This window comes from Schistocerca cancellata, chromosome 11 (assembly GCF_023864275.1).
Source record: "Schistocerca cancellata isolate TAMUIC-IGC-003103 chromosome 11, iqSchCanc2.1, whole genome shotgun sequence".
NCBI lineage: Eukaryota > Metazoa > Arthropoda > Insecta > Orthoptera > Acrididae > Schistocerca > Schistocerca cancellata.
In genome coordinates this window covers 80,766,874-80,911,052 of record NC_064636.1, presented here as the reverse complement: position 1 = coordinate 80,911,052, position 144,179 = coordinate 80,766,874, and the positions used below count along the sequence as shown (strand labels likewise).

General features: G+C 43.0%; 1 protein-coding gene across 2 annotated transcripts; it reads left to right on the top strand.

Moving 5' to 3' along the window:
- The first annotated feature begins 75,916 nt into the window (after positions 1-75,916).
- LOC126108658 (zinc finger protein 391-like) lies at positions 75,917-132,489 on the top strand. Of its 2 annotated transcripts, XM_049913969.1 has the most exons (7): positions 75,917-76,492; positions 77,682-77,839; positions 99,432-99,512; positions 107,119-107,193; positions 107,275-107,349; positions 116,880-116,917; positions 130,740-132,489. In XM_049913969.1, the coding sequence occupies exons 2-7, from the start codon at positions 77,828-77,830 to the stop codon at positions 131,983-131,985; spliced, it is 1,527 nt and encodes a 508-aa protein (XP_049769926.1). In that variant the 5' UTR covers positions 75,917-76,492; positions 77,682-77,827; the 3' UTR covers positions 131,986-132,489. The 2 variants fall into 2 exon arrangements, with proteins under 2 accessions (XP_049769926.1, XP_049769925.1); XM_049913968.1 differs by lacking the exon at positions 77,682-77,839 and having other exon boundaries at positions 130,740-132,488.
- Positions 132,490-144,179: the final 11,690 nt, after the last annotated feature.

Sequence of the window (144,179 nt, the reverse complement as noted above, 5' to 3'; positions counted from 1 at the left end):
AGGAAGAGGGTGAGGTTCCGGGCTTCGAGGAGAGAGGGATCAGGATGGGAGAGGAGGTAGCGGTAGGAGAAGGGGGTAGAGGAGGAGGATGAGGGGGCAGGGACGGGCGGGGAGACATCCATGGCATCATGTGTGGGAGAAGGGGGATGAGGCGGAGCCTTTTTGGGAGCAGACGAGGCAGGGATGCCACTGGGGCGCTTGACGGCAGTGGAGGAGGTTTGGGGGATGGGAACAACTGGAATGTGGCGGGGAGGGGCAGGTCCCGGGGCCGGAGTCGGCGCCGGAGATGGTGACGGTGACGGTGAAGGCGAAGGCGACGGTGACGACGGCGGTGGCGGTGGCGGCGGTGATGGCGAAGGCGACGGGGAGAGCTGGGAATGGACAGTGGCCCGACGGGCCACCACCCGAGCCGGAGCTGCAGTGACAGGCTGGGGGAGTGGGGGAGAGGATCAGATCAAGAGGAAGAAGCTGGAGAGGGGGCGACAAAGAGTGAGGGCGAAGGGAGAGTGAGAAGAGGAGGGATGAAAGGAGGGGGGTGGGACTGAGCACACCATGTGATAGTGGTGGAGGCGGCGGAAGGGGAAGTATAAACTATGGCGGTGGTGGTAGCGGTGGCAGTGGTGGTGGGGGCGGACATGACGGTAGGGAGAAACAATAATGAACAGAACGAATAGGAAAGGACAGAAACTGGGGACAGACAAAGACGAAGACGGATGAAGACGAAGACGGATGAAGACGAAGACGGCCGTAGACCAGGGTCAGGACGGCGGCGACCAGGCGGCAACGGCGGCGGGCACCGGCTGGCGGCGGCGGCGGCGGCGAACAGACGGACGGCCACCAGCTGGCGGCGGCGACGAACAGACGGACAGCAGGTGGCGGCGGCGACGGCGGCGAACAGGCAGACGGACGGACGGACAGCGAGCAGGCAGGCGGACAGACGGACGGACGGCCGAACAGCTACAGCAGGAAGCGACGGGCAGGCAGACAGATAGACAGACAGACAGACAGACGGACACAACCGTCGAAGATGGAGATTACAACTTGAGAGTAGCCCAGGCGTTGCAACCTGACGTCGTCGACTGAGGGGATCCAACCCTCTGATGATCTTCTGGCTTTAAATATCACGGCATTAGAATTCGAATGGAGGACTTTTACCTACGAGAATAAAAAGAGGACTTTTAACTAGATAATTGAACTAAACATTACTTAGACATTTATTTAGGCGGCGAACACTGATAGACACTTTTCATTCATAATAGCCAGTGGTTTATGGAACTTCAGTGATAGGTTCGAAGCATATAATTTAAATTCTCCCAACACCTGGGATAGTTTTCTTCTCAAGGCTCAGTTAGGAAGTGATTGATATTGTGCAATAAAAACCCTCTCGTGCCAAGTCGTGCATTTGTGATTTAAAATTCTATCAAATTATTGACTTGAAACTCCCGAGTAATAATTACGCGCAGCCATAATATTTGACTGTAGCGTTCGGCGCTTGTGTAGAATCTTTGACTCAAATATCAAGCCCACTGTTACGATTCCTTAGATACTTGAAATTACGACCAGCAGGTGGGGAATTTGTTGTGGATGTGACTTTATTGGTTTTATCATTAAGTCGATATTACAAGACGATCCCTCGCGAACGGTACTGGTCTATCGCGACAGCCATCTAGCGGTAGAACGGGTGAAACTACGAAAATTAGCAGACACTTTATATGCACGCAGGAATAGAGAGCAGTTCTAAACTGCCGTCAATCCGCGCATGCGCAGTAGGCAGCGATAATTCGCGTATGCGTAGAAGGGTGTACCACGGTGCTTTCTGCTTATTGTTTGGTTATTGTTAGGCGTCTAGTGGCTAATTTCAGACGTTCGTGTTGGGGATTTTTCGCGTTGGGGATGATCTGCATTTTTTCAGTAAACAGGTTTCACAAATGCAGAAAAGAAACTTTTTTTTGCAGTAGACTCTTATACAGTAGCTGTTTGTGAAAGGATTTTTGCTATTGATAGCTTCGTATTCTAGAAATGAAATGGAGTAGTGAGGAATTAAGCGTCTGAAGTCAGGCATACAGCGAGGAAAGGTGTATGTATGACCCACTGTATGATAATAAGGTAGTTGGAAATTGTTTCTTTCTGAGGAATATCCATACAACGTTATACGGTGATTTTCGATTTGTATCGTAATGTCTTAGTTTACGAAAGTTCAGGTTTGATTTAACTGCACCTCTTGCTTGATTTCAACATGCCAGAAAAGAGAAACTGGCAGTGAAAGGGAGAAAGTCCTTGCAGTTTGCCCCAATGCGACAGACTAGGACTGCAAAATTCTGAGTATAGTCCAAACTTGGAAAAATAACACAAGGTCACCTAAGTATTGGTCATTTAATGTGTTGCAAATTGCAGTGCATACATCCACAACAACTTTTGAAATGGTGGGATGTGCTATTCTGTGGCTAAAAGCGAGACTTTTAAAAGATTCCCCTTTCGCCAGGAAACGTAATGTTACAACCAGCCAGCAACATAACAGGGCGTTCACAGGTATTTTATTAGTGATCTAGGCTGGTATGACCACAAAACATAACCATATAATTCTTATTCTCTAGAAGGTGAGATACCCTCCGTCATGACTGTGTCACACTTTGTTTCCATCTTCTATCATAGACAGTAGCTTCTCGAAACAGGCCATGTCCATCCTAACGAAGTTCCGAAATTCTTGCGGATCTTCGGGCCTCAGTTCTTTCATTAACAGCGAATATATTTCCCTGTCATCCACCCTTCTTGTCAGTCAGGGTCGAACCCAACAGTGTTTGACTTTTCGTTTACGTCGCCAATCTGCCCTAATCCGAAGATTTACTGTCACTGCCAGGGCAATAGCTCCAAAAACAAGTGGATCCTCCATGTGCAATATGCTGTATAAACATAAATTTCGATATACATATACCTGTATAATCAAGTGTCGTGATATAAAACCGTTGCGTCTGTAATTCAGAACAGTACTAACCTACATTAGAGAAAAACTATTACTTAACACATAATGGTAGAAAACCATTTTTTTATAAATAGGAACCTGGAGTTCACAAATAATTTGAACGTATGACGCCTCAGTATATCATACAGTCGCCCTTGAGTTGCGCGCGGTAGAACGAACGACTTTACAAGACATCAGGACATAAGACATCTATTTTCTTTTCGCGCGTACAGTCTGCTGCTGCGCATGCGCGCTAGGTATATCGCGCGTGGATGGTGTAATAGGTCGGAAGTGAACCAGTCTGTAGTTACATGTATGCACGTTAGGGGCGTTGGTGCATAGCTGTACATTGTGTAATACAGGATTAATCCACCCGCATTACCACCAAGGTGCTATTACACACTGTGGTAATTTCAGGACAGGGGGTCGGTAAGATGACGTCTTGAATTCGATCCACCAGGTCTGCAGCAGCACCTAGCGACATCTCCATTTGCGATGCTATAATGGCCTTCACCTGTGCCGGCAGACGCTTGCTCCACTACGTACATAGCAATGTATCAGGCACATTGCGCTCGTCAACCTTGTTTCTTAAATGACAGAGGTTCAAATGTTCAAATGTGTGTGAAATCTTGTGGGACTTAACTGCTAACGTCATCAGTCCCTAAGCTTGCACACCACTTAACCTAAATTATCCTAAGGACAAACACACACACCCATGCCCGAGGGAGGACTCGAATCTCCACTCGGACCAGCCGCACAGTCCGTCACTGCAGTGCCTTATACCGCATGGCTAATCCAAAAGACAGAGGTGCCACGATGGTTTTCAGTAATCGACATTCTCTTGTGTGAGAACCAGTCGTACTCGTTCTTCCTGTGAAGCGGACACCCCTCGAATTAATTCAGTCTTTATTTCGCGCATGCTTCCGTATTTGGAGGTGAAGTTATAATATCTTGAACCTCAGCTGCGTAGCGGTGGTACAGCTGATTGACCACTAGTGTGAAGTGAGTGGGAGTCGGCGGTCACTCCGGAAACTCGCTTCCACCTGTGCAAACCGTAATGCTGGGTTGTGGGTCCAAAACAGTGGTACCTGCACGGCCAGCTTGATATGGTTTGCGGATCCGTTGCCACACCAATTTCCGATTCTTGAAGTCACTGCTAGTCATTTGCACTGCTGATTTGTTCCCCCCCCCCCCCCCCCTAGCTACAATCACGTCGGAGTCACCACTGTCGCAAGCTGGGTGTGTTGTACTTGCGATCTTGTTATCGTGCTATTGTTTGCAGCGAAAATAATTTTTTTTCTTTTCTTTTTTTAAAACCTGTGGAACAGGTAGGCTGGCAGCAGCACAATACACCGCTCTTCAGCCGAAGATAGTACAATGATATAAACAGAGAAGATACATCACTTGGAAAACCGGCGGGAAAAAACAGTAAGTACATGACCATAAAAAACAGGAAGCCGTTCACACTCGAAGACAATCCACACTACAAACTGTTGACACGAAGCACAAACACTGAAGATGACGATGGCACTGGTGAGCGATGGAGTGCGACGGTGAACACTGAACACTAAACATGATGGCACACAGATACACACGAGACACTGATGGTGATGATCTCCAGCGCGCGAAAGTCCACGTAGCGTGTGCGACTCCGGGGACCTGCTAAAGGAGGAACAAGGGTGAGGTGGGGGAGAGGGGAGAACAAGGATGCCAATGGCTGAGGAGATGGGGGCAGGAGGAGAGGGACAGGGGAGGGCAAGCCCGGGGGAGGAGTGGGGAGAAATGGAGGAGGGAGCGAAGAGGGAGAGAAGGGAGGGAGAGTGCCCAGAGCAGCAAACACAGGAGGAGGGTGGGAGGATCAAAGTTGGTAGGAGGGGTAGATGGAGGGGAGGAGGACATCATCAGGGAGAGGGAGCTGGCGGAAGCCACCTTGGGAGAGGGTAAGGAGGGTGGAGAGATGGAGACCGGGTGGGACGTGGGAATACAGGCGCGGCAGCGGGCGGGGGTGGGAGAGGATGGGGGAGACTAGCGGGAGAGGAGGATTGAGTTTGTGTGAGGTGTACAGGATCCGTATCCTTTCAAGGAAGGGGAGGAGGTGGGGGAAGGGGATGAGATCGTACAGGTTCCGCGTGAGGGAGTGGAGATGGATGCGATAGGCGAGGCAGAGAGCATGGCGTTCAAGGATTTGGTGAGATTTATAAAAGGTAGGGGGGGGCGGAGATCCAAGCCGGATGGGCGTAACAAAGGATAGGGCGGATGAGGGATTTATAGGCGTGGAGCATGGTGGAGGGGTCCAGACCCCACGTACGGCCGGAGAGGAGCTTGAGGAGACTGAGTCGGGAGCGTGCCTTGGCTTGGATTGTCCGGAGGTGGGGAGTCCAGGAGAGGCAACGGTCAAGGTGACGCCAAGGTACTTAAGGGTGGGAGTGAAGGCGATAGTACGGCCATAGATGGTGAGATAGAAATCAAGGAGACGGAAGGAAGGGGTGGTTTTGCCTACAATGATCGCCTGGGTTTTGGAGGGATTGACCTAGAGCAACCACTGGTTGCACCAAGCGGTGAACCGGTCAAGATGGGATTGGAGAAGGTGTTGGGAGCGCTGCAGGGTGGGGGCAAGGGCAAGGAAGGCGGTGTCATCGGCAAACTGGAGAAGGTGGACGGGGGGTGACGGCGGCTGAATGTCCGCCGTGTACAGAAGGTAAAGAAGGGGGGAGAGGATGGAGCCTTGGGGCACACCGGCAGAAGGGAAAAAGGTGTAGGGATCTGTGTTATGGATGGTGACATAGGAAGGACGGTGGGAGAGAAAGGAGCTGATCAGATGGACTTAGTTAATGGGAAGGGCGAAGGTTTGGAGCTCGAAGAGGAGACCGGAATGCAATACGCGGTCATAAGCATATTCGAGGTCCAGGGAGAGGAAGATTGTGGAGCGATGGGAATTAAGCTGGTCAGAAAGGAGATGAGTGAGGTGAAGGAGAAGATCGTCGGAAGAGAAGGATGGCCGAAAGCCACACTGGGTAACGGGAAGGAGGCGGTGCTGGCGGAGATGCTGGTGGACGCAACGGGTGAGGATAGATTCCAGGACCTTGCTGAAGACCGAGGTCAGGCTGATGGGACGGTAGGAGGAGACGGCGGACGGCGGTTTGCCAGGTTTAAGGAACATCAGGATACAGGAGGTTTTCCACAGGTCGGGGTAGTAACCGGTGGACAGGACTACATTGTAGACCCTGGCCAGGGTGGTGAGGAAAGAGACATGAGCTTCACGAAGGTGACGGTAGGTGCACAATCGTGACCAGGAGCGGTGTTGCGTTTTGTGCGGAGTGTAGCAATGAGATTCTGTGTAGCGTTAGGGGCATTGAGTTCCGTGTGTGCAATGTTGTCCAAGTACTGGAGACCAATAGCGAGGGGAGGGACAGAGGTGTCAGTTTGATCGCGGATATCCGGGAAGAGGGAGTAATCAAACTGGGGATCATCGGGGATGGAAAATACATCGGAGAGGTAGGAGGCAAAGTGATTGGCCTTACTAAGGGAAGGGGTGATCATCATGGAGAAGAGGATAGTAGGGGGAGGGTTTAGTTCCGGTAAGGCGACAGAAGGGTGACCAGAACTTGGACGACTTGATAGGTAGGGTAGCATTTAAACGGGTGCATGTCTGTCGCCAGTCCCGGCGTTTCTTAGCCACGAGCAAATTACGAATGTGTCGCTGGAGTTGCCGGTGGCGTCGTAGTGTGTCCGGGTCATGCGTGCGGAGGAAGGCACAGTAGAGACGGCGGGATTCACGGAGGAGGAGGACGGCCTGTGGGGGTAAGGTAGGGTGGTGGGGGTGGTTGGCGACAATAGGGACATGGCCTCCATGGCCTCAGACAAGGTCTGCTGGAGAAAGGAGGCAGCACGGGTGACATCGCCGGGGTGGTGGTAGGTGAAAGGGTGGCTATCGACCTGGGTGGAGAGGGTATCCCAGTAGGCATTCCAGGTGGGGTGGGAATAGTCATGGACGCATAGGGGGATGTTCATTACGAGGGTTGGGGCGGGGCGACGACCGTCTGAAATGGTGAGGAGGACAGGGAGATGGTCGCTACCAATAGGCTCCAGGACATGTGGCCAAGGAGGTTGGGGGAGGAGAGGATAACATCGGGAGTGGAGTTGGATTCGGGACGGGTGTGCTGGGGGATGGGGATGAGGTCGCCTTGAAGGGAGGAGAGGAACCGATGCCACAGCCATAACTGGGCAGTGGAACGACTATGGATGTTGAGGTCGGTGGTCATCATGTAGGCGGAGAAGGTATAGTCGATGTGGGAGAGGAAGTCGAAGGGAAGAGGGGCGTTGGGGCGGACATAGATGGTGGCGCAGGTAACGGTATGGCTAGGGAAGAAGAGACTAAGGATCAGGTGTTCGGTGGGGTCGGGAAGGAGAGGTTGGAGCCGAACGGGGATCTGGCGGTGGTGACCAATGGCAACTCTGCCACGCGCAACTGGGAGGGGATTGTCAGAGCAGTGGAGGAGATAGGGCGAAGTGTTGACGGTGTGGTGGGGTTGGAGGAAGGTTTCATTGAGGAGGAAGGCATCCACGTGGTGGGTGGCAAGGGTGTGCAGGAAGAGGTTCTTGATGGTGGGAAGGAAGCAGATATTGTTGAAAAGGATACGTTGCTGTCGCGCCATGACAGGGATTTAGACGAGGGTGTCAAGACGAGAGAAGGTGAAATGGGCCTGGTTATTGGAGTAGGTGGCGTACATTTTGAGTTGGAAAATGGAACGGGCGGCGAGGGATATCTGTAGGAGGGTGTGTGGGCGCTGAAAGGGATGAACGTTCTGAAGGACGATGGTGAGGAACCTGATGATGTCCAGGAGGGGTGGATGCGTCCAGAGGATGGACAGGGACGTTGAGTTCAGGAGTGGTCAGAGGGGGTCTGGCTTTACACTTTTGGGAGTAGGTAGGATGGGGGAGATTGCAGGTATTGCAGGATGGAGGGGATTGAAGGTTAGGGCACTGCCGGAGGAAGTGGGCTTGCCTACAATGCGGGCAGGTGGGGGCCTCGCGGCACGCGGACCGCCCGCACCTCCAGTGTGGGATGCGCCTCGAGCTCCGCCAACACCTCCTCCTCCGTGATCGACGGACTGAGCCGAGTGATCACGGCAGTGAGGGTCGGCGGGCGATGTGGGGGTTGGGGTTGGCGGGTAGGAGATGGAGAAGGAGCAGGGGTGAGGGAGGCGTTGGGGCCAAAACGGGTGATGGGGAGGTGGGAGAGGATGTCAGTATGGAGGGTTAGGCTGGGGGAGGAGATGAGAGCAGAATCCTGTCTGGGAGTGAGGAGCGAGATGGGGGCACCATGGAAGTGTTGGCGGCGGAGGAGGGAGAGATTCTGGGCCTTGAGAAGGGAAGGATCGGCATGGGAGTGGTGCCAGAGATGGTGACGGTGAAGGCGATGGCAACGGCGGCGGTGGCGGCGGTGATGGCGAATGCGATGGGGAGAGTTGGGCATGGACAGTGGCCCGACGGGCCACCACCCTAGCTGGAGCTGTAGTGACAGGCTGGGGGAGTGGGGGGAAAGGATCAGAGGGAGAGGAGCGGGAGGAAGAAGCTGGAGAGGGGGTGACAAAGAGCGAGGGCGAAGGGAGAGTAAGAAGAGGCGGGATGGAAAGAGGGGGGTGTGACTAGGCACACCATGTTATGGTGGTGGTGGTGGCGGAGGGGGAAGTATAAACTATGGCTGTGGTGGTAGTGGTGGTGGGGGCGGACATGGCGACAGGGAACAAAAACGCACAGAACGAAAAAGAAAGGACAAGAAGTGGGGACAGACGAAGACGGATGAAGACGAAGACTGAGGAAGACGAAGACGGACGAAGACCAGAGTCCCACGCTGCTGGCGCTGGCGCTGACTCGACGACGGCTGGCAGGAATGCTGCTACTGCTGCTGCTGCCGTGGACGGGGCCGGGGCCGTTGCTATTGCTGCTGCTGCTCGGCTGGAGCGCTGGCTGGCTGACTGGCACCTGAAACCTAGCACTTTGATTATTGTTGGAATGGCACAATCGAAGGGCGGTATCCTTTCGGAGTACCGCCGGAGATGCCAGCGAAAATAAGATACGTGCGACATATAATTCTGTCGAACACTTTATTTGGACAAGAAGTTATTTTAGCTCTCATAACAGAAGGAAAAACATTACAAAACATTTCCAGTGCCATGAATATTACCAGTTTTTTGGTAACTAAATGAGGAAACAGTAACAGTCACTCAAAAACTAAAAAAGTCAAAGCAAATTGTTATGTTCATGGAGCGCACACTGCAGCAAGGAGAAAGCGTCTCACAGCACTCCTGGTGGTCAGTGCGTGAACCCTGTTGACATGCGCCAGCCGATCAGCTGATTAACTGACATCTGTTATGGCTGAAGCCCGACAACGGTACAAGGCAATAATGACACTATAGGACGACACGTCGCGCTACATATGGATGGGGGGGGGGGGAGGGGAACGGGAGGTGGGGTCAAGGTGGCCACTCAGAGACAAATTCAATTTTGATCAAACCATGTTTATTAAGAGAAGCTTACAACTTACCCATTTTGAATCTACATATCATAAAGTATCACAGCAAATATTTTTAAGTGGAAAAGAAAATAATGTATTGGAACTACATCAATTTTCTGGATGCTTACATAGTGACATTTTCCAGACGTAAGCAGGTACTGTGTCCTGTGCCATCACAACAGAAACCCATGTTTGTTGCTCTGATTTCTGGGCACTACTTCCAGTCACACCGTAGTATCTGAAAGAATATCAAATGGCTACATCAGACCATCTTCAATCGGGCTTTAGTATTACACCAAATAGAGGCTGTACTTCAAGTCTGGGAACACTTTCAATTATTTATTCCACAAGAAGCAAACATTGTACATATATCTTACACATGTCATTTTGAAGAGAAAGCCTATTTTTTTTAATGTATACCGCCACAGCGTAGTTTGGTAATTTGCCGATAGTCAGCGCAAGTCGCAAACATGGACAGTTCCGGTGTGGAGCGAGCTTTCTGTGTGTTGTTCGGCAAAAACAAGTGTTCTACATCTGTTTAACGGATGTTTAGGACCAAGTACAGTAAGAAGCCACCAACAAGGAAGGCCATTTGCCACTGGCACAACAAATTTTAATTTCTTGTAGAACCTTAACATACATAGGATAAGCTGACATATCCATTCCATTAAATAAAAGAGAAATCGATAAATAAAAGGCATCTACCACTATTGGCAAATGTAAATATAAGTTATGTACATGTAAAAACACTACGTATCCCTCCCATGTCAATATACAGTGTGGGGGCAATTGTGTAGGTAGATGGTGAAAGACCCCTGAGTATGGTAAATTTAAAATTTATTAAAAACTGAAACAGCGATAACAACATAATCAAAGACCAACTATAAGCTTCGGCAAAGATATTAGTTACGAATGCAAAATAAAGTGTAGACAAAAGACCATAAAACATCATTCACTTTTTTGTACATGATTTTGTTTCACTCTCTCGTATGTATAAGTTTTGTTAAGACGTACTGCTCCGAGTATGATGGGCTATGAGTGTTTTGTATCATATGTGTTTCTGAATAAGAGAAGACTTAGTAACAGTATTAAGTAATTTTATTAAAGTGAAACAGAACCAAATTAAGAAGAGTACCTTCATATTTTATATCATCTTGAGAGGCACTTGTGTTCCCTGGAGTCGGCTGCCTGCATCTACAATTGAAGTGGAGGAAAAGAAGACAACGGTCATATTTTGTAAAATTAACAGAAGGAGAAGCTTTCAAAAGACGACAAGTATAATTAAAATATATACAGTGATGGACACAGAAAAGGAAACGACGCAAGGTAAAGTAAGTGAACAATAGCACAATTTCGTACATGCACAATTATCAATCAATTCCTTTAATTTTTTCTTTTAATTATATATTTTCAATTACAATATAGCTTCTTTGTCAAATCTGTGACTAAGTAAGAGCGAATTTGACAGACAATTTCCTCTTTTACACTAGATCTCACTTCGTCTGTGGGGGCACATGAAAGACAGGGTGTATGTACCGCCTATACCACGTGATGTAGCAGAGCTCTGGGAGGGAATACAGGAAGCGACTGTCACAGCCGACGATGCCATGCTGGGATGCGTATAGCAAGAATTCGATTACCGTATTGACGTCTGCCGGATCACTCATGGTTCGCATATCGAATGTTTGTAAGAAAAACTTCCAGAGTTTCTTTTCAAAAAGCAATATCTATGACATCTATACAATGTTTAGTGCTTGTGCAATAAATAATTGAAAGTGTTCCTGGACTTTATGTACACCCTGTGTAACAGAACAGAGACAGTTTTAATAATGTAAATAAATTTATTCAAAATTGCCACAGAGCCATAGAATGGCGGAAGATATATTTGCATATGCTACCAGCATTGTGTGAAATAGAAGAGAATGCTTAGGTAATGTATAGAATGCCTGATGGTAAGCTATGAAATTTAACTTTTTTTGTGAAAAAGTTACATACTTTTCCTAGGCAACCTATACAATTCCCATGCATTATACCGAATGACCAATAGCATTTATGTAACTATTAAAAGGGCACAAGAAGAGAAGCCATTATTTATCAATGCATATTTTATTTTTTTAATTTTTTATATTTATTTTCATTTTCCATAGATCCTTGATGCAAGTGTATCGCTAGGATGTAGAATGTGTCAGATTATTACAGTAATAAGCGTTTCTAAATGATCATCAGGCTTACAAACTAAATCATATATAAATAGATACATGAGGTTCAAGTGTTTAAACTACAACACAGTTTATAGTAGTAATAATGATTACACAAACAAACTATAAGTCTTACATTCTAATATATATAAAAAGCATTTTGTCACCAACTGATTTGCTGTTGCTACATAGTCAGTTCTTATAGGAATGCTAAAGATTAATCATATTGTACTAATTGTTACACACTGTCAAAAAATTCCTGTAAAGAAGAAAGAACTATTCAAAAGTAAAGTTTCATCTTTTTTTAAATTTAGTCATATCCCCAATGAATGAAATGGAAATTCATTGTATACTTTTATGCTTGAATAATGTACTCCTTTCTGTACCATGCTGAGATTTTTTATATTTTTGTGAAGATCAAGTTTACTTCTTGTATCTTGATCATGATATTCAATGTTTGTTTTGTAAATTGTATGACTATTGTTCACAAAGCACATTAGTGAAAAATGTACTAAGATGGCATGGTGAGGATCTCAAGCTCTTTGAAAGTTTCTGCAAGAGCATCTGGAATGCACTCTATCCACCATTCTGATGAGTCTTCTCTGTGCAATAAAGACTTTGTTTGCTCGTGGCTGGTAACCCCAAAATATGATGCCATAAGTTACAAAAGAATGGGCATATCCTAGGTATGCAGCTTTAACCACTTCCAGGTCACAAAAAGATGCAACTGAGAGAATGGCAAATGCTACTGAATTCAGTAGGTCTTTGATGTGAACTGACGAGTTTAGACTGTTGTTTATGTGTAATCCCAGGAATCTGAAAGACTCAACTTTCAATATTTCTTTGTCACCACATTTTATTTCAATATTTTCGGGTTTTTTATTTGCTGTTTGAAACTGAGTGAACATGTTAATACTGAGTGACAGACCATTTGAAGTGAACCAATCTAGAGCTTCTTTGAATACAGTGATCATGGTGTTCTCTAGAATACAATTGGGTGTTTTGTCAATCGCAAAGGTTGTGTCATCAGCAAACAGGGTGAAGTGTGCTTTTTGTGTCACACAGATGGCAGATTATTGGTAAAGATAAGGAAAAGTAAAAGACCAAGCACTAAGCCCTGTGGCACTCCAAACTTTACTGTGCTCCATTCAGAGCCGGAAGGTGCCAATGCAGAACTGTCCAGTACTACCTTCTGCATTTTGTCGTCTAGATATGACTTGAGCCACATCCAGACTTTACAATTTCATCCGTTGTGTTCAGCCTTTGTAAGTAGAATTTTGTGATCTACACAATCAAATGCTTTACACAGGTCATAGAAAATCCCAACAGGTGGCATTTTATTGTTTATCTATTCAAGGAGTTGGTTGACAAATGAGAAAATGGGGTGTTCAGTTGAAGTACCCTTTTGGAATCCAAATTGATTTTTGTTAAGGATTTTATTTTTATTGAGATGATCCATTGTTCTCTTGAACATTAGTAGTTGGCAACATCAGCTTTATCGCCTTTTTTGAATAGTGGTTTCACAATTGCATATTTGAGTCCATTAAGGACAGTACCTTGATTTATGGACTCATTAAATATGTGACAGAGAATTTCAAGAATAAATTTGCAGTTGTACTTCAGTCCTTTGATAGATGCATTATCCACATGAATGAAATTTTTATTTTTCATTTTTCTTAATCTCTTCAGTTGTAATATAGGATACATGCATCTGACTAATTTTGTTTGTGGTGTTTTTGTAGAAGATTCATGGTTTCAACTCTAGAACCTTTACAACCAATTTGATCTGCCACCGTCAAAAAATGGTTGTTGAAGATATTGGCAACTGTAGCACCTTCATCTACCATTCTGTCTGTATCTTCTGTAATTTTTCCTGACTCCCTTTTGACCATCTTCCAAATAGTTTTCATTTTATTATTTGAATTGTTAGTTTCAGAGTTAATAAAATGCTCTTGGATTTTTAATGGTGCTCTTTAGGATGCTAGAGTCTAATTTGTAGTGCTCCCTATCCTGAGATTTGTTATAATTTCTGAGTGAGATATAAAACACTCCCTTTCCTCTACGGGGTGTTTCGATCTCTTAGTTAGCCATTGCCTGCTGTAATTACTCAGATTGGTGTTTTTTTAAATTCTATTGGGAAATACGTCTTCAAAAATGATAATGTATTCACTAAGTTTATGTTATATTTTTCATTCACATCTTTAGCCTGTCATACTGTATCCCATTCTAATTGGTGCAAACGTCTGCTGTAGGTTTCCAGTTTCTGACTATTGATTAGTCTAAAAACTCTAATGGTAAAACTACTATTGTTAGCTGGGGTTACATCATGCATTTTCAACAACTACCCATCATGGTCAGACTGTGAAATAATCTGGATAAAGCTGTCAATCAGACAAGGATTGATGATTGTTTTAAGCTGTTTTTATAGACCACCATCATCCGCAACAAATGTCACAGAACATTTCAGGGAAAGCCTTGATTACATAGGAAATAAATATCCAAATTATCCATTAGTTATAGGTGGAGACTTTAATCTGGCATCCATCGACTGGCAAAACTACACGTTTATCACAGGGGGCAGAAGCAAAGACTCGTGTGAAGTTATTCTAGGAGCGCTCTCAACATAGAACCTTGAGCAATTGGTTGGAAAACCAACTCGAGATGGGAACATATTAGATATTTTGGCGACAAACAGACCTGATATTTTTGAGGAAGTTAATCTAGAAGAAGGTATTAGCGACCATGTCGTTGTGGCTTCTATGTCAGTGCAAAAAAAAAAAAAAAAAAAAAAAAAAAAAGACTGAAGCGGATGGTTTTCTTGTTTGAGACAGCAAATAAAAGTGTCATTAACGAATATCTTCATAGTCAACTTCAAGCGTTCACTGTGGGACACAAAGATATTAAGCATCTTGGGTCGGAATTTAAAGCTATTGTCCACCATGTGCTAGAGAAGTATGTGGCTAGCAAAAATATAGGGGAGGGAAAGGATCCACCTTGGTATAACAAACATATTAGGAAGTTGCTGAGAAAGCAGAGAAGTTTACACAGTCGTTTTAAGCGTAGACACTGCCCCGATGACAAACAGAAATTATGCGAAATGAAAGCAGTTGTGAAAAGGTCCATAAGAGATTCTTTTAACGAATTTGAAATCGATATTTTAACTGCAAATTCTAAAAATAACCCCAAATAATTTTGGTCGTTCGTAAAATCTATGTACGCTACAAATTATTCAATACCTTCTCTTGCTGACAGTATGGGTAATGTAACTGATGATGACAAACAGAATGCCGAAAATTTTAAACCTAGCTTTCAAAACCTCGTTTACAGTAGAGGACTGCAGCACCATTCCCCCTTTCAATTATCGAACAAACACAAGGATCGCTGACATAGTGTTTAGAGTATCTGGGACTGTAGAAAAGTTAAGATTCTTAGATGCCAGGAAGGCACCTGGCCCAGACGGTATCCCTGTAAGATTATATGTTGACTATGCTACAATTATAGCACCGTTCTTATCCATCATCTATCAGAGATCATTGGAACAGTGGATAGTTCCACAGGACTGGAAGAAGGCCCAGGTCATAGCAATCTATAAAAAGGGTAGAAAATCGGATGCACATAATTACCATCCAATTTCACTGACATCGATTTGTTGTAGAATCATGTAACATATTTTGTGTTCAGACATAATGACCTTTATAGACTCTGAGAATCACTTCCGCAGAAACCAGCACGGTTTTAGGAAAAAGCAGTCATGCGATGCACAGCTGGCCCTGTTTGTGCATGATATACAACAGGCTCTAGATACCGACTCCCAGATTGATGCCATATTTCTCGACTTTCGAAAGGCGTTCGACTCAGTTCCGCACTGTCGCTTGCTCCAAAAAGTGTGCGCTTACAGCCTATACGATGACATATGCTGTTGAATAGATAGTTTTCTAACAGCAGTATGTCGTCCTGGATGGAGTGACTTCAACAGGAACAAGCGTAAATTCAGGTGTGCCCCAGGGCAGTGTGATAGGTCCGCTGCTTTTTACGATTTACATAAACGATCTGGTTGATGGTATTGACAGTGGCATTAGGCTGTTTGCCGATGATACTGTAATCAACAGGAAAGTACTATCACACGAAAGTTGTGAACAAATCAATGAGGATTTGCAGAAAATAAATGTGTGGTGTAATGACTGGCGGTTACCTCTCAATATTAGTAAGTGTAACCTACTGTGTATAACAAGGCGAAAATCCCCATTAACGTAAGAGTAATAAATAAATTCCCAGCCTTTGGAACCGGTAACATCTGTCAAGTATCTGGGTGTGACTATTCGAAATGATCTTAAAAGGAATATTCAGATTACAAAAGTAATGGGCAAGGCGAACTCTAGATTGCGGTTTATTGGTAGAATTCTGAAGCTATACCGTCCTTCAACAAAGTAAATAGCTTAAAATACGTTAGTTCGGCCAGTCTTTGAGTATCGTTCGCTTGTATGAGACTCTCACCAGGTGGGTCTGATTCTAGAGATTGAGAAGGTCCAAAGAAGAGCAGCAAGATTCGTGACTGATACATGTAGCCATTGCGAAAGGCTTAAAATCTCATAGAAAGTTTGAAATGGAACACACTTGCAGATAGACGGCGCGATAAGTGGAAGGGGTTGCTCATTAATTTCCGAAATCCGGTCTCCGCCGAGGATGTAGAGCATATATTATTACCACCACCTTTCAAATCGCGCAATGATCACCATTCAAAGATAAGGGAAATTAGAGCTCGTTCTGAGGCTTTCAGACAGTCGCTTTTCTCTCGTGCGATGCACAAGTGGAACAGACGGGGAAGTATGACTTTGGAGTGAATTTTGCCCACTGCCACACACCGTTTGGTGGGTATCGGAGTATATATATAGATGTAGAAAGGCCATTTAAGACTTGTGTTATGAATACGTTATCAATTCTGTTATTGTCTACAAAAATTTTGCCAATCAGACTTGTTCAGTTCTTAGTCACCCTTGGGGGAAAGCCAACAACTATCCTCAGATTAAAAGATCTCATTACATTCTCGAAATCTGTTCTATCATTATTACAGGTAAGGAAATTTACATTAAAATTTACCAAGCATGATTATTTCTTTGTTTTTTGAGAACGGGCGGGCTAAAAGTGATTCTATTTGCTCGAGCTATATACTAAGCTTTCCCGAGGGTGCTTTTGAAACAGTAATCACATATATTGACTTAATACTCTATTAAGTGGAGTTCAATGCAACGAGTCTCTAAATGTTGATCAACACAATAACTTTTTACATCTACAGACTTGTGCAGTACATTAATACTCCATCTTTATCCATTGTATTTCTAGTATGATAAGCTGCTAGGTCGCACTTATATAGTTGCACCACTTCAGCGCTTTCCACCAAATGATGTTCAGTAAAACGTAATATATGGACATCGTTTATTGCATCAGTGTCATTAAAGCAAACAGACAACTGGTCCAATCATTATATTCTGATGATAAATATAAAGTTTGTCATTCTCTAAATTCTTTCTTCTGATGTCACCATTTTGTTGTAAGTTGAAATTAGAGACTATTGGCTGTGTACTTGCAGATTTTTGACTTAAGTCAGTAAAATTTGTTAATTCGTGGTAAGATCTTATGGTACCAAAATGCTTAGGTCATCGCTGCCTAAGCTTACATACTACATAATCAAACATAAACTAACTTACGCTACGGACAACACACACCAATGCCCAAGGGAGGACTCGAACCTCCAACGGGGGGAGCCGTGTGGACTGTGACAAGACGCCCTAGACCATGCAGCTACCCCATCTCTCACTTAAGTTACTCCTGGGACTTATGCTGGGTACACAAAATCCTGTAGAGTTATGTGTTTCCTGGTTCTTGTGCTTCTTCTGCGTGCCTCTTTTACTGCTGATAGTGGCGGAGACATATCAGCTGGAGAAAGGTCTTGCACTGCTGTAGATTGTGGAGGGACTAAGACTGATAAAGCGTTTTGAGCCATTGATGGAAGGTCAACAGTAGATGACATTCCTACCAGGGCCACAGCAGTTGCAGGTTTGATGGCCGCATTTTGAGATTCCATTGCAGCTGCACGTGACGTTTGTAGTAGTGTTCCTGCTGTTTGCACGGGTATGTTTACATCTTCAATATTTGTCACTGCTGGTGGGGGAATTGGGATACTGTTTATTTTACTTGCCGACACAACAGTTTTCATTATTTCAACAAACATGACATCTTTATCCCTTCTATTTCAGTGCACAACATGTTTTGCAAAGCTCTGTCTCACAGAGCCGTCAACTGGTATGAAAGTTGCATTGGAAGGTGATTTACAAATTTTTCTGTTTTCTATTTGTGTTCATGATTTCAGTATTAACGCACGATTTTTCCATTAAATCATGCCTCCATAGAATAGCAACAACAAAGAAAGTAATTTTTTGGATTATTTCGAAGTTTGTCTTCCAAAACCTTCATTGCCCACCTACTCTCATTGCAGTAGATGTCGTTTGTGGCTCCTATCACAATACATTTTCACTCAGAATGTAAGGAGCGTCCACAGTTATTTAGAATTTCAGATAAAGGCTCTCTTGATTTGCAAGTCTTTGGTGAGCATTATGAAAAATTGCGGCGATTTTTTTACCATGGCTATCTGCATGAACATGTGTACGTTGGTATTTTCCTACGGTACACGGATATATGCACGATTTACGTGATGTACGGTTTTGTTAACAGTGTCTTTCACAATCATGTCATTATTACATGAAATGGATGGTATGCACAGCTTCTCACTGCCACTGTTTTTCCTAATGCTAAACTTATTCGACGTTTCGCCTTTCTGTCAACACGGTTGTTTTGAATGTTCACTTCCAGTTACCGGTATTAGTTCAGTTGCTTCACTCACAGGAAGAACTTGAAATTTGTTTTAAGCACCCGTTGTTCTGTGTTTTCACTTTCTGACGATTGTTTTGGTGCTCAAACTTTTGTTTTTACGTGGCACTTTAATCCACTCTTTTGAATTTTTAAGCGGAAGGGAAGTAGATCTTTGTTTTCCTAATGGCTGACTCAATCCTTTTTCGAAGTTCAAAGATATCACTGGTCAGTGCACTAATGGTTAACAGGTCTAGAAATACGCTCATATATCTTCCCGATTTCAGTCCTACAATTTGCACACACACTACTTTTGCCATCATTATTTACGTTTTTCGCAGGAACACTATTCATTTGCTCACACAATGGCAACATATTGACCATTGAAATTGAAAGAACAAAACTACAAAACAAAGCACATGATATTCTTACCGGAAAACAATGATAGCAGAATTGAGATTGAAGTACTTGTTACAGTAAGTACTTACTCTTCTTCTTCACAAAAAATACACTTTACATTTTGACAATTTGATCTTGTTCATACCTTTCAAGACCTAAAGAAGAATGTAAACAGAATATTGTTACTGGTAAAACACAAAGAAATGCAGACATGACCAACTTGTTGCAGCAGGGAAGGCTAGAGTGAATTGCACTTAATTTTCTTTTCCACAGAAAGGTACCTCATATTTTGGTATTTCGTGCTGCACGAATTCTTGGCCACTGATATGGAAGTCACTTCCGATGTGCCCCAGGGAAGTGTGTCCCTTGCTGTTCGTGTTATATATTAATGACCTTGCAGACAATATTAATAGTAACCACAGGTTTTTCACAGGTGATGCAATTATCTGTATCATATTTTCTGAAAAAAGCTGTACAAATATTCAAACAGATCTTCATAAGATTTCCATGTGCTGCAAAGATTGGCAGCTTGCTTTCAACGAACTTCATAAAACGATAAATAAATAAATAAATAATAACATACTACCTACAACATCAGCGAGTCCCAGTTGGAATCTGTAAACTCGTACAAATACCTGGGTATAACACTTGGTAGGAATATGATATGGCATGATCACATAGGCACATTCAGAGGTAAGGTAGGTGTCCGACTTCTGGTTCACTGGTAGAGTATAAGATGGATATTGCTTAGAGATCATTTTCACGGCTTGTTTTAGAATATTGTCCAAGTGCGTGGGACCAGTAACAAATATGACTAACAGGGTATATTGACCATAACTAGAGAAGATAAGCACGAATGGTAGAAAGTTTGTGTGACCTGTGGGAGAGTGTCACAGAGATGCTGATGAAACAAAGCTGCCAGACACCTGAAGACAGATGCAAACTATCCTGAGAAACTGCACTAACGAAGTTCCAATAGTCAGCTTTAAATGATGAATCTTGGAGTCTTCTACAACCCCCTATATACACTATGTGATCAAATATATCCGGACACCTGGCTGAAATGACTTACAATTTCGTGGAGCCCTACATCGGTAATGCTGAAATTCAATATAGTATTGGTCCACCCTTAGTCCTGATGACAGCTTCCACTCTCGTAGGCATAGGTTCAGTCAGCTGCTGAAAGTTTTCTTGGGGAATGGCGGGCCATTCTTCACGGAGTGCTGCACTGAGAAGAAGTTTCTCTGTCGGTCGGTGAGGGCTGGCACAAGGTCGGGGTTCCAAAACATCACAATTCAGGTCAGGACTCTGTGTAGGCCAATCCATTTTAGGGATGTTATTGTCACGTAACCACTCTGCCACAGGCCGTACATTATGAACAGGTGCTCGACCTTGATGAAAGATGTAATCGCCATCCCCGAATTGCTTTTCAACAGTGGGTAGAAAGACGGTGCTTAAAATATCAGTGTAGTCCTGTGCTGTGATAGTGCCATGCAAAACAACTAGGGGTTTAAGTCCCCTCCATGAAAAACACGACCACTCCATTACACCAACACCCTCAAAATGTACTGTTGGTACTGTAAATGCTGGCAGATAATGTTTACCAGGCATTCACCATACCCACACCCTGCCATCGTATCGCCACATTGTGTACCGTTTTTCCACTGTTCAGTCATCCATTGTTTACGCTCCTTACATCAAGCGAGGCGTCGTTTTGCATTTACCAGCGTGATGTTTGGCTTATGAGCAGCCGCTCGACCATGAAATATAAGTTTCTCACCTCCTGCCTAACTATGATACTACTTGCAGTTGATCCTGATGCAGTCTGGAATTCCTGTGTGGTGGTCTGGATAGATGTCTGCCTATTACCCATTACAACCCTCGTCAACTTTTGGTGGTCTCTGTCAGTCAACAGACGAGGTCAGGCTGTATGCTTTTGAACTGTATGTGTCCCTTCACATATCCACTTCACTATCACATCGGAAACAGTGGACCTAGGGACGTTTAGGAGTGTGGAAATCTCGCATACAGACCTGTGACATAAGTGACACCCAATCATCTGACCAAGTTTGAAGTCCATGGGGTCTGCGGAGCGTCCCATTCTGCTCCCTCACGATATCTAATGACTACTGAGGTCACTGATATGGAGTACCTGGCAGTAGGTGGCAGCACAATTCACCTAATATGAAAAACGTAAGTTTTTGGGTGTATCCGGATAATTTTGACCACATATTGTATCACTCCCGAAGGGGTCGTGAGGACAGGATTAAATTTATTACAGTACACATGGAGGCATTCAAACATTCTTTCTTCCTGCTTTCCAAGCGTAAATGGAACGAGAAAAAACCCTAATAACGTATACAGTATTACATATCAGTAGTGTCTGCCATGCATTTCATAGTGGTTTGCAGAGTAAAGATATATGAAATCCGTCAAAAACGTCGGTAAGCTTTAGGAATAACCTGTCCAAAATTTAAGCATCTGCTGTAGCATGAAGTTCTATGGCCACACGCCAGTGTTGTGGAAGAGCACGCATTCCCTGCTGATAAAAGCTCTTGTCTTTGTTTCCAGCGCAAAGTGGTGCACCCAGCTTTCATCCCCCATAACGATCCATGACAGAAAGGCCTTTTCGTCGGTCTCAAAACGCTCCAACAGTTCAGATGAAATGGCCTTTCTTTGAATCGTGTAGTCTGCTGCGAGCATTCGTGGAACCCATCACGACCACCTCTTTGAATATAGAAGAGTCTCAATCATTGCAGACACACTTCCAATGCTCACCGACACCTGTAGAGACAATTGTGGAGTTGTGATGCGCCGGTCGGCACGAATAATGGCCTCCGCACGATTCGCATGTCAGGAGCAGTCGTTGTGACAAGATGTCTCGAACGTGGCTGATCATGGAGCTCTGTTTCTGGGTTTCTTGAGGGTGTAACTTCCTTTCCTTATCGCCCAACTCTACTGCTATCAACTGCAGCACCGCCATACACTGCACACAAATGTCACCATAGTTTCCTTTTCTGCACACAAGAATTCAATAACAGCACTTGCTTGTAACGTGGGTTGTATGTAGACGCCATTTTGACGCTGTACTACGGTTCTGCCGTCTGCCAAACCGGTTCGAATCTTCACCGGCTCACAGAACAAACATAAAATGTGAAGCACCAACAAGGACGTTTGTCTATGTATATTAATAGCATTTAAAAAATATATATATAGTGCATAGTTTATTGAACGACCCTCGTAGAAGCTATACGAAGGTAATCAACACTTCAAGTATATCGAATAATGAAATATTTTCGTAATGAAAAAATCATAAAGTTGTATAGAATATCTGTGTTACCTCGTATACTCGTACATTGTTTTGTAAAGCAAGCGATTGCAAGACATGAAAAAAGTGTGTTGCATGTAAAAGGTGTTTCTCTTATCAAATATAACACATAAAGATCTCTAAACACAAGGAATAATTTCTGTCCAAACTAATTCTCTTGCAACGGACGTTACCGAAAAAATCAAGATCCAGAAAATTGGATCACGGTTATGATAATATATTTACAACCAGAAGATATTTCTGAATTTAATCTAATCACGTCTGGTAGCATCCTACACCACTGTGAGAAGCTGAACTGTACTTGAGGTAACGTTTATGGATGTTACCACAGGTTCTTTTTCTGCGCACTAGAATTCAATAACAGTACACTACTTTTAACGTGAGTTGCTTGTAAACACCAGACAGATCATAAATTCGTTATATATACAGTTAAAAGTTTGCAAAATGGTAACGTGTTTGTCCCTATAAATTCGTGCATGTTCTGCTGCGAACAATTGCAATAGGTACTGGGAAGCGTAGCACTGTAACAGACATAAGCCTTGAATGCTCCAAGCTATGATGTTTTGATACTTAGCTATAGAAGAGATAAGCATCCCAATATTGAGCTGCAGGTTTTTCATCACATTTCTTACTGCTCCAAACTGACACTTTTGAGCTACGAGATTTTGCCACTTTACGATGAACACCCACACTAATATTTTTTCTTTCTTGTGATTTCATTCCTCTACCCCATATGGATGGAGGAGGGCTGGCAGTGGCACAGTTCCCCACTCTTCAGCCTAGTGACATAACAGCTAATAAAAGGAGAAAATTATACGTATAAAGGCGATACAAAGGGGGACATAACAACAGAGTAAAGGGAGATAATGGAGGTAAAAGAGAGGGGCTGTAGGAAGATGAAAGCCACTCAGGAGAAGGTAGGGGGATAGGGAGCCCTGAGGAGGAGGCCGGAGGAATGTGGGGTTGAGTTGGTAGGAAGGGTAGACATCAGAGTGAAGCTCATCAACTGGGAGGGGTAGGTGCTGGAAGTTACCTTGGGAAAGGAGATGGAGGGTGAGGAGATGGAGAGAGGGTGGGGCACAATGGTAAATGCAGGGCAATTCGCAGGGGGTGGAGAGGAAGGGGGACACCAGGGGGTGGGGGGATAAAATTGCCAGACAATATACAGTCTGTAGATGTGTTTGAGGAAAAGGAGAAGTCGAGGTAGGGGATGAGGCTGTAGAGGATGCACGTGGGGGCTGGAAGATGGATACGAGAGGCAGAGTGCATGGCGTTTTAGGATATGGAGGGCGTTATGGAACCCGGGAGAGGCGGATATCCAAGCAATGCTGGCATAACAAGGGATGAGGTGGATCAAGAATTTGTAGGTGTGAAGGATGGTGGAAGGAGCCTGTCCCCCTGTCCAGCCTGACAGGAGTTTTAGGAGGCGGAGTCTGTTAAGGGCTATTTGTTGCACTTTAAAGAGATGGGGAGTCCAGGTGAGGTGGCGGTTTAGTGAGAGGCAAAGGTATTTCAGGGTAGGAGCGAGGTGAATAGGATGGCCATAAATTGTTAGATAGAAATAATGCAGACGGAAGGGGCAGGTGGTGCTGCCTATGATGATGGTTTGGTCTTGGAGGAGTTGATACGGAGGAACCACTGGTTGCTCCAAGTTGTGATTTGGTCAAGGTGGGTTTGGAGGGTATCTTGGGACCATTGAAGGGTAGGACAAAGGGCTAGGAATGCGGTGTCATCAGCAAATTGGAGGAGATGAACAGGCGGGAGAGATTTGGTCACATCAGCAGTGTACAGGAGACAGAGGAGAGGGAAAGGATGGAGCCTTGGGGCACGCCGGTGGAGGGATAGAAGGTACGGGAGTTGGAAATGTGGATAGTGACATAGGAAGGACGATGGGAGAGGAAGGAAGCAACGAGATGGACGAAATTGATAGTGAGAGCATAGATCTGGAGTTTGAAAAGCAGCAAGGAATGACAGACATGGTTGTAGGCATTCTGGAGTTCAAGGGAAACAAAGATAGCGGAGCAACAGGAGTTAAGTGGGAGGGAAAGAAGATTGGTAAGGTTAAGGAGATGGTCGTAGGCTGAGAAGGAAGCCCAGAAGCTACACTGAGTAAGGGGAGACAAGTAATTTTTTTTTTTTCTGTATTGAAATTTCGTTCTTCATATGAGGTGGGCCGGCAGCAGCCTGTTTGGTCAATAGGTACAACAGAGAGACATAGAAGACAAATAACATAAAAATCATGGTAATACATGATGATGAACATAACAAGATAGATTAGAAGCCGTTCAACGGTAGGCACTGTGTACACAAGGGAGGTCAACAGTAGAACAGACGAAGACATGTAGTTGGGGACACGAACGTAGTAGGACACTGATGAAAATTCTGTATCACAAAATTAAGAACACTGACTCATGGGAACACTGGTAACGATCATTGGCGAAGCACTCACTAACACAGTGATGAAGGGGGGGCTGCTTTGGGTGGTTGGGAAAGGCAGGAGGGCGGCAAGGAGGGGGGGAAGAGTCAGTGGGAGAAAGAAGGGAGAGGGGGAGGGGAGAGGGGATAGGTTAGAAGCCAGGGAAGGGGAGGTGAAGTGGGAGAGGTGGGAGAGAGGAGGGGGAGAAAGGAAGGTGAGGAGAGAGAGAGGGAGCCCTGGGGGAAAGGGGCGAATGTGAGGGGAAAGTCAGATCTGGTAGGAGGGGTAGATGGAGGGAACAAGGGCATCATCAGGGAGGGGGAGTTGGCAGAAGCCATCTCGGGCAAGGGTATGGAGACTGTGAGATGGAGAGCAGGCGGGTTCAAGAATACAGGTGCAGCGACAAGCTGGGATGGGGAGGATGGTATTAAGTCAGAGTGTGGCCACCGACCTGGGTATCTAGGGTTTCCCTGCAGGCATTCGAGTCAGCATGGGAGTACTTATGTATGAACTTGGAGGGAGGGTCGTTACGGGGGGGGGGGAGAGGGGGCAGGCATGGGTTCTGTCCGTCTGTCACACTAAGGGGGACTGGGAGATGGTCGCTACCAATGGGGTCTAGGATGTCTACCGTACGGCGTCCAGGGAGATTAGGGAAGGCCACAAAAACATCAGGGTGGTATTGGAGGAGGAGGTGTGGTCAATGTGGGAAAGGAAGTCAAATGGGTTGGGGGCAGTGGCACAGACATAGATGGTGGCACAGGTTATGGTAAGGCTGGGGAAAAAGAGGCTAAGGATAAGGGCTTCAGTGGGGTCAGGAAGGAGGGACTGGGGCCGAATAGGTAGCTGGTGAAGGTGGCTGATGTCAACTCCGTCACAGGTTATCAGTTGGCGTTTATCGAGTTGGTGGAGGAGGTAAGGCGATGTGCTGATGATACGTGCGGGCTGGAGAAAGGTTTCATTGAGGAGGAAGGCATCCACACAGTGAGTTGTAAAGGTGTGCTCGAGGAGATGCTTGTTGGTAGGTAGGGAATGGATGTTGTTGAACAAGATATGGTGCTGATGCACCATGGTGGGGTTTAAACGAGGGTGTCGAGACAGGAGAAGGAGAATAGATTAGGTTATGGGAGTAGGTGGCAAAGGTGTTGAGGTGACAGATGGAATGGGCAGATAGGGAGATCTCTTGGAGAGTTTGGGTATGTTGGAAGGGGTGGATATTTTGAAGGATGATGATGCCCTCTGATGATGCCCTCGGCTGTGGGGAGGGGGCGAAGGGTATTAACAGGAGGGATGGAATCATCAATGGGGCGGACAGGGACAGCGAGTTCGGGAGATGTGTGGTGGTCGGGACATACAGTTTTGAGAGTAGGTGGAGTGGGGAGGGGGGGGGGATTCGAGAGTAGGACATTGCTGAAGGAAATGCATCTGTTTGCAGTGAGGGCAGATGGGGGCCTCGTGACACTCAGACGTACAATGCACATTGTACTGCAGGCACCTCTGGCAACAAATAGACTGGGGAGGGGAACGGGAAGGGTCAACTTTGTAGCGGCGGTTAAATAAGAGGGCTCCCTCTTTGAGGTGAAGGTCAATGAAGGTGTTGGACTCAGAGAATACCTGCATGAGGAAGATAGTGTCGGTGGAGTTTTGGATGCGGCAGGCTGCGCATATGTCAAGGTAGGGATGGGCATTAAGCTCTGCCAACACCTCCTCCTCCATGACCACCGAGCTAAGCCAAGTGATAACAGCGGTGAGAGTTAGCAGGCAGTGTGGGGGTTGGGGGTGTCGGGAGGATGAGGAGGACAGAGCAGGGGCGAGGGAGGTGTTGGGGCCAAAGTGGATGCGAGGGAGTTTGGCCAGGATATCAATATGGAGGGTGGGGCTGGGAGAGGAGATAAGGACAGAGTCCCTATGAGGGTTTAGGAGGGATATAGGGGCTCCAGGGTGGTGCTTCTGGAGAAGCATGGTTAGGTTACGGGCTGCCAGGAGGGACAGGTCAGGATTGGAGAGGACATATCGGTAGGTAGAGGTAGGGGAGGATGGTGAGGGGAGGGTAGGGGTTGAGGTGGCAGGAGGAATGACATCAATGGCGTCAGGGAGGGAGGAGGTAGAGGCTGGGATTTTTTACGATTGGAGGAGGGGGAATAGCACTGGGGCACTGGACCGCAACGGAAGGGTGAGACGAGGTTTGGGGGACGGGAGTGATTGGGAGATGGAGGGATGATACAGGTCCTGGTGGTGGTGCCATGGTGGCGTGGGCCATGGCCTTTCGGGCGACCACAGTTGCAGGAGCCGTAGGAGCTGATGTAGTGCTGAGGGAGGCGGGGAGTGGAGGGAAGGGATCAAGTGTGGGTGAGGGGGTTTTCTCAGTTTGAGCAGGAGATGGGATGAGGAAGGGCATAGGGGTCATAAGGGTGAGACGTGGGGGGATGTATTGGGGAGGGGGCAACTGCGTGCATCAAATAACGGTGGTGGTGGCGGCAGATGAGCAGGTATACACTTTACAGTGGTGGTTGTGGTGGTGGTGTGGGTGGTCATGTTAAAGAGGAAGGAGGACAACACTGGAGAAACCGAATATGCACAAAAATGGATGACGACAAACTGCACATGACGAACAAGAAGACGCTATTGCTGGCAGGGGCCTGAGCCCTGCTTCACTGCTGCTGATGTGAGGACCCAGCTCAGCCCTGCCCAGTGGCAGCAGCCACATCCGCAGCGGCTTCGGCAACAGATGTGGTGGCGGCAGTGGCATCAGCAGTCCAGCCCAGCCAAACTCATCACAGCCTGGCCCAGCCAAGACCAGCAGCAGTAGCAGAAGCAGTCCACCACCACCTCCAGCAGCGGATCTCCCACCTGCGGCTGCCCATCCATTCCCTACATGCCAACTATCATCTCCTCATGCACACCCTTACAACTTGCTGTGTGGATGCCTTCCTTCTCAATGAAATCTTTCTCCATCCCGCAAGTATCATCAGCACATCGCCCTACCTCTTCCACCAAGCCGATAATCCCCAACTGATAGCGCAAGTCAGAGTTAACATCGGCCACCTTCACCAGCTCCCTGTTTGGTTCCAACCCCTCCTTCCTGACCCAACTGTACACCACATCTTCAGCCTTTTTTCCCCAGCCTTACCATAACCTGCACCACCATCTATGTCTGTTCCATTGCCCCCATCCCATTTGACTTCCTTTTCCACCCTCTGACTTTCCACCATTCCGATGACATCACCCATGCCACCTCCTTTCTCCAGCAGACCCTGTCTGAGTCCGCACCGCTCCACCCTACCCCCACAGGCCGTCCTTCTCCTTCAGGAATCCCGACAACTCTACCATTCCTTTCTCTGCACACAAGACCGGGACACACTCCAACACCACCGACAACTCCAACGACCATCCGAAATTTGCGCGCAGCCAGAAAACGCCGGGACTGGCGCCACACCTGCACCTGCCTAAATGCTACCCTACCTATAAACACATCCAAGTACTGGTCAGCCTTCCATCGCCTTACTGGCTCTAAACCCTTCCCACAGTATTCCCCCCTCCATGATGGCCAACCTTTTCCCAACAACCTTAGTAAAGCCAATCATTTCACTTCCTACCTGTCTGATGTCCTTACTATCTCTGACAATCCCCTGTTTCATTACTCTGTCTTCCCAGATATCCATGATCGTACCGACACCTCTGCTCCCCCGCTTCCTCCTAGCTTCCAGTACTTGGACCATGTTCCACCCACAACTCTCTACACTCCCATCACCACCCAAGACATCAGCACCTCCACATGCACCACATCCTCCCCCATACCCAATGTGGCTTCCGACCCCGCTTGCTCCTAGCTTCCAGTACTTGGACCATGTCCCACCCACAACTCTCAACACTCCCATCGCCACCCAAGACATCATCGCCACACTTTGCACTAAATACAACACCGCTTCCGGTCACGACCATGTCACCTACTATCATCTCTGTGAGGCTCCCATATCCTACCACACCGTCCTGGCTGCACTCTATAATGTGATCCTAGAGACCGGCTGCTACCCTGAGCGGTGAAAAACCTCCTGGATCCTGATATTCCCCAAGCCCGCCAAACTGCCCTCTGACGTCCTCTTAAAATCCCAGCAGCCACATCTTGGTCTTCAGCAAGATCTTGGAGTCCATGCTGGCCCAACGACTACATCAGCACCTCCACCTGCACCGCATCCTCCCCCGTACCCAGTGTGGCTTCCGACCCTGCATTCTCTGCTGACAGCCTCCTCCTCCATCTCACCCATCTCCTATCCAGCCAAACTAAATTCTCAGTCATCTTCGTATCCACCGACCTCAAACGTGCATATGACTGTGCCTGGCATTCTGGTCTCCTCTTGAAGCTCCAAACCTTCTCCATTCCCATCAATTACATCCGTCTGATCGTCTCCTTCCTCTCCCATCGTCCTCCCTATGTTACCATCCACAATACTGACTCCTATACACTCTACCCCTCCACCGGGGTGCCCCAGGGCTCCATCCTCTCCTCTCTTCTCTTTTTCCTCTATACAGCAGACGTATCATCCCAACTCCCCCATCAACCTCCTCCAATTTGCCGATTACACCACCTTTCTTGCCCTCGTCCCAACCGTACAATGCTCCCACTGCCTTCTTCAGTCCCACCTTGAACTGTTCACCACTTGGTGCAACCAGTGGCTGCTCAAGATCAATCCTTCCAAAACGTTCCTAGACCTAAATCTCCAGACAGTCCAAGCCTATGCAGGCAAACATGGGGTTTGGGCCCCTCAGCTATCCTCCACACTTATAAATCCCTCATCCACCCCATCCTATGCTATGTCCATCCCGCCTGGATTTCGTTCCCTCCCACCTACTATAAGTCCATCCAAATCCTGGAACGCCATGCACTCTGCCTCGCCTATCGCATCCGCCTCCCATCGCCCACGTGGATCCTTTACGAGTCTCTCTTCCCGCACCTTCTCCTGTAACTCGAACGGATATGAATCCTTTACACTTCCCACAAGCTCGATCCTCCACACCTGCATGTCTCTCCCATCCTCACCCATCTCAGCCCATTGCCGCACCTGTATTCTTGCATCCTGCCTGCTCTCCAGCTTCACACTCTCCATACCCTTGCCCAAGGTGGCTCCCGCCAACTCCCTCTCCCTGATGATGTCCTTGTTCCCTCCATCTACCCCTCCTACTAGATCTGACTTTCTCTCCCATTCGCCCCTTTCCCCCAGGACTCTCTCTCTCTCACCTCACCTTCCTTTCTCCCCCCTCCTCTCCCCTGCACCTCCCACTTCACCCCCCTCCCCTGACTTCCAAACCCTCCCCTCTCCCCTCCCCTAATCCCTTCTTTCTCCCACTGATGCCTTCCCCCCTCCTTGCCGCCCTCCTGCCTTTCCCCATCACCCAAAGGCAGCCCCCCCTTCATCACTGTGTTAGAGAGTGCTTAGCCAATGATCGTTACCAGTGTTCCCATGCGTCAGTGTTCTTCATTTTGTGATACAGAATTTTCATCGGTGTCCTACTACATTCGTGTCCCCAACTGGATGTCTTCGTCTGTTCTACTGTTGACCTCCCTTGTATACACAATGCCTACCGTTGAACGGCTTCTAATCTATCTTGTTATGTTCATCATCATGTATTACCATGATTTTTATGTTATTTGTCTTCTATGTCTCTCTGTTGTACCTATTGACCAAACAGCAGTATATGTAGGCCGCTGCCGGCCCACCTCATATGAGGAATGAAATTTCAATACAGAAAAAAAAAATTACTTGTCTCCCCTTACTCATTGTAGCTTCTGGGCTTCCTTCTCAGCCTACGACCAGCTCCTTAACCTTACCAATCTTCTTTCCCTCCCACTTAACTCCTGTTGCTCCGCTATCTTTGTTTCCCTTGAACTCCAGAATGCCTACAACCATGTCTGTCATTCCTTGCTGCTTTTCAAACTCCAGATCTATGCTCTCACTATCAATTTCGTCCATCTCGTTGCTTCCTTCCTCTCCCATCGTCCTTCCTATGTCACTATCCACATTTCCAACTCCCGTACCTTCTATCCCTCCATCGGCGTGCCCCAAGGCTCCATCCTTTCCCTCTCCTCTGTCTCCTGTACACTGCCGATGTGCCCAAATCTCTCCCGCCTGTTCATCTCCTCCAATTTGCTGATGACACCACATTCCTAGCCCTTTGTCCTACCCTTCAATGGTCCCAAGATACCCTCCAAACCCACCCTGACCAATTCACAACTTGGAGCAACCAGTGTTTCCTTCATATCAAATCCTCCAAGACCAAATGATCATCACAGGCAGCACCACCTGCCCCTTCCATCTGCATTATTTCTATCTAACAATTTATGACCATCCTATTCACCTCACTCCTACCCTGAAATAACTTTTCCTCTCACTAAACTACCACCTCACATGGACTCCCCATCTCTTTACAGTCCAACACAAAGCTCACAACAGACTCTACCTCCTGAAACTCCTGTCTGGCCAGACATGGGGACTGCATCCTTTCACCATCCTTCGCACCTACAAATTCTTGATCCACCTCATCCTCTGTTATGCCAGCATTGCTTGGATTTCCACCCCTCCCAGATTCTATAACGCTCTCCATATCCTAGAACGCCTTGCACTCCACCTCTCCTTCTGTTTTCTGCTTCCAACCCCCTTGCACCATCCTACACGACCTTATCCCCATGCCCCACTTTCTCCTTTTCTGAGAACATATCCGCACCCTGTATATTGTCCATCGACTCTATCCCCCCACTCCCTGGTGTCCCCCTTCCTCTCTACCCCCAGCCCATTGCCCTGCCTTTACCGTTGTGTCCCGCCCTCTCTCCATGTCCACACCCTCTACCGCTTTTCCCAAGGTAACTTCCAGCACCTACCTCTCCCAGATGATGAGCTGTGCCCTGATGTCTACCCTTCCTACCAACTCTAACCCAACATTCCTCCTGTTTACTCCACAGGGCTCCCTCTCCTCCTCCTACCTTCTCCAGAGTGGCTTTCCCCCTCCTACAGTCCCTCCCTCACCTGTGCTCGCCATCAGTGTCTCTGCACTCCCTCATGTCTTGTCTTCCCTCTTCATCTCCCTCCCCACCTGTCTCCTGCCTCTTGGTCCACCTCTGACCCATCTATTCTTTTCATCCTGCCTCGTCCCCCACTGCACCTTGCTCCCCTTTAGTGTTTTAATACTGTGACCAACTTTTAACCTGTGCATGTGAAATCAGTGGCTTTTTGTGCTCTACAAATCACCAACTAGGTTTTTAAACTTTATGTTGAATTTTTTAATTGTCCATCCATGAACGTCTCTTTGTTAGTGTATATTTTACCTCCATTGTCCCCCTTACTCTGTTTTTATGTCGCACATTTTGTCACCTTTGTAGTCTGATTTTCTCCTATTATTAGCTGTCATGTCACTCAGCTGAAGAGTGCAAATTTTTTTAATAAGCTATTAATATACATAGACAAACGTCCTTGTTGGTGCTTCAAATTTTATGTTTGTTCTGTGAGCTGGTGAAGATTCGAACCGGTTTGGCACATGGCAGAACCGTAGTACAGCGTCAAAATGGCGTCTACATACAACCCACGTTACAAGCAAGTGCTGTTATTGAATTCTTGTGTGCAGAAAAGGAAACTATGGTGACATTTGTGTGCAGTGTATGGCGGTGCTGCAGTTGATAGCAGTAGAGTTGGGCGATAAGGAAAGGAAGTTACAGCCTCAAGAAATGCAGAAACAGAGCTCCATGATCAGCCACGTTCGAGACATCTTGTCGCAAACGACTGCTCCTGACATGCGAATCGTGCGGACGCCATTATTCGTGCCGACCGGCGCATCACAACTCCACAATTGTCTCTACAGGTGTCGGTGAGCATTGGAAGTGTGTCTGCAATGATCGAGACTCTTGTATATTCAAAGAGGTGGTCGTGATGGGTTCCACGAATGCTCGCAGCAGACTACAAGATTCAAAGAAAGGCCATTTCATCTGAACTGTTGGAGCGTTTTGAGACCGACGAAAAGGCCTTTTTGTCATGGATCGTTATGGGGAATGAAAGCTGGGTGCACCTCTTTGCGCTGGAAACAAAGACAAGAGCTTTTACCAGCAGGCAATGCGTGCTCTTCCACAACATTGGCGTATGGCCATAGAACTTGATGGACACTACATAGAGAAACAGGACGTGGACAAGACATGTTGATGTATATTGTCATCAAATTCTGACTCTTTACCATAATTTCGTACTGAAAAAAAGTGGAGCATTACTTATTGAGCTACCCTCGTACAATGGTACAGCTTACCAATGTTTTTGACGGATTTCATATATCTGTACTCTGCAAACCACTATGAAATGCATGGAAGACACTACCAGTATGTACCACTATTTAAGTTATTAGGGTTTTATATCGTTCCATTCACGCATGGAAAGCAGGAAGAAGGAATGTTTCAATGCCTCCACGTGTATTGTAATTAATTTAATCCTATCCTCACGACCCCTTCGGGAAAGAAACACTATTTGGGGATCTCTATGCGGTATCCTTATTGTACTGATTGCATTTCCATAATACTCTACCAATGAACCAGAAGTCGGACACCTACCTTATCTCTGAATGTGCCTATGTGATCATGCCATTTTATATTCCTACCAAGTGTTATACACAGGTATTTGTACGAGTTTACAGATACCATCTGTGATTCACTGATGTTGTAGTCATAGGATATTGTGTTATTATTTATTTATTTATTTTTCGTTTTGTGAAGTTAGTTGAAAGCAAGCTGCTAATCTTTGCAGCACATGGAAATCTTATGAAGATCTGTTTGAATATTTGTAAAGCTTTTTTCAGAAAATATGATACAGATAATAGCATCACCTGTGAAAAACCTGTGGTTACTATTAATATTGTCTGCAAGGTCATTAATATACAGGGTGATTCAAAAAGAATACCACAACTTTAGGAATTTAAAACTCTGCAACGACAAAAGGCAGAGCTAAGCACTATCTGTCGGCGAATTAAGGGAGCTATAAAGTTTCATTTAGTTGTACATTTGTTCGCTTGAGGCGCTGTTGACTAGGCGTCAGCGTCAGTTGATGCTAAGATGGCGACCGCTCAGCAGAAAGCTTTTTGTGTTATTGAGTACGGCAGAAGTGAATCGACGACAGTTGTTCAGCGTGCATTTCGAACGAAGTATGGTGTAAACCTCCTGATAGGTGGTGTATTAAACGTTGGTATAAACAGTTTACAGAGAATGGGTGGTTGTGCAAAGGGAAAAGTTCTGGACGCCAGAGCACTTCATCACTGGCCTCCAAGAAACCCTGATCTTACCCCCTGCGATTTTTTCTTATGGGGGTATGTTAAGGATATGGTGTTTCGGCCACGTCTCCCAGCCACCATTGATGATTTGAAACGAGAAATAACAGCAACTATCCAAACTGTTACGCCTGATATGCTACAGAGAGTGTGGAACGAGGTGGAGTATCGGGTTGATATTGCTCGAGTGTCTGGAGGGGGCCATATTGAACATCTCTGAACTTGTTTTTGAGTGAAAAAAAACCATTTTAAATACTCTTTGTAATGATGTATAACAGAAGGTTATATTATGTTTCTTTCATTAAATCACATTTTTAAAGTTGTGGTATTCTTTTTGAATCACCCTGTATAACACGAACAGCAAGGGACCCACTTCCCTGGGGCACTGCAGAAGTTACTACTACATCAGTGACCAAGAATTCGTGCAGCAAGAAATACCAAAATATGAGGTGCCTTTGTGTGAAAAAGAAAATTAACTGCAATTCAAAATTTGACTCTAGCCTTCCCTGCTGCAACAAGTTGGTCATGTCTGCATTTCTTTGTGTTTTCTCAGTAACAATATTCTGTTTGCATTCATCTCTAAGTCTTGAAAGGTATGAACAAGATCAAATTGTCAAAATGTAAAGTGTATTTTTTGTGAAGAAGAAGAAGAATAAGAAGAAGAGTGAGTACTTACTGTAACAAGTACTTCAATCTCAATTCTGCTATTATTGTTTTACGGTAAGAATATCATGTGCTTTATTTTGTAGTTTTGTTCTTTCAGTTTCAACGGCCAACATGTTGCCATTGTGTGGGCAAATGAATAGTGTTCCTGCGAAAAACGTAAATAATGATGGCAAAAGTAGAGTGTGTGTGCAAATTGTAGGACTGAAATCGTGAAGATATATGAGCGTATTTCTAGACCTCACTGAGCAGTGATATCTTTGAACTTCGGAGAGGATTGAGGCAGCCATTAGGCCAACAAAGATACACTTCATTACCGCTTAAAAATTCAAACGAATGGATTAAAGTACCACATAAAAACAAAAGTTTGAGCACCAAAACAATCGCCAGAAAGCGAAAACATAGAACAATGGGTGCTTTAAACAAATTTCAAGTTGTTCCTGTGAGTGAAGCAACTGAACTAATACCGGCAACTTGAAGTGAACATTCAAAACAACCATGTCGACATAATGGCGAAACATCGACTAAGTTTAGCATTAGGAAAAACAGTGGCAGTGAGAAGCTGTGAATACCATCCGTTGCATGTAATAATGACGTGACTGTGAAAGGCACTGTTAACAAAACCGTACATCACGTAAATCGTGCTTATATCCGTGTACCGAAGGAAAATAGCAAAATACATGTTCTTGCCGATAGCCATGGTAACAGAATTTCCGCAATTTTTCATAATGCTCACCAAGGACTTGCAAATCAGAGCGCCTTTATCTGAAATTCTAAATAACTGTGAAAACTCGTTACAGTCTGAGAGCAAATGTATTGTGCTAGGAGCCGCAAACGACATCTACTGCAATTAGAGTAGGTGGGCAATGAAGGATTTGGAAAACAAACTTCGAAATAACCCATAAAATTACCTTCTTTGTTGTTGCTACTCTATGGAGGCATGATTTAATAGAAAAATCGTGTGTTAATATTTAAATCCCGAACACGAATAGAAAACAGAGAAAAATTTGTGAATCATCTCCCAATGCAACTTTCATACCAGTTGACAGCTCTGTGAGAGAGAGCTTTGCAAAACATGTTGTGCACTGAAACAGAAGGGGTAAAGATGTCATGTTTGCTGAAATAATGAAAGCTGTTCTGCCAACAAGTAAAATAACAGTATCAAAATTCCCATACCAGCAGTGACAAATATTGAAGAACTGACCATACCTGTGCAAACAGCGGGAACACTACCACAATCTTCACGTGCAGCTGCAGTGGAATCTCAAAATGCGGCCATCAAACCTGCAACTGCTGTGCTCCTGCATTCACCAGTGGTAGTGGTAGAAATTTCATCTACTGTTGACCTTCCATCAATGGTTTAAGACTCTGTATCAATCTTAGTCCCTCCACAATCTACAGCAGTGCAAGACCTTTCTCCAGCTGATATATCTACGCCACTATCAGCAGTAAAAGAGGAAAGCAGAAGTGTGTGTGTGTGTGTGTGTGTGTGTGTGTGTGTGTGTGTGTGTGTGTGTGTGTGTGTGTGTTGTCCATAACGTAAGTTAGGTTAAATAGTGCGTAAGCTTAGGGACGTAAGCATATTGGTCCCATAAGATCTTAGCACAAGTTTACAAATTTTTTGACTTAAGTCAAAATTCTGCAGGTACACTGCCAATAATCTGTAATTTCAACTTACAAGACGGTGACATCAGAACAGAGAGATTAGAAAATGACAAACTTTGTATTTATCATCAGAATACAATGGGTCTAAGAAACAGACTGGACCAGTTGTCTGTTTGCATTAATGACACTGATGCAATAAACGATATCCATATATTATTTGGTGGAAAGGACTGAAGTGGTGCAACTATATAAGTGCAGCCTAGCAACTTATCATACTAGAAATACAATGGATAAAGATGGAGTATTAATATAAGTTAAAAATAATGCAGTGTACAAGTCTGTAGATGTAAAAAATTAATGTGTTGATCAACATTTTGAGGCTTGTTGTCTATTTATGTGATTATTGTATAAAGAGCACCCTTGGGAAAGCTTAGTATATTTCTCAAGAAAATAGAATCACTTTTAACTCGCCTGTTCCCTAAAAACAAAGAAATAAGCATGCTTGGTAATTTCAATATAAATTTCCTTACCTGTAATAATGATAGAACAGATTTGGAGAATGTAATGAGCTCTTTTAATCTTAGGGAAGTTGTTGGCTTTCCCCTAAGGGTGACTAAGAAGTGCACAAGTCTGATTGGCAACATTTATGTAGACAATAATAGAATTGATCATGTATACATAACACAAATCTTAAATGGTCTTTTCGACCATGATGGATATTTGCTGAAATGAATGACGTTAGCCCAGCTAACAAGAGTAGTTTTAGCATTAGAGTTTTTAGACTAATCAGTAGCGAGAAACAGAAAACCTACAGCAGACATTTGCAGTAATTAGAATGAGACACAGTATGGCAGGCTAAAGATGTCAATGAAAAATATAACATATCCTTAGTGAATTCATTATTATTTTTGAAGACTATTTCCCAAGTCAATTTCAAAAACACAACAATCTGAGTGATTACAGAAGGCAATGGCTAACTAAGAGACTTAAAACATCCTGTAAGACAAAGAGAGTGCTTCATATCTCACTCAGAAATTCTAACAAATCTTAGGATAGAGATCATTATAAATTATACTGTAGCATCCTAAAGAGCATCATTAAAAATCCAAGAGCATGAAAACTATTTGGAAGATGGTCACTAAAGAGTCAGGAAAAATTACAGAAGATACAGGCATTATCGAAGTGTGTTATAATGGAAGCATGGAAGAAGAAGACGCTATAGTTGCCAATATCTTCCACAACCATTTTTTGACAGTGGCAGATCAAATTGGTTGTAAAGGTTCTAGAGTTGAACTTACGAATCTTTTAAAAAACTGCACAGAAAAAATTAGTCAGATGTATGTACCATATATTACAACTAAAGAGATTGAGAAAAATGAAAAATAAAAATTTCATTCATGTGGATAATGCATCTATCAAAGGACTGAAGTACTACTGCAAATTTATTCTTGAAATTCTCTGTCACATATTTAATGAGACCAAAATCAAGGTACTGTCCCTAATGGACTCAGATATGCAATTGTGAAACCACAGTTCAAAAAAGGTAATCAAGCTCATGTTTCCAACCACTGGCCAATTCATTGTTAACAAGTTTCTCGAAAAGCGGAGTGAAACTAATGTTCAAGACAATCATGGATCATCTTAATAAAAATAAAATCCTTAGCAAAAATCAGTTTGGATTCCAAGAGGGTACTTCAACTGAACACCCCATTTTTTCATTTGTCAACCAACTCCTTGAATCCATAAACAATAAAATGTCACCAGTTGGAATTTTCTGTCAGCTGTCTAAAGCATTTGACTGTGTAGACCACAAAATTCTACTTACGAAGGCTGAGCACTATGGATTAAATGGTAAAGTCTGTATGAGACTCAAGTCATATCTAGAAGACAAACTGCGGCAGGTAGTACTGGACAGTTCTGCATTGGCACCTTCCTGCTCTGACTGGAGCACAATAAAATTTGGAGTGCCACAGGGCTTGGTGCTTGGTCCTTTACTTTCCCTCATCTTTATCAATAATCTGACATGCTGTGTGACAAAAAAATCGCACCTCACCCTGTCTGCTGATGACACAAACATTGTGATTGACAAAACACCCATCTATATGCTAGAGAACACCATAATCATTCAAACAAGCTCTAGATTGGTTCACTTCAAATTGTCTGTTACTCAGTGTTAACATGTTCACTCAGTTTCAAACAGCAAATAAAAAACCCGAAAATATTGACATAAAATGTGGTGGCAAAGAAATATTGACAGTTGAGTTTTCCAGATTCCTGGGATTACACATAAACAACAATCTAAACTCGTCAGTTCACATCAAAGACCTACGTAAAAGTCTGAATTCAGTAGCATTTGCCATTCTCTGAGGTTCATCTGTTCGTGACCTGGAAACAATTAAAGCAGTATACCTAGGATATGTCCATCCCTCATGACATATGGTATCATACTTTGGGGTTACCAGCCACGAACGTACACAGACTCTATTGCATAGAAAAGAATCATCAGAATGATGGACAGAGTGCATTCCAGATGCTCTTGCAGAAACTTATTCAAACAGCTTGGGATCCTCACCATGCCATCTCAGTACGTTTTTCACTAATGTACTTTATGAACAATAATCATACAATTTACGAAACAAACAGTGAATAACATGATCATGATACAAGAAGTAAACTTGATTTTCACAAAAATATAAAAAATCTCAGCATGCCACAGAAAGGAGTACAGCGTTCAAGCATAAAAGTACACAATGAATTTCCATTTCATATTAAATCAGTCATTGGGGATGTGACTAAATTTAAAAAAAAGATGAAACTTTATACGTCTGAATAGTTCTTTCCATTCTTTACAGGAAATTTTTGACAGTGTGTAACAATTACTACAATATGATTAATCTTAAGCAACTCACTATGTAGCAACAGCAAATCAATTAATGACAGAATGCTTTTTATATATATTAGAATGTAAGACTTATAGTTTGTTTGTGTAATCATTATTACTACTATAAACTGTGTTGTTTAAACACGTGAACCTCGTGTATCTATTTATATATGATTTAGTTTGTAAGCCTCATGATCATTTAGAAACGCTTATTACTGTAATACTCTGACACATTCTACATCCTAGCGATACACTTGCATCAAGGATTATGGAACATGAAAATAAATAAGAAAATTGAAAAAATTAAATTTGTGTTGATAAATGATGGCATCTCATCTTGTGCCCTTTTAACACGTACATCAATGATACTGGTTATTCTATATAATGCCTGGGAATTATATATGTTGCCTAGGAGAAGTATGTAACTTTACATTACCTAGGCATTCTCTGCGATTTCACTCAATGCTGGTAGCATATGCAAATATATCTTCCGCCTTTCTATGCCTCTGTAACAATTTTGAATAAATTTATTTACTTTATTAAAAATGTCTCTGTTCTGTTACACAGGGTGTACATAAAGTCCGGGAACACTTTCAATTATTTATTGCACAAAAACTAAACATTGTACAGATGTTATAGATATTGCTTTTTGAAAAGAAACTCAAAGTTTTTTACAAACATTCGATATTCGAATTATGAGTGACCCGGCAGACGTCAATACGGTAATCGAATTCTTGCCATACCCATCCCAGCATGGCATCGTCGACTGTAGCAGTCGCTCCCTTTACTCTCTCCCAGAGTCTTCTACATCATGTGGTAGAGGCGGTACATAAACCAGATCTTTCATGTGTCCCACAGAAAAAGTCACACGGAGTGAGATTTGGTGATTCAGGAGGCCATTTCATGATACAGCTGTTCCCTTCTGTAACACAGCCCATCCATTAATGTGGCAGCTCTGTGTTCAGGCACCCACAAACTTCACGATGAAAATGGGGTGGAGTCCCAACCCGCTGAAAGATGAACGGACAGTGTGCATTTGAGGCATCAGCCATTGCTACGACATGTCCAAGTAGAAATATCCAATGACATTCACTTCACTCACACTGGGACGTCCGCTTCTCTTTGCATGGCACAAGCAACCCATCGTAACGAATTTGTTGTGCCAGTAGTGAATGTCTTTCCCTGTTGCTGGCTTCTTACCATTCTTGGTTCTAAGCATATGATGAACAGCTGTAGCACACTTGTTTTTGTCGAACTCCAACACACAGAAAGCTCGCCATGTTTGGGACTAGCGCTGACTATCAGCAGATTACCAAACTACGCTGTGGCGGTATACATGAAAAAAACTTTCAAGGTTTCTCTTCAAAATGACATATGTATGATATGTGTATAATGATTGGTTCTCGTGCAATAAATAATTGAAAGTGTTCCTGGACTTTATGTACACCCTTTATTTGGTGTAACACTAAAGCTCGATTGAAGATGGTGTGATGCAGCCATTTGGTATTCTTTCAGATACTAGGGTGTGACTGGGAAAAGTGCCCTGAAATCAGACAAACTAGGACATAACTAGAAAAAAGTGCCCAGAAATCAGAGCAACAGACATGAGTTTCTGTTGTGATGGCATGGGACACAGTACCTGTTTACGTACAGAAAATTTGTCTCTATGTAAGCTTTCAGAAAATTGATATTTCAATAAATTATTTTCTTTTCCACATAAATATATTTGCTGCGATACTTTATGATATGTAGATTCAGTATGTGTAAGTTGTAAGCTTCTCCTAATAACCACAATTTGATGAAAATTGAATTTGTCCCTGTTTGGCCACCTTGACCCTGCCTCCTGTTCCCCTCTCCACCCTCCCTATGTGGCAGGAGGTGTCGCCCTATAGTGTCATTATTGCCTTGTAGCATTGTCGGGCGTCAGCCAAAACAGATGTCAGTTAATCAGCTGATCGGCTGGCGCATGTCAACAGGGTTCGCGCGCTGACCGCCAGGAGCGCTGTGAGATGTTTTCTCCTTGCTGCAGTGTGCGCTCCGTGAATTTAATAATTTGTTTTGACTTTTGAGGTTCCGTGAAATTAATAATTTGCTTTGACTTTTTTAGTATTCTAGTTACTGTTTCCTCATTTAGTTACCAAAAAACTGGTAACATTCGTGGCACTGGAAATTTTTGTAATGTTTTTCCAACTGTTATGTGAGCTAAAAATAAATTCTCGTCTAAATAAAGTGTTGGACAGAATTATACACTGTGCGTATCTTACTCTTACTGTGAACAAGAACACGATAACGAAATCGCAAGTACAACACACCCAGCTTGCGACAGTGGTGACCACGACGTGATTCCAGCTAGAGAGGGAATAAATCAGCAGCACAAATGGCTAGCAGTGAACTTCAAGAGTCGGAAATTGGTGTGGGGGCAGACCCGTCAACCATATCAAGGCTGGCCGTGCGGTTACCACCGTTTTGGCCACACAACCCAACATCATGGTTTGCACAGATGGAATCAAGTTTCCTCTGCGCTGGAGTGACCGCCCACTCCAGTAAGTTCGCACTGGTGGTCAGTCAGCTGGATCACAGCTACGCAGCTAAGGTTGAAGGTATTGTGGTGTGCATACTGTAAGACTTTCAGTACACACACCATCAGATTATTTGACTTGTCACTCTTACGAAGTAGGCGAATGTCAGCAATATGTCTCGTGGTCTTATCGTGGCGTGTTTATCTTCTGCCGTTAGGTCAGACGATAGAAATGCCACTTGCACGCTTAGAGTAGCAGATTGACGGTAACCAACTTTAAACAGAACTTGATTAATTTTCACACACATTTATTAAAATAATAACAAGCATAAAAATTACTTAACTTGGTTCTGGATGCTATTTACAATTGACAATCTGAAGTTCCTTTGGTATTGGTATGTTAATCTTATTCTCACATACATCTCTGATACTTGACAAAAGTGTCTATACATTTATCTTCATGGCTATGTACAGGAATACGGTAATCTTATTAGGTACAGACTGAAACTTGACTATAGATTGGTACAGACTGGTGCAGTCAAATGCAGACTGACTAATCGGAGGTCTGTACACTCGTTATAATACCTCGCGCATTCATGTATCACTGCGCGAGTGTGATCCGCGAGGAGGAAAGGTTCTACGTAAGCGGCAATCTCATTGGCTGCGTTACATATTAATACGCGGATCGGCGGAAGCAGAATTTGGTCCGTCTCTTAAGGCAGCGCCATCTCGTAGTGCGGAGACGGATGAGCGCTGCGCCTGCGCTGTTGCGCTTAGCTGGGCGCGCTCTGGTGGGAAAGTTGTGTACGCACTGACTACGTGGAAACATGTACACAACAAATATTATAACTTCACCTCCGAATACGGAAGCATACGCTAAATTAAAGACTGAATTAATTTGAAAAGTATCCGCTTCGCAGGAAGAATGAGTGCAGCAGGTCCTCACTCAAGAGGACGTCGCTGACAGGAAACCATCGCAGTACCTCCGTCATTTAAGAAGCAAGGTTGATGAGTGCATGGTGCCTGATACACTACTATGCATGTAGTGGTGCAACCGTCTACCGGCACAGTTGAAGACCATTATAGCGTCTCAAATGGACTTGTCACTAGATACTGTTGCGGACCTGGGGCCTATTCTATATCGTTGATAACAATCGGTGCAGTAGGTTAAGCTCGGTAGGGACGTCATTTTCGACTCTTTATCCGAATTTCCTATTCAATAAGCTTCTGAGATTTGTTACCGAATGGTCCTCCCGCCGATTTTTCGACAGCTGTACCGAGAGGTTTTTGATTTCGGTATGGCCCTGTCATTCGGTTATCTGTGGTTTATTTACACCTATAATTTATTATTTCAAACATATTGAGTAGCTTTAGCTTTGGATTTAGTGATTGTGTTACTGAAGAATCACCACAGGACGCGTCTGGTTGGAAAGTGAGTTCATAATAGACTATTTTCCTTTGTTAGAAATATAGTTAGCTTAGGCTGTTACTGTAAATGATTACAACATAAAAAAAAAACTTTTTTCGGTTAAAATTCTCTCAAACTACTTGTTATTTTTATGCAATTGATAGTTTAAAGATCATTAAATATTAAGACATGGGCTCTGCTTATGTATATTACATGAGTGTTAGCTGAAATAATAGTGACTTCCTGTACTCTTCTCTGCAAATGATTTACTTATTAACTGTCGAAACGTGTTTAAAACAGAATGAGATTTTCACTCTGCAGCGGAGTGTGCGCTGATATGAAACTTCCCGGCAGATTAAAACTGTGTGCCCGACCGAGACTCGAACTCGGGACCTTTGCCTTTTGCGGGCAAGTGCTTTAACCATCTGAGCTACCGAAGCACGACTCACGCCCGGTCCTCACAGCTTTACTTCTGCCAGTATCTCGTCTCCTACCTTCCAAACTTTACAGAAGCTCTCCTGCGAACCATGCAGAACTAGCACTCCTGAAAGAAAGGATATTGCGGAGACATGGCTTAGCCACAGCCTGGGGGATGTTTCCAGAATGAGATTTTCACTCTGCAGCGGAGTGTGCGCTGATATGAAACTTCCTGGCAGATTAAAACTGTGTGCCCGACCGAGACTCGAAGTCGGGACCTTTGCCTTTCGTGGGCAAGTGCTCTACCATCTGAGCTACCGAAGCACGACTCACGCCCGATCTTCACAGTTTTACTTCTGCCAGTATCTCGTCTCCTACCTTCCAAACTTTACAGAAGCTCTCCTGCGAACCATGCAGAACTAGCACTCCTGAAAGAAAGGATATTGCGGAGACATGGCTTAGCCACAGCCTGGGGGATGTTTCCAGAATGAGAAAATCTCATATCAACGCACACTCCGCTGTAGAGTGAAAATCTCATTCTGGAAACATCCCCCAGGCTGTGGCTAAGCCATGTCTCCGCAATATCCTTTCTTTCAGGAGTGCTAGTTTTGCATGGTTCGCAGGAGAGCTTCTGTAAAGTTTGGAAGGTAGGAGACGAGATACTGGCAGAAGTAAAGCTGTGAGGACCGGGCGTGAGTCGTGCTTCGGTAGCTCAGATGGTAGAGCACTTGCCCGCGAAAGGCAAAGGTCCCGAGTTCGAGTCTCGGTGGGGCACACAGTTTTAATCTGCCAGGAAGTTTCGTGTTTAAAACGTTTAAGTAACAGTTGAAAGGAATTTTGTGAGGGCTGATAGAGGAAAGCTTCCAAAAATGCATTTATGGCTTACACATCATTCGGCAACAAAGTCAGCCTTTATCTGTCTGGAATGGAATTATATAAAATTAAACCGCCAACACAATATGAGTTGTAGTAGCAATGTTGGTAGGGTGTAGGTTCGTATACAGCTGGATGCGAAAATAATTTTTTTCCTATTCATGCTTGCAACACACTCCGTGACTTCGTTAATCGTCAAAGTTAAGCATTTTTCTGAAATATTCGTTGTAAATTACACGTAAGAGCGCGCTTTCTCAGTAACAAGTATCTCAGATTTTGTGACTTCCATATGTTTAAGAAATAAAAGATGAAATTACTGTGTGTGAAACAACTGACAGTGACATTTGCAATACTTTTTGTCACAAATAATTCACAATTTTTTTTAATACGTAGTGATTTTCGAGAGTGAGATCAGACAGGAAAATATGAGCACAACGTAAACTACTGAAAATGAATCTAGCAGCAATTGTCTTTATATTCTAGCTTGTCACAAGTGTTTATCTGCTATCGAATCCTTAACAACAGTAGACAGAGATGAAAAGTTCCCGCTCCAATATTTTCAGACTATACCACCATATATGAAACATTTTGATTCATCAGATGCATGTTATAAACTAAAATGAACTTCTGTAGCTGCAGTCGCCACACGCTCCCGAAAAGGCGATTTTTTAAATTTTATTTTTATGAACTAAATCGTTGATGAATCATACCGGGAAGTAGACTGCTTCAGCATTTGGATCTCTAGAAGCGAGATACAACCACATTCTACTTATCTTCTTATTCTTTGACACGCTGTTACACAATTTTGCCGGTTCTTTGAGATATGCAACTAATTGAAGACAGTTTATTCCAATACGTGTTTCGCTTATTTTATTTGTGAAGCCTCATCACGAATAAAGGAAACGAAACGCGTATGGCAATAAACAAACTGCCTTCAGTTAGTTGCATAGACGGAATGTACCTCCATGAATTTTGAAGCAACTAAGGAACAACGGAAAACAGAAAAAAAGACGAATTTCTTGGGTATTTTGATTGTACAATGTGGTACTACACTCCATTCCTAACTCGTATTCCGAAACCTAAAATCCAAAACAAGACGTCGATGTGAACGAGAATAAAATGACAATGTGACATTTGCGACGGTTTCCAGAACACAATCAGTATTCTGTCGTTATCATTCATTCATGGAAGCCTGTGGTCAGCGAAATTTTAACAGTATTACGTACTCTAACAACACTTTTCGGTACTGTGAAGAATGGCTTGCCTATGTCGGCTGCTAGCCGCTTCGAGTTCGTGCCACTGTGGCGCTGCAGTGCGCATGCGTGGATTGCTTTTCATTGGTTGGCGCAAAGAGAAATGACAACAGCGTTTCGGTTCGCTGGGACCGTTCGAAATCGCTTTCGAAATGCTTACTGAATAACGTTGGGGCTCCATTTCAAAAACAAGACCGTTCGGTGCGCACGCGCACCGAAACGATCGCAAAATGGCGGAAAGATACAGAATAGGGTTCCTGCCGGATAGAATTCAATACGCCATCGAACCGACCTCGTGCCCTGAAATTACGATGGCGTGTAATAGCACCTCAGTGGTAAAGTGGGTGGTTACGACTGTCTCATGGGTAAGGTCGGCGTGCTGAATAATCAGATGGGTGAACTACTCTCTGACAGGTACACTAGAGGACGATTCCGAATAAGATCTAGAAGTCGTTCCTCGGTGAACTCTGCTGCGGCGAAAGATTCCAACTGGGCAGACGTGTGTTGGTACCACGGGAAATTTGCAGAACGGGCGCACAAGTGCACTTCGGCGTGTACCTTTCTCAGCTGAAAGTGACTGGCAGAAGTAATCACTCCAGACTGTCGGTCGCCGTCCTTGCATCTCTGTATGACAGATCACAAGACGGGGTGCAAGTTTTTGGTGGACACGGCTTCCGGCTTAAGTCTTTTGCCATGGACCCAGTTAAACAAGTATCGACCAGCCACCTCGTTTGGCCTTTCCACTCCTAATAATTCAACCATCGTGATGTATGGAATGCAGCTCATCGAGTTGTACCAGGGATTAAGTCGTGCCTTGGAGTGGACTTTCACCGTGGCGGACGTAATGGAGCCTATAATCTGAGCCGATTTATTAGCGCATTATCGACTGCTACCGGACGTTGCCAACGCCCACCTAATAGGCAACGTCACGGGACTATCTACCGATGGATTCCGACGTAGTGCGGCGGTATACGACGCCAAATTGATCAAGCAGAAGAGCGATGAGTACTGTACTCCTAGAACAATTCCCAGCTATCACAAGGCTTCCTGGGGCCCCACAAAAGGTATGTCACAATACTGTACATTATATCAATACTACTGCAGGCCCTCCGATTTCGTGTACACCCAGACGTCTTGCTTCTGGTTGATTACGCTGTTGCCAAGGAGGAATTTAATTCAATGTTGAAGGAAGGCCTCATTCGCCTGCCTAGTGGGCTTTGGTCATCACCCCTCCATTTAGTACAAAAAAGAACGGTGCATGACGCCCTTGTGGTGATTACCGAGCCTTGAATGTTAGGTCAATACCGGATCGGTGCCCTGTTCCTCTCTTGAAACATTATAATTACGCATTATGTGAAAAAAAAGGTATTTGGCGTATTAGATTGCGCAAAGGCATATACACAGATCCCTGTTGCCGAAACAGACATTCCGAAAACAGCCATTATAACACTGTTTCAAAGCCTGTTTATGACGTTGGGATTGAGTAATGCTGCCCAGACACGGCAAAGATTGGGTCAACTGAAGAGCGGGATACAAACCGTCGGCTTTGACCAATGGTGTCATAGGTTATTCATAGATATTAATGTATTTACTTTCGAGCCATAGATAATAAATCGGTTGTCTGCTGTGGATAAGCGCCATCATTGTTAATTGAAATAAATGAGTCTGGTTTTAAAAGACAGTGCTAGACATGATGTAAGAATTTTTTCGTTTGAATCGATTTAAATAACTGGTTCTTTCCGATTCATTCAGTACTTAATTGCAATCTTAGTGAGTTTGAGATAATTTGGAAGAATAGTTTTTCGTTTAGAAGAATTTATAGTTTTTCATTTTCGTTTGTAGGTATGGATTCATGTATTCCCATGAGTACGGAAGACTTCTTTTGGATCTCCGGGCGGGGACTACTCGAGAGGATGTCGTTATCTGGAGAAAGAAAACTGGCGTACTACGGATGGGAGTGTGGTATGTCAGATCCCTTAATCGGGCAGGTAGGATAGAAAATTTAAAAAGGGAAATGGATAGGTTAAAGTTAGATATAGTAGGAATTAGTGAAGTTCGGTGGCAGGATGAACAAGACTTTTGCCGGCCGGAGTGGCCGTGCGGCTCTAGGCGCTGCAGTCTGGAGTCGAGCAACCGCTACGGTCGCAGGTTCGAGTCCTGCCTCGGGCATGGATGTGTGTAATGTCCTTAGGTTAGTTAGGTTTAATTAGTTCTAAGCTCTAGGCGACTGATGACCTCAGAAGTTAAGTCGCATAGTGCTCAGAGCCATTTGAACCATTGTTTTGAACAAGACTTTTGGTCAGGAGAATACACGGTTATAAATACAAAATCAAATAGCGGTAATGCAGGCGCAGATTTAATAATGAATAGGAAAATAGGAATGCGGGTAAGCTACTACAAACAGCATAGTGAATGCATTATTGTTTTCAAGATAGATACGAAACACACCTACTACAGTAGTACAAGTTAATATGCCAACTAGCTCTGCAGATGACGAAGAAATTGAAGAAATACATGATGAAATAAAAGAAATTATTCAGATAGTGAAGGGAGACGAAAATTTAATAGTCATGGGTGACTGCAATTCGGCAGTAGGAAAAGGGAGAGAAGGAAACATAGTAGGTGAATATGGATTGGGGCTAAGAAAAATGAAAGAGGAAGCCGCTTGGTAGAATTTTGCACAGAGCACAACTTAATCATAGCTAACACTTGGTTCAAGATCATAAAATAAGGTTGTATACATGAAAGAATCCTGGAGATACTGACAGGTTTCAGGTAGATTATATAATGGTAAGACAGAGATTTAGGAACCAGGTTTTAAATTGTAAGACATTTCCAGGGGCAGATGTGGACTCTGACCACGATCTATTGGTTATGAATTGTACACTCCTGGAAATGGAAAAAAGAACACATTGACACCGGTGTGTCAGACCCACCATACTTGCTCCGGACACTGCGAGAGGGCTGTACAAGCAATGATCACACGCACGGCACAGCGGACACACCAGGAACCGCGGTGTTGGCCGTCGAATGGCGCTAGCTGCGCAGCATTTGTGCACCGCCGCCGTCAGTGTCAGCCAGATTGCCGTGGCATACGGAGCTCCATCGCAGTCTTTAACACTGGTAGCATGCCGCGACAGCGTGGACGTGAACCGTATGTGCAGTTGACGGACTTTGAGCGAGGGCGTATAGTGTGCATGCGGGAGGCCGGGTGGACGTACCGCCGAATTGCTGAACACGTGGGGCGTGAGGTCTCCACAGTACATCGATGTTGTCGCCAGTGGTCGGCGGAAGGTGCACGTGCCCGTCGACCTGGGACCGGACCGCAGCGACGCACGGATGCACGCCAAGACCGTAGGATCCTACGCAGTGCCGTAGGGGACCGCACCGCCACTTCCCAGCAAATTAGGGACACTGTTGCTCCTGGGATATCGGCGAGGACCATTCGCAACCGTCTCCATGAAGCTGGGCTACGGTCCCGCACACCGTTAGGCCGTCTTCCGCTCACGCCCCAACATCGTGCAGCCCGCCTCCAGTGGTGTCGCGACAGGCGTGAATGGAGGGACGAATGGAGACATGTCGTCTTCAGCGATGAGAGTCGCTTCTGCCTTGGTGCCAATGATGGTCGTATGCGTGTTTGGCGCCGTGCAGGTGAGCGCCACAATCAGGACTGCATACGACCGAGGCACACAGGGCCAACACCCGGCATCATGGTGTGGGGAGCGATCTCCTACACTGGCCGTACACCACTGGTGATCGTCGAGGGGACACTGAATAGTGCACGGTACATCCAAACCGTCATCGAACCCATCGTTCTACCATTCCTAGACCGGCAAGGGAACTTGCTGTTCCAACAGGACAATGCACGTCCGCATGTATCCCGTGCCACCCAACGTGCTCTAGAAGGTGTAAGTCAACTACCCTGGCCAGCAAGATCTCCGGATCTGTCCCCCATTGAGCATGTTTGGGACTGGATGAAGCGTCGTCTCACGCAGTCTGCACGTCCAGCACGAACGCTGGTCCAACTGAGGCGCCAGGTGGAAATGGCATGGCAAGCCGTTCCACAGGACTACATCCAGCATCTCTACGATCGTCTCCATGGGAGAATAGCAGCCTGCATTGCTGCGAAAGGTGGATATACACTGTACTAGTGCCGACATTGTGCATACTCTGTTGCCTGTGTCTATGTGCCTGTGGTTCTGTCAGTGTGATCATGTGATGTATCTGACCCCAGGAATGTGTCAATAAAGTTTCCCCTTCCTGGGACAATGAATTCACGGTGTTCTTATTTCAATTTCCAGGAGTGTAGATTAAAACTGAAGGAACTGAAAAAGGTGGGAATTTAAGGAGATGGGACCTGGATAAACTGACTAAACCAGAGGTTGTACAGAGTTTCAGGGAGAGCATAAGGGAGCAATTGACAGGAATGGGGGAAAGAAGTACAATAGAAGAAGAATGGGTAGATTTGAGGGATGAAGTAGTGAAGGCAGCAGAGGATCAAGTAGGTAAAAAGACGAGGGCTAGTAGAAAGCCTTGGGTAACAGAAGAAATACTGAATTTAATTGATGAAAGGAGAAAATATAAAAATGCAGTAAATGAAGCAGGCAGAAAGGAATACAAACGTCTCAAAAATGAGATCGACAGGAAGTGCAAAATGGCTAAGCAGGGATGGGTAGAGAACAAATGTAAGGATGTAGAGGCTTAACTCGCTAGGGGTAAGATAGATACTGTCTACAGGAAAATTGAAGAGACCTATGGAGAAAAGAGAACCACTTGTATGAATATCAAGAGCTCAGATGGAAACCCAGTTCTAAGCAAAGAAGGGAAAGCAGAAAGGTGGAAGGAGTATATAGAGGGTCTATACAAGGGCGATGTACTTGAGGACAGTATTATGGAAACGGAAGAGGATGTAAATGAAGATGAAATGGGAGATATGATACTGCGTGAAGAGTTTGACAGACCACTGAAAGACTTGAGTCGAAACAAGGCCCCGGGAGTAGACAAAATTTCATTAGAACTACTGACAGTCTTGGGAGAGCCAGGCCTAACAAAACTCTACCATCTGGTGAGCAAGATGTATGAGATAGGCGAAATACCCTCAGACTTCAAGAAGAATATAATAATTCCAATCCCAAAGAAAGCAAGTGTTGACAGATGTGAAAATTACCTAACTATCAGTTTAATAAGTCATAGCTGCAAAATACTAACGCGAATTCTTTACAGACGAATGGAAAAACTAGTAGAAGCTGACCTCGGGGAAGATCAGTTTCGATTCTGTAGAAATATCGGAATACGTGAGGCAATACTGACCCTACAACTTATTTTAGAAGCTAGATTAAGGAAAAGCAATCCTACGTTTCTACTATTTGTAGACTTAGAGAAAGCTTCTGACAATGTTGACTTGAATACTCTCTTCCAAATTCTGAAGGTGGAAGGGGTTAAATACAGGGAGCGAAAAGCTATTTACAATTTGTACAGAAACCAAATGGCAGTTATAAGAGTTGAGTGACATGAAAGGAAAGCAGAGGTTGGGATGGGAGTGAGACAGGGTTGTAGCCTCTCCCCAATGTTATTCAATCTGTATATTGAGCAAGCAGTGAAGGAAACTGTAGTAACCACAACCAACAGCGGGAACGCCTTGGGCCGAGCGACACAACAAGGAAGAGATAAACAACGGAGGCGTGTGGAAACCACAACACCAAACACCAATCGTAAATCTACTCGGAACCAGAGCCAAGCAAATGTCAACAACGAGCAACGACCAGAACGCAGTACCGCTGAGATAGAAACGAAATCCAGAGCGAGTACCAGACTGGCTGGACTAGGGTTTTTTTTCTCTTTATTGTTATTTTGAAACCTGTGTATAGGCAGGCCAGCAGCAGCATACTACGCCGCTTTTGGGCCTCAGAGAAACACAAAAGATACAAAGGAAGACATTTAGAGAAAAAAATACGGTGGACATATAAACGGCGACAAACACTTCTTAAAAGACATGGAGCCGTTCACGGGCGTAGAGTCCAAGATAAAATTTGTTCAGACACTTCGACACATACATATACGAAAATTGTCACACGTGAACGTAGGTGCACAAAACGAATAACACTGAACCACTTAAGCACAAAACGACAGCACACACAGAACATGAGGCGTTGATCTCCAGCGCGCCAATGTTCACTAACCGTGTACGAGTCCAGGGACCTGCCAAGAGAGGACGAGGGGGGGTGGGAGAGGGAGAAGGGAGAGCAGGTACCACGGGCAGGGGAGATAGGGGGAAGGGAGGAAGGGGGAGGGGAAGCCCGTGGGAAGGGGGGTGGAGTGATGGGACGGGGGAAAAGGAAAGAGAAGGGAGGGAGGGTGCCTAAAGGAAAGGACACAGGAAGTGGGGGAGGGGAGGATCAAAGTTGATAGGAGGGGTAGATGGAGGGGAGGAGGACATCATCAGGGAGGGGGAGTTGGCGGAAGCCACCTTGGGAGAGGGTAAGGAGGGTGGAGAGATGGAGACCAGGTGGGACGTGGGAATACATGCGCGGCAGCGGGCGGGGGTGGGAGAGGATGGGTGAGATAAGCGGATGAGGAATATCGAGTTTGCAGGAGGTGTACAGGATCCATATCCTTTCAAGGAAAAGGAGGAGGTGGGGGAAGGGGATGAGATCGTACAGGATCCGCGTGCGGGAGGGGAGACGGATACGATAGGCGAGGCGGAGAGCATGGCGTTCAAGGATTTGGAGGGATTTATAAAAGGTGGGGGGGGGGCGGAGATCCAGGCCAGATGGGCGTAACAAAGGATAGGGCAGATGAAGGATTTATAGGTGTGGTGGATGGTGGAGGAGTCCAGACCCCACGTATGGCCGGAAAGGAGCTTGAGGAGACGGAGTCGGGAGCGTGCCTTGGCTTGGATTGTCCGGAGATAGGGAGTCCAGGAGAGGCGACGGTCGAGGGTGACGCCAAGGTACTTAAGGGTGGGAGTGAGGGCAATAGGACGGCCATAGATGGTGAGATAGAAATCAAGGAGGCGGAAGGAAGGCGTGGTTTTGCCTACAATGATCGCCTGGGTTTTGGAGGGATTGACCTCGAGCAACAACTGGTTGCACCAAGCGGTGAACCGGTCAAGATGGGATTGGAGAAGGTGTTGGGAGCGCTGCAGGGTGGGGGCAAGGGCAAGGAAGGCGGTGTCATAGGTAAACTGGAGAAGGTGGACGGGGGGTGACAGTGGCGGCATGTCCGCTGTATACAAAAGGTAAAGAAGGGGGGAGAGGACGGAGCCTTGGGGCACACTGGCGGAGGGGAAAAAGGTGTAGGAGGCTGTGTTATGGATGGTGACGTAGGAAGGACGGTGGGAGAGAAAGGAGCCGATCAGACAGATGTAGTTAATGGGAAGGGTGAAGGTTTGGAGCTCGAAGAGGAGACCAGAATCTCATACGCGGTCATAAGCTCGTTCGAGGTCCAGGGAGAGGAAGATTGCGGAGCAACAGGAATTAAGCTGGTCAGAAAGGAGATGAGTGAGCTGAAGGAGAAGGTCGTCAGAAGAGAAGGATGGCCGAAAGCCACACTGGGTAACGGGAAGGAGGCAGTGCTGGCGGAGATGGTGGTGGATGCGATGGGTGAGGATAGATTCCAGGACCTTGCTGAAGACAGAGGTAAGGCTGATGGGACGGTAGGAGGAGACGGCGGATGGGGGTTTGCCAGGTTTAAGGAAAATCAGGATACGGGAGGTTTTCCACAGATCAGGGTAGTAACCGGTGGACAGGTCTACATTGTAGAGCCTGGCCAGGGTGGAGAGGAAAGAGACAGGAGCTTCGCGAAGGTGACGGTAGGTGACACGATCGTGACCAGGAGTGGTGTTGCATTTTGTGCGGAGTGTAGCAATGAGATTCTGTGTAGTGACAGGGGCATTGAGTTCCGTGTGTGCAATGTTGTCCAAGTACTGGAAACAAGATGTGAGGGGACGGACAGAGGTGTCAGTTTGATTGCGGACATCCGGGAAGAGGGAGTAATCGAACTGGGGATCATCGGGGATGGAGAATACATCGGAGAGTTAGGAGGCAAAGTGATTGGCCTTACTAAGGGAAACAGGGAAGGGGTGATCATTATGGAGAAGAGGATAGTAGGGGGAGGGTTTAGTTCCGGTAACGCGATGGAAGGCTGACCAGAACTTGGAAGAGTTGATAGGTAGGGTAGCATTTAAACGGGTGCATGTCTGTCGCCAGTCCCGGCGTTTCTTAGCCGCGAGCAAATTAAGAATGTGTCGCTGGAGTTGCTGGTGGCGTCGTAGTGTGTCCAGGTCACGCGTGCGGAGGAAGGCACGGTAGAGACGGCGGGATTCACGGAGGAGGAGAACGGCCTGTGGGGGTAAGGTAGGACGGTGGGGGTGGATGGCGATAGTAGGAACGTGGGCCTCCACGGCCTCAGACAAGGTCTGCTGGAGAAAGGAGGCGGCATGGGTGACATCGTCAGGGTGGTGGTAGGTGAGAGGGTGGCTATCGACCTGGGTGGAAAGGATATCCCGGTAGGCATTCCAGTTGGCATGGGAATAGTCTTTGACGTACTTAGGGGGAGGGTCATTGCGAGGGTCAGGGCGGGGGCGACGACCGTCTGAAATGGTGAGGAGGACAGGGAGATGGTCGCTACCAATAGGCTCCAGGACATCCATGGTTATGCGGCCAAGGAGGTTGGGGGAGGAAAGGATAACATCGCGAGTGGAATTGGATTCAGGACGGGTGTGCTGGGGGATGGGGATGAGGTCGCCTTGAAGGGAGGAGAGGAACCGATGCCACCGCCGTAACTGGGCAGCAGAATGGCTATGGATGTTGAGGTTGGTGGCGATCACGTAGGAGGAGAAGGTACGGTCAATGTGGGAGAGGAAGTCGAAGGGAATAGGGGCGTTAGGGCGGACATAGATGGTGGCGCAGGTAACGGTAAGGCCGGGGAGGAAGAGACTAAGAATGAGGTGTTCGGTGGGGTCAGGGAGGAGAGGTTGGAGCCGAACGGGCATCTGGCGGTGGTGACCAATGGCAACCCCGCCTCACGCAATCGGGAGGGGATTATCGGAGCGGTGGAGCAGGTAGGGAAAAGTGTGGACGGTGTGGTGAGGTTGGAGGAAGGTTTCATTGAGGAGGAAGGCATCCACGCAGTGGGTGGCAAGGGTATGCAGTAAGAGGTTCTTGTTGGGGGGAAGGGAGCGGATGTTGTTGAAAAGGATACGGTGCTGTCGCGCCATGACAGGGATTTAAACGAGGGTTTGCAAAAACAGACATAATGTGTTATGGGATAACAGCAATCAGTGATTTTATAATGTTATTTAAAATCCGTCTTGATTGCAAATTTTATTTTTATTATTCATATGACCGGTTTCGGTTCATTCAGAACCATCTTTAGATCTGATATTTCAGTTACAGGAGTAACCCGTCCAAATCCAGAAACTTTCACATGCTACGTCACATAAACCGAAACCAGTCATATGAATAATTAAAAAAAAATTTGCAATCTAGACGGATTTTAAGTAACATATTAAATGAGGGTGTCAAGACGGGAGAAGGTGAAATGGGCCTGGTTGTTGGCATAGGTGGCGAACATTTTCAGTTGGAAAACGGAACGGGCAGCGAGGGATATCTGTTGGAGGGTGTGGAGGCGCTGAAAAGGATGAACATTCTGAAGGACGATGGTGAGGAATCGGATGATGTCCTCAGCAGTAGGGGGCAGGCGAAGGGAATTGCCGGGAGGGGTGGGGGCATCCAGAGGGCGGACAGGAACGGTGAGTTCAGGAGTGGTAGGAGGGGGTCGGGCCTTACATTTCTGGGAGTATGTGGGATGAGGGAGGTTACAGGTATTACAGGAAGGGGGGGACTGGAGATTGGGGCACTGCCATAAAAAGTGGGCTTGCCTACAGTGCGGGCAGGTGGGGGCCTCGCGGCACTCAGATGTCGGGTGTGCATTATACCGCAAGCACTTTTGGCAGTGGAGGGATTGAGGAGGGGAACAGTAGGGGTCAGCTTTATAATGTTGGTTAAAAAGGAGGGCACCCTCCTTCGGAGACAGTCTATGGAGGGGGCGTGCTCGGAAAAGACCCGCATAAGGCGGGTGGGGCCGGCAGCGTTGTGGATGTGACGAACTGCACATGCCTCCAAATGGGGATGTGCCTGTAGCTCCGCCAACACCTCCTCCTCCGTGATCATCAGACTAAGCCGAGTGATCACGGCGGTGAGGGTCGGCGGGCGATGAGGGGGTTGGGTTTGGCGGGAGGGAGGCGGGGAAGGAGCAGGGGTGAGGGAGGCATGAGGGCCAAAGCGGGCGACAGGGATGCGTGAAAGGAGGTCGGTGTGGAGGGTAGGGCTGGGGGAGGAGATGAGCACCGAATAACGGCGAGGAGTGAGGAGGGAGATGGGTGCACCAGGAAAATTCTGGCGAAGGAAGAGGGTGAGGTTCCGGGCCTCAAGAAGGGAGGGATCAGGACAGGAGAGGAGGGGATGGTGGAGGAGGAGAAGGAGGGGGCAGGGACAGGCGTGGAGACATCCATGGCATCATGGGCTAGGGAAGGGGGACGAGGCGGAGCCTTTTTGGGAGTAGAGGAGGCAGGGGTGCCACTGGGGCGCTTGACAGCGGCGGAGGAGGTGTGGGGGATGGGAGTGACTGGAATGTGGTGGGGAGTGGCAGGTCCCGGTGCTGAAGTCGGCGCCGGAGATGGTGAGGGCGACGGCGAAGGCGACGGTGAAGACGATGATGATGAAGGCGAAGGGGAGAGTGGAGCATGGGCCGTAGCCCTCCGGGCGACCACAGAAACGGAAGGAGCAAAGGGAGGGATGGAGCAAAGGGATCAGAGGAGGCGTGAGAGGGAGGAACCGGGGATAGGATGACAAATAGTGGGGGGATGGACTGAGGGGGGAGTGATGCGGCACACCACGTAATAGTGGTGGCGGCGGCGGAGGGGGATGTGTATATGATGGCAGTGGTGGTGGCAGTAGTGGCGGTGGTGGGGGTCGACATTACGAGAAGGGGAAAAGCACAGGACAGGACAAAGAAGGCGACGAGAAACACAGAATAGAAGGGATGGAGAAACTATGAAGGAGACTGGGGCCAAAGCCCCACCCTGCTGCTGCTGGCGGGGGAGGCGACCTGGCTGGTAGGCCGGTGGGGACGCTATTGCTGCTGCTGCTGCTGGACGCTGGCTGGGACCGCAACTGGACGCTGGCTGCTGGGAGGAACTGCTGCTGGCTGCTGGCTGGGATGGCTGCTGGACGCTGTCTGCTGGCAGGAACCGCTGCTGGACGCTGGCTGCTGGCAGGAACCGCTGCTGGACGCTAGCAGGAACCACTGCTGGACGCTGGCAGGAACTGCGGCTGGCTGCTGGACGCTGGCTGCTGGCAGGAACTACTGCTGGCTGCTGGACGCTGGCCTGGACCGCTGATGGACGCTGGCTGCAGGCTGCTGGCAGAAACCGCTGCTGGACGCTGGCAGGAACCGCTGCTGGCTGGTGGTGGGGACCGCTGCTAGCTGCTGGCTGCTGGCGAGGACCGAAGCTGGCTAGACTGCTGCACGTCGACGGGCTGGCTGGCACCTGTAACACCTATCGCTTCGATTGGTACCGTAATAGCACAATCGAAGGGCGGTATTCAAACGAATTACCGCCGGAGATGGCTGGACTAGGGCAGAGCGGGTCCCTATATACAAAACCGGAGGGAGCGGCTATTGGCCGCTGTCTGCATGTGGCTTAGCGGTGGCGCCCTCGCTGCATGAGAGCCGCTGCACGGAATACCCGCCTCTATGGGCTGACCACGTCCATTTGTTCTGCGGCGGAAGGTACTAGAGAAAAAAAAGAAAAATTCGGAGTAGGTATTAAAATCCATGGAAAACAAATAAAAACTTTGAGGTTCGCCGATGACATTGTAATTCTGTCAGAGATAGCAAAGGACTTGGAAGAGCAGTTGAACGGGATCGATAGTGTCTTGAAGGGAGGATATAAGATGAACATCAACAAAAGCAAAACGAGGATAATGGAATGTAGTCGAATTAAGTCGAGTGATGCTGAGGGAATTAGATTAGGAAATGAGACACTTAAAGTAGTAAAGGAGTTTTGCTATTTGCGGAGCAAAATAACTGATGATATAAAATGTAGACTGGCAATGGCAAGGAAACCATGTCTGAAGAAGAGAAATTTGTTAACATCGAGTATAGATTTAAGTGGCAGGAAGTCGTTTCTCAAAGTATTTGTATGGAGTGTAGCCATGTGTGGAAGTGAAACATGGATGATCAATAGTTTGGACAAGAAGAGAATAGAAGCCTTCGAAATGTGGTGCTACAGAAGAATGCTGAAGATTAGATGGGTAGATCACGTAACTAATGAGGAAGTATTGAATAGGATTGGGGAGAAGAGAAGTTTGTGGCACAACTTGACTAGAAGAAGGGATGGGTTGGCAGGACATGTTCTGAGGCATCAAGGGATCACCAATTTAGTATTGGAAGGCAGCGTGAAGGGTAAAAATCGTAGGGGGGGACCAAGAGATGAATACACTAAGCAGATTCAGAAGGGTGTAGGTTGCAGTAGGTACTGGGAGATGAAGCAGCTTGCACAGGATAGAGTAGCATGGAGAGCTGCATCAAACCAGTCTCAGAACTCAAGACCACAACAACAACATGGAATACTTAAAGGAGGCTTTGGGAGTAGACATGGTGGCAACCATTCAATTTTTGCAAATGTCTGGTCTTCTTGCTGATTACGTTCGATGTCGTGAGTGCGGCGAACATGTGCGCCTGGTAAGTGTATCTGCTCGTCGTACTCAAGATTTATGCATATAGAGGTGTAGGAACGATCGACTATAGCGCTGAATTAGATGAAGAACATGGTTTGAGGAATCGAAGCTGCACTTGAGGGCTATAATAAAAATCACATAATATTGGTGTTTGAGGTATCCTGGTTTTGTGTGCATGAATGTCGTGAGAGTGAGCGTACCGTTTTAGACTGGTAGCGGGATGAAAGCAGAGCTCACCATTTGCAACATCATCGACAGGATTGACTGTGGACCTTTGGTACAGAGCCGAGTGGAGGGTCTGAATGCCGGCCGCGGTGGCCGTGCGGTTCTAGGCGCTTCAGTCCGGAACCGTGGGACTTCTACAGTCGCTAATCCGAATCCTTCCTCGGACGTGGATGTGTGTGATGTCCTTAGGTTAGTTAGTTTTAAGTAGTTCTAAGGTCTAGGAGATTGATGACCTTAGATGTTAAGTCCCATAGTGCTCAGAGCCATCTGAACCATTTGAGGGTCTGAGTCAGAGGCTGAGACGGTTCTGCGACTGTGTGGACTGCTGGATAGGTCAGGAGTCCACTACACACAGCAGGCGGCTACACGAGTAGCAGGGGTTGTGTGGCGTGGACTGGGCGTTTTTTTTTTTTTTTTTTTTTTTTAAGTTAGATGGCCTCGGGCAAGTACAGAAAGGGCAACAGCCTCAAAGGGTGTGGGGCAAAATCAGGACATGCGGGGACCAAGCAGCAATCGGTATTGTAATTGTAAACTGTCGAGGCTGCGTTGGTAAAGTACCGGAACTTCAAGTGCTGATAGAAAGCAGCGAAGCTGAAATCGTTATAGGTACGGAAAGATGGCTCAAGCCAGAATAAATTCTGCCGAAATTTGTAAAAAGGCACAGACGGTATTTAGAAAGGATAAATTGCATGCAACCGGTGGTGGCGTGTTTGTCGCTGTTAGTAGTAGTTTATCCTGTAGTGAGATAGAAGTGGATAGTTCCTGTGAATTATTATGGGTGGAGATTACACTCAACAACCGAGCTAGGTTAATAATTGGCTCCTTTTACCGACCTCCCGACTCAGCAGCATTAGTGGCAGAACAACTGAGAGAAAATCTGGAATACATTTCACATAAATTTCCTCAGCATGTTATAGCCTTAGGCGGAGATTCCAGTTTACCAGATATAGATTGGGACACTCAGATGTTTAGGACGGGTGGCAGGGACGGAGCATCGAGTGACATTATACTGAGTGCACTATCCAAAAATTACCTCGAGCAATTAAACAGAGAACCGACTCTTGGAGATAACATCTTGGACCTACTGATAACAAACAGATCCGAAATTTTCGACTCTGTAAGCGCAGAACAGGATATCAGTGATCATAAGGCCGTTGCAGCATCCCCGAATATGGAAGTAAATAGGAATATAAAAAAAGGGAGGAAGGTTTATCTGTTTAGCAAGAGTAATAGGAGGCAGGTTTCAGACTACCTAACAGATCAAAACGAAAATTTATGTTCCGACACTGAGTGTTTATGGGAAAAGTTCAAGGCAATCGTAAAATGCGTTTTAGACAGCTACGTGTCGAGTAAAATTGTGAGGGACGGGAAAAACCCACCATGGTTCAACAACAAAGTTAGGAAACTACTGCGAAAGCAAAGAGAGCTTCACTGCAAATTTAAACGCAGCCAAAACCTCTCAGACAAACAGAAGCTAAACGATGACAAAGTTAGCGTAAAGAGGGCTATACGTGAAGCGTTCAGTGAATTCGGAAGTAAAATTCTATGTACCGACTTGACAGAAAATCCTAGGAAGTTTCGGTCTTACGTTAAATCAGTAAGTGGATCGAAACAGCATATCCAGACACTCTGGGATGATGATGGCATTGAAACAGACGATGACACGCATAAGGCTGAAGTACTAAACACCTTTTTTCCAAAGCTGTTTCACAGAGGAAGACGGCACTGCAGTTCCTTCTCTAAATACTCGCACGAACGAAAAATGGCTGACATCGAAATAAGTGTCCAAGGAATAGAAAAGCAACTGAAATCACTCAACAGAATAAAGTCCACTAGATCTGACGGGATACCAATTCGATTCTACACAGAGTATGCGAAAGAACTTGCCCCCCTTCTAACAGCCGTGTACCGCAAGTCTCTAGAGGAACGGAAGGTTCCAAATGATTGGAAAAGAGCACAGGTAGTTCCAGTTTTCAAGAAGGGTCGTCACCCGGTGTGCAAAACTATAAGCCTATATCTGACATCGATCTGTCGTAGAAATTTAGAACATATTTTTTGCTCGCGTATCATGTCATTTCTATAAACCCAGAATCTACTCTGTAGGAATCAACATGGATTCCGGAAACTCAACTCGCTTTATTTGTTCATGAGGCCCAGAAAATATTACATACAGGCTCCCAGGTAGATGCCATTTTCCTTGACTTACAGAAGGCGTTCGATACAGTTCCGCACTATTGCCTGATAAAGTAAGAGCCTACAGAATATCAGACCAGCTGTGTGGCTGGATTGAAGAGTTTTTAGCAAACAGAACACAGCATGTTGTTCTTAATGGAGAGACGTCTACAGACGTTAAAGTAACCTCTGGCGCGCCACAGGGGAGTGTTGTGGGACTATTGCTTTTCACAATTTATATAAATGACCTAGTAGATAGTGTCGGAAGTTCCGTGCGGCTTTTTGCGGATGATGCTGTAGTATACAGAGAAGTTGCAGCATTAAAAAATTGCAGCGAAATGCAGGAAGATCTGCAGCGGCTAGGGACTTGCTGCAGGGAGTGGCAACTGACCCTTAACATAGACAAATGTAATGTATTGATAACACATAAAAAGAAGGATCCTTTATTGTATGAATATATGATAGCGGAACAAACACTGGTAGCAGTTACTTCTGTATAATATCTGGGAGTATGCGTACGGAACGATTTGAAGTGGAATGATCATGTAAAATTAATTGTTGGTAAGGCAGGTGCCAGGTTGAGATTTATTGGGAGAGTCCTTAGAAAAATGTAGTGCATCAACAAAGGAGGTGGCTTACAAAGCACTCGTTCGACCTATACTTGAGTATTGTTCATCAATGTGGGATCCGTACCAGGTCGGGTTGACAGAGGAGATAGAGAAGATCCAAAGAAGAGCGGCGCGTTTCGTCACAGGGTTATTTGGTAACCGTGATAGCGTTACGGAGATGTTTAGCAGAGTGGCAGACTCTGCAAGAGAGGCGCTCTGCATCGCGGTGTAGCTTGCTGTCCAGGTTTCGAGAGGGTGCTTTTCTGAATGAGGTATCGAATATATTGCTTCCCCCTACTTATACCTCCCGAGGAGATCACGAACGTAAAATTAGAGAGATTCGAGCGCGCACGGAGGCTTTCCGCCAATCGTTCTTCCCGCGAACCATACACAACTGGAACTGGAAAGGGAGGTAATGACAATGGCACGTAAAGTGCCCTCCGCCACACACCGTTGGGTGGCTTGCAGAGTATAAATGTAGATGTAGATGTTTTGTAGGGGAGTTTGTGGGGAATATATAAAGTGTGGGAGCCCTTTGGGGGGGGGGGGGATTTTATAGTCGAAATCGATGAGTCTCATTTTGGCAAAGCCAAATACAACAGGGGGGAACCTGTGGTGGGATTATGGGTTTGGGGGTCTGTAGTTGCAGATCCAGAATGTGATGGTGCAGTTTTTAATGTAGTTCCTAATCGAAGAGAGTGTTGGTGAAATAAATTGAAGGTCATGTTACAGAGGGTACTTTAGTTATTTCCGATGGTTTTTCTTCATATATGGATTTGAAGTATAGGGGTTTTCAGCATCTTGTCGTCAATCATAATATTGAATTCAGATCTTCAACAACTGGGGCTTATACTAATAGTATAGAAGATTGTTGGTCAGCCATAAGATCTGTTGTAGGGAGGGGGAAACGACATGTAACGACATTACAGAGCCATTTAGATGAATATTCATGGAGGTGTCGAGTTCCCAATACATATTCCCGTTTAAGTGTTTCCTTAAACGTGTTGCGCAAATGTATCCTCCAAAATTTGTTAGTAAATTTCAGGTTGGGACGGTGGTTGGGGGGGGGGGGTGGATTGATAATTAAGGAAAAGCGTGGGTTTGGTCGGGATTGTTAAAATATTGATTTGGATTTTTTGGGGTTGACCCATCATTCATCATTTTCTTACGTTAAGTATTTTTCTTCTGTGAATATTTTTTGATTAATTTTAGTTCATTTCGTTGATGTAAACTTCTGGGTTTATATATTTGTATGTATCTACATCCATACTCGGCAAGCCACTTGACGGTGTGTGGCGTAGGGTACCTTGAGTACCTCTATCGGTTCTCCCTTCTATTCCAGTCTCGTATTGTTCGTGGAAAGAAAGATTGTCGGTATGCCTCTGTGTGGGCTCTAATCTCTCTGATTTTGTCTTCATGGTCACTTCGCGAGACATATGTAGGAGGGAACAATATACTGCTCGACTTGTCGGTGGAGATATGTTCTCGAAGCTTCAACAAAAGCCTGTAGCGAGCTACTGAGCGTCTCTCTTGCCAATGTTTGTGCGTATGTGTGGTTTTTTGTGATGTTGTGTTTCTTGTGTATGTGGGTGTGTGATTTTTCTTGGCTTCTTTAAATGCGAGCTTTGATTTTTTGCGGAGGAGTTGGTGTATGGTAAGTTTAGTCTTTTATTTTTATGTTGTACTGAATTGGTCTATTTTGATGTAGTTTTTTGTCGTAGTATATTGTTCTGCCTTAAGTACGGGTTTGTCAGCTGCTGTACGGAATACAAATTTTGCAGTTGTTGTTCTTTTCCCCTTTCCTAGTACTAGGATCACTACGATTTTTTCGAGTCTATACTAGCACTACTGATACATAAAATTTCTATCTCGAACTTCGGTCGATATATACAGGTCAACTGAAGTACGGAATACTGAAAAAAGCGACATACGTAACATTGGTATAATTTACCTACACAGATCAACTGAAGAACAGGATACAAATGTTATGTATGTCGCTATTTTTCGCCTACGCTAGCACTAGTATCCTGTTCTTCTGTTGACCCCTATAGTTAAACTGAAGAAAGGGATACAAAATGTACTGTTGTCGACAGCAAGACCTTCATAGTTTTCAGTCCATAGTATTAGTATCGAAAGCAAAAAAGTTCTATCCCATACTTCACTTTACCTATAGAGTTCAAATGAAGTATGGGATACAAATTCTATGTCTGTCTTTTTCTTCGCCTTTGCGTAGTACAACTGAGGTACAGGATGCCAATATTTTGTACGTCGATTTCTTCGTTTTCGTTAGCACTAGTTTCCTAGTCTTCAGTTGACTATATAGGTCAACTGAAGTACGGGATACAAATATTATGTATGCAAATCTTTTCGCATTCGCTAGTAACAATATCTATATAAGAACAGATTGGTGGTAGTAACAGAGGCCAAAAAAGCAACAGCTGTAACAGTTGTATCCCGTACTTCATTTGACGAATATAGGTCGACTGAAGGATAGGATACCAATACTAATGAAAACGAAGAAATCTACGTACGTTAAATGTGTATCCTTTACTGCAGCTAATCTATACAGATCGACTGCAGTTCAAGATACAACTCATTTAAATATCATCTGAACTGTTACATGCTAACGTTACCTCTATCCCTTTTTTTCTTTATTTTTTACAGAAGTATTAGGCCGGCCGGTGTAGCCGTGCGGTTCTATATAGGCGCTACAGTCTGGAACCGCGCGACCGCTACGGTCGCAGGTTCAAATCCTGCCTCGGGCATGGATGTGTGTGATGTCCTTAGGTTAGTTAGGTTGAAGTTCTTCTAAGTTCTAGGGGACTGATGACCTCAGATGTTAAGTCCCATAGTGCCAGAGCCATTTGAACCATTTTTTGAACAGAAGTATTAGGACTCAAACAAGCGATATACCTAACATTATGTTCGAAATATTAAAGCATGTTGAATATGTCTACCATCTTTTTTCTCTGTCCTGCATTCCTTTGTTTACGAACACTCGTCTTTGCTGTTAAATCTGTGTAATAAATCATGTCTGGCAAAGTATGACTTCATTGGTCAAAGCTGACATGTTCTATCCCATTCTTCAGTAGTCCCCGAAGATTTATAGATTCTGTTTCAAAGGTTGGCAGTGTTGTTTTGCATCTCTTGATGATATACTCATATTTTCAGAGAGCACAGAAGAACACAAACAGCACCTGCTTGAGGCATTTAAACGCCTTGACGGATACGGAGTAGTGTTGAACACCTCAAAGTGTGTTTTTGGCCACACAGAGGTTACCTTTTTAGGCCACCGGATTTCGTCAAAGGGGTCATTGCCGTTACCGGAGAAAGTAGACGCTATATTGAATATTCCACAGCCAGAAACTGCTAAAGAAGTGCGACGATTCGCGGGAGTCCTTAACTTCTACCAACATCATCTATCTCGTGCGGCAGAATTCCAAGACCCTCTTACCGCAGTTTTCAAATGGTTAAAATGGCTCTGAGCACTATGGGACTTAACTTCTTAGCTCATCAGTCCCCTAGAACTTAGAACTACTTGAACCTAACTAACCTAAGGACATCACACACATCCATGCCCGAGGCAGGATTCGAACATGCGACCGTAGCGGTCACCCAGTTCCAGACTGAAGCGCCTAGAACCGCTCAGCCACACCGGCCGGCACCCCAGCTTTAGCTGATCCTAAGGTTAAAGGCCAAATGCCGGTATTGTGGACAGAGTCGATGGAAAACGTGTTCAGAGGGGCCAAGAAAAGTATAGCAGACACAGCCTTTCTTGCAAAATGTTCAAATGTATGCGAGTTCTTATGGGACCAAATTCCAGTGGTCATCGGTCCCTAGACTTAGACACTACGGGGTGCATTCAAGTTCTAAGGCCTCCGATTTTTTTTCTCTGGACTGGAAAGATATAGAAACAGGCGCATTGTTTTAAAATGAGGTCGCATTCATTGTCATTACGTCCCAGAGATGGCAGCACCGTACGGCAGATGGAATTTTACCGCCAGCGGCGAGAATGAGAATTGTTTTAAATACATAAAATGGCGACGTTTTCCTTACTTGAACAGCGTGCAATTATTCGTTTTCTGAATTTGCGTGGTGTGAAACCAATTGAAATTCATCGACAGTTGAAGGAGACATGTGGTGATGGAGTTACTGATGTGTCGAAAGTGTGTTCGTGGGTGCCACAGTTTAATGAAGGCAGAACATCGTGTGACAACAAACCGAAACAACCTCGGGCTCGCACAAGCCGGTCTGACGACACGATCGAGAAAGTGAAGAGAATTGTTTTGGGGGATCGCCGAATGACTGTCGAACAGATCGCCTCCAGAGTTGGCATTTCTGTGGGTTCTGTGCACACAATCCTGCACGACGACCTGAAAATGCGAAAAGTGTCATCCAGGTGGGTGCCACGAATGCTGACGGACGACCACATGGCTGCCAGTGTGGTATGTTGCCAAGCAATGTTGACGCGCAACGGCAGCATGAATGGGACTTTCTTTTCGTCGGTTGTGACAATGGATGAGACGTGGATGCCATTTTTCAATCCAGAAACAAAGCGCCAGTCAGCTCAATGGAAGCACACAGATTTCACCGCCACCAAAAAAATTTTGGGTAACCGCCAGTGCTGAAAACACGATGGTGTCCATGTTCTGGGACAGCAAGGGCGTAAACCTTACCCATTGCGTTCCAAAGGGCACTACGGTAACAGGTGCATCCTACGAAAATGTTTTGAAGAACAAATTCCTTCCTGCACTGCAACAAAAACGTCCGGGAAGGGCTGCGCGTGTGCTGTTTCACCAAGACAATGCACCCATACATCAAGCTAACGTTACGCAACAGTTTCTTCGTGATAACAACTTTGAAGTGATTCCTCATGCTCCCTACTCACCTGACCTGGCTCCTAGTGACTTTTGGCTTTTTCCAACAATGAAAGACACTCTACTTGGCCGCACATTCACCAGCCGTGTTGCTATTGCCTCAGCGATTTTCCAGTGGTCAAAACAGACTGCTAAAGAAGCCTTCGCCACTGCCATGGAATCATGGCGTCAGCATTGTGAAAAATGTGTACGTCTGCAGGGCGATTACGTCGAGAAGTAACGCCAGTTTCATCGATTTCGGGTGAGTAGTTAATTAGAAAAAAAAATCGGAGGCCTTAGAACTTGAATGCACCTCGTATTTAAACTAACGTAAACTAACCTATGATAAGAACAACACACACACCAATGCCCGAGGGAGGACTCGAACCTCCGGTGGGAGGGGCCGCGCAGTCAGTGCCTCTAACCGCGCAGTCACTCCGCAGCCAAACGGCACTCGTTGCTGCCTTCCAACACCAATGCCCGATGGAGGACTCGAACCTCCAGCGTGAGGGGCCGCGTAGTCAGTGACATGGCGCCTCTACCCATGTGGCCACTCCACGTGGCCCCTTCTTGCACATCCGGCTTCGGAAGCACCTCTCGCGCTGGTAGTAGACGCTAGCCAGACGGCAATCGGTGTTGCCTTGCAACAATATGTAGACAGAGCCTGGCAGCCTCTCGCATTCGTTTCACGAAAGCTATCTCCTATTCAGCAACAATGGACTGCAGCCGACCATCAATTGTTAGCTGTTTATGCGTCCATTAAATATTTCTGTCCACAGCTGGAAACTAGAGTTTTTGTCACTTTTACAGACCATCAACCCCTCACCTGTGCCTTTCGGTAAAATAGGCAAATGTTCTCCGCGACAATATAATCAAATGGAGTTCATTGCACAATTCACTACAGATGTACGACATATACCGAAAATTGACAGTGTCGTTGCAGATTGTCTATGCCAGGTGAGCAGTATCACGAAGACTGCAGACTTCGCACAGCTAGCCTGAGCACAGGAGTCTGACCTGGAACTTCGAGACTGTTTACAAGATGCCAAGTATGGCCTTCAACTTCAGCAAATTGACGTTCCTACTACAAACACAAAGTTATATTGTGACGTTCTAACTGGGAAAACTCGTCCATTCGTTCCTACCGCACTATGCAAGCAAACCCTCGAAAGACTACATAGTTTTTGTCACCCTGGCCTGAAGGCAAAGTTAGACTAATAGCTACCCATTTTGTGAGGCCCGGAATAAAAAAAGACTGTCGCACAAGTGTACAGTGCCAGTGCAGCAAGATTTCTCGCCATGTTTGTGCGCCGGTGGGAAAATTTCCAGGCACGAGAGCACAGTTTGCCCATATTCATATTGATGTAGTAGGTCCGCTTCCCCTTCAGAAGGACAGTGTTACCTACTGACAGTAATAGACCGATTCACACGCTGTCCAGAAGCTATTCCGGGAAATAACATTTCTATTGAGACGCTAGCCACTGTATTTGTGTCACACTTTATCACCCGTTTTGGTTGTCTGCTTCATATAACCATGGACAAAGGGCAGCAGTTCAAATCTGACCTATCTGCCCAACTTCGTAAATTTTGCGGCGCTGTGCATCAGACAACAGCAAGTTACCATTCTGCCAGTAATGTCATGACTGAATGTTGGCATCGATTGCTTAAAGCTGCCTTAATGTGTTTTGAATCACAATGAACCTCTGCATTACCACTGGTTTCGCTCGGCCTACGTAAAATGTATAAAGCCGATCTAGAAGCCTCACTGGCAGAACTGGTATATAGAGAAGTCCTGCGACTTCCCGGTGAGTTCGTGGACCCACACGCAATTTCACTGGATCATGATAATTCACCAGTATTTGTCACCCACCACAGGGGAAGGCTGACATAGATCCAACCGCGACAACCATCACGCCACGGTACATCGCAAACATTCGTACCCTGTGAGTTACGATCCTATACACACGTAATGTTGCAAGTAGAGATAATCAACCCACCACTCACACTGCCGTATAATGGTCCACATCATGTCGTCAGTAGAGGTGACAAAACATTTTATATCATTGACAATGGCAAGATGCATACCATTTCTGCTGATAGAGTGAAACCAGCGTTCGTCCTACTAGACTCTTCACATCTTCTACGCTCTCCATATCTGCGACACAATTAGGCGAAACCTCCGGCCATCACCCAGCAATCTCCACGGGTCAACAGAAACCTTCGATCTTACTCGTCGGCTTTGACCCGTGACGTAAGCGTGTTGTGGTGTGTGACGTCATTACGGCGCGGAGTTTGTTTTGCGATTGTGGCGTGTTTGTAGATGTCTTGTTTTTGTTTGTGGTGCTCTCTGGTGGTGTGTTCATGGTTTTCGTTTGTTTTAATTTAATGCTCATTGCTGTACGTCGGGTGAGTTTGTTATTGAGTGTATTTGGTTGTGGTTTTTTGTTTAGGAATGGATATGAAAGACCGCCTTAATAGTGTTCGGTTGAGGGTGATGATGGGCGACACAGCGTTAGAACTTATCAAGTTCTTACAACTATTCGGTTTAATCGCCGAAGTTGTTAAGTGTTCTCTTTGCCTTGAGGCGATGAAATTGGTTAAAGTTCCGGCCTCTCGGACCAGCGACGGATACATGTGGTGTTGCCGGAAAGATGGCGTATGGCGTTCTATAAGGCGTGGTACCTGGTTCGAGAAGTCTAGATTGGGCATGCGTGAGATTGTGCTTATTACATATTATTTTTGTTATAGATGCCCACAGAGTTTTTGTGCGTTTGAGACTGGCGTGAGTGAGAGGACTGTTTTAGACTGGTATTCCTTTTGTCGTGAAGTGTGTTCGGAATTTATTAAGTACAGGGGTAAGTTGGGTGGGCATGGGGTGCTTGTGGAGGTGGACGAGTCGCAGTTTGGTAAAAGGAAGTATGGGAGGGGGAAGTCTGTGGCTGGTCTTTGGGTGTGGGGGGCTGTTGTTCACGGGGGTGGGGGTACTGAATGTGTTTTTAGGGTTGTGGAGGGGAGGTCGAAGGCTGAATTAGTGGGGTTAATTGAGGAGTATGTAGAGCCCGGGTCCACAATAGTTTCTGATGCTTTTTCTTCTTATAGGGGGTTGGGTGACAGGGGATTTAATCATTTAGTAGTGAACCACAGTCTAGAATTTAAGAATTATGATACTGGGGCTTGCACTAACACAATTGAGGGGATGTGGGGGGCGGTTAAGTCAGTTCTTGGGAGGGGGAAGAGGCGCTCTTCCAACCTTCAGTCTCATTTAGATGAGTACTGTTGGCGGAAGAGTGTCCCAGAGGCCTATTGCATTTTTCGGGTTTTTTTTTAAGGGCTGTGGGTAAAATGTATAGGCCGAAAGTGGTTAGTTAGGGTGCATTTGTGTGTGATTGTGGTGGCCAATCTAGTTTCTGGGGCTGGAACTTTTTTGAGGTAAGTTCCGTTTTTTTTTTGTTTTTAATGTATGTTTTGTGTCAACAGAAATACCTGATCTCACGCGTTGGCTTTGACCCGTGACGTTAGGGACCTACACATTGATCTGTAGCGTAGCACTGAATACGAGGTTAGGTTGGGAGTTTTTTTTTTGGCGGGGGGGGTCAGGGGGGGGCGCAGCCCCCCCCTGCCTGGCCTCGAGTACCACTTGTTTATTATTATCTTTGTTTGCTATCAATGTTAGCAGACTGTTCTTGTGAAACCTTTGTGTCGTTTATGGTCAGGTCAACGGAATTGTTCGATCGTAATTTATGTGATCGCAAGCTGTTGTAGATGTATGTAGGTGTAAGGGAAGTGTTGGTTTTTTAGGTTGGTGTTGGGGGATGTGATCGGTAGGTTCTGTTGAGCTATATAGGTCAATGGAAGTGTTCGATCGTAATTTATGTGATCGGGAGCTGTTGTAGATGTATGTAGGTGTAAGGGAAGTGTTGGTTTTTAAGTTTTGTATTGGGGGATGTGATCGGTAGGTTGTGTTGAGCTACATAGGTCAACGGAAGTGTTCGATCGTAATTTATGTGATCGGGAGCTGTTGTAGATGTATGTAGGTGTAAGGGAAGTGTTGGTTTTTTAGTTTTGTATTGGGGGATGTGATCGGTAGGTTCTGTTGAGCTATATAGGTCAAGGGAAGTGTCCGATTCTGGATAGGAATGTGTTTTTTTGTATTTGGTCAGTTTTGTAATGTTGATTTATTTCGTTGTATTGCGTGGTTTTGTATGGCGGTCGGTGGCTACATTTGTGTATATTTAGTTTGTCCCCACCCAAAAACCCCTAATTTCCCACGCTTGTCCCGTTAGAGTCATTAGGCTTTTTGTGAAACTTGTGTATTTCAGTGTTTATAATACGTATGCGATGTTTTTATATCCGCCATATTGGAATTGTTGTTTATGGTCGTTTCCGCTACATTTGTGACGTCAAGGGTCAAAGCCGACGGGTAAGATCGGACGCTTCTGTATTTCAACAGAAACCTTCGATCTTACTCGTCGGCTTTGACCCGTGACGTAAGCGTGTTGTGGTGTGTGACGTCATTACGGCGCGGAGTTTGTTTTGCGATTGTGGCGTGTTTGTAGATGTCTTGTTTTTGTTTGTGGTGCTCTCTGGTGGTGTGTTCATGGTTTTCGTTTGTTTTAATTTAATGCTCATTGCTGTACGTCGGGTGAGTTTGTTATTGAGTGTATTTGGTTGTGGTTTTTTGTTTAGGAATGGATATGAAAGACCGCCTTAATAGTGTTCGGTTGAGGGCGATGATGGGCGACACAGCGTTAGAACTTATCAAGTTCTTACAACTATTCGGTTTAATCGCCGAAGTTGTTAAGTGTTCTCTTTGCCTTGAGGCGATGAAATTGGTTAAAGTTCCGGCCTCTCGGACCAGCGACGGATACATGTGGTGTTGCCGGAAAGATGGCGTATGGCGTTCTATAAGGCGTGGTACCTGGTTCGAGAAGTCTAGATTGGGCATGCGTGAGATTGTGCTTATTATATATTATTTTTGTTATAGATGCCCACAGAGTTTTTGCGCGTTTGAGACTGGTGTGAGTGAGAGGACTGTTTTAGACTGGTATTCCTTTTGTCGTGAAGTGTGTTCGGAATTTATTAAGTACAGGGGTAAGTTGGGTGGGCATGGGGTGCTTGTGGAGGTGGACGAGTCGCAGTTTGGTAAAAGGAAGTATGGGAGGGGGAAGTCTGTGGCTGGTCTTTGGGTGTGGGGGGCTGTTGTTCACGGGGGTGGGGGTACTGAATGTGTTTTTAGGGTTGTGGAGGGGAGGTCGAAGGCTGAATTAGTGGGGTTAATTGAGGAGTATGTAGAGCCCGGGTCCACAATAGTTTCTGATGCTTTTTCTTCTTATAGGGGGTTGGGTGACAGGGGATTTAATCATTTAGTAGTGAACCACAGTCTAGAATTTAAGAATTATGATACTGGGGCTTGCACTAACACAATTGAGGGGATGTGGGGGGCGGTTAAGTCAGTTCTTGGGAGGGGGAAGAGGCGCTCTTCCAACCTTCAGTCTCATTTAGATGAGTACTGTTGGCGGAAGAGTGTCCCAGAGGCCTATTGCATTTTTCGGGTTTTTTTTTAAGGGCTGTGGGTAAAATGTATAGGCCGAAAGTGGTTAGTTAGGGTGCATTTGTGTGTGATTGTGGTGGCCAATCTAGTTTCTGGGGCTGGAACTTTTTTGAGGTAAGTTCCGTTTTTTTTTTTTGTTTTTAATGTATGTTTTGTGTCAACAGAAATACCTGATCTCACGCGTCGGCTTTGACCCGTGACGTTAGGGACATACACATTGATCTGTAGCGTAGCACTGAATACGAGGTTAGGTTGGGAGTTTTTTTTTTTTGGCGGGGGGGGTCAGGGGGGGTCTGCGCCCCCCCCCGCCTGGCCTCGAGTACCACTTGTTTATTATTATCTTTGTTTGCTATCAATGTTAGCAGATTGTTCTTGTGAAACCTTTGTGTCGTTTATGGTCAGGTCAACGGAATTGTTCGATCGTAATTTATGTGATCGCAAGCTGTTGTAGATGTATGTAGGTGTAAGGGAAGTGTTGGTTTTTTAGGTTGGTGTTGGGGGATGTGATCGGTAGGTTCTGTTGAGCTATATAGGTCAATGGAAGTGTTCGATCGTAATTTATGTGATCGGGAGCTGTTGTAGATGTATGTAGGTGTAAGGGAAGTGTTGGTTTTTAAGTTTTGTATTGGGGGATGTGATCGGTAGGTTGTGTTGAGCTACATAGGTCAACGGAAGTGTTCGATCGTAATTTATGTGATCGGGAGCTGTTGTAGATGTATGTAGGTGTAAGGGAAGTGTTGGTTTTTTAGTTTTGTATTGGGGGATGTGATCGGTAGGTTCTGTTGAGCTATATAGGTCAAGGGAAGTGTCCGATTCTGGATAGGAATGTGTTTTTTTGTATTTGGTCAGTTTTGTAATGTTGATTTATTTCGTTGTATTGCGTGGTTTTGTATGGCGGTCGGTGGCTACATTTGTGTATATTTAGTTTGTCCCCACCCAAAAACCCCTAATTTCCCACGCTTGTCCCGTTAGAGTCATTAGGCTTTTTGTGAAACTTGTGTATTTCAGTGTTTATAATACGTATGCGATGTTTTTATATCCGCCATATTGGAATTGTTGTTTATGGTCGTTTCCGCTACATTTGTGACGTCAAGGGTCAAAGCCGACGGGTAAGATCGGACGCTTCTGTATTTCAACAGAAACCTTCGATCTTACTCGTCGGCTTTGACCCGTGACGTAAGCGTGTTGTGGTGTGTGACGTCATTACGGCGCGGAGTTTGTTTTGCGATTGTGGCGTGTTTGTAGATGTCTTGTTTTTGTTTGTGGTGCTCTCTGGTGGTGTGTTCATGGTTTTCGTTTGTTTTAATTTAATGCTCATTGCTGTACGTCGGGTGAGTTTGTTATTGAGTGTATTTGGTTGTGGTTTTTTGTTTAGGAATGGATATGAAAGACCGCCTTAATAGTGTTCGGTTGAGGGCGATGATGGGCGACACAGCGTTAGAACTTATCAAGTTCTTACAACTATTCGGTTTAATCGCCGAAGTTGTTAAGTGTTCTCTTTGCCTTGAGGCGATGAAATTGGTTAAAGTTCCGGCCTCTCGGACCAGCGACGGATACATGTGGTGTTGCCGGAAAGATGGCGTATGGCGTTCTATAAGGCGTGGTACCTGGTTCGAGAAGTCTAGATTGGGCATGCGTGAGATTGTGCTTATTATATATTATTTTTGTTATAGATGCCCACAGAGTTTTTGCGCGTTTGAGACTGGTGTGAGTGAGAGGACTGTTTTAGACTGGTATTCCTTTTGTCGTGAAGTGTGTTCGGAATTTATTAAGTACAGGGGTAAGTTGGGTGGGCATGGGGTGCTTGTGGAGGTGGACGAGTCGCAGTTTGGTAAAAGGAAGTATGGGAGGGGGAAGTCTGTGGCTGGTCTTTGGGTGTGGGGGGCTGTTGTTCACGGGGGTGGGGGTACTGAATGTGTTTTTAGGGTTGTGGAGGGGAGGTCGAAGGCTGAATTAGTGGGGTTAATTGAGGAGTATGTAGAGCCCGGGTCCACAATAGTTTCTGATGCTTTTTCTTCTTATAGGGGGTTGGGTGACAGGGGATTTAATCATTTAGTAGTGAACCACAGTCTAGAATTTAAGAATTATGATACTGGGGCTTGCACTAACACAATTGAGGGGATGTGGGGGGCGGTTAAGTCAGTTCTTGGGAGGGGGAAGAGGCGCTCTTCCAACCTTCAGTCTCATTTAGATGAGTACTGTTGGCGGAAGAGTGTCCCAGAGGCCTATTGCATTTTTCGGGTTTTTTTTTAAGGGCTGTGGGTAAAATGTATAGGCCGAAAGTGGTTAGTTAGGGTGCATTTGTGTGTGATTGTGGTGGCCAATCTAGTTTCTGGGGCTGGAACTTTTTTGAGGTAAGTTCCGTTTTTTTTTTTTGTTTTTAATGTATGTTTTGTGTCAACAGAAATACCTGATCTCACGCGTCGGCTTTGACCCGTGACGTTAGGGACATACACATTGATCTGTAGCGTAGCACTGAATACGAGGTTAGGTTGGGAGTTTTTTTTTTTTTTGGCGGGGGGGGGTCAGGGGGGGGCTGCGCCCCCCCCGCCTGGCCTCGAGTACCACTTGTTTATTATTATCTTTGTTTGCTATCAATGTTAGCAGATTGTTCTTGTGAAACCTTTGTGTCGTTTATGGTCAGGTCAACGGAATTGTTCGATCGTAATTTATGTGATCGCAAGCTGTTGTAGATGTATGTAGGTGTAAGGGAAGTGTTGGTTTTTTAGGTTGGTGTTGGGGGATGTGATCGGTAGGTTCTGTTGAGCTATATAGGTCAATGGAAGTGTTCGATCGTAATTTATGTGATCGGGAGCTGTTGTAGATGTATGTAGGTGTAAGGGAAGTGTTGGTTTTTAAGTTTTGTATTGGGGGATGTGATCGGTAGGTTGTGTTGAGCTACATAGGTCAACGGAAGTGTTCGATCGTAATTTATGTGATCGGGAGCTGTTGTAGATGTATGTAGGTGTAAGGGAAGTGTTGGTCTTTTAGTTTTGTATTGGGGGATGTGATCGGTAGGTTCTGTTGAGCTATATAGGTCAAGGGAAGTGTCCGATTCTGGATAGGAATGTGTTTTTTTGTATTTGGTCAGTTTTGTAATGTTGATTTATTTCGTTGTATTGCGTGGTTTTGTATGGCGGTCGGTGGCTACATTTGTGTATATTTAGTTTGTCCCCACCCAAAAACCCCTAATTTCCCACGCTTGTCCCGTTAGAGTCATTAGGCTTTTTGTGAAACTTGTGTATTTCAGTGTTTATAATACGTATGCGATGTTTTTATATCCGCCATATTGGAATTGTTGTTTATGGTCGTTTCCGCTACATTTGTGACGTCAAGGGTCAAAGCCGACGGGTAAGATCGGACGCTTCTGTATTTCCATCTCCACCGGAACCATCACCGGCTCCGATTGAACGGCAAACGCGTTCCAAACTACGGGTTCACTTCCCGGCACACTTCAGAGACGTCACTTCCAGTATCGTCCAAGGGCGCTCCGCTTTCCCGAAGGGGGCTGGTGTACCGACGTCGGGCGTCAGCCGAAACAGATGTCAAACAGCTGATCGGCTTGCGTATGTCAACAGGGTTCACAAGCTGACCGCCAGGAGCGCTGATAGACGCTTTCTCCTTGCTGCAGCGCGCGCTCCATGAATTTCATAATTTGTTTTGACTTTTTAGGTTCCATGAATTTAATAATTTGCTTGGACTTTTTTAGTATTCTTGTTACTGTTACCGTTTCCTTACTTAGTTACCAAAAAACTGGTAATATTCGTGGCACTGGAAATGTTTGGTAATGTTTTTCCTGCTGTTATGTGAGCTAAAAATACCCTCTTGTCTAATATTTACGGACCCATACAGCCCAGTCATGGCTACAAAAATTTCAATTTTTGCTCGCCATTACAATTTCTATGTAGTGGCACAGCGAAAAAAAAAACAAGATGCGTTGCCAATGTCGGAAAGCCGAATCATTGAGCATCAAGCGTTGTGTCGTGCGTCATAGCAAACCATTAAACAATATATTTCAGATGGTAGTTATTATACTTATTTATCGACGGAAACAGACATCTATGTTACATACTTAAAACGAATTAAACAGAGCTGACGTCTCCATTCATATTACTGACAATGTTTCTTCGCTTCAGACGTTGGCTATGCATGTTTGGGTTCAGAATACGTAGGCTTAGCCTAGGCCAGAAAACAGTTGAATGTAGCATAGCGTTGTAGAGTTTTGTAAATTATTCGAAACGAGTTGAGTTTTGTGTATCTCTAGTGCTGGTGAGTCGTCGTCGCTATTTGATAATCCGTGGGCTAGGTATAGATTAAAGTATATACTGCAATAACATATTTAATGTTGCAAAACCTCAACAAGTGCTTCACAACAGACGCAGACGTGTAGAAAATACTAAGCTTATCGTTGGCTTGACAATATTTTAGGGCGTAGATGCGTGTGTGGCTGTTCTCGGTAAAATTCAAAATTAAATCGTGACTTTTACGCGTCTACTGGCAATTCATAGTTACAGCAATTGCGTGAACTGGTGTGAATCCGAGAGTGATTAATCATATCAGGCTAATCAATGCGTGTGTGTGTGTGTCTTGCTGCAAGTGCAGTTGTTTGTCTCCGTTATCAACAGTGCCTGGGAACACGAACCGAATCAAGGAACTTGATGCCCGAGATTTCTGGTCGTCGGCCGATGTGTCACTTTGTAGTATTGCCATGAAGGAAGAACCTATGAACTCCTCCTCGCCGGACGACGAGGTGAGAATGGACCCCAATTCTTTTCTTTCTTTCATTTATCTATCACGTTCCGTAGACCCCTCAAGGAGAACTTTCAGGTACGTGGAACAAGCCGATGTATGATGATAAAAGAGACAAGGAACTCGTGGAAACATACTGTGTACCTATATTAATACCAAACTAGCCATACTGGTTTGGACACATGTGCGTTCCTGTTAGTTAATTTGCAACATATGTGAATAATATGTCACAAAATACTCGCAGGAGACCTGTCGATTGCCTGATATAGATTTTCTAAATTTACCCCGCAGTTTTAGTATTTCCGACTAAAAGTGAGTTAAATAGTGCAAAATGCGTTTAATAAGTCGCGTAGGGAAATATTAGACTATGCTACAGACCAGTCTGGTACCACAACCAGTAATCTGCATTTACAGTCGTGCGCTTCTCCACATTACAGCCATATTATCACCGTCAGATGTAATCTAGACATTGCTTTACACTAAGTGTCAGTCGGTATTGCACAACCAGTATTCTGCGTTTACATTCGTAGGCTTCTCCACATTACAGCCATATTATCACCATCCAACCAAACCTGGACATTGGTCTACACGAAATGTCAGTCGTTATCATACTCTAGCTCAATACTGCTAAATGCATATTCACGCATATGGCATCTCAGTTCAGCTGAGTAAATTAGAAAGTAGACCTTTCTTTGAGAAAGAACCTGCACATTCCTGAAACATACTAAGTAGTTCCTGCATATCTTCTATTGGTAATTTAACATTTACTTGACTACACTGGTATGTTTCGAAGTATATAGTTGTTTTAAATACAGAATCCCGTATACTGTACATTACCAACACTACTTCAGCCATTCTCTTAGGTGAAGTATGTTAAATCAGTAACTGGACTTCCATAGTGTATCAGGACGTAGGATGCCACCTCCCTCACAACTTCAAGAATTTTTATTAGTCAGTACATCAGTTTGATGTGGATAGTTAACTATCATTTGTTTCTCACTTGTGTGACTCAAATATACCTTTCTCTGTGCAGTAACTTCTGCTGGTAATTCTATGTATTTTAACAGAGAAAATGTGAAAGTTCACATGAAAAACTATAAACTTTCTAGACTTTTGGAAATAAGGTGACAGAAATACCATGCTGGGTAGTATCCGCCAGAATACAGTTTTGAAATGTCTCGGTGTTTCAGCATTGCCACTCACCTGAAAGCCTGGAGCTCTTTGTGTCTGTATAATATGCCATGGAAGTCTGCATCCATACTCTACAAACCACGAGTGCATGGCAGAGGGTACTTCCCATTGTACCTGCTACTAGAGTCTATCCCAATCCATTCACATGTGGAATGTGGTAAGAATTCCTGTTTAAACACCACTGTGCATGCTGTAATTAGCTTGATATTTTCTTCCAGTTCTCAATGGCACTGGTACATAGGGAGCTGTCATCGATTCCTAACTTTCTGATAGCTCATTGTGAGACCTTTAACAGGTTTGAGTGTGCCTCGCTCATACTTATTTCCTCCATTTGACTTTTTTTGTGTAACTAATGAATGAAATGAGATATGATCCATCATCTTTTTGTCGTAAGAAGGCAATGACTAGGAACTTAACACAGTACAGTCAGTAGCTGCACATAATGAACTTAATCCAATGTTATTGATAATGTTCTTGAAAACAAACCTGAAGAAGCAAGCCAAATGACTACAGTAGCCTAACCATTAAACATATAGACCAAAAGGGAAATTGTGCATTTAGCAGTAGTAGTTTTATTCATCGGCATTACAGATACGTATGATTCCACTTGTCTGCTTTCATCCATGACATCATCTGTATACCGGAAACTGCTAGTTCCAGTGTATACAGTATGGCGACAATGGCATAACTATATTTCCCACGCAAAGAAACACGAGCAAAAATAAAAGTGACACAATGTTTCACTCCAAGGGTTAACGGAAACATCTGATTCCACCCATCTGCTTTTACCAGTGACGTCACTATAAATCTCAAAACTTTCACCACCACCACACTTAATCCTTCAACAAAAAAAAAGGGTGCCTAGAAAATCATAATTGGAATTGAACGCTTCTCTTGACCTGTTATCCTCACGACATCTCCACATATAGCCGTCCCTGGTCTGAGACATCGGAACTTTAGGAAGCCTCGTTTCTTCATGACACACTGTACACTTCACGACTTCATCCAACAATCCGAATAGTTGAAGAAATTTTATTAGAGACAACGCACTATCCCCCATCATCGCCGACAACCGTGAACTGTTATCCTTGTCAGTCATATCCATACCTGCCAAAGACATAAACAAAGCAATTTACCAAAATTCACACACAACAAACAGAAAAGAACTACAATAACGTCGACATAACGAAACCAAAATCGTTAACGCACTGAAAAATATTCCACTGAAAGCACAGTCACTACCGATACCACACATGTGCAATGCTACCACGCAAATGAACCCCATACGCCACGTAACGCACTACCCATAAACACACCACCAGACAGAACCACTGACCGCAACAATACACCACCTATGAGCACTCCACACACACAAACTAAACCAAAACCATCACACAACACAAACACACCACCAGAGAGCACCACCAATCACATCAAAAAGACACCTACAAATACGCCACTCTCACATACTAAATTCCATGCCTCATGATGTCACACATCACAACAGCCTTATGTCACAGGTAAAAGCCCATGGGTGGAATCGGATGCTTCCGTTGACCACACTCCCAAAAATAAAATTAAACTAATGATACAACCATGGAAAATTGGGGGTTTATGGTGGGGACAGCTAAATACACAACAATAAAAGAAACACTGTACCATCCTAAAACAAAAAAATTAAATTACTTCATTCTGCTACACCAGCAAAAACACAGTAATGGACATTTGTTGACCTAGATAGCTCAACCACAACTATCCATACCAAAAAACAATATGTACAATTTTGCGGTGGACACACAGTGTGTAGTGGGGCAATCACTCTGTTGTAGAAATAATTCAAAAGCCAAGATCGCTTTACTGGATAACTGGTTTCAACACACTAAAGGTGCCATTGTCAGGTCTGAATGTAGATTAACATCTGTAATCCATTTGGATATAATGATACATGAGGCAGATCAGCTGATGTAAAATCATTGTCACAAAATAATTAAGAAACAACTGCTCTCCTGGTCATTCGTCATTCTTTTACATATCTCATGGAAAAAGTGACCAGGAGAACAGTTTTTCTTAATTTTTGTGACAATGATTTTATATCAGCTGATCTGCCTCATGTATCGTTATATCCAAATGGTTTATAAATGTTAATCTACATTCAGATCCCATGATGGCACCTTTAGTGTGTTGAAACCGGTTACCCAGTTTAAGTGATCGTGGCTTTTGAATTATTTCTAATACCTACAATGTTGAAAAGTGGAATCGGAAATTTCCCTTGACTTATATAGTTCGACTGCAGCTACTGATACCAAAAAACTAACACAGACAACACCAAAAAGTGGAACCAAAACCGCACCAGCTCAAAAACCCAAATGCTCCACACCCACTTCATGAATTGAAACAGAACCGACCTAGAATAAAAAATACTACAGAGAAAACAGAATGATTATAGAGTAAAACGGAAACAAAAGTTACTTGCCAACAAAAGCCTCTGGCAATAACACTTAGGTTGCCCACAGTGTGCACACATGGACAGGCGCATGTGGCCCTGCATCCCCCCCCACAGCATGTGCATGCATGGACACACGCGTGCCCCCCCTCTGCCCCCCCCCCCCTCCCCTCCACATACTCAGAGCTAAAAAGGTCTCCTAAAACACCCACTTGTGAACATCATTGCCATATCCATTTCTAACTAAAAAAACAATAAAAAAATTAAGACTTCTTTCCACACAACAAACACTGCACTAAACAGACCTAACAGAAACACCAAACACGTACATAAACAACCTTAGTTCAACTCACTGGAAACACTTACGCGACCCATGTTACTGCACCAACTACCTAAACTCAAAGCCACGTTAGCATAATGACAATCAAAATTCAAATGAACCCAATACCACATGTTAAACTGAGTACTTCCACATCCACCAGCAGAGGGCACCATCAAATACAACAATATGACATCTACAAACACAACCAACTCGGAAACACCGCATAGTAGTGATGTCACAAATCGCCCCACCATTACGTCACGGCTCAAAGCAGCGAGGTAGATTCGGACGCTTCCATTGACTCTATTCATCTGTGTGCCACTGTTGCAAGGATATTGGATGTGGCATAGTAATACAATTTAGGAACATCAAAAATAAGGTAATCCATATAAACAGGCGTGTATGTACTTACAGGTGTATTTTGACAGGGGTTTGAGACGTAATTGGCCACTGTCCTGTCATTTACTTGGAAGTAATTTCATGAAATGACAGAATACCTAAACCTGGATGAGGAGATGGAGATCAGAGCATCCACCCTCCCAAAAGCAAGGCAATCCTCTTTAAAAGAGCATGACCTCACGTGGTTCTTCCTTAGAGTACAATGTTGCTTTGCAAAAAAGTTAAGTAATAAGACTAGTGCCCTACTGCTCATATATTATTCCGTACCAGTCATGAACACATTACTCATACAGTGTTTCATAGTGTAACACTAGACACGCTATCAACTGCCATCAGGACCTCAATGAGAATGTTTTGTTTTGATTTTGTTTGTCACTACTTGCCATTTTGTGTACTGAAAAAATTGAGCCAGCATGCATCTGTAATGAGTGAGATTTTAAGTTCAGAAAGGGGATAAGGTGTTGGTATTACATATTGCATAGGTTTGGAAGTAAGTTTTTTCAGAAAAGAAAATGAAACCAAAGACAGTGCAAAAGCATTATCTGAAATGATAGATGTTTGTTTATTGTCATCTGAACGTTGTGATTCCAACCATCTGCTTCAACTGTGTTATGTCACGTGACTTCATGATCGCACAGTCTTTTTGAGTGGGGTCATGTTAGTCGATAGCCTGTTGTTGTATGGTGAGCCACATTCTTGGGTTGGATCTTTGTTTCAAAGTTGTTTTTTAGGGATCTCAGCCAGTGATTTGATGTTATTAGTTAAGTGTGGGAGGTTATCATTGAAAGAGTTTGTGCTCTTTTGCCAGTGAGTTACATTTATTTTCTATGTTACAGGTGATTCGGTATTATTAGTGCTGTCTGTTTCTTAGGGTCGGAAATTTAATAGTGTTTTTTGCCTTTTTTGTGAGTAATGGGTAAGACAAAGAAATTTATAAGGAGGTCTGTGTTCATTACAGTGGTTGAAGATATGTTGTCCTTAATCAAGTAGCAATAGATGCTTGTGTTGCTAGTGGGCGATTTTGTTTTGTTTTGTTTTGTTTTGTTTTGTTTCATAGGCTTTTGTACGATGTGATTTTATTTTGTCTTTATTCCAGTGTGAATGGTAGTGTGCTTGTTACAGCTGTTTGGGTATATCGAAATTGATTATGATGCAAGTACTCGTGAATGTTGGGGTCTTTCTTATTAGTGTTTGGTAAATGTGGTCAGGCTGTGGTTGATAGGTACTATGGATTTTGATTTACCATTGTTCATTAGGTTACATTTCTGATATTAGATATAAAATTAAGTTTTGGTTTGTTATACTGTGGACTTTGTTTTAGGTAGGTAGGAAAGTGAAGGTTTGGACAGTGGATTTGACTGTTTGAAAGTATTGCTTTTTGAGACTGCAGGCTTTATTTTAGCTGCCATATAGGCCAATGAAATTATCGTTAGGGTCAGGTGGGGTAATTGGAAACAGTTTTGAGAAGTCCTCACTATGATTTGAAGTAATTACTAAGTTTAAACTGCTTACTTTTGTAATTTGGAGACATAATAGGTTGAAATACGAACTCTACTCTTGGATTAATCAATTTATTGATTCTAACTGACATCATTATAAGTTTACATTTACTGTTTGTCTCACAAAGTGTGGGATGGGTATGCATTTGCCAGCTGGGTTAACTTCAGAGCAACATTGCTCTATGAGTTATGAACATTTTCCTGAGTGATTAAAACTGTGTTACAATTTCCCCAACCAACAAATACTAAAAATTATAAAATTAACCATTTTTCAAAGAAATTTATTAAACATTTCAAAATAAGCAATGTCTTAAAGAAATTTATCAAATAGCATTAAAACTGAGGTGGTAAGTAATGTACTCATTGTCAGCATATATAAACAGAACACACAAACACAAAAATGTATGGCTATGCTTTTCCTCCCCATTTGGTTGTAACAGAACCAAACACAAATTTGTCAAGAGTTTATAGTCTGTCAGGTAAACGACTCAGCTGAATGTTATCTCTTACAGCCATTTCCACTAATCTTAAACTGACATGGCTATTGTGCCCATTAGAAATCAAAACAGCATTTTGGTTGGGTATTTAGTGATCTGCGTGACATTTTTGTATATGAGGAATAAAAGCTGTAGTGAACCACTGACAAAACTTAGGCTCCTTCTTCCATCCAGTTTTTGAAGCAACCAAGTGTCCCCGGACAGGTATTACCCAAAGTCCACCGAGTCTCAACTGTGTATAAATGATCAGTTGTGGCAAGTGTCATCTGCAGCAACACGGGCCAATATAGTTGTCGATATCTTATCCAGTGGAAGAATATATATTTTGTCTTCCCCGAGAGCTTTTATCCTTATTGGGTCACTCCCAAACCAAGACTCATCACAACTGTAAGCAAAGCATTAGTTCACATTGTTTTGGCCTACAAATTTAATGCAAATTATTCATTCAGTGTAGAATGTATAAACTACAGATAGATCTCTAGGATTCTGTTGGGACTTTTGACAGAGCTCAGGTTTCTTCAGAGACATATAGGGATTGCGTTTTGTAAAGGCCTGATACCCATCCTAACCAGGATGACCATCTTTACTTGGAGTTCTGTTTAACATATTGTTGTACCAATGACCTAAGTTCCTCTCTATCCTATTCCCATTTCTGCGTGAGCAAATAAACAGTTGGCCAGTGTAGTTTCGGTATATCTAGAAAAATTTTGATGTCGCCTGAGGTCTAATTTATCCAGTGATACCCTCGGATCTAAAGAAGTAGGTAGAATAATATCATGTAAATCCTGTGTAAAGGGTCAGATTTAACGTCTTTTTATTCTTTTATTCTGGGCTCGCAGAAAAATATCAATTTCACCCTTTTATTGGGTGGCATATGACTAATTTTTGGACAGCAAAGGCTGCTTCTGCTTTTCTAAATGTAACTTTATTTATAACATCTTGTATAGCCCAAAACTTCATATGGAAGAACGCCATCCTATTTCTTTGCAATCTCCATTCAGTCTCTGTACCCAATTACCCCACTTTGTAAATTTTTAGGGGTAAATGTAAACAAGCAGTGGTTATTATTTGACTTGAAATTAAGTAATTTCGTTATTATAATCTCATTTGAGAATGATAAAATAACTTAATAAACCATAAATATGCTCGACTTACAGATAGGGGAATAAATATAACTTTCTTTCTTACCAAATCTGAAGCTAACAAACTACTAGACACATCAACATAAAGAGCTCAACAACTGACAAAATTTAACAATAAAAAAAGAGAGCAAAATGATGTCAGAATAAAAAGAGGTTGGCTGAAAACAATGCTGCCTACAATTACACCAAATGTGTCTCCAGCAAAATTTTATACCTGCACTTTCCAATTACGCATAGTTTACAAATACCCCACCTGATCCTGTCTGGTTTTAGAGTTGTGTGTACGCATTTCTTGGTACTGAGGCTTTTCTTACGAGGTATATGGGATAAGAGCAACTGGCAGTACACTGTTTTTGTAGGTGGGTTCCTGGCACTGAAGGCTGCATTTGGGCTACATAGGTCAAGTGAAATTTGGAGTACCAGATTTTTTGAGCTTACTGGCACATTTTAATTTGCTATATTTTAATGGACCAAGCTTCAAGTTTACTTTTTCATATTCCTTTTAGTTCTTTCACAGATTCAAATTATCCAGTAATTATGGCAAAAAGTATAATTATTTTATAAAAAAAAGTGAGGCGAGTTTGTGAACAATTTCACATGTAACTAACTTTTCTGTGGAAAAATTGAAGTGCACAGTGGAACAAGTATTCAGCCAGGTAACCTACTAAATGTTCATTGTGAGGCAGTGAAAATTATAATAGCGTCATCCTGTATCTGGTGGAATTTGTGTTTCTAATATGAAAATATGCAGTGTACATGTTTTCACATGTCAAAGATCTTTCCAAAACTTCCCCCCCCCCCCTCCCCCACAGAAGTGCTGGGACATTCTACATCTACATCCATACTCCACAAGCCACCTGACGGTGTGTGGCGGAGGGTACCCTGAGTACCTCTATCGGTTCTCCTTTCTATTCCAGTCTCGTATTGTTCGTGGAAAGAAGGATTGTCGGTACGCTTCTGTGTGGGCTCTAATCTCTCTGATTTTATCCTCACGGTCTCTTCGTGAGATGTACGTAGGAGGGAGCAATATACTGCTCGACTCTTCGGTGAAGGTATGTTCTTGAAACTTTCACAAAAGCCCATACCGAGCTACTGAGCGTCTCTCCTGCAGAGTCTTCCACTGGAGTTTGTCTATCATCTCCGTAACGCTTTCGCGATTACTAAATGATCCTGTAACGAAGCGCGCTGCTCTCCGTTGGATCTTCTCTATCTCTTCTATCGACCCTATCTGGTACGGATCCCACACTGCTGAGCAGTATTCGAGCAGTGGGCGAACAAGTGTACAGTAACCTACTTCCTTTGTTTTCGGATTGCATTTCCTTAGGATTCTTCCAATGAATCTCAGTCTGGCATCTGCTTTACCGACAATCAACTTTATATGATCATTCCATTTTAAATCACTCCTAATGCGTACTGCCAGATAATTTATGGAATTAACTGCTTCCAGTTGCTGACCTGCTATTTTGTAGCAGGTAGTGTTATGGGTCCTCTGCTGTTTCTTATCTATATAAACAATTTAGGAGACCATCTGAGCAGCCGTCATAGGTTGTTTGCATGTGATGCTGTCATTTATCATCTAGTAAAGTCGTCATAAGACGAAAACAAATTGCAACACAAATTATAAAAGATATCTGTGTGGTGTGAAAATTGGCAATTGAGCCTAAATAATGAAAAGTGTGAGCTCATCCACATTAACGCGAAAAGGAATCCATGAATCTTTGAGTACATGATAAATAAGTCAAATCTAAACACTATATATACAACTAAATACCAAGGAATTACATTTACTTAAATTGGAAAGAGCACACAGAAAATGTTGAAGGGAAGGCAAACCAAAGGGTGCGTTTTATTAGCAGAAAACTTAGAAGATGCAACAGATCTACTAAAGAGGCTGCCTACATTAGGCTTCTCCATCCTCTTTTGGAGATCCTTACCAGATAGGGTTAACGGAGTATATCGAAGAAAATTCAAAGAAGAGCAGCACATTTTGTATTATCGAGAAATAAGGGAGACAGTGCCTCTGACATGATACAGGATTTAGGGTGGATATAATTAAAACAAAGGAGTTTCTCATTGCGGTGGGGTTTTCTCGAGAAATTTGAATACCCAACTTCCTCCTCCGAATACAAAAATATTTTGTTGACACCAGCCTACAAAGGGAGAAACGATCATCATAATAAAATAAGAGAAATCAGAGTTCGCACAGAAAATATGGATGTTCATTCCCCGCGCAGTGTTAGAGAGTGGAATAATACAGAATTGTCGTGAAGGTGGCTCGATGAATGCCCTGCTAGGCACTTAAGTGTGATTTGCAGAGTGGCCACGTAGATGTAGATGTAGATGAGGAGTATTTCTGGGAGAGGAGGGTCATACCCAGTGGGTGCTGTTGTGGGGAGTGGAAGTCTCCAAATAACATTGTGAGACATTTTCCAGAGTATGACATTGGAAGTTCACCGAGGCTTTTTGCGGGTGATGCTGTGGTATATCGAGAGATTGTAACAATGGAAAATTGTACTGAAATGCAGGAGGATCTGCAGCGAATTGACGCATGGTGCAGGGAATGGCAATTGAATCTCAATGTAGACAAGTGTAATGGGCTGCGAATACATAGAAAGATAGATCCCTTATCATTTAGTTACAAAATAGCAGGTCAGCAACTGGAAGCAGTTAATTTCATAAATTATCTGGGAGTACGCATTAGGAGTGATTTAAAATTGAATGAGCATATAAAGTTGATCGTCGGTAAAGCAGATGCCAGACTGAGATTCATTGGAAGAATCCTAAGGAAATGCAATCCGAAAACAAAGGAAGTAGGTTACACTACGCTTGTTCGCCCACTGCTCGAATACTGCTCAGCAGTGTGGGATCCGTACCAGATAGGGTTGATAGAAGAGATAGAGAAGATCCAACGAAGAGCAGCGCGCTTCGTTACAGGATCATTTAGTAATCGCGAAAGAGTTACGGAGATGATAGACAAACTCCAGTGGAAGACTCTGCAGGAGAGACGCTCAGTAGCTCGGTACGCGCTTTTGTCAAAGTTTCGAGAACATACCTTCACAAAGGAGTCAAGCAGTATATTGCTCCCTCCTACGTATATCTCGCGAAGAGACCATGAGGATACAATCAGAGAGATTAGAGCCCACTCAGAGGCATATCGACAATCCTTTTTTTCCGCGAACAATACGAGACTGGAATAGAAGGGAGAACCGATAGAGGTACTCGGGGTACCCTCCGCCACACACCGTCAGGTGGCTTGCAGAGTAAGGATGTAGATGTAGATGTAGATTTTGCCACAGTAACCGCCAATGCCCATCAAGATGCAGCTTTCTGGTGCCACAGAGTGGCTGCTGACGGAAGCAGTTGGGACTTAAGTTCGATCACTGATGATGAAACCAACTGCCTGTTTCCATGTGGGAGCTAGATTCTGCACTGCCTGCAGCTCACGACATGTCCCCTCGCCACAATTGGATCTATTATATTATCCTACTATACCTCTTGGGGCGAAGCAAAGAAATTCTCCTCGTCGTTTTAAGTGTCATTTTGGCATCGGGTCACTTTCCCCACTTGCAGCAAGTGGTAGTTTTAATTCCTCTTTAAAACCTGGGAATGACCACTCTTACCTAATGTAAGGCCGCTTCATTCACCTGTCCTAATATCTTTTGGGTAGGACAACATTTTGGCACTAGTCCTCTGCCTAGAGTATCTAAATTTGGCCAAAGCGAAGAAGGAGTTGCTGAATCAATCGTGCTTAGCTTTATTATGTTTAAGTATTGATGATAATCTCTCAGGTTGCTTCTTCTTCTTCTTCTTCTTCTTCTTCTTCTTCTTCTTCTACTTCTACTTGTGTACGCTTGTAAGAATAGGTTCTTGTAGCAGTTTTATGTTTGATGTTTGTCTTTATATAAATAGTCTTGGGCATGATGTCATTTTCTGCCAGGCGAACTTAATTCCAGATTTTCATACACTTTCACAACAGATTCCAATATTCATGTAATACTAGTGATGACAACAGTTTATAGAACAACCGTTAACACACATTTGCTTCCTAGCATCCCTGACAACCAAGTGCGTCATCTGCATCGATATGTCAAAGACCTCGTAAACCTCCAGCTTCAGGCTAGAGTCATTTTTCTGATTTTAGTTTACACACTTTTGAGACAGGTTAGTGGCATTACAAAAACTAGAAAAATGTGGAACCTGAAGGTTGAGAATAACTCTAACAGTAACTATTGGTAATTATTTATGGCCGTATGATGTTTTTATTGTGTTAAGAATGGTATATTTAATTTGGTATGGGTGTGTTTTCCACACTAATTGTCAGACAGGTGTTTGGAATTTTATGTTCTTCTACGAATAGGTTACATCTGTTTTATGTTCCCTATCAGGATTTACAAATAATAAAAGTAATTTTGGAGTGGACCTTTCTGCGAATCAACTATGCTTTTGAATTAAAATTTTCTGATGCAATTTTCATATTTCAAATTTGCCTATTTTCTATTTGGTGTAGAACTGACAAAATCTAAGAAGCATTTCAGTGTCTCTATCTCCTAAGTTTTTGGATGAGTCATAAAGTTCCAAAATGTGACTTAATTAATAATGTAATATTATTGCATCAGTTGTAACATTTGTCTTTTGGTTTGTTACTGAAATTAACATTGCTATTTCTGTGATGTTAATGCTTAGAGGTTTGTTTACATGTACTGAGAATTTTTTGTGGTTCAAAATGCGTTTTTTCTTAAAAATCGTGTAGTTGAAAATTTGGTTGTAATCCTACATTGAAGCTAATTTTTGATAATCTTTAACATCCATGTTATATTTCTTGTATATAGAATTTATAGGGGGGCAACAGATGTTATCTGTTGAAATATTGTTTGAGCAGATTAAGTGGGAAGACCTACCTCTCCTGAAGATCATGAAGATGAACTATAAAGCTTTAATGAATCTACCAATACCATATCCATAACGTTATACTGGGTAGTTATTGTAGTGTTGCCCTCACTAGCTGTGTGGGGAATAACTCGTAGCAGACAGTCAATCTCTGCCTTGTCTTGATGTTGGAATACAGGTAGCTCCTTAGTCACTTTCAGTGTGGGTTCAGCATGTATCATTCCACTTTTGATAACCTGGCCTTTGTGGAAGTAGCTATACAACAGGCGTCATCTTCTGGGTATATTTTTTGACATTGTGGAGCCCTACAGTACTACTCGGAGGCTTCTTGTCTTCAGGCAGCTCCACAAATGGGGTTTTCAGGGATATTTTCATTCAGTCCTTCCTGTTGCCACAGTATTTTCGATGTCGAGTCCTCTCTGACTGCTTTGAGAAGCAGACTGGTATCCCTCCAGGTGGTGTTTTAAGTGTGACTGTCTTTGCTGTATCTGTCAATAGTATTAAGTCAGTTGTTGAATGCCCTGTCCACTGCTCCTTGTTTGTGGATGATTCCTCTGTTGTTATTCCTCTTTAGGGTCTGCAACAACATCATGTCAGTTGCAACTATCTCTTAGATGGTTGGGCAGAGAACAGACATTATAAGTATTCAACTGATAAGTCTGTGTGCGCTCTTTTTAACTGTTCCCATTCTGTTTTAAACTTCCCCGAGTCGAGAATGAGAAATACTGTTCTCGATTTTAAAGACTGTTCTCTATTTTAAAGACACTGTGAAGTGTCTGGTAAAGTGTTTTTCGACCCTCTTTTCATGTGCTTGGTGCTGAGTCAGTACACTGGCATTTGATCTATCATCCGATGTATCGTGTGTCAATTTACCTTTAATGTAACTCTGTCGCTGTTACTTATCTTCTTTATGTGGAGGTCCTGCAAAGAAGTATCTCTGTAGAGTCATGCGTAGCCCTTGAAAGACTTGAACTCTTCTTATTTATAGCTGGTATTGGTGGAAGGAAAAACAAGAACTAATCTGAAACTTTCTGGCAGATTAAAACTGTGTGCCGGACCGAGACTTGAACTCGGGACCTTTGCCTTTCGCGGGCAAGCGCTCTACCGACTGAGCTGCCCAAGCACGACTCACGCCCCATCCTCACAGCTTTACTTCTGCCAGTACCTTGTCTCCTACTTTCCAAACTTTACAGAAGCTTCTGTCTTGTGTGTGTGTGTGTGTGTGTGTGTGTGTGTGTGTGTGTGTGTGTGTGTGTGTGTGTGTGTGTGTGTGTGTGCGTCATATTATATATATATATATATATATATATATATATATATATATATCTCAGAGAGAAGAATTTCTGCTCATCAAGAGTCGAGACACTGCCGAGCTGTGATGTAAAAGGCCTTGCCCACACCAGGTGAAGACTCTTACTCGCCATCACACCTTGCCAATTACTCGAACCCCACACCTCTCTGTTCAACTCCTCACAAACTTGAAACAAAGCGACAGTGCACAGTATGTCTTTTGCGATTTACTCCCCACCTAATACTACTGAACTACTGTTTCATCAGTCATCTTTCTGTGTCATAAACACGGAGTGGGAAATGCCATTTGTTCGACAGCATGTAACACCTCACTGGATCCCACATTTGACATGAAGATTATATGGTTGTCACACCTTAAGGACCGGAAAAGATGGTCCGTCAAAGCACTGAGTATTTTAAAATGATTTAGCCACAATTCACAAGGGCAGACAAGACTTGTCTGCTCTGATTTTTCAGTGTCTTTGTGCGATCTCGGCTCAATTAGGGATGCCCGGTGCACGGGTCTGCGAGACCGTCACGTGTCGGACGAGGTGCACCGTACCGAGTGTCTGCACTGAGAATGCTGAGCTGCCACTTCACATTGGGAGACAGCTGCTCATTGTGTGCCAAGGATATAAAACACTGCCCACACCATGTATGCCTGCATAACAAAATGAAACACATGCAGCCATCCTTTTGATGTTATTTATTACATAGCTACCAGTTTCAGTGATTTGATTCAGCATCTTCAGGCCTTAACTGATGCTGAGAGAGTGAACTGCAATCGTATACACGATCCCATTACTGGTCAACATCTATGAACTGAACTGGTTTCTGTAACTACTGTAACATTGATGATGTGTCTGCATCTGCCAACTGCCTGTTAGAGATGGGTATGGCTGGTTGTAACATTTTACAGCAAGGTTGGAGCAGATCTCCCAACTTGGCTCCTATAGAGACTCGTAATTATTTTTGATTTGACAAATTGTACGAAAGTTTGCACTCCCAATTTTACATTTCAATCTGTGTCTTTAACTCGGTTGACGGTTGTAGATACTGTTACAGTAGTCTACAGTAGTCAGTTCATAGAATCTCGGTCATTGACAGGATCGTGTATACAATTGGAATTCAAAATTGTTAAGGCTTTTGTGGCCACTTGTTGACAAACTGCCTATTGGCTTCTGTCCCGGGTTCTTCAGCCGACGTTCATCTAATGATTTTACTAACGTTTCACCAGTACGAGTGGCTGGCATTGTCAAAGCTTCACCCTCCCACCGGCAATGGAGGGTGAAGCTTTGACAATGCCAGCCACTCGTGCTGGCGAAATGTTAGTAAAATCATTAGATAAACGTCGGCTGAAGAACCCGAGACAGAAGCCAATAGGCAGTTTGTCAATTGGAATTCACCCCCTCACCGTCACTTAAGGTCTGAAGATGGTATTCTGAATTGCCAAAACTGGTAGCTATATATAAATAACATCGAAATGACTGCTGCAGGTATCCCACTTTATAACATTAAGTGAATTGCTGAAGTCCATCAAACTTTCACTCAGAAGGATGGACATTCAGAATATACTGCCGCATACCCTACTGTTGCTCGGCCTCTGATGGAAAGGGTTTTTTGTAATTGGCAACGAACGATGAGGCCCTGTAGGATTTGTGTGAATACGGCTGGTTTTAACATTTTACAGCAAGGTTGGAGCAGATCTCCCAACTCGGCTCCTATAGAGACTCGTAATTATTTTTGATTTGACAAATTCTACGAAAGATTGCACTCCCAATTTTACATTTCAATCTCTGTTTTAACATTTTAGCAAGGCGTCACAGCTTTACAATTGTGTATACAGATGACTCCTGACGAGGGGTCACCCTCAGCTATTGCATCGTCTTTCCCGATCGTGTCTTCTGGATTCGCCTTCCCCGTACCTGTACTGTATTTTCTGCAGAGCTCCGTGCAATCCTGAAGGCGTCGGATCAGATGAGGCGACCGCAGAGCAAACAATTTGTCATGTGATCTGATTCCCTCAGTGCCCTGCTGCAATTGTTGCTGCACACTTATTCGACACACAAATTGGTGCAGCCTGTGCAGGACCTACTACACTTCCCACAGCACCAGGAGGAGCAGGTGTCAGTTTGCCGGGTACAAAGGCACGCGGGAATTCGGGGGAGCAAACAGGCCGACAGAGCTGTAGAGGAGGCATGCAGGGAACGTACTAGTACAGGGCTGCCTTTTGCTGGTGGGTCACTGGTCCCTGCAGTTACGGGAGGAAGAGTGTCAGGTGGTGACGGACAATAAGCTGTGCTTAGTGAAGCCAAGTGTCTGGCTGTGGGTGTCCTCGGACCAGTTGCAACCTTCTGAAATGCCTTCACAAAAGAAGACGGAGTAAATAATCCAGAATTCGAATCGAGAACAGCTGCCAACATGAGTAACTTAGAAGTAAATATCCTCGTAGTAGTAGTGAAGCAACTTAAATCACTTAAAGAAACCAACTCCTCTAGTCCAGACTGTATACCAATTAGGTTCCTTTCGGAGTATGCTGATGCATTAGCTCCATACTTAAGTCATATACAACTGTTCGCTTGACGAAATATCTGTACCCAAAGACAGGAAAGTTGCGCACGTCACACCAATATTCAAGAATGGTCGTAGAAGTAATCCACTAAATTACAGGCTCATATCAATAACGTCAATATGCAGCAGTATTTTGGAATGTACATTGTGTTTGAACATTATGAATTACCTTGAAGAAAAGTTCTGTTGATACACAGTCAACATGGGTTTAGAAAACATTGTTCCTGTGAAACACAACTAGCTCTTTATTCACATGAAGTGTTGAGTTCTATTGATTAGGGATTTCAGATCGATTCCGTATTTCTGGATTTCTGGAAGGCTTTTGACACTGTACTACACAAGTGGCTCGTAGTGAAATTGCGTGCTTATGGAATATCGTCTCAGTTATGTGGCTGGATTAGTGATTTCCTGTCAGAGAGGTCACAGTTCATAGTAATTGACGGAAAGTCATCGAGTAAAACAAAAGTGATTTTTGGCATTCCCCAAGGTAGTGATATAGGCCCTTTGCTGTTCCTTATCTATATAAACGATTTGGGAGACAATCTGAGCAGCCATCTTTGGTTGTTTACAGACGACACTGTCATTTACCGACTAATAAAATCATCAGGAGATCAAAACAAACTACAAAACAGATTTAGAAAAGATATCTGAATGGTGCAAAAATTGGCAGTTGGCCCTAAATAACGAAAAGTGTGAGGTCATCCACACGAGTGCTAAAAGGAACTCGTTAAACTTTGGTTCGCAATAAATCAGTCTAATCTAAAAGCCGTAAATTCAACTAAATACCTAGATATTACAATTACGAACAACTTGAATTTGGAAGGAACACACAGAAAATGTTGTGCGGAAGGCTAACCAAATACTGCATTTTATTGGCAGGACACTTAGAAAACGTAACAGACCTACTAAGGAGACTGCCTACACTATGCTTGTCCGTCCACTTTTTGAACCGTCCACTTTTTGAATACTGCTGCACGGTGTGGGATCCTTACCAGATAGGACTGACAGAGTACATCGAAAAAGTTCAAAGAAAGGCAGCATGTTTTGTATTATCGCAAAATTTGGGAGAGTGTCACAGAAATGATACAGATTTTGGGCTGGAAATCATTAAAAGGAAGGTGTTTTTCATTGTGATGGAATCTTCTCACGAAATTCCAATCACCAACTTTCTCGTCCGAATGTAAAAATATTTTGTTGACATCGACCTACATAGGGAGGAACAATCACCATGTAAAATAAGGGCACTCAGAGCTCGTATGGAAAGATATAGGTGTTCATTCCTTCTGCGCGCTGTATGAGATTGGAATAACAGAGAATTGTGAAGGTGGTTCGATGAACCCTCTGTCAGGCACTTAAATGTGATTTGCAGAATATCCATGTAGATGCAGTGAGGTGGCGCTGACCTGCCCCCGCATTGGGCACTGTTCCCTCACATGTGGCTTTTTACTGCAGTGAGAGGACTCTTGTGTGTGATGCCTGAGTCATACAAATCAGTGTGTGCCACATTTTAACTGGGCGCTTCTTATTTTGTGACAAATAGGCAGAAGCAAATTTAGGTGGGGATCTGCCCTCTATTTTATCTCACGATGAGACGAGAGTGGTGAAGCTTGTAAAATTTTGTGATATGTCTGGACTATGGCATAAGCTTTCAGGCTGGAGATTTTCATGTGTTGAGGAGTGGCTGGTTCACACTCTTTTCTTCCAGTAATCAGCCAGCCACAGGAATCTGCTGTCTTTTTTAATTCTTACTCTTTACTGCTTTCTCCCTCTTGTACGTTGTTTGGATTGGACACTGTGATTTTTGTTGCTTTGTGGATATTGGGGGGCGGGGGGGAGGGAGGTGCACTTGCCCATGGTTTTATTCGCGTTTCTCGTGTTAGTAATTCTATGATGATTGTCCACATTCATCTCATTATATTTCATTACAGTCACTAAAGACCTTGCTGTTGTGCACCCTCTAAAACGTATCATCGTCATCGTGTCAAATGGGGTTGCTTACAGATCACCCATGTGATCCATGCTAGAATACTACTTGAGTGTGGGATCTGTACCAAATAGGATTAGCAGTGGATATTAAACGTATACAGGGAAGAGCAGCAAGAATAGTCACAAGTGTGTTTAATCCATGGGAGAGTGTGACTGAGGTTTTGAAAGAACTCAACTCGGAGACTCTTCAAGACAGATGTAAAATATCTGGAGGAAGCTTACTTACAAAGTTTCAAGAACCATCTTTAAATTATGAGTCTTTAGAGTGTACTACAACCCCCTATGTATGGCTCCCATGGAGTTCCTGAGGGCTAGGGTAGATCAATTATAGCATTCCCAAAGGCATTTCAAGTGACTCATCCTGCACTCCATGTGTGATTGGAATGGAAAAAAGCCCTAATAACTGGCACAACTGGATACCCCCTCTGCCAAGCTCTTCAGTGTGTTGCAGAGCATAAATTTAGAGGTAGTTGTAGAGATAGAGATAGAGGTAGATGTAGATGATGAAGCAGATGCTTAGTAAAAGTTGTAGTAAATGTTATCATGATGAATGTTATGGGGTTGTACAATAGAGATGTAACTGTTTCATAATTTAGAGAACCAACAGAAATAATTTTTATAGATTGTGTCAAGAATCAGTAGATTCAGGGAATTGACTTGTTTTAATCTTTGATTGGTTGTTGTCTTCGCAATCGGTTGTGTATGGGACAATGGGTGTGCAAGCTGAAACTTGTGTCCTGTGAAAATAAAGTTTTGTGAAATAAGGCAAAGATTGTTTATTTAGCTTATGCTATGTATGAGGGTAAGTCAATTACTATCCGCAAAGTAGTTATAAAATTTTATTGTAATCAAATAGGAAACTTACAAGAACATCATTTTTTGATATAGTCTCCTTGTTTTTCAACGCACTTGGTCCATCATTGTACATGCTTCCTGATGCCCTCATAAAAGAAGGTTCTCGGTTGAGCTGCGAGCCGGGAATGCATTGCTTCTTTCACTGTTTTATCCGAGGCTAATTGACGGCCCCTTAATGCCTGTTATAGTGGACCAAACAAGTGACAGTCAGAATGGGCAAGATCCGGACAATATGGAGGGTGATCCAGTACTTCAAATTTGAGTTTCTGGGGCGTGTCAGCAGTGTGGACAGCAGTATGCAGATGGGCATTGTCCTGCAACAACACAACACCTTTTGACACCGTTTGCTTCAAATTGCAGGCTTTAGCCTGGCAGTAAGCATCTCACTGTAACATACACTGTTTATTGTTGTGCTCCTTTCCCCATAATGTAGCAGTACTGGACCTTGCGTGTCCCAAAAAACTGTAAGCATCAGTTTTCCTGCAGACGGTTGGGTCTTGAACTTTTTCTTGCACGGAGAATTTGGATGTTTCCATTCCGTACTCTGCCATTTACTCTCTGGCTCGTAACGATGGATCAATATTTCGTCACCACTAATGACCCTTTCTAAGAAGTTGTCCCCTTCGTTACTATAGCGATCCAAATGTTTTTTGCAGATGTCCAAACACATTTGTTTATGCAACTGTGCGAGTTGTTTTGGGACCCAAATTGTACAAACTTTATGAAACCCAAGTCTATTGTGGATGATTTCATAGGTAGAACCGTGACTAATTTGGAGACGATGTGCCACTTTGTCAATAGTTAATCATCTGTCTAAGAGAATCATTTCATCTGAACGCTCAATGATTTCTTCATTTGTGGCAGTAAATGATCGTCCAGCTCCTCCATCATGCTTAGCACTTGTGAGACCATTTCGGAATTTTTCACTCCATTTGTAGACACTCCATTGTGGCAAAACACTGTTCATGTACTGTACCGAAAGTCTTCGATGAATTTCGGCACCACAAAAAACGAATCACTGAACGTTGCTCTTCTTTGGTGCAAATAGACAGCGGAGCAGCCATGGTTAACATCACAGCAGCGATAATGAAACTAACCTTGCAACTTGGAAATTGCAAAGATATAACAGAAAATGACCAAAGCGTGCGTTATCAATGTAAAATGACAGTACTACCAAAATAAACAAAAATATAACTAAATTGTGGATAATAATTGACTTACCCTCGTATAATGTTTTGGCAATAATGCACTGTTGACTGGATTCAAATGGGAATGATTTAACTAAAGCAATACATGCAGGTCTTGTTTTTTGTTGCTGTAAAGGGTATTCATATATTTGAGTGATGAGTGATATTGCTGGAATTCAGTGGTGTATTGCTTATAAACAATTTGGTTGAAATTCATACACTGTTATTTTTGTTTGCTCAGTTTTCCTGTGTTCAAATTCCAGCAGGTTGGAGTGTTATAGCTTTGGCCTTGTTGGTTAAATTTAATCCCATTTACTAACAAATAATTTTCTTTTATATAGTATCTAAACTACAATGGTCAAAAAAACCTGCAACCATGTGTGATGCTCTTTTCCATATATGTTGAACATCTACTGCTATTCCTGTTTGGAGGAAGAGGAGGATATTAGTGTTTAACATCATATTGACAAAGAGATCTTCAGAGTCTTATTTGGTATGGGTCCCACACTCTTCAGCAATATTCTGTGATGGGTCACATTAGTGTCTTGTAAGCAATCTCCTTTGTAAACTTATTGCATTTCCCTAGTATTATTCCAATGAACTGAAATATGTCACTTGCTTTACCTATGACTAAGCTTATGTGATCAAAAGTATCCAGACACCTGGATGAAAAAGACTTAAAAGTTCGTGGCACTGTCTATAGGTAATGCTGGAATTCAATATGGTGTTGGCGTACCCATAGCCTCGATGACAGCTTCCGCTCTCGCAGGCATACGTTCAGTCAGGTGCTGGAAGGTTTCTTGGGGAATGGCAGCCCTTTTTTTGCCGAGTGATGCACTGAGGAGAGGTATCAATGTCGATCGGTGAGGCCTGGCATGAAGTCAGCATTCCAAAATGTCCCAAAGGTGTCCTATAGTATTCAGGTCAGGGCTCTGTGCAGGCAAGTCCGTTACAGGGATGTTATTGTCATGTAACCACCCCGCAACAGGCCGTGCATTATGAACTGGTGCCCGATCTTGTTGAAAGATGCAATTGCCATCCCCAAATTGCTCTTAAACAGTGGGAAGCAAGAAGGTGCTTAAAACATTGATGTAGGCTTGTGCTGTGATAGTGCCATGCAAAACGACAAGGGGTGCAAGCCCCCTCCATGAAAAACACAACCAAGACATAACACAACCACCTCCGAATTTTACTGTTGGCATTACACATGCTGGCAGATGAGGTTCACCAGGGAGTCGCTGTACCCACACCCTGCCATCGGATCGCCACATTGTGTATTGTAGATTCGTCACTCCACACAACATTTCTCCACTGTTCAATCGACCAGTGTTTACGCTCCTTACACAGGCGAGGTGGTGTTTGACATTTTCCAGCTTGATGTGTGGCTTATGAGCAGCTACTTGACCATGAAATCTCACCTCCCACCTAACTGTCATAGTACTTGCAGTGGATCCTGTGGCTGAGCGGTTCTAGGCATTTCAGTCCGGAACCACATGGCTGCTACGGTCGCAGGTTCGAATCCTGCCTCGGGCATGGATGTGTGTGATGTCCTTACGTTAGTTAGGTTTACATAGTTCTAACTCTAGGGGACCGCTGGGATCAGATGTTAAGTCCCATAGTGCTTAGAGCCATTTGAACCATTTTTTGGATCCTGATGCAGTTTGTAATTCCTGTATGATGGTCTGGATAGATGTCTGCCTGTTACACATTACAACCCTCTTCCAACTGTCAGTCAACAGACGAGGTTGGCCTGTACGCTTTTGTGCTGTATGTGTCTCTTCACATTTCCATTTCACTATCACATTGGAAACAGTGGACCTAGGGATGTTTAGGAGTGTGGAAATCTCGTGTACACACGTATGACCCAAGTGACACCCAATCACATGACGACGTTCGAAGTCAGTGAGTTCCACGGAGTGCCGCATTTTGCTCTCTCATGATGTCTGATGACTACTGAGGTCACTGATATGGAGTACCTAATAGGTAGGTACTAGCAGGTGGCAGCACAATGCACCTAATACAAAAAATGTATATCTTTGGGGTGTCTGGATACTTTTGATCACATAGTGTATTTTGTTTTCACATCCTCAGAAATTGGTACATCAAGGTATTTACTCAAGTTGTCAGATTCCAACTATGACTCATTAATATTGTTGTCTTAGGATACTAGCTTTCTGCGTTTTCTGAAGTGCACAGTTTTACATTTCTGAACATTGAAACTAGTTGACAGTATTTGCATCTCTTTGATATGTTATTAGGACTGACTGAATATTTGTGCAGCTTTATCCAAACACTAGGTCCTGCTTCATTATAGATACATGCATTGTCTGAGAACAGTTTGAGGTTACTATTAGTATTGTCTGCAAGATCATTAATATACAACATGAACAGCAAGAATTCCAACACACTTCTCTCAGGCACACCTAAAGTTACTTCTGTGTCTATCTCCCATCTGTGTCCTCCTTACCGAATAAGTCTCAGTGCAGTTACAAACTTTGTACGATATTCACATGTGCATGTAAGACATGTGAAGTGTATCTGTTAGTAGCATTGCTGCAGTTTACCACTGTGTGACTCATTTGGAGATGAAGCTAGTTTTACATTGCAGTTTTCAAAGTGAGATATCTTCATTTTTTTTGTGTTTCATTACAGTAAGTTATGTCTTTTGCAGGCACCCAAATGCTTCACAGCTGCAAAAGTACGCAGCAAGTGTGCTGCTAAATTTCCGGTCTCGGAAGTGACAGAAACTCCGGTAAGTGCCACATTCCTGTTACTGCTTCCAGGCAAAGAAAGAGAAAGAAGCCAATCTGGTCTTCACGCACTCTGCTTACATCCGCCACTTTTCAGTCACTTGTATCCTAAGTACCACTCCTCACATATCAGGTACTCACCATCACTCCACAACTGCAATACCAGATCGGACACATCCAGCATCTCGACTGTACCAAATCTTTCCCCAACTCCTCCTCCTCTGCCGCCATACGTCTGTGGAACAAATCCCCAGTAACCTACGTCTTACACAAAACCACTATACATTAGAGTGTAGAGTAAATCTTTATCTGTTTGTCTTCTCACCATTTGTTCCTTTTTCTTTCAAATAAATAACTTTTTGAGAAGGCTTCTGCCTTGAGCAAACACAATTTTTTTTTCCAAATTCACCCAAATATGTTTCGCTGAAGAATCACCATCATCACTCGGTTCACTTTATTTTCAATCTAAACAAAGGGCGAAATTTCCACCTGGTACATGTAAAACAGGATGGGTCAGCAGTGGAATATTTTATAAACCACTGAAAGCTTACTGACACGATTCTGCTCGTAGAAAGTCTTACAATTTATTTTCCTTAATATTGTGGAACCAGTAGATTGCTACTCACTATACAGAGGAGACACTGACTCGCAGACAGGCACAACAAAAAGAATAGTACTCTTTATTTTGTGCCTCTCTGTGACTTGTATCTCCTCTATACAGGGTGTCCCATTTATCTTGACCACCCTAAATAACTGTTTGTCCAGATGCAAATTACAAAATGTTTCAAGCAAATGTTCTTTAGCTGTCAGGGGGACATCAATCAGCATGATGTTATACTTTTTTTTTTTTTTTTTTTTTTTTTTTTTTTTTTTTTTTTTTTTTTTTTTTACAGAAATATGAACAGCAGTATGACTTTTTAAAATGGCACCCTGTATTTTTTATTTGGTAATTCGTTTCCTCTCCTAAATACCTGTTCAAAAATGTATCACTGTACCATTCACTGAAACACAACATTATTAATTACATAACACAACATTGACTTTGAGCCCGGGATCACAAACTCATCCACTTGCTGGAGTTGTCAAAAAACAAATGAAAACCAAGTAAAAACATAACACAAAATTGACTTTGACTCTCCAGTACTGTTGCCCAGGAGTAGAACATTCAAAGGTCTCAAAGTGGTGACCCTGAACACCAATACACTGGTGCACCGGTTGAATGAAAGAATTATTTACTGCTCCCAGGGTTGCTTGTTGAAGAGAATTACAAGCAAGCACAATACATTCCTGCATGTCCTCTGGAGTTGTTGGACTATCGCAACAGACAAAGTCTTTGATGCATCTCCAAAGAAAAAAGTCCAGAGGATTTAAATCGGGAGACCTAGCAGGCCAAGTAACTGTTCCTCCTCGACCAATCCATCTGGCAGGACACCTTCGGTTCAGAACACGACGTGCACACAAGGCATTATGTGCTGGACATTCATCGTGTTGATACCACATTAGCATTCTCGTTCTTAGTGGCACTTCAGCCAGAAGAGGAGGAAGAATTAGTCCAGGAAGTTGGCATACACTTTGCCATTTAGACTATCATTGATGAAATAAGTGCCAACAATTGTAGTACCAAGCATCCCCCACCAGACGTTAACCCTCCATGAACGCTGATGTCTCACGCGCCTGAGCCATCGTGGGTTGTCGCTGGACCAGTAATGCATGTTTCTTGTATTTACCTGTCCTTTGTGTGTGAAGTAACATTCATCGGTAAATAGAACATTGGAGAAGTTCAGGTTGGCGAGGATTTGCTGCTGTGCCCACTGACAGAACTGTACACGATTATGGAAATCATTCACATCCAATTCTTGATAGAGGTGTACATGGTAAGGATGGAACTGGTGATGTGTAAGAATACGATGTACACTGGTTTAGGAATGTATATTTCGTTTTCAAGCTGTTGTGCACTCACATGTGGATTCATAGAAATGGAAGCAAGAACATTAACTTCGGCAGCTTCGTCTGTGCTGGTGCTACGACGATTGCATTGTCATGGGTTGAAACTTCCCATTTCCTGAAGCGTCACAACAAGACAAGAAAACATCCATTGGGAAGGTGGATTCTTGTCAGGATATTGCTATCTGTACAGTTCCACTGCCTGTGTAGCATTCACCTACCTTCAACAACAACAATAAAAGAAACATTATGCCGATGCAGTTTGTAAGGACATCCTCTACTGCAGGGCTTCCCAACCTGTGGTCCGCGGACCCCTTAGGGGCCCGCCGGCTCTTTCTAGGGGGTCCAAGGCCACCTTTAACCAAATCATGTAAAATAATGAGTAAAATTATTGAATAAAAATGTGAAAATCAAATTCATCACTTTTTTTTTCCGTGTGAAAAATGTGTGTGCGTTTACTTCAGGTCGTATCCCCAAGCAGCCTTCGTGGTTCCTAAGTGAGAACTTGTACACAGTCAAGTGTCGGAGAATGCGGCTTCACTGATAGACTGTTCAGCAACAATACGGGGGTCGTTTGTCCGCCGGCTCACGGCGCTAGATGCGCTGTAACATTTTACGCATGCGCGGAGCGAGCTTTGTCAACCAATCACAGAACTCTCTGGCACGTATGCTTCCCCAGGCATCATTAAATGTTAAACTTGCATTGTCAGTGCACTACCTATTTCATAAGTCAATTTTTCACCAGTTTATTACTTCTAACATGGATCGGTGGCTGATGTCAGGATCGTTGAAAAAGGGTGCAGTTTCTCCATCGCCTTCACAACAGCGGAAGTTTCCAGTTGAAATTAATGAGGTGGGAGGACGACCAAAGGAAGACTTTACATACGTTTGAACATTTTTCATTGGATTTCACGAAAAAGCACACACACACACACACACACACACACACACACACACACACAGACTGTTACGAAATATGCATGCTCCTTACACAACAGTAGCCAAATAGTGGAAGTGAACAGACCATAAGCGGCAGCTTGTCAACAGCGAACAGTTTGGACGTGACGTTGATTGCTCTTGGAGGAAGACAGCTCCATCGTGACGTTGATTGCTCTTGGAGGAAGACAGCTCCATCGTGAGAAATTTCAATTACCAAGTAATTTTAATCAGGCTATAGTGTGTTAAACAAAGGGAGTAAATCCACTAGTAAGTGTCTGGATACAGTGGGAATCAAATTGGATCGTTAATTTCAAGTTGTTTTCATTCATCTTTAAACCAAAGACTATTGATACTTCGAGGGGGGGGGAGGGGGGGGAGAGGGGGAGGAGCCATTGGGAACATAGCACTTGCATTAAGAAGCTTTCAGTTCCCATGGGTTTCGCTCTGAAATTTAAAGTTACTGTGCTTTTGACTGACTAGGGGTCCGCCATGGATTTTTGACTGAAGAAGGGGTCCGAAAGCTGAAAAGGTTGGGAATCCCTGCTCTACTGTATGCCTACTCTACACAACAGCATTTAAAAGGGCTATACTACTGTACTAAAGGTACCTGTACATAAGAAAACAGTATTGCAATTACTGCTTTGCTAACTTGCATTCCCACTAGATGAGTAGCATTTCTACCTTCTCTTCGTTGGTGTACATTCTACTCACACAACTCTTCAACTGACGATGGGTGACGGAGTGAAGGGTGTGTATTCTACTTATGTTTACATTTTTCCTCTGTCAGCATCAGCACATGGATGTATTCAGTTACCTCGAGTACCTGCACTAAGCGCTGGGAGTGTCAGTGTCAATGTTGTGTTATATAATTAATAACATTGTGTTTCAGTGAATGGTACACTTGGATACATTTTTGAATAGGTCTTCTAGGAGAGGAAATGAATTGCCGAATAAAAAATACAGGGTGCCATTTAGAAAAATCATACCGTTGTTCATATCTTTGTAAAAAACGAAGCTACAGTGAAGGCAATCGTGCTGATGGGTGTCCTCCTGACAGCTAAAGAACATTTGCTTCAAACATTTTGTAATTTGCATCTGGACAAACAGTTATTTAGGGTGGTCAAGATAAATGGGACACCTCGTTTAATGAGCAGCAGTCTGTCCTCTTCAAACAGTGGAAAATCCAGGATGGAATAATGACAGTCTCGTGAAAAGGGTAGTTGCTACTCACCATATAGCAGAGATGCTGAGTCACAGATAGACACAACAAAAAGACTACAGTTTTTTGTTGTGCCTATCTGCGACTCAGCATATCCACTATATGGTGAGTAGCAACTATCCTTTTCATAATATTGACATTAAACCGTCCTTTTCAAAAATATTGCCGTTATTCCATCCTGGATTTTCCATTGTTTCATTCATTTCCTTTGGTCATCCTCCTATTAGTGCAACTGATGAACATTTGTTAAAGAAAATACACAACACAGGATGAAATGATGTTTGGTCTCATCATTCTTATTGAAGATTCTTTTTGAAGATTAGCTTTGGTATATGCAGGACTCTCAATATAAAACACAGATCAGCAACTTACACTAATTAACAAACATTCTCACAATTCATTGGTGATGAACTAACATAATACTTCTCACCAGTCTGATATGCCAAGGGGCTTTACAATTTAAACAATCCAGTGCTACGTGACTAAGAAATAAAACTTTTGAGCACGGAGAAACATGGCAAGTAATCACTTCAGTTAGTGAGCAGGATCTGAACAACATAGTAATGTTATATTACTGTTCCCAAACAATTGTTAACTGAGGCCCTCATGCATCATGCATATTTGTAGACTTACAGGAATCACGGATCAGTAAAATACATGCTTCTTAAATGTTAAAAAATGTAGTTGTACACTTAGAAAATAGCCAAAATATAGGTACTATTTCATGGGAGAGCAAAATTAACAAGATGATGATCCCCAAAGTTAAGTAGTAAAATATCAATAAACTGAAATTTTCTAGTTTGAATAATTAACAAACTAACAAGTTATTTTAGTGAAATTAGTCTTTTTTGTAATGAGAAAAACTGGGGCTATGAAACTGGTACTTAATTGGGGAAAGAAGTAAAGTTTAAAGTTTGAAGATTCTGAAACATGATACTTGTTAATACAAATAACTTTTGAAATATGAAGGTTTTAAAAAAAATGTAAAACATTAAATGAAAAGAGGAGAATGAGGGCTTTCAAATCAGCTATATCAATTCAGAAACAAACAAGTCTTACTTATTCTAAATTTTACTTCAAGATTGATTGTATGTGTGGTAATTCATGAACATTCCCTTAAAAATATTTCTAGGTGAACTAATCGCAAGAGTATACTCAGTAATTTACATAGTAAATAAAAAGTTGTGAGAATCCTTTCTTAAATAAGAATTGGATATTTTGAGAAACTATTGAATATGTGACACAGTTTGTGTTGGCAACATAGTTCTGTAGAGTCATGACAACATGGAAACCACAGAAACTAAGTGCAAACAAATTACGTAAACAATATACGCTGTCTCCCTCCTCGCTCATGTTCTGACATCCAATAAGAAGAAACATTTTTAAGAACAACTACAATAATCTACGGAGAAAAATGTCAAAAGATCATTAACTTAGTAATATTGATAGCAGAAAGTAACATAAAATAATTGCAGTAATATATTATAACATTACCAAATCACAAAATAGCTGGAACACTAATAGTTTCGTTTTAGAGCTAACATGTTCATTCAGTGTAAGTAATGTAGACGCTGCTGTAGAGAAATCCTGGTTAGCTGCTGATGACATGTGATGAGGCTATATTTCGCCCAACAGGTTGCTACATATGGAACAGTGTGCTGCAGGTTCCATGGAAGTGCAGGAGAATGTTTTCCATAGCACAATACTCCTCCTATCAGCCTGTATCCATGGCATGCTGCATGTGCCAAGCCGCCATTCACCTCGGTGACGGCATCTGTGGAGACGATTATCAACCAGGTGTAGCAAAACTGTGATTCACCCGAAGAGCCGACACGTTTCCATTGATCGACAGTCGAATCCTGATGCTCCCATGCCCACTGCAATCATAATTTAAGATGTCATTGGGTCAACATGTGAACATGTAGAGGTGGTCTGCTGTGAAGTTTCATTTTCAACAATGTATGATTAATGTTGTGCCCCGAAACACTTGTGTGTGCACCAGCAATGCACTATCTCAGCAGAGATGCCTCAGATCACCACCCATCCTACTTTACAGAGCAAGCAAGCCTCCGAACCCTGCGAAGAGTCGCGGACGGTCAACCGTTTAGCATCTAGTAGTAGTTTCACTGTCCTACCTCTTTCTGTAGATGCTCAAGACAGTAGCACATGAACATTCGACCTCCTTTGCCGTTTTTGAGATACTCGTTCACTGGCTCTGGGTAATAATAAGCTGCCCTTTGTCAAAACCGCTTATCTCAATGGATTTCCCCATTTTCCGCCCATATCTTAACTAGGGTGATCCCCCACCCATTTCTAGTTCACTTACATACGAGGGTGAGTCAAATGAAAACCTTACATATTTTTTAAAATATTGTTTATTGTGCAGAAGTGGTACAAAGTTGTATCACTTTTCAACATAATCTCCCCCACACTCAATGCAAGTCCTCCAGCGCTTACAAAGTGCATAAATTCCTTTAGAAAAAAATTTTTTTGGTAGTCCGTGCAACCACTTGTGCACCGTGTAGTATACCTCTTCATCAGAACGAAACTTCTTTCCTCCCATTGTGTCTTTTAGTGATCCAAACATATGGAAATCACTTGGTGATGAGGAATGGCACCATTTCTTGCTCGCTCTCTTTGTTTCAGGTCAGTGTAAGTGAACCCAGGTTTCGTCACCAGTAACGATTCTTGCAAGGAAGCCATCACCTTCTCGTTCAAAGCGCCGAAGAAGTTCTTCACAAGCATCAACACGTCGTTCTCTCATTTCAGGCGTTACCTGCCGCGGCACCCATCTTGCAGACACTTTGTGAAACTGGAGCACATCGTGCCCAATGTGGTGTGCTGACCCATGACTAATCTGTAAACATGCTGCAGTGTCATTCAGTGTCAGTCGGCAGTTTTCCTTCAATGTGGCTTCAACTGCTGCAATGTTCTGTGGAGTCACAACTTGTTGTGCCTGACCTGGATGAGGAGATCTTCCACTGAAGTCACACCATTTGCGAACTTCTTACTCCATTCGTAGACTTGCTACTGCGACAAACATGCATCACCGTACTGAACCTTGATTTGTCGATGAATTTCAACAGGTTTCACACCTTCACTACGAAAAAACCCTGGTGCAAGTCACAAGTGGGGCGGTCATCTTTAGACTGATACTGTGAAGGTATGTGTGCATCTGCACTATACTGCCACCTACAGGCCATTCTGCACACCGTTTGTAGCACGCTTACCAACGGCGCGAAATTTTGATTTGTTCTTACAAATTTATGGTTTTCATTTGACTCACCCTCTTATTTTTGTTACCGCATCACGTGCCGTCACCACCACCATATGGCCATCCAACTTTGCAGTGGGTAGTGGCTTACCAGTGTATACTGCCCTTGTACTATACATATTGTAATGTTGACTTGCTAAGAGTGTCTAATTAAATGCACGAGAGGGTGTTGAGATCCCTACCTTGCACATAAATGTATTAATAAACAATTAACAATTTATTTGTGTTGCAGATGTTTGAGTTTGTGGCTGTCAAACAGGAATGGGTCGAAGATGATGTGAAGAATGATGACTGTAATGAAGCTCAGGTTGGTCTCCACGCTGTTGAGAGGTATGTGGGCACATTGCCTCTCTTTGGTCAATCCATTAATGTGTGGTTTCTGTTACAGGAGCCTGAGAACGCAGTTGTAGAGGAAGATGGGATTCACGTCAAAACACAGCCATCTGAATGGCGCATATTGAAGGTAGGGTAGCTGGGATTGTAGTGTTTCTGAGTATTTCCTTTATTATTATTATTATTATTATTATTATTATTATTATTAGTAGTAGTAGTAGTAGTAGTAGTAGTAGTAGTAGTAGTAGTAGTATTGTTGACCATATATTTCCGAATCCAAGATGAGGTCGTTTCCCAAGATTTAGTGCTCAGAAGTAGGGTGACGTCTTGCATTTGTGGCATATGATCGGGAGTCTTTTTCTACCGAATAGAACCTAAAGCTTTCATTAAGCTGTAACTCTAGTCTTTGCCACACCTGCCGCATTAACCATGAATGTATGTCTGTGCTTTGAGCATTTTTTTTACGATAGCAGGAAGTGTTTCTTGTGGCAAATTTTTTTCCTCAGTTGCGTTTGACTCTGCAGATCCCACTTCTAAACTGCGTAGTAAAGTGTGTAAAGGATCGAAGTGTAAAACAACTCACAATGTTGTACATTAATGACCGTGCAGACAATAGTAACATCAGACTTTTTTCAGAAGATGCAGTTATCGGTAATGGAGTACTGTCTGAAAGAAGGTGCATAAATATTGCCAGATCTTGATAAGATTTCAAAATGGTGCAAAGATTGGCAACTTGCTTTAAATGTTCAGAAATGTAAAACTTTGCACTTCACAAAACGAAAAAAAAAAACATAGTATCCTATGGTTATAATATCACTGAGTCACCCTTGAAATCGGCCATATCTTCCAAATACCTGAGCGAAGCACTCTGTAAGGATATGAAAGGGAATAATGACATAGGGCTAAAGATGTTAGTTTCTTGGTAGAATACTGAAGAAGTGCAATCTGTTTTGAAAGGAGATTGCTTACAAATCACTCATGCGACCCATCCTAGAATATTCCTCAATTCCGTGGGTCTCATACCAAATAGGACTAACAGGGGTTATTGATCGTGTTCAGAGGAGAGGAGCACAAATGGTCACAGGTCCGTTTAATCCGTGGGTGAGTGTTACAGATATACTAAAGGAATTGAACTGGCAGTTTCAAGAACAGGTTTTAAATGTTGATTCTAGGAATATACTACACTTCCACTCGCTCACATCGGGATTGTGAGACTAAGATTAAAATAATTACTACTGCTCAGAAACATTCAAATAATCATTCTTCTCTCGCTCTGTATGTGAATGGAACAGGAAGAAACCGTAATAACTGATACAATGGGGCAGATACTGTGCCTGCAGGTCAGTGGTTTGCAGGGTGTAGATGTAGGTTCAACATAGAATTTTTCAAAGGGATGCAGGTGTCGTTATGATGCAAATTTCAGATTCTTGCCTGTTTGGCATTCAGCAGAAACAAACACTTGTATGTCGTCAAGGAAATGTGGAGTCACAGAAGCCAGTGTTCAGAGGTTGTTAAAGGATGAAGGACTTCTAAAAAACGCAAAGTCATCGACTGGGAAAGCTTTCAGTGGCCCACAGAGTGGATGTTGTGACGTAAACTAGTCCCACCTGTTACTCGGTACCTGCACAGATTTGCTGGATCACCATCTGAAAGTGACTTTGTAGGACTTATCCATAAAGCAAATAGCCAGAAGCTGCTTTTTTAAAGATCCTTCCGATGATGATCAGTTTCTTACAGTCTGTAATTTCTGCAAACAGGTAGGTAGTATGGACATCTGCAGAGCTTAATTGTTCTTGTCCTGTCAGAAAGCAAAAGAACACACAGTACAGATGAATGATTAAATAAATGGTTTCACGTGCCATTAACCCTCAAGCAAGCATGTCGATTTTTGTAACATGAGCGGGTGCAAGACGCATTTAGTACACATTTAAAAATCAGTTTTGTTCATGTTTCCAAGGTAAACATGAGTAAGCAAAATCATGGTGTAATCATAGTTAAATTAAACATTGATGAAATAAATGTACATTATATGTGCTAAATCACTGTTTAACTAAAAATAATGAAATAAACTTTCATTGTGTCATTTTGATGCCATTTATGAATCTTACCTCACAGTAATGTCACACTTGAACCTTTAAATAGTGGAGTTAATCAGATCACAGCCACCCGCTTATTAGATTGCTAATTATCTAGTATACAACTGCCTCATTGTGGGGTTGTACCTGTTGCCCGGAATCCGAGTCATTTTCTTGCACAGATCATACATTTTTTCTCACCTAGCATGCCGTTTATTTTATATTACTGCTGCTCACAATGTAGCACTGGGTTAGCTGAAGCAATAATGAAGGTGTAGGAATGTGCTCACAGTTGTAAAGCAACAATGGAAACGTACAAGACAGTGTTGTTTGTGGAATGAAATTTTCTCCATGCAGCGGAGTGTGCACTGATAGGAAACTTCCTAGCAGATTAAAACTGAGTGTCGGACAGAGACTGAAACTCGGGACCTTTGTCTTTTGCGGGCAAGTGCTCTACAATCTGAGCAGCCCAAGCGCAACTCACAACCCATCCTCACACCTCTACTTCTGCCAGTCTCCTACCTTCCAAACTTCACAGAAGCTCTCCTGCGAAACTTTCAGAACTAGCTCTCATGCAAGAAAGGATATTGTGGAGACATGGCTTAGCCACAGCCTGGGAGATGTTTGCAGAATGAAATTTCACTCTGCAGTGGAGTGTGGGCTGATATGAAACTTCCTGGCAGATTAAAACTGTGGTCCAGACCGAGACGCAAATTTTATTATCTTTTCTTCCAGGAGTGCTAGTTCTGCAAGTTTTGCAGAAGGGCTTCTGTGAAGTTTGGAAGATAGGAGACGAGGTACTGGCAGAAGTAGAGCTGTGAGGATGGGTCATGAGTTGTGCTTGGGCAGCTCAGATGGTAGAGCACTTGCCCGCGAAAGGCAAAGGTCCCGAGTTTCAGTCTCTGTCCGGCACTCAGTTTTAATCTGCCAGGAAGTTTCAGTGTTGTTTGTGGTTGGCGAACTTTCTATACGAAGGTGCGCATGTTTGAGAGTACAGTAGAAAAAGTCACAGGACTGTTACTGTAGTCACAAATATTGTTCAAATGACCCAAAACACACATTTTGAAGTCTATTGCTTGTAATTACAAAATATGTTTTCTCAGCATGAATTAAACAAACACTGAGCGAGGTGGTGCAGAGGTTAGACACTGGACTCACATTCAGGAGGACGACGGTTCAATCCCGCGTCCGGCCATCCTGATTTAGGTTTTCTGTGATTTCCCTAAATCATTCCAGGCAAATGCCGGGATGGTTCCTCTGAAAGGGCATGGCTGACTTCCTTCCCTAATCCGATGAGATCGATGACCACGCTGTCTGGTCTCGTTTCCCAAACAACCAACCAACCAATTAAACAAAAGGAGAGGCAACACAAATGGTTCCCAAGGCTGGTCTAAAATACAGACTAAGTCTGTATCAAATGAAGACTTAAGTGTGGAATGAAGAATGAGCTAGAGTGCAGACTCACTGAAAATGGCGCAGACTTTGGCCTTATGAAGACTCGCTCCAGAATGTCACTGAACTTCTTTAATTTATAACTGTTCACAAATTGAATATGCCAAAAAGTTCATCTTTTATTTGCTATTGATTTGTGTGTGTGTGTGTGTGTGTGTGTGTGTGTGTGTGTGTGTGTGTGTGTGTGTGTGTGTATTTAAAATTCAGTAATTGTAAATTTAGTAGTTTGTAATTAAGGACCCTTCCTCATTAACATTGCTGTCACCAATAAATTCAGAAAAATCAAGTGATCAACAGTATATCAACAGATCTGGGAAATTTACTGTTGTTTGGCTATAATAGGCACTGAAAATTTGGACCAGGTAAAATCTTTAATTAACAATGTCTTTTAAACTAATTGAATGTATGTCAGTGTAAATACTTTACTGAAAAGAAGGAAAATAGCAGTTTCATTTGGAAGTGGTCTTTCCTTCCGAATTTACCTATTAGTTCATAAGATTCTTCCCATTACTAGACATATGAAATTTTATAATTGTAATAATTTTTTATCGCCATGATTTCTGATGAAACTAATTAGCCCATTGCAACCAGGACAACAAACTGAATTACCTGAATAATATAGTTCTGTGGAGGCAATCTGTTTCTATCATTTTGATAATAAGCACAACATGTGCTTAATGTATGAACTTCAACACTGTAATCTTTAAAAGAAAGTTAGTGAAAATTTAAGTAGTATGGTGTGTGTCAACAAACGCGTGCGCGGCCGACCACAGTCTCTGAATTCAGTTGGCAGAGACTGTAGTCTGGGTGTGTGTGTGTGTGTGTGTGTGTGTGTGTGTGTGTGTGTGTGTGTGTGTGTCAGTCATCTATTTTTGACAAAGGCCTTGGGCCGAAAGCTTATTTTGTGACAGATTTTTGTTGTACCTATCTGCAACTCAGCACCTCTGCCGTACGGTAACAACTATCCTTATCATAACAGTTTATTAATCAAATGATTTATTTGTGATCGTGTAAAGAACACTGTGAATATGATATTTTTCTTTTCAATATTTCTGTGCAGAAACTAAAACTTTACACAAGACTAATTTCAGCAGCAGACATACTTCAACCTTATTTCTATAATAATATTGTTATAGTGACGCAGCGCGAAAATCACTGCGTATTGACATTTCCGTGTCTCACTTCCCTCCCTTGCTACCAGCCGCACCTGTTCCCCTACCAAACCCAGCAGGCGTGTCCACATCACCTAAAAGGTTTGTACCAAGATAGCAGCCAACACAGCGAGCTTGTGGAGACTGAGAGACAACTGTGATTGGCTGACGCCTGGGCACTAGCTATCAACTCACTGAAACGTCAATCAGAAAATAATATTAATTGAAGTATAGTCTATGCATCCTGTAATTTATGGGTTTATTCACCCATTTATGTGCCATAGCTTGTTGGACTACCGATGTTGGAGAATCCTCTATATGTGTCCTCGGAGTCTTTCACAGAGGCGTGACTGAATAAAATCTTCAAATCGTCTTCATTTTCGAGCCGTGTCAGTTCATGTAAAACTCTCGAGCTGTCGATGGCTAGTTCCACAGTCGTCGTCAGGAGTAAAACTACTGACTGGTGGGGCTGGCACTATTTTTCACTCACATACCTGCGACCAGGGCCACTGGCACGTCAGAGAGTGCCAACATGACGTGTGTGAGGAAGGTGAGAGGGACAGCTCGTAGCAGCTCCGGTCCACTGTAGGAGTGACAGACATCAGGCGGAGCGAGGGACTGGTGCCACGTATCAAATGTGGAGTCTGACCTCCAGGTTGTACTCCTCATTCACTTGAAATGTGCGAGAAGCAACCGCATCGTTGCTATTAAAGCTCACCAGACCTGCAACAGCTTTCACTGTATCACCAGGACTACAACAGTGATCTAACCATTACCAAGAGAATCTGCATCATTGTTTGTAAAGTTCACACCACACCCGCAGAATGTGGACGGACCTTGCTGTATCATTTGTGCACCCACCTTACTACTCACAGTAACTTCAACGTTATTAATGGCCTCATACGCCGTCGCCTGAGAACTTCTAAATCTCGTCCTATAATGTGGCATCTCCGTTCACCATCCCGTGCTGTTGCACATTGTAATCTTACCCTCACATACATCACCAGTAGATTTTCATTCTCATAAATAGTTGATTCATTTCATAAGCTTCGAGAGGAGTAAGATGTAAAAATAACTTTTTTACTTATTTTCATTTTCTCATTGTTGGCTGCAGTTCGTGATGTCTAGGGGTAGATTATTGAGGCTGAAATTTTTGACTTGTTGTCTTCCAGATGACTTAATAAGAGTTAAATAAGTCTGCTGCATTATTTCTGTTCCTATGAATTTTTATTTTATCCCATTTTTCTGTGTCACACTATCTTTACAATCTCTTGTTTAAAACAGAAATTTATATTGTTATTGCCAAACATAAAAACAAGTCTTTCATCAGAGCCATGCCCACTACTACTACTACTACTACTACTACTACTACTACTACTGCAGTACTAACAATATTCCAAAGAGTTTACAAAACAAATAGCATTTACAAACTTTCTTGACAAAAGAAGAATCTTCAGCAACTTATATCATTATTTTTAAATGAGTCCAGAAATAAATTTAATAAATATCGTCAGATTGTGCAGTTAATAATATGAATTTTAAGTATGCCAGGTATTTTGTAATTCCATATGTTTCTAAAAGAAGAGTAATTTTAACTGTACACACAGAGTTCATACATATTGATTGTAATAAAGTAATTTCTTTTTATACATTTTAACCTGAAATATAATACAAAATATACAAAATCATACGAAATTCATTTAGTTAAACAGCTGATACAATGTTAACAGAATCTTCTGTCGGTTCTTGGTAGAACAACATTATAATAAATGAAAAGCACCAGTTTGCTTTTGTTCTACAATATTACTTTTATTTTTAACTGGTTTTTGGCTTACAAGGCCATCTTCAGACATTTACTCAGTAAAATAATTTACTCAGTAAAATAATTTACTCAGTAAAATAATTTACTCAGTAAAATAATTTACTCAGTAAAATAATTTACTGAGTAAATGTCTGAAGATGGCCTTGTAAGCCAAAAACCGGTTAACAATAAAAGTAATATTGTAGAACAAAAGCAAGCTGAGATAATGTTCACCTATTCAAGATTCGAAAATCTTCCTAATATCATCTACTTCTGTTAAAGAAAAGTATTGTTAGAGGAGAGGTGTCCCTTTACAACGTGCAGCTGAATGGCCACTATGCCATCTTTCTAGATTATGTTGAAGTTATTAAGAGTGGTAGATTGGGAGCACGAGAGATCCCCCAAGGCCTGTCCTTGTTTTGCAGGTGTGTTGGGAACTTTACAGTTTCAAGCAATGGCACAGCTTCTTATGGTAATGGTTGGATGATTGCTACAATTGTGTGGTATATTTGTGATAAAATCAAAGCCATTGCAGGTTTGGAGAGTTTTAATATCAGAGATGTCATTTCTTATCGCACGTTTCAAGTGAATGAGGTGTACAACCAGGACATGGGTAAGTCGTATTTTACGTGTACAGTCTCCTTTGTTGTTACGGCCAGGAATCATCGTTAAATAAATGTATCAGATTCTGTTGCTGTATGGTATAAAGGAGATGGACTTTGTAAAAAATATTAGTTTCTGGTTATGTTACCTTCTATTATTGAAACTGAAATAAAGTATGTTTCCTTTCCCTATCTCTCATGACCACACGTGCTACACATTGATCTTGCCAAAAGCCGAGAAGCGATTCTTCTTGGTGTTGTTGCTCTCAGGGGCACGCTGGGGTGCTCTCTGTCTGAGGCACCCCTGGGTAATTCTGTGAGCTGCAGCACATGATCTGCTCATGCGCAATACTTCGTTGATGTCACTGGGTGTGACACAATCGTGACACTCTGGTTTGACACAGAGTTGCACATGATTTTATTCTGCATATGGTCTGGGCAGGAGTTGATAAGTTTCATATTTCAAACGTGTCGCTGACCCCTCCCCCCCTGATGTCACTCTGTCCCTTGGTGGGCCGGAGCTGCTATGAGCTGCCCAACCCACCTTCTGCGCATGCAGCATTTTGGCCCTCTGTGATTGGTGCCATAGGTCTTAATGGTAGGTATATTAAGTCTTGCATATTATTTTTTGTATGGAAGTGGGCAATCAAGTGATGTGTTGCCTCGTAAAATTTATGCCATAATGCAGTAGTGAGTGAAAATGTGCAAAATATGATAATATGTGTCGATTTCTTTGTTTCCAGTACTAGAAATTATTGAACTTTGTTGTTACATAACTTCAGTAATATGCGTCTTCCAGTTACATGTTTCTTTCTCCATACACCCACTATTTGGGAACATTATCCCACATTTACTGACACATGACAATGTTCTGCAATTATTGCTTATGTTATTCTGTATGTTGTCCAAAACCAAAACTGAATTTTCTCTCTCTCTCTCTCTCTCTCTCTCTCTCTCTCTCTCTCTCTTTGTCTATCTGTCTCTGTGTGTGTGTGTGTGTGTGTGTGTGTGTGTGTGTGTGTGTGTCTGGTGCTGTGCTCTGAGCTATTGGTTTGAAAGAGAAACATATCACTTTTGACAAGTTTCATTAAGCCATAAGTAAAAGGTGTGTCTCAAAAGCTCTGTGAACAGTCTCAGAAAATAAAGGAAACAAGAATAACAAACAAAATACTTTTACTGGTGTTCAAAGTAATCACCACGAGCTACGACACACTTCTTACGTCAGTTGAAAAGCTGTTGGAAACTGTCAGCAAGCACTTGTTACGGAATCGCTCGAACCACTGTGGTCTTGTTGGATATCTGAAACGTCTTTAAATGTTCGTGAACAATAGTGCTTACCTGTCTTTGCTTAATTCTAACTCATTCTCAAAGACAGCCACTGATCATCTGCAAGCATAGCTTTTGTGTCTTTGCAAAATGGAGCAGTGCTTTAACACGCAGTTTTGCTTCAGATTAGCAAAAATGGCGACAGGGATTCGTGGAATGCAGTGTTAGTGTACGGTGTTCAAGTAATGACTAAAAAGTGTTTGTTTGAGTGATTTAAACGCTCTATAAATGGAAATGACAGTATTGATGATGACCCACATTCAGATCAGCACGTACAATCCCAGGCGACACTGAACAAGTGTGACTGATGCTTGCATACAGTTGGTACCTGTCTTTGAGAATGAGACCAGAACAGTCAGAAATAAGCAAAGACAGTTTCAGCACTGTTGTTCACTAGCATTTGCAGGTATCCAACAAGGTGTGACCAAGGTGTTTAAAATGATTCCACTAGAAGCATTTAGGCACAGTTTCCAAGAGCTTTGCAACCAATGACAGAAGCGTGTTTTAGCTAACGGTGATTACTTCGAAGACCCGTAAAGGTACTTTGTTTGTAACTATTTATTTCCTTTATTTTCTGATATCGTTCACTGAACTTCCCAGAAGCATCTTGTAGGCTAAAAAACAGTAGTTGATATTCCTAGATCTTAGCACGGGCTACTACAAAATGTTCTTGGGTTCCTCAAGAAATAACTTGCATTGCAGTGGTAGAAGCAGTCTTTCCTGTGTTGCATAGTGCAGCATTGCGAGTGCTCGACTGTGTAACCCTGTTAGCAGTACTACTGGTTACTGGCATTTGTGTGTTTTACACACTGGAACAGCAAATACCTCAGAAAGCTCCCCCCCCCCCCCCCCCTTTCTCTCTCTCTCTCTCACACGCACACACAGTGTGTCCTTCTTTGATGTTTTCCATATGTACATCTCTCTCTCTCTCTCTCTCTCTCTCTCTCTCTCTCTCTCTCTCTCTCACACGCACACACAGTGTGTCCTTCTTTGATGTTTTCCATATGTACAGGGTTTGAATGTCATTCCTGGACATCAGTTTCCTTTAGCAGAGTGGTGCAATTCTCAAAGAAACTTGGGGAGAGATCTGTTTCTGTACAAGTAAAGAATTGGAGATAGTGGCAATAACCACAAGTAGGAGTATCATAATGTTATTAATTGGTTACCGTACTCTGATAGTGCAGTGCTGTGTCGATGTAATTTGCTTGCTTTGCAGATCAGTGTTAGCTAATTCTGCAATAAATCTGTTACAGGAACCTGAATCGGCAGATACAGCAGTGGGCAATGCAAGGTAAGATGCACTCTATTCATAAGACATCGGAAATCCTCTTCACAGGAGGTAACTTTCAGTCGACACAGCCATGAGATGGTCAGAAAGTACATTTTTCATCACTGTACGGTGTTGCCTTTTTGTCACAAAAATAACCTTGTCGGACAGAATATAGGTTGATTTAAAAAGAAAGAACAGATTTCAGTTGTCTATTACAGACAAACTGTGAAAGACAGAAACACATCGCACATGGTACTGAACAGAGAAAGGTTCAAAGTTACGTGCTCGCACACACTCTATACCGTACACCCAATGCGAGCAGTGTATGTTGCTCGAGAAATATTGAAACTGTAGTCCATTTCATCCTGCACACAAATCAACAGTTCTCTGTTTATTGAACTGACAGCTTCAACAATTCAATTCCTCAAATCTTGAAGAGTAGCTGCCCTAAGCAGGACGAAGACTCAGTCCTTTATGTATCCCCACAGAAAAAGGTCACAAGGTTGAGGTCTGGTGACCTAGGAGGCCAAAATCTATGAACGAGATTTTGTTGTCCACCTCTTTCAGTCTACTTTTGTGGGGCGCTGGTATAAGGTAGCACTGTACCTCAAGGAGAAAGTTAGCTGGTGCATCGTTGTGCATAAAAATAAAACTTTTGGAATTTTTGTGAAGTTGAGGAAACAACAAATTTTGCAGCATTTCCAGGTCTGTCATTCCTGTCACAGTATCCCCTGCAAAAAAGTGAGGTCCATGAACTTTGTGAACAGAATCAGCACAAAACACATTCAGCTGCTGTGAGTCTCTTTCACACTCAATGACAGCACCAGAATTTTGTGACCCCCAGATTCCTACATTATGGCAGTTTACTTTACCTAAGGTCTATTCGTCCAAACAGACGAGTTGTTTGGAAAGACTGTCCTATACTATATCCTGAAGAACTGAAATGCAAAATTCTTACCTCCTGTTGCAGTCGCCGAGACACAATTGCTGCAGTACCTACAACTTGTAAGCCTTCATATGCAGACTTAGTTTCAGAACATGGGACGCCATTGTTCACGAAAATTTAAGTTCCTGTCCTGCCCACCTCGTGGGCTTCTGAGGGCTCCCTGTGAACTCTTCTCGGATATGTTTGACATTTTCATCAGATGTGTGGCCAGCCAGTGCTCATCTCTTTGCATATGCAAACAACTTCCAAGAATTTTTTTATGCCAATCGTAAATCTGCTCGTGCACAGGCGGCTTGTTGCCAATTCGATGGCAGAATGTACGCTGTACTCGAACTTCACGTAAATTTTGACACACAAAATGATTTCTCTGGTGGTGTAGTTGCCGTGCAGCTATAAACAAACAACAGCGCAGGTGTATCAAAATTTTGAACCTGTGACGTGCACAATGTGTTTCTATGGCTGTTGATATACTTTCCGGGATGTGAGGTCGTGGTCCAACCACGACCTCACATCCCGGAAACTATATCAACAGCCATGTCACCCGGTCATGAAAGCCTTCATTCTACAATATGTTTCTATGTTTAGTAACTTGTCTTTAATAAAGAATTGAAATTGTTCTTTATTTTGAATCGCCCTGTATTATTCACCTCATTAAAATAGCTCACTGCTCTCTTTGGAGTGCATCAGATGGTGCAGAATTAATACTAGATGGTCATTTGACCCTCCAGCTGTGCCAGTCGATTGTACAGCATCAGGGCAGCAAGATGAGCCACAGTGGAGGCGTGACACAGTGGCAGAGAGGAACTACTGTCACTGGGTGGGATCGTGACCCCACCGTGAATGAAGTTGCTCGATTTGTTCTACATCTGTATCTACGTACATATTCTGCAGCCCACCATACGTTCCATAGCAGAAGGTACCGTGTGCCACTATTAGTCATTTTCTTTCTTGTTCCAGCTGGAAATAAACTGAGACAAAGACTGTCTATATGCCTCTGTACAAGCCCCAATTTCTCTTGTCTTACCTTTGTGATCCTTGTGCAGAAGGTACATTAGTGGCCGTAGAATCATTCTGCAGTCAGCTTCGAATGTCGGTTCTCTAAATTTTCTCACTAGTGTTTCCCAGAAAGAACATCACCTTTCCTCCAGGGATTCCCATTTGAGACCCTAAAGCCTCTCTGTAATGCTTGTGTGTGGTTTAAACCTACTGTTAACAAATGTAGCAGTCTGCCCCTCAATTGCCTCGCTGTCAACTAGGCGCAGATCCCAAATAATCGAGCATTGCTTGTATGTGGTCTCCTTTATTGATGACTCAGACTTCCCTAAGAGTGTTGAAATAAACTGAAGTCGACCATTTACCTTCCCTACTACAAATCCTTAGATGCTCGTTCCGTTTCATATCGGTGCAACCTGATATTAAATGACATTATTGTGTTAAGTGGGTAACTAGTAATGCTGTATCTGGACATTATACACATTCTATCCGCCAAATCAGTTGGTTATATAGAGAACAATAGTGGTTCTATCACACTTCCATGGGACACTCCTGACAATAGCCTTGTCTCTGACAAACAGTCACCATTGAGGACATTGTTGCAAGTTCTGTTACTTAAGAAATCCTTGAGCCACTCCCATATCTGGTAACCTATTCTGTATTCTCAGTCCTATGTTAGCAGTCTGCAGTGTGGCACAATGTCAAATGCATTTTGGGAATCTAGAAATGTGGAATGTGCCTGTTGCCCTTCATCCTCGATTTGCAGGTCGTCATGTGAGAGAAGGGCTAGCTGCATATCACACGAGCGACACTTTCTAAAACCGTGCTGATTTGTGGATGAAAGTTCTTTCATATTGAGGAAATTTGTTATATTTAGACTGAGAGCACGTTCAAGAATTCTGCAGCAAACTGACATTAAGGATATCGGTCTGTAATTTTGCAGGTCTGTTCTTTTACCCTTCTTATGTACAGGAGCTGCCTGCACTTTTTTCCAGTTGCTCAGGATTTTGTACTGCATCAAAGATTCATGATAAATGCAAACTAAGTAAGGGCCAAGGGCTGCAGAGTACTCTCTTTAAAACTGAACTGGAATGCCACTCCAGACCTGGTGACTTAATTGTTCTCAACTGTTTAAATTCCTATTCTACACCAGGGACATCTATTACTGTGTCCTGCGTACGAGTCAGTGTATTGATGCAGGCTCTCCAACATGTCTGCAAGGAATGGTGAACCAGACAACCAATCTAACATTTACATCTACTTGGATACTCTGCAAATCACATTTAAGTGCCTGGCAGAGAGTTCATCAAACCACCCTCAAAATTCTCTATTATTCCAATCTCGCATAGTGCGTGGAAAGAATGAACACCTATATCTTTCCGTACGAGCTCTGATTTCCCTTATTTTATCATGGTGATCGTTCCTCCCTATGTAGGTCGGTGTCAACAAAATATTTTCGCATTCGGAAGAGAAAGTTGGTGATTGGAATTTTGTGAGAAGATTCCGTCACAACAAAAAGCACCTTTTTTTAATGATTTCCATCCGAAATCCTGTATCATTTCTGTGACACTCTTTCCCATATTTTGCAATAATACAAAATGTGGTGCCTTTCTTTGAACTTTTTCAATGTACTCCGACAGTCCTATTTGGTAAGGATCCCACACCGCGCAGCAGTATTCTAAAAGAGGACGGACAAGCGTAGTGTAGGCAGTCTCCTTAGTAGATCTGTTACATTTTCCAAATGTCCTGCCAATAAAACGCAGTCTTTGGTTAGCCTTCCCCACAACATTTTCTATGTGTTTCTTCCAATTGAAGTTGTTTGTAATTGTAATACCTAGGTATATAGTTGAATTTACGGCTTTTAGATTAGACTGATTTATCATGTAACTGAAGTTTGAGTTCCTTTTAGCACTCGTGTAGATGACCTCACGCTTTTCATTATTTAGGATCAACTGCCACTTTTCGTACCATTAGATATGTTTTATAAATCGTTTTGCGGTTTGTTTTGATCTTCTGATGACTTGTAGTCGATAAACGACAGTGTCATCTGCAAACAACCAAAGACGGCTGCTCAGATTGTCTCCCAAATCGTTTATATAGATAAGGAACAGCAAAGGGCCTATGACACTACCTTGGGGAACGCCAGAAATCACTTCTGTTTTACTCGATGACTTTCTGTCAATTACTACGAACTGTGACCTCTCTGACAGGAAATCACAAATCCAGTCACATAACTGAGACAATATTCAATAAGCATGCAATTTCATTTGAGCTGCTTGTGTGGTACAGTGTCAAACGCCTTCCAGAAATACGGAATCGATCTGAAATCCCTTGTCAATAGCTCTCAACACTTCATGTGAATAAAGAGCTAGTTGTGTTTCACAGGAACGGTGTTTTCTAAACCGTTGTTGACTGTATGTCGGTAGACCGTTTTCTTCGACATAATTCATAATGTTCGAACACAATATATGTTCTAAAATCCTGCTGCATATCAACGTTAATGATATGGGCCTGTAATTTAGTGGATTACTCCTACTAGCTTTCTTGAATATTGGTGTGACCCGTGCAACTTTCCAGTCTTTGGGTATGGATCTTTTGTCGGATGAATGGTTGTTGCAAAAATACCCTACAGACAGGGACCAGAGATGAGTGTCGTGGATTGTCAGTGATAAACGGTTCCAAACATGACAGGAATTATTGCTGTCAGTGAGCGCACATCTATCTGTATCAATTTCTGAACAAATATTGTTAAGAGAACTGCACTCAATTGTGACGATTCAGATTCGTTTGTTTCTTCGCTTGTTCTCCTCGAATCAACGTACTGGCTCAAAAATGGGTTGTAGAAGTAAAACTACTGTCTACTGCAAATGATGTAGCCAACAGATGCACAGTCTTGTTTCACAGTCTTTTACTTTCACTGTTCACAACCCACCAGTATTACGCAGTTACATGGCCAGTGCACTATTGTTTAACTTTCAACAAGTGTCATTCATAGTTTGCAGGCGAACATCCACGTACTGCTACAATAGTTTACTGTTGAACATCTACGAGCAGTAAAAGCCTAACCACACAGTTCAGTCTTTCAAATAAATCGAACAGACACTGTTCTTGCTTTAACACACGGCCTATTGGTGTAACACTTGTTTCACTGTTAAGTTGATGCATTGTTGTCGTTCTAACCCACTCAGGTTCCTCGTTTGAAACTTAACCGTGGACTGACTGTCTCATGACCAAACATTTGGCCCTTATATATCATTACAATAATACGTGCTGAAACTACACATTGTTCGAAGTTTAATTTACACAAATTACAATTAAAACTTAACTAATTAAATTAACTGAATACATCGAAAACTTCCTTCTTTTTAACAGTTTCTCCTACAACGAGGACTAAGCTGAAGTATTTGTTTAAATGATGAAATTCACATATGTAGCTATGCGAACAATACTTTTGACGAAACTGGAACTTACTTTGGAATTAATTAAGAGCTGGCTTTGCTAACATGTTTTCGACTAGAGCCAACTAGGTAGTTTAAGAATACTAGAATTTCATCTTCCAAATGTTTATAATTATTACAGAATTTAAATTTGTTTATATGTCAACAGTAGAATTTAAGTTAAGAAACAATTATTGATTTCACCCTATAATGAAAGTTACTAATTAGGAATAGTCAAAATAAATTATAAAAGCAATTACATACCTAAAACTAGGCACAAAATTAGTTCTGGTGTTGTATTCTCTAAAACTGAGGCCCAATCTTTACCTTTTATGAAAATGCAGATTATGTTAATTATAATTAAATGAAAAATGAATTGTAAGGAGGCAGATCGCAAAACAAGAGGGGAAGTAAAAATTATCACAGCTTGCTTCATCACACAGTCAACATAAGGAGTTGGCCACATCATAAAAGACCGTTGCTCAAAGCAGTATATGAAGTTGGATGCCTTCAGTGGGCCAAACAACACAAACTAGGCAGTAGCTGACCAGAGGCACATATTGTGACTCGACAGGTTGCGATTTTCCCTCCTCTCAGATGAGGTTAGGTGTCGAGTGCATTGTTGGTTGGAAGAGGTGTTTGTCTCGCATCATGTGTGAAGGGCTGTAGTTCGAGCCAGAGCTGGTTCTGTAGTGTCGTGGGAGCATTTTATGTACTGTGACTTGCTTGCTCTCGTGGACTGAGGTGACTGTCTCGACAAGGTGTCAGTAAAATATGAAATCTCACCTCCATAATAATTAAAATAAGCACAACATGGTGGTTGTCATTTAGGATTACCTCACCAATGTACAGCTAGAGCCCTAGCATCACACATGCACCACTTGAGCTAAGGAAAGCCCCTGGCTAACAGGGCACTAGGAGTATGTGCCGGGAGGGTGCGCTATAATGAATGAAACTTTGTCTTGCTAAACTCGTTTTAAATATTAAAATTATAACATTAAAACCCAATCATAATTAGTTGTGTGCATATTTGAAGTTAACAAAATGGCAACAAATAATAGGTTACCATCTAAAATAGGTGTAAAAAATCAAATTACCTACAACAGTGAGTAACAAGTTTCTTACTATACCTTTTCTAGGAAAAGTATTGTCCAGGATAAGTCCACTGTTAAGTAAGAAATGTTGCTGAAAGGTTGTTTTCTCTGTAAACAATAGCCTGAGACAAAAAGTAACCTACTCTTATCAGAATGCAAGAATGTTGTTTCACAAACTCTGGCATTTGTAAAGTTATATATAATGGTTGCCCTAACTGTTATGTAGGACAGACACAGATATCATTTAAAGGAAGATATAAAGAGGATCTGGTAAGTAAAACTGGGGAAAATGTGTACAGTTCTACTTTCACAGGACTTGTGCTTCTTGTTCAACACCCACTGCGGAGACTAGAAAACTTGGTACTTTTTGCATAAAGTAAGTATAGGTTACAGGTATGACTTGGTAGAAGAATTATAGATTCTTAAACATTTTACCCACAAAGATGGATCTATTTTGCAACTCAAAAATAGGAATTAGCTAGATAGTTTCAGACCGCTACTTTCATTAACGTAACAAAGAAAAGGCTCGATCTTCCATATGACTATAGGATATGTCATTTTCCTCACCTGTTAATGCTAATAGTACTTCGGTTTCTTCTCTGTTATGATGTAAATATACTCCAAGACGTTTCATGTTCAGTTTTTCAGACATGTATATGTGAGTTATACACTTTTACCGTCTTCCTTCCACCCACTACCGCTACCATCTCTCTGTTTGTTGACATTTTATTATTTTTAAATATGTACATAGCATGAGCTGGTTTTTAATGTCATCATTTTAATTTTAACGTTTTAAGCAAGTTTAGCACGATGAGTTTCATTCATAAGAAGCTTTTCTTAGCACAAGCATTGCTTATGTGACACTTGCCCACTAGCTCTACATTTGTGAGGTAATACTAAACGATAACCACCATGTTGTGCACGTTTTAATTTATTATAAAGCTGAAATTTTATGTATTACTGACATCTTTTGGCTATGTTTTAATGTACCTTTGCCACAACATGTCAGTTGTTTCCTTCTGAAAGAAATGTTTTTATGAACATTGAAACCACAGTCAGGAGATTGAACCTTTCCACTCAAACGTCAAGTGGTGCTCGACATTGTGAAATTTGTTTCCCCGCAAACCTCATTTGACAGGTTTTTTTTTTGGCTCTCACATGCTCAATTCTCAATTCTGACAGTAGTAGGCATTAATGATGCTTTGTGTTGCCATCTAGGGAAACCTGTGTTAACTTGGTGTCAAACTGTAGCAGTTGTTGAAAGGAATGTTGGAAGTACTATGCTCAAGTTTGCATGCGTGCAATGGCTGTGATGTGATGTGATGTTGATGATGAGAGTGTTTCATTTCTAAACAATTCTAGTGAAGATCACAATGAAAACTGTGAAAATGTGCATCTTTATAGTGATTCAGCATAAGATTCGTGGCAAATGTGGAGCAAAAATACTCTGACTTTACAGATTTTCCTTTTGACTATACAAAGTGTTGTTTTATCACGGAAACTGGTAATGTTCCGTCATTTCCGGTTGATTTCTTTCAGTTAATTTTTTCAGACAACCTATTTCAAGAAATTTAAGACCAAACGAATAGGTATGCCATGGCCAAAATATGTAAAGTGACATCACTTGCACAAGATCCTGTGTGGTGGGACTGGAGAAATATTGCCAAGGAAGAAATGAAACACTTCCATGGTGTGCTCCTGAATATGGCATTAAAAAAGTGTAAGAACTTGCTTGACTTTTCTTCAAGAGAATGTTTACAATCATCTGACTTCATTTCAGACTTTAATTGCAAATTTTCTGGAACTTCGTGTTTCTGGTCCAGAGGGTGCTGCACATATCAACACTCAGGTTCAGTCGCGTCTGACTAAAGTGAAGAATATGTTGGATTATTTGTCGCACTAGTTTCCCAAAATTTGTTGACCATATAAGTATTTAGCTATAATTCTTCAAGCTTTCCCGGTGAGGAGTTGTCATCTTGATTAATCGGTTTTCTGCCGATTATTTGCATCTCTCCTGCACGATATTTCAACTGTGTGACTCGCAGTCTTCAGGTGCTGTCTGATAGTGACTCCAGTGTGGAATGAGTCCAGTATTTATGCCTACATTGTGCTAGGTGTTCTCCCTGTGGTCCACGCTGCGTCTGGTGCTCTGTCTGTGGTGTGCGCCGACCCATAGCAATGGCTGTAACATTTTCATATAGCCGCTGCTCTTCCGAACGTTGTGTAAGTACTCTGTGGTTATTATCCATTGTCAATGTAGCTGAATTAAGTTGTGAATGGCGTCCAAGCTGTGATAGACATTTTATCTTCAGATTGTCATCATTTGAGTCCTTCCGTGAATTAGGACATTCTGTTACTGTGCTGTGTCGTGTTCGGTTTTCCGTCCGAAGTTCTGGCCCCCCCAGGAGCGGCTGCAGTGCTATTTTCAGGCCATTTGTGTTCAAACTATCGCTCCAGACTCGGAAGAGATACTGTGTCTGTTGCCTGAGGTGCCATTTCACATATGTCCTTTGTTATATGTACTGGGCTGTTATCTGTAATTCCCTCCTTATACTTGTGTCCCTTGGGGTATGGATGTTGCCTACATTGTGGCTTCAGAAGATAGTGTTGGGTTCCAAGCCAAGCTCAACTGGAAACCGGTGTCCCAGTTAGTGAGATTCTCTGCAACCTTAATCTCAGTATATTATTTGATGATGGTGTCCCAGTGTCTCAATGTTTGTGTTAAAGTCTTGGCATCATTATACTTCATAGAATGATTGAGTTCTAAACAATGTTCGGCAATCACTGACTTGGTTGACTGTCTGTCTTGTGTGCCTCTGGTGCTCTTTGCACCTGATGTCAACAGTCCTGGTCGTCTGGCCGATGTATGCCATACCACATTCACATGGTACATGGTAAATGCCCGGTTTCTGTAGACACAGGTCATCCTTCACACTCTCTAGCAGAGCCTTAATCTTGGCAGGTGGATGGAACACATTTTTAATGTTATGTTTGCGGAGAATTCTACTGATCTGGCGAATGTGCAACCTTTCACGTTTCTTCTTGTATCTCCTCCGGAACCTCTCGTAGGGAAACCGGGTGCAGCACCTTTTGAAGATCCTGAGAAGAGTGCCCATTTTTGTAGAACACGGATTGTAGATGTTCTATCTCCATCACCAAATTATCCAGGTCTGACAGAGTTAATGCCCAGTGAACCAGTGTTCTGAGTACACCATTTTTCTGTGCCGGGGAACCACCTAATTATGTTCTCAAATACTAAAATTTTATCAAGGTGCAATTGTTTCTGTGCTAGGGTTCAAAGAGAGTTCATACAAAAACAGCCATACCAAGAAGAGGAGGAGGACAGAAATTGGATAAGTTCTCGGACTTCATACTAAATGATGCGAGCAATTCCCTTCCACCGTACAGATTCTGTAATGCATGTAGATTCTGTAATGCATGTAGATTCTGTAATGCATGTAGATTCTGTAATGCATGTAGATTCTGTAATGCATGTAGATTCTGTAATGCATGTAGATTCTGTAATGCATGTAGATTCTGTAATGCATGTAGATTCTGTAATGCATGTTGAACAACTCTCCAGTCAACTTTTACAGCTGTCAGACGATGTCACGACACAGCTGTAGCATGGCTACAGTTGAACAGTTTCGTAGTTTCGGCTAGCCGAGCGTGTTTGCTGTTAAGAACTGATCATCTTTGCCACCTCGAGCACATACAATCTCACCCACAGTAAGAGACAAAACGTTAGCTACAAAATTAAACATTAGATCATAGTGTGATCCCCAGAATACCAACCTAATATACAAATATAGTTACACTGCGAGAGCTTCCTCATGGTGTGTGGTAGACGGTACTTCTATTGCTACTGTTCCATTCCTGCAAAGAAAGATTGTCAATAAACCTCAGAATGAGCTCTAATTTGTTGTATTTTCTCATTGTGGCTACAGGAGGAAGTAATATGTTGACAGACTCTTCTTGAAATGTAAGTTCTTGCCATTTCAATAGTCAGCCTGTCGGTTATGATACTGCCTCTTCTTGTAGCGTCAGCCGCTGCGGTTTGTTGAGCGTCTTGATGACCTTCTCGCGCCAACTATGCGATCTGTGAAGAAATGCACAACTCGTCGTTGAACCTTCCCGATGTCTTTTATTAATCCAGCCTGGTAAAGGACACATGCTGATATCAAACAGTCAAGAATAGATCTTAACAAGTGTCTTGTAAGCCACTTATTTTGTGGGTGAATTACATTTCCTAAAGATTCTGGCAGTGAATCTCTGCCTGGCAGTTTCTGTTCCTACCTCTCTTTTTTGTTGTGGGCATATCACTTTGGTCACTCTGATCATTTACGCCTACGTATTTTATGTTACTCATTGTTTCCAGTGATTTGTTCCAATAGTATAAACAAACAGTAATAGATTTCTGTGCCACTTTGTGCAAAACAAGTTTCATTTATTTAGGTTCAGCCTTAACTATTAGTCCCTGCACAAATCTTCCGTCCTTGGCAGGCTTTCACGCATTTCATTGCAGCCTTCTGGTTTGCAACTTTCCTACACAGACAACAGTATCAGTTGCGCAGATAGCCTTGTTAAGTCTCCAGCATTATCCACCAGATCATTAATATAAATTGTAAATAACAGTGGCTCTATGACACTCTCTTGACACCCTGTAGAAATTATCGTTTACAAGTGTCGATTTTGTTCCGTTAAGAAAGATGTGTTGCATTCTATCTGCTATGAAGTCTCAAACCTAGTCACAAATCTGGTCCAATACTTCATACACTTCTATTTTGCTCACCAAAGAACATTGCAGGAGCTGTACTGAATGATTTCTGGATGTCAAGGAACACGGCAGTAATGTGGGTACTGTTGTCTGCGACACTAAGGATCTTGTGATTGAACTGAGCTAGTTGTTATGTAACACCTCAGTTTGTAGAAATGCTAATGATTTGTATAGATATTCTCATTCCCCAAAGGTCATAATATGTGTGAGCATGAAACATGTTGCATAGTTCTACGACAGGTCCGAATCGACAATTTTTGCCTACCAAATTGATAATTCCTCGATGCCTCAGGACGAGTCCTATCAACCGATACGACTATCTATAACTCGCCAAACCTTTTGCAGGCGACAGCTTCTAATGTATCCTACTTCATTAAAACATTACAAAAGTTGGAAACCTGCATGAAAAATTAATTGTGTGTGTGTGATTTACTTGACCAAACGATCCCCAGAACACTTTGCACCATGCCGGCAACAAAGCAGACATTGTTTGATTAATAATGAAAGTCTTCTTGTGATCATAGTTTATATGTAGATCTTGTTCTGCGATATGCTGACACATTTTTCTTGTAATTTTTATTTTAATTTTTGGAGCGTCAGTTATACGAGGGCTATCCACAAAGTACATTACGTTTTGGAATTAAAAATAAATAAAGTATTGGAAATTTTTTTTATTATATACAGATGAAAGCCACATTTCAATACTACTTTTCTACGTAGTTGCCATTTAAATTAAGGCACTTATAGTAGCGATGGACGAGCTTGGAAATTCCTTCGCCGTAAAATTCGGCCGCCTGCGCCTTCAACCACGTGGTTAATCAGTAACCCGGTAGAAATAAGATTTTTGTGGATTTCCTGGAAAGAGGCACTATAATAAACTCTCAGAGGTATTGCCAAACTCTGCACAAACTCAGAAGAGCAATACAAAACAAGCGCAGGGGAAAGTTGGGCTCAAAGATCTTGCCGATTCACAACAACGCCCGGGCCCACACGGCAAATGCCATTCGTGAAGTTCTCGAATCTTTTAAGTGGGAGTTGTTTCCTCATCCGCCGTACAGTCCCGACCTGGCACCGAGCGACTTCCACTTATTCCCAGCAATGAAGAAGTGGTTGGCTATGCAGCGTTTTGATGACAACGCACAGCTTCAAGAAGAGGTGTAACCACGTGGTTGAAGGCGCAGGCGGCTGAATTTTAAGACGAAGGAATTTCCAGGCTCGTCCATCGCTACGATAAGTGCCTTAATTTAAATGGCAACTATGTAGAAAAGTAGTATTTAAATGTGGCTTTCATCTGTATATAATAAAAAAAATTTCCAATACTTTATTTATTTTGAATTCCAAAACGTAATGTACTTTGTGGATAGCCCTCGTACATATGTCATAGCTGTAAGTGGAGTGCCCACCAACACAGAGGCCACAACTTGTACATCAACTGAAACAGCGCTGCCCAGTTGCCTCCACCACATACCTATTTTTAAAAAAATTAACAATTAGCTTACTGTTGCATATTACCATTTGGATTACATAGAATTGCTTTTATAACAATGAAAATAATCAATTGTTGTTAATTTAATGTAAATGGATAGATACAAAATCTACTCTCCAAGCCATGGTAGGGGAAAACATAAACAAAAGGATTTAACTTTTACAAGCTTTTGAAGCCAGTGGCTCCTTTTCCTGGCAGAAGAGTTGAAGGGGAAGAAGGCGGTTGAAGGAAAAGGATTAGAGAGAGAGAGAGAGAGAGAGAGAGAGAGAGAGAGTGAGAGAGAGTGAGAGAGAGAGAGAGAGAGAGAGAGAGAGAGAGAGTTACCGGGCAGGATGCGTGCCCTGTCCAGTTAAGTCTCCTCTGACCCTGGGTTCTGGGTGACTTTTGTGAAATGAAATGTACTCCTTTCCCTAAACCTTTTCCTTGGCCCCTCTTCCTTCTCCTACAACTCTCCTTCCAGGAGGAGGAGCCTCTGGCTCTGAAAGCGTGTAGAAGTTAAATCCTTTTGTGTGGTTGAGTAGACTTCCTTTTATCTATCCATTAACATTGTAGAATTGCTTTTGTTATTCTAAACCAATTTGCTAGATCATAAATTACTCAATTTTTTTAACAATCAGGTTTTTTTGCGGCATAATAGTATTGCTGTTTCTCAGTTTTATATTTGTTATTAGATTTCATTTTCTCAAATATTAAAATTTATTTCATTATCAGATTTTAATAGTTGACAACATCAGGTTATTTAGCATTGATCGGGTTATGAAGTGAATTTTGCCTTTCATATTACTTCTAGAGTTTATTAAAAATTTAACTTAGGTAAACAACGGATTGCCCCACATATCCATATTTTATTTTCGCCATTGCTACATGTAAGACTGCAGTGAGGATAAAATTTTGTGAAGAATAATCGAAGTTAAAAAATATCTATGTAAAATCAAATGGCAATGCAGAGGCTGAGGAAATAAATTACATAGATGAAATATAGATCAGGTTTTATATTAGTGCTTTGTATTACATTATTCAATACTGCTGAACATTGGCAGTTACATTAATACAAGTATAAAATGTCTTATCATTACCAAATGACTTAATGCCAGCTCTGCAATTTTTCAGGTTTATCCCACAAGGCCAGGATGGTTGTACTATTGACAAATGTGCCACCATAAGCACCAGAACAGACGAGATACTGTGTAGTGACAGTAATGAAAGCAATACGCACCTACTCTCAGGCCAGGTGGTGGGCTCTGAGAGGCAGAGGAAGCTTGGTACCCATAGAGACAGCTATTCTGCTACAAGTACTGTGTTGAGCGACGGATTCTGCAAGGATTCCTTGGACGCAAATTCGAACTGCTACCAGGTAAATGACAGTTGCGGGAGGCTCTCCCCGTCGACGAACGGCAGTGTCGTCGAGCAGCCGTCACTTTTGCCTGACGGAGGTGACACCTACACGTGTGACGTCTGCCGGGAAGTGTTTGTCGACAAGAGGGTCTTGAGGACCCACGTACAGCAGCACCTGCTGAAATGCGACATCTGCCACAAGACCTGGAACGATGCCAACGGCCTCGAGTTGCACTACCGGACACACACGGGCGAGCGGCCCTACTGCTGTGACACTTGCGGCCAGAAGTTCTCGCGCAGAGATCATCTGAGGCTGCACAGGCTGCAGCACACTGGTGTGCGTCCCTACCGCTGCGATACCTGCGGCAAGGCATTCTTGCGCAGCAACGGTCTGAGGCAGCATTCGCTGCAGCACACGGGTGAACGGCCTCACGAGTGCAGTGTCTGCCACAAGCGGTTCACCTACAGCAGCAACCTGGCACAGCACATGCGCGTCCACACTGGAAAGCGGCCCTACAGTTGTGACACTTGCGGCCAGACATTCTCGCACAGTGGTCAGCTGAGGCTGCACTCGCTGCAGCACACGGACGAGCGTCCCTTCCGCTGCGATACGTGCGGCAAGGCGTTCTCGCGCAGCAATAATCTGAGGCAGCACTTGCTGCAGCACACGGGTGAGCGGCCTCACGAGTGCGGCGTCTGCCACAAGCGGTTCACCAACAGCAGCAACCTGGCGCAGCACTTGCGCATCCACACGGGTGAGCGGCCCTACCACTGCGACTACTGTGGCAAGTCGTTCAGACAAAACAGGAACTTCAAGGTACACCTCCGTATGCACACGGGTGAGCGGCCGTACCGCTGCGACACCTGCGGAAAGTCATTTACGCGAAGTAGAAGTGTGAAAGTACACCACCGCCCGCACACGGGTGAGTGGCTGTCCGCCTGCAACGCGTGTGGCAAGGCGTTCGTCAGTGGCGACACCTCGCAAAAACCTGGGCAGGTCCAAATGCGACAGGAGTCCTGAGACTGCACCGCCTTTGAGGAGCGCTTTGCACGGAGGACCAGTCTGAACTGGCATTTGTGCCTCCGTACTATCAGAAATACCACCGAAGATGTCGTGCCGACAGAGTGAAAATGAGTTTTTGTAAACTTGCTGTGCACCTTACAATTTCACACTGAAACACCCCCATTCTAATTATTGCTGTTGTAAGAGGAGTCCCATAATAAATTCAAATCACACCACATTAATTATTTGCAAGTGCTTCAGGAAGAATGTGAAGCTTATTTGCAGGTTTAAATTTTTTTAGAACATAATGTGACACATTGTGTTTAATTTCGTATGTTCAGTCCTCTTATAATATTAGTGGTCTGATCTGCTTACTACAGAAAACAAAAGTAAAGAGTACTTTTTATTTTGAATATTACAGCATCTAATTTTGTTTTGTATGACTGGATAATTGTTAAATAAAAATCAAATAGCACTTTAAAATTTATTTCCACATTTATTTCATTAAACTTCCACAAAACCTTATTCACATTAGTGTTCTGTTGTAACTACCTGAACTGAACTGCCAGTGTACAGTGTACACTGATGGCAGGTACGTACAGTTTACTCGTTTGGCAGAGGCAACCACCTAAGTGTAAATATAGTTTGAACGATATAAACCAGTGCATTCATTATAGACTGTAAAATTTTTATTGATTTACAATTAAATCATTGTGGTGCCCATGACAAAATATAAATTCAACTTCTGTACTTAAATTTAATACATGTTCCTTCTTTTAAATAAAAATTTACATCGTAAGTGTTCTTAACAATTAATTTTACAAAATGTTCATTTTAAACATAGTTAAATTATAATTTTTCTTCCCAACAGTTGTTATGGTTTCTTATTACAATTCATATTATTTTATATCAAGTTTGTATTTACTGAAAATGATAAATATGGCATCTGTCTACATTACAAACAGTTATACATACAATTTTGCTAAATTTGGTAATAGATTGCATTAAAGTAATTTCGATATTTGCATTTGTTTACATATTGGAACTGATCAGGGTTGGGTGATATACAAAACCAGTGTATTGTGTACAACAGTACCTCCATCACAGTCTGTTACATTACAACACTGTGAGCCCCTGGGCAGGGCACTGGTCATTGTGCACATTGATTGGTTGGTTCTGCTAACGTGGTTCGATGGACTCTCGTAGGTCTAACCCAAAAATTTTCAAAATAAAACACTCCAGTGAATCAAAGTGGGTAGAGTGATGTAGTTATCTGTGGAAACTGTGGTGAGGGATCATGGCTACCAAATGCGACTCGGCTCAGTTGCCTCCTTACAGAGACAAAGTGAGGACTACGTTTCACATATAGTATTCCTCAGTGACATGCCAAGATTTGAGATGCAGCACTTAACTGGGGAGTGATACACATTCTACTTTTGCATTTTAAAAAAACTGAGGTAGCATTCACAATTTGGGAAACCTTGTGGGATGAAGCTGTGCTATTCTGCTGAGAGTTTGACTGACACAAGATGATACAGGAGGACCAAGGAAATGTCAATGGCAATGAGCCCATAGGATATCTATCAACATCAGAAATTCACAAAAATTCGGAGGAACTGCAGAAAGTTTTAAACAGAGATCAATGCCTGAGTGTAAGAATGGTAGCAGAGAATTGTAGCAAGCTGAAATAAAATGTTTATCACATTTTGGGAGATGAAATAGGGATGTGAAAGGTGTGCAGATAGAGGGTCTCAAATAACTGACCGATGAACAGAAGGAAGTCCATGTGCGTAAGTGCTGAGAATCATTGGAATTCTGTGGAAGTAACCATAATTTTTGGGGAAGAGTTGGGACAGGTGACAGGATAGGGTTTTTGAATGACGAAGCAGTGAGTGGTGCTCGATATATCACCTCACCCAAAGAAGGCACACACGAGCAAATCTGGTACGAAGCTAATGCTCATTGTCGTTTTTGACACCAAAGGTATGATTCACAGGGAATTTCTGCCTCAAGGACAAAAGTTAATGGCCAGTTTCATACTCAGGTTTCACCCAGGTGTGGGGTAGGGTAAAACGCTCAGGTAAGAGACATCACAAACAGGATTTAGCATCGCGGCAATGCACCGAGCAACACTGCCCTTCTTGTGGAAGAGTTTCTCATCAGGAACAGACTGCCTCAGGCACTGTACCACCCGGACTTCTTTTTGTTTCAGAGGATGCAAGACAAGTTTGAACGGGTACCCTCACGAGATATCAGAAGGGTAAAAAGAGGCTTCGATGCCCTGTCTTAAGGAAGTGCCCAGTGATACTGTCCAGGGGGCCTGTATGGACTGGATGAAACTGTTACAGTGATGCATAGATAAGATTTTTTACATTAAAAAGCAATAAACTTCTTTAAAAACATTATTCTCGAACCTTTTGGGACAGAACCTGTAAACCTGCTGCGCATCTTATGACAGCTTCGCATCAAGTGAGCACTTTGACAAGGTTACGGCCACTGTGCATGTTGCTGTGGAATGCTTGGCGGCCAGTTGGTCCCCATGATGGAATTCAGTAGACTTGCACAATAATCAACATGAAAACCAACTTTCTCCATGCCAGAGTTAGTGTACGCATGGGTTCATAGCTGCTGCAAATTCTGTGAGGAAACAAATTTTCCTGTGTAGGCTATTGATTTATTTTGAAAATTAAAGTTTTATTTCATAATATAGCAATTAGCTAATATTGCCTGCTTGTGCATTATCAAACTACATCACAGTAGAAATTATCTGTATAGTCTGCTGCATTCCACACACCAGTGCTGGGGATGCAACATGTGATGAATTCAATAAGTATTAAAAAAAAAAAAAAAAAAAAAAAAAAGCACTGCACTAGCATACATAACACATTGATAAGTTGACATGCATCCCATTTCATTTGAAGATGCTGACCGCTGGACATGTCTCTCCACTTTAATAGTACAGTCTTCTATTTTAACATGTTTGTTGGCACAGTGATAAAACTCTGATATGGGTTGTACTTTTCCAGTTTACATATGGACTTCACATTTAGATAGTAGCTTTATAGTGCCCAAAGGTGTTAAATTAGTTAAATGTTAAATACAATGATTATTTTCAAAATAAGCAACATACTACACAGGAAAATGACTTCCCGGAGGAAACTCCAAAGTTATAAAATATCCCTATAGACAACTGAAAATAGCACACCTCATATGAAAATTCACTTTCTAAAACATTTGTCTGTAATCATGAAACGGGACCCAGCATAACTATTAGTAATGTAGCACCAGTCAGATGGAAAAAGAAATCAAATATAAAAATCACAAATTTAACCAGTAAACAGGATATGGCAAAAATAGTGTAGGGCCCCCGTAAGCATGTAGAAGTGCCCTAACACAATGTGGCATGGACTCGACTAATGTCTGAAGTAGTGCTGGAGGGAACTGACACCATTAATCCTGCAGGCCTGTCCATTAATCGATAAGAGTACAAAGGGATGGAGATCTCTTCCCAAGAGCACGTTGCAAGGCATTCCAGATATGCTCAATAATGTTCACATCTGGGGAGTTTGATGGCCAAAGAAAGTGTTTAAACTCGGAATAGTGTTCCTGGAGCCACTCTGCAGCAATTCTGGACATGTGGGGTGTCGCTTTGTCCTGCTGGAATTGCCCAAGTCCATTGGAATGCACAGTGGACATGAATGGATTCAGGTGATCAAACAGGATGCTTATGTACATGTCACCTGTCAGTCGTATCTAGACATATCAGGAGTCCCATATCACTCCAACAGCACCATGCCACACCATTACAGAGCTTATACCAGCTTGAACAGTCCCCTGCTGACATGCAGGGTCCACAGATTCGTGAGGTTGACTCCATCCCTGTACATGTCCATTCGCTTGATACAATTTGAAACGAGACTTGTCTGACCAGGCAACATGTTTCCAGTCATCAAAAGTTCAATGTCTGTGTTAATGGGCCCAGGTGAGGTGTAAAGCCTTATGTCGTGCAGTCATCAAGGGTACACAAGTGAGCCTTTGGCTCTGAAAGCCCGTATCAATGATGTTTCGTTGAATGGTTCGCAAGCTGATACCAGTTGATGGCCAAGCATTGAAATTTGCAGAAGGGTTGCACTTCTGTCACATTGAACAATTCTCTTCAGTCATTGTTGGTCCTGTATTTGCAGGACCTTTTTATGGCTGCATCGATGTCAGAGTTTTGATGTTTTACTGGATTCCTGATATCACAGTACACTCGTGAAATGGTCGTACGGGAAAATCTCCACTTCATTGCTACTTCAGAGATGCTGTGTCCCATTGCCTGTGTGCCAACTACAACACCACATTCAAACTCACTTAAATCTTAATAACCTGCTATTGTAGCAGCAGTAACCGATCCAACAACTGCACCAGACACCTGTCTTATATAGGAGTTGCTGACCGCAATGCCATATCCTGCCTGTTTACATATCTTTGTATTTGAATACACATGCCTATACCAGTTTCTTTCGCACTTCAGTGTAGTTATTATACAATCCAGATTTCGGCCTTATGCCATTTTTAAGTACAAAAACATATTTGTATGTCATCAAACTGGTATGAAATATAAATTCTTGCCGTGAAAGCGTCTGGTCATATAGCCCAGATCTGTCATTAACAAAATTGATAACATTTCTAAAATTGAGAACATTTCTAAAATTCCTGCTTCATACCATTCTGATATCTTTTGACATACAGGGTGTTTCAAAAAGGACTTTCCAACTCTGAAAATTCATATAAAGTAATTCATAGTACCTACAGAGGTGATTGTAGTGTCAATTTGTAGGGAAATACATCAAGTTTTGTCTCGCGTAGTTTGCTAGTACCAAATGGTACCGTAAGGAGGGCTAGCGGCAGTTGCCTTAACAATGGCTGCCTTTCTTGGACCCAAGTGTGCTAGCTGTGTGTTTTGAAGAATCAAAGTCGGTGACAACAGTTCAACATAATTCTATGCCAAGTATGCTAAAGATCCTCCTAGTAGGCCTATAACTTGTGATTGGCTGAAATGTTTGTAGAAACAGGGTGCTCGGTAAGACACGGGAAATCATCAGGTTGTCCCAAGCACATCTGATGACGTCGTTTGAGCAAGTGAGACAATGTTTTTTCAACAGCCCTACAAAATCAATCCAGCATGTATCTTGCAAACTGCAAATTCCACATACGGCTGTTTAGCATGTGTTGAGAAACCATACAGATTGATGATCGTACAAGCAATAAAAGATACTGATAAAATTACTCAGAAGAACATCTGTGCAGATATGTTGAATCAATTACTTGAAAATGAACATTACTTGGACAAAATCATCTTTTCTGATGATTCACCTTTCCACTTAACTGGCTAGGTTAACACACACAACTGTTGAATATGGAGCAGTGAAAATCCACATCAAGCATTGCAACTGTTCATGATAGCCCTAAACTGAACGATTTTTGTGCATTAAGCAAGAATAAAGCATACGGCTCCTTTTTTTTTTCTGTGAGAGAACCATCAACGGGATAGTGTACCTGGATAAGTTGCAACAATTTTTGGTACCACAGATCGATGAGAATGATCAAGAACAAAACATTTTCTTCATGCAAAATGGTGCACCACATCACTAACTGGCTGACATCCGGGATTTTCTCAGTTACTGCTTCCAGGTCAGTGGATTTGCTGTGATGCACCAGTTGCATGGTCCCCAGATGTGACACCAGATCTTTTTTTTTTTTTAATGGGGATTCATCAAGGATATTATGTTGGTACCTCCTGCGTCAGCTTCTCTACCTGAGCTTACCTGAATTTATGGCACCACTGAACAAGTTACACCTGCAACGCTACAGCGAATTGGGGAAGAAATTGACTTCCCATGGGACGTGTGCAGGATAACCAACAGAAACCACATAATAGGCAAAAACAGACAAATATTTGTGATGCTCAAGAATACAAATATCGTCGCCGGTCGTATCACTTGCAGGAATTTCATCCGTTCATTATTTTAATCAGACTGAAAATCAAAGACACAAAATCAAAGAAATTTGTTCCTGAGAGTGAATAACAGTGAATATTGTAGAACATACTCTATTACATGGATAAGAAAGAATAAGAATCTGTTACAAAAGGAAAGATGAAGAGAAAAAAAAATACTAGCATGTAGCAGGACACAAATTTACTTACTTAGACTCCATAACCAGATGTCTGTAACAACAACGCAACTGCGTGCAACTCTGAGCATTAGTATAGTTTATGTAGGATCTCCCAAAGACCTGTCACCACCAATATGTTAACTGATATTTAATTGTAACAAATCGTACCAAGAGGGATGTTTGCGATAAATCTTCAATGTGCATTTTCCTTGAAATGGCATACTGTCGTAACATGCAAGTTATGATATAGTAACAACAAAGTACTATGTACTATGCAATCTAATATGGTTTCTCCAAAGTGGGAATTGAGGGATGTCACATGACCCGATCTGAATGCTTCCCTATTTTAGTCATTTGTACACTCTCTCTCTCTCTCTCTCTCTCTCTCTCTCTCTCTCTCTCTCTCTCTCCAGCCAAAGTGTATCATTGACAGGAGAGCAGCCACAGTCCCCCTTGTAATGTATATGTAAATAAAGGTGCATGTGCATGTTTCCATAACGATCAGGCTGTGGTGGTATTGCACTAATGAATTTCTGCCCTTCAAATGAATTTCCTGTTTGCCAAATAATGTAATGCAATTGACAGGCACTGAGTTGCAGGAATAGCATCTACAAGGAAGAGTTCTTTTTCTTAAATAAATCAGTAACTATTTGCAAAAGTATGTCAAATAAGTGACCGTCCATCCTCAGAAATTTTCGATAATCATTTGGATCACTTTTCCTTAGCTCACTTAGTAAATTTTTGTGTGTCAGTCTTCCTCTCTTCGTATACCATTCCTATATTCATCTACACTTTCTCTTTTCTGTACGAGAATGCGAAGCCAGACTGAGAGCCAAATAGCATCTGGCATCCATATCTGCCATGTTTGCACACCCGGGACTTGACACAATATCGATTCACTGTCTGGAGCCTATCATCAATATATTTCACAATGTCATTGTGCAATATTGTTATTGTGGTCTTCAGTCCAGAGACTGGTTTGATGCAGCTCTCCATGCTACTCTATCCTGTGCAAGCTTCTTCATCTCCCAGTACATACTGCACCCTTCATTGTTCTGAATCTGCTTAGTGTATTCATCTCTTGGTCTCCCTCTACGATTTTTACCCTCCACACTGCCCTCCAGTACTAAATTGGTGATCCCTTGATGCCTCAGAACGAGTCCTACCAACCGATCCCTTCTTCTAGTTGTGTTGTGCCACAAACTCCTCTTCTCCCAAATCCTATTCAGTACTTTCTCATTACTTGCGTGATTTACCCATTTAATCTTCAGCATTCTTCTGTAGCACCACATTTCGAAAGCTTCTATTCTCTTCTTGTCTAAACTACTTATCATCCTTGTTTCACTTCCATACATGGCTACATTCCATACAAATACTTTCAGAAACGACTTCCTGACACTTACATCTATACTTGATGTTAACAAATTTCTCTTCTGCAGAAATCCTTACCTTGCCATTGCCAGTCTACCTTTTATATCCTCTCTACTTAGATCATCATCACTTATTTTGCTTCCCAAATAGCAAAACTCATTTACTACTTTAAGTCTCTCAATTTCCTAATCTAATTCCCTCAGCATAATCTGATTTAATTCCACTGCATTCCATTACCCTCGTTTTGCTTTTGTTAACTTTCATCTTATATCGTTCTTTCAAGACACTGTTCATTCCGTTCAACTGCTCTTCCAGGACTTTTGCTGCCTCTGACAGAATTACAATGTCATCGGCGAACCTCAAAGTTTTTATTTCTTCTCCATGGATTTTAATTCCTTTTCCGAATTTTTCTTTTGTTTCCTTTACTGCTTGCTCAATATACAGATTGAATAGCATCGGGGAGAGGCTACAACCCTGTCTCACTCCCTTCCCAACCACTGCTTCCCTTTTGTGCCCCTTGACTCTTATAACTGCCATCTGGTTTCTGTACAAAATGTAAATAGCCTTTCGCTCCCTATATTTTACACCTGCCACCTTCAGAATTTGTGAGCGAGTATTCCAGTCAACATTGTCACAAGCTTTCTCTATGGCTACAAATGCTAGAAACGTAGGTTTGCCTCTCCTTAATCTATCTTCTAAGATAAGTCGTAGGGTCAGTATTGCCTCACACGTTCCAACATTTCTACGGAACCCAAACTGATCTTCCCCGAGGTCTGCTTCTACCAGTTTTTCCATTCGTCTGTAAAGAATTTGCGTTAGAATTTTGCAGCTGTGACTTATTAAACTGATAGTTTGGTAGTTTTCACATCTGTCAACACTTTCTTTCTTTGGGATTGGAATTATTATATCCTCCTTGAAGTGCCATATTGTTGATATTTTAGGTGCACCTTCGTCGTGGATGTCGATATAGGCCATAACAGCAAATAAGTCATTCCTAGTGTGTTCTTTGAAGTGGCCTGAGTTGTTATGTGCTGTGATACAAGGTAGAGTGGCAGGTGCTGTAAGAGAAATGTAGTGTGCTGGAGGGGAAATGCCATTCTGAACTGAATTTTATGGTCACATTTTTTGTAAACATTAAGTGGACCCCCTCCATGCCCACACTTGCATGGTGACCATTCACAAAAAGATCTGCCTGTCTCCTCTGCTTTGATTAGTATCGAAATAAAATTCCATTGAAAATGCAAGAAAAACGAAGATTTATTTTTGGCTGCTTTTTAACCATTTGTAACTTTAAGAGAAGCATCATGTTTGGTGAATTTTGAGTGAAACCTGCATTTCCCTTGTCATGTTAAAATTTGCTTCTTTTACCAACAGTGTTTACACAATGTCACCTCACTAATGTATTGTGCAGACACGGGCACAAGAGAATTCTGAAACCGTGGTTTATTAAGTGAGGGACTGATGAAAAGTAAGGTCAATAGCTTATGAAACAGCACATCCAAAGTACAAAAATAAATGTGTAATGTCTTCACTTATGCTGATCCAAACCCCACAGCAATTCTCATTTAAACAGCTATTGGTAGACTTTACAGTTTTTTTTATTCGTATCAAAGGCATCAATTACAAGGAAATTAACAGAAATCAACAGTTATGAAACATGTAAGTAGACAATGGACATTAACATGTAAATGTGAAAAAGGACAAAGAAATCTATAATTAACTTGCTTTTGCCCAAAAGTGAGCTATGTTCAAAGCATTACAGTTGGCATACAGTTAGAAGTAATTGTACACAAATGAACATTCATAAATACACTAAGTATAGACTACCAGACATTGAATTAAATTGCCTTCGCCCAGAAATGGGAAACGTCGAAGGCATTAGAACTGACCAGCATCAACTCTTCTAAGGTGCCTTTAAAGTTACATTGTTTCATCAAAAAAAGTATGTAGTTAGTGGAATACAACAGAAAGGTAATGAAGTTTTTTGTAATAACAATATGCCAAATTGCCTCTGCTTGCTACCATTTGACAAAATCTCATTTCAGTATCTCAAACCATTTATGAAATACCCTTTTATCGCTGGCCTGCACAACTGCAAATGAGTGTGTTATATCAAATAAATTTTCTCAAGACTGGGAAAGAGGTCTCCCCCAAGTTTAGATGAAAATCCAATATGTTAGCTACATTTCATACGTGAAACATGTTATATAACATGCACCAAATGCAAAATCTCAGTGGCCTCTATTACTCATTGCAAACTTTTTTTAATTTCATGCAGCATCAAACTTAAATGCAAATAATACAATAATTATGGCCATTAATGAAATTATGGGCATGTCAACAAGAAGTTGACTTATCAAAGCCGGCCGCGGTGGCCGGGCAGTTCTAGGCGCTTCAGTCCAGAACCACGCGGCTGCTACGGTCGCAGGATCGAATGAATCCTGCCCTAGGGAATGGATGTGTGTGATGGCCTTAGGTTAGTTAGGTTTAAATAGTTCTAAGTCTAGGGGACTGATGACCTCAAATGTTAAGTCCCATAGTGCTCAGAGCCATTTGAACCATTTTTGATGTATCAAGCTGTAAGTAATGCTGATAGTATCTGTAAAATTATTTGATAAAGATGGCAGGGCTTGCACTTCAATTCTGTCATCACAGCACATCACTGACCAAACAAATAAATGAACTCGCCCAGTGATTTGGATGAAAACTGGAAAGGCATTTTAAGCAACAAGTGAATATTCGCATGAGGTGAACCCCACTATTCCTGGAAATTTGTTACGTCCAGGTCACTGCTGCAGCCATTAATTAATGGCCTATTCAGAGCTATGGCAGCATTTGGAACATCGCCACTTGTCTTTCTGAAATGAAGAAATGTCTTCGGCAAGTGAGTAATTAATTTTTACAGTTTGATTTTACTAGTATGCAAGTGGCTAAAGGCCTTGTCGCAGTGGTAACACTGGCTGCCATCAGATCACTGAAGTTAAGCGCTGTTGGGCTGCGCTAGCACGTGGATGGGTGACCATCTGGTCTGCCAATAGTTGTTGGCAAGCGGGGTGCCTCAGCCCTTGTGAGGCAAACTGAGGAGCTACTTGACTGAGAAGTAGCGGTTCCGGTCTCGGAAACTGACATACAGCCGGGACAGCAGTGTGCTGACCACATGCCCCTCCATATCCGCATCCAATGATGCCTGTGTGCTGACAATGACATGGCGGCCGGTCTGTACCATTGGACCTTCATGGCCTGTTCGCACGGAATATGCAAGTGTGCAGCTACAATTTGGTTTTGTTTTACTAGACAAATAATTGACAGCATTAGTTGGTCTCACTTTGGGCCAACAGTTTTAAATGTTTATTTGCAAGTGTTTTCTCACATTTTTATTGCAGATTGAAGTTACTGTATAGTCTTTAATTTGTGTGTGCCATTTCAAAGTTTCTGCAGTCTGATGTTTATTGTAATGGTAAAAAAAAAATGGAAATCTGCTGAATGACAGAGGTTCGCATTTTTGTATCTTAAGTACATTGCAGCAAAGATAAAAGAATTTACTAAGTGCCATAGATCAGGAAAATTCGTAACTTGTTCTATAGAAATCAGGACGTTAATAGACAAAGTTTCTACAAGATTAACAGTTAAGGGGTACCTATGGGTTAAAAGGGCCCCACACACGAGCGACAGGTCACCGTGATCCATCGCAGCCAATATCGCCTGCAGTCGGTCGCTCGCCTTGACAGCCGACAGACGAGTGATTTGGCAAGCAATTTCAATCAGTTATACAAACATCAATGTGTCAAGAAGTTCTGCTGGGGGAAATTAACTGCTACGTTTAGCAGCATTTGCCGCTTATTTCTGCATCCCCACAAATACCCTCAAAACATGAATTAAAATTTTTTTTTTCTTTATTGTGATTTCATTCCCCTGCCCCATACGGGCAGGGGAGGGCTATCAGTGGCACAATCTGCCGCTCTTCAGCAGAGTGACATGAGAGCTAATACAAGAAGAAAATTATACATATAAAGGCGATAAAAAGGGAGACGTAAAAACAGAGTAAGAGGAGATAATGGAGGTAAAAATACACTGACATGGAGACGTTCAGGGGAGGGGGGACAATTAAAAAAGTTGACAAAAAGTTAAAAAACACAGTTGGCAATTTGGAGAGCACAGAAAAATGACACTGGAGTCACATGCACAGGTTGAAAGTTGGCCACAGTATTAAAAAGACTCCAGAACAAGACAGGAGGGAGAGGCCTGAAAGGATGGATAAGGAGGGGAGAACAAGGTGCAGCAGGGGAGGGGGTGGGATGAAAAGAGGAGGGGCGTCGGGGTGCACCAAGAGACGAGAGACATGTGGGGCAGGAGATGAAGAGGAAAGACAAGGCAGGAGGGAGTGTAGAGACACTGAAGGGGAGGACAGGAGAGGGAGGGGGTGTAGGAGGGGAAAGCCACTCAGGAGCCCTGAGGAGGAGGCAAGAGGAAGGTGGGGTTAGAGTTGGTAGGAAGGGTGGACGTCAGGGCGAAGCTCATCATCCGGGAGGGGTAGATGCTGGAAGTTGCATTGAGGAAGGTGGTGGAGGGTGTGGAGATGGAGAGAGGGTGGGACACAATAGTGAAGGCGTGGCAACAGGCTAGTGGTGGAGAGGTAGGGAAACACCAGGGATTGAGAGGGATCGAGGCGGCGCACAATATAC

Excerpts from the sequence above, each read along its gene's own strand:
- LOC126108658 (XM_049913968.1), top strand. The coding sequence starts at position 76,451 with ATGAAGGAAGAACCTATGAACTCCTCCTCGCCGGACGACGAG. Across the intron at positions 76,493-99,431 it reads CCTCCTCGCCGGACGACGAG|GCACCCAAATGCTTCACAGC; the intron begins GTGAGAATGGAC and ends TGTCTTTTGCAG. Across the intron at positions 116,918-130,739 it reads ACAGCAGTGGGCAATGCAAG|GTTTATCCCACAAGGCCAGG; the intron begins GTAAGATGCACT and ends GCAATTTTTCAG.